The following is a 144,179-nucleotide window of genomic DNA, read 5'->3' on the forward strand; positions in this document are numbered from 1 at the left end:
CTACATGACGTTATTGTGTGCATGCCATACATTGTTTGATTCTACATGACGTTACCGTGTGCATACCATAGATTGATTGATTCTACATGACGTTATCTACATGACGTTACTGTGTGCATGCCATACATTGATTGATTCTACATGACGTTACTGTGTGCATGCCATACATTGATCGATTCTACATGACGTTACCGTGTGCATACAATACATTGATTGATTCTACAGGACGTTATCTACATGATGTTACCGTGTGCATGCCATACATTGATTGATTCTACATGATGTTACTTTGTGCATACCATACATTGATTGATTCTACATGACGTTACTGTGTGCATACCATACATTGATTGATTCTACATGACGTTACCGTGTGCATACCATACATTGATTGATTCTACATGACGATACTGTGTGCATGCCGTACATTGATTGATTCTACTTGACGTTTTCTACATGACGTTACCGTGTGCATGCCATACATTGATTGATTCTACATGACGTTACTGTGTGCATGCCATACATTGATTGATTGTACATGACGTTATCTACATGACGTTACCGTGTGCATACCATACATTGATTGATTCTACATGACGTTATTGTGTGCATGCCATATATTGATTGATTCTACATGACCTTATCTACATGACGTCACCGTGTGCATGCCATACTTTGATTGATTCTACATGGCGTTACCGTGTGCATGCCGTACATTGATTGATTCTACATGACCTTATCTACATGACGTTACTGTGTGCATACCATACATTGTTTGATTCTACATGACGTTACCGTGTGCATGCCATGCATTGATTGATTCTACATGCCGTTATCTACATGACGTTACTGTGTGCATGCCACACATTGATCGATTCTACATGACGTTACTGTGTGCATACCATACATTGATTGATTTCTACATGACGTTATCTACATGACGTTACCGTGTGCATACCATACATTGATTGATTCTACATGACGTTATCTACATGACGTTACCGAGTGCATACCATACATTGATCGATTCTACATGACGTTATCTACATGACGTTACTGTGTGCATACCATACATTTGTTGATTCTACATGATGTTAATGTGTTGCATGCCGTCTTGTGATCTAGAGCTCGCACATGCTGTTCACTGTGTGCATGCCTGTGTGTGTTGCATGAACATTCGCGTTGCCACAAATCGTCACGTGTCATGTTGGTGACGGCATGACGGAAACTAAGCTATTGTGTCAGATGCCCCCTGGGTATTTACCATGATAGTATGGATATGTTGCTCTGATTTATGGAGGATTGCCGTTTACTTGTGAGGCTTGATAATCGAGTATGGATGTTCACTTGTGAGACTGGATAATCGAGGTGACCCCCTCACTCCCCAATGTTACAGCCCCGGTACAACCCACGTGAAGTGTAACCAAGTGAAGCCGTGTGCCCTCAAGTACGACCACCGCTATGCCGACATAGAGGACAAGTGCGAGTCCTACTACCTGTGCATGGCCCAGTCCTTCTTCGGCAGATTCTATTGCCCTAAAGGTAACACCCGACACGCCCACTTCGTAGTTGATACTGATACTACTACTCTTACTCATACCACTACTTCTACTACAACAACTACTACTACTACTTCTTCTTCTTCAGCTACAACTATTACTACAATTACTTCAACTACAACTACTACTACTACTTCTTTTACTACTACTACTCATAATGATACTACTACTTTTACTACAACTACTACCACTTGTACCACAACTACTACTACTTCTGCTACTACAAGTACTACTACTTCTTCTACAACAACTACTCCTTCTATTACAACAACTACTACTGCTCCTACTATTCTACAACAACTACTACTGCTACTACTACTTCTACTACTACAACAACAACTACTAGTACTACTACTACTACTATTTCTACAACTACTACTACTACTACTACTACTACTTCCTCTACTAAAACAATTACTACTACTACTTCTACTAGTACTACTTCTACTACTACAACTACTTCTTCTACTGCAGCATCAAGTACTACTTCTATTACAACAACTACCAGTACTTCTACTACTACGCTACTATTACTTCTTCTTCTTCTACTACTACTAATAGTCGGAAGGTCGGGGTTCGATCCCCGTCATACCAAGATACGTCATTAATGGGCTAATACAATGACATGTCGGCCCGGACTGTCTACCATGTCTGAGTGGGGTAGTCCTGTTCAACTGCGGCATGTTATCTAAGAGGGCTAATACAATGACATGTCGGCCCGGACTGTCTACCATGTCTGAGTGTGGTAGTCCTGTTCAACTGCGGCATGTTATCTCAGAGGGCTAATACAATGACATGTCGGCCCGGACTGTCTACCATGTCTGAGTGTGGTAGTCCTGTTCAACTGCGGCATGTTATCTCAGAGGGCTAATACAATGACATGTCGGCCCGGACTGTCTACCATGTCTGAGTGGGGTAGTCCTGTTCAACTGTGGCATGTTATCTGAGAGGGCTAATACAATGACATGTCGGCCCGGACTGTCTACCATGTCTGAGTGGGGTAGTCCTGTTCAACTGTGGCATGTTATCTGAGAGGGCTAATACAATGACATGTCGGCCCGGACTGTCTACTATGTCTGAGTGGGGTAGTCCTGTTCAACTGCGGCATGTTATCTCAGAGGGCTAATACAATGACATGTCGGCCCGGACTGTCTACCATGTCTGAGTGTGGTAGTCCTGTTCAACTGTGGCATGTTATCTCAGAGGGCTAATACAATGACATGTCGGCCCGGACTGTCTACCATGTCTGAGTGGGGTAGTCCTGTTCAACTGCGGCATGTTATCTGAGAGGGCTAATACAATGACATGTCGGCCCGGACTGTCTACTATGTCTGAGTGGGGTAGTCCTGTTCAACTGCGGCATGTTATCTCAGAGGGCTAATACAATGACATGTCGGCCCGGACTGTCTACCATGTCTGAGTGTGGTAGTCCTGTTCAACTGCGGCATGTTATCTCAGAGGGCTAATACAATGACATGTCGGCCCGGACTGTCTACCATGTCTGAGTGGGGTAGTCCTGTTCAACTGTGGCATGTTATCTCAGAGGGCTAATACAATGACATGTCGGCCCGGACTGTCTACTATGTCTGAGTGGGGTAGTCCTGTTCAACTGTGGCATGTTATCTGAGAGGGCTAATACAATGACATGTCGGCCCGGACTGTCTACTATGTCTGAGTGGGGTAGTCCTGTTCAACTGTGGCATGTTATCTGAGAGGGCTAATACAATGACATGTCGGCCCGGACTGTCTACCATGTCTGAGTGGGGTAGTCCTGTTCAACTGTGGCATGTTATCTGAGAGGGCTAATACAATGACATGTCGGCCCGGACTGTCTACTATGTCTGAGTGGGGTAGTCCTGTTCAACTGCGGCATGTTATCTCAGAGGGCTAATACAATGACATGTCGGCCCGGACTGTCTACTATGTCTGAGTGGGGTAGTCCTGTTCAACTGCGGCATGTTATCTCAGAGGGCTAATACAATGACATGTCGGCCCGGACTGTCTACTATGTCTGAGTGGGGTAGTCCTGTTCAACTGCGGCATGTTATCTCAGAGGGCTAATACAATGACATGTCGGCCCGGACTGTCTACCATGTCTGAGTTGGGTAGTCCTGTTCAACTGCGGCATGTTATCTCAGAGGGCTAATACAATGACATGTCGGCCCGGACTGTCTACCATGTCTGAGTGGGGTAGTCCTGTTCAACTGTGGCATGTTATCTCAGTGGCCTAGTACTATAAATTGGGCACTAGCCCGGACCTGTACAAGCAGCCACACATACACACGTTCCTCTTGAATGCGACGTTAAACCCCATTTCACCTCTACTCCTACGACTACTACTACTACTACTACTACTACTACTACTACTACTGCTACTACTACTACTACTACTTCTACTACCTCTACCACTACTATCACTACCACTACTTCTACTGCTACAACTACTAATACAACTACTACTACAACTACTTCTACTACAACTACTATTACAACTACTATTACAACTACTACTACTACTGCTGCAGCTGCTACTACTACTCCTACTATTTCAACTTCTACTACTTCTCCAACAACTACTTCTACTACTTCTACTAGTGGAATACATCTACTACAACTATTACTACTACTACTGCTTTATAGGCGCCACCAAAACGTCCATATTTTCTGCTTCTATACGATGACTATTAAATTGCAGGCACTGTATTCAACGAGCCCCTGCAGACATGTGACTACCCCGGGGACACGCCACCCCCGTGCGGCACCCTCACTTACACCAGGACCACGCCCCACTTTTAATACTTCGTCCAATCACTGCATCCATTACATGATGTAACAATAAAGAAGATCGTATTTATCAGCCTTGATTTACTCCAGTCTCATGAAGGTCGCGTGGCAACCAGATACGTCTTATTGTAGGCGGCACGTGAAGTAAGTGGGCGGAGTGGCACATCTGCAGGTGTTATCTGCACGTGTACCACGTGTGCATGTCTGAATGTGTCAGTCCCTTCATACACGTAGTCGTTACGACAAAAAGTGGTGAACGAGCGACCTTTCACATTTTCCCGCCCACCTCACGGCACGAGCCACTGAGAATGGTCTTCGCGCATTGCACTCTGTGTGGAATCGAACCCGGTCTTCTGTGTAAAGAGAAAATGCTATGACTATGTGGTTGTCCGGACTGCCCCTGAACACATTCATAACACTTTTCGTTAGTTGTTAATGAAGATTTCGCCAGACGTGTTGGTGCATCTGAGCTTGTCGTCACATCTGTTATGGCCACCCAGCGCTCTGGCCAGATATTGATGCGTAGTCTCAGTCTCAGTGTTCGGACTGTTTAGTGTCCGGGTTACCCAGTGTTCTGACTGTCTGTAGCCAGTGTCCGAGTTACCCAGTGTTCTGACTGTCTAGTGTCCGGGTTACACAGTGTTCGGACTGTTTAGTGTCCGAGTTACCCAGTGTTCTGACTGTCTATTGTCCGGGTTACACAGTGTTCGGACTGTTTAGTGTCCGGGTTACACAGTGTTCTGACTGTCCAGTGTCCGGTTTACCCAGTGTTCTGACTGTCTAGTGTCCGGGTTACACAGTGTTCGGACTGTTTAGTGTCCGGGTTACCCAGTGTTCTGACTGTCTGTAGCTAGTGTCCGAGTTACCCAGTGTTCTGACTGTCTAGTGTCCGGGTTACACAATGTTCTGACTGTCTGTAGCTAGTGTCCGAGTTACCCAGTGTTCTGACTGTCTAGTGTCCGGGTTACACAGTGTTCTGACTGTCTGTAGCTAGTGTCCGAGTTACCCAGTGTTCTGACTGTCTGTAGCTAGTGTCCGGGTTACACAGTGTTCTGACTGTCTGTAGCTAGTGTCCGAGTTACCCAGTGTTCTGACTGTCTGTAGCTAGTGTCCGGGTTACACAGTGTTCTGACTGTTCTGGCATCCTCGATCACTGCACATTTCACAAATTTGTCAATTCTCCAAAAGTCATACAATCTCATTAAAATCATATCTTAGATCTCGCTACCGCTAAACAAAGAGAGGACATCCCTTTACGGGTCCCGTCAGAACAACCTTTCGCGAACTTTGACCGACCAATGAGGTAACTGACAAGACGTCGTCATCAGCCAATCAAAAGGCAGCTTTCTCGTGGTTTAAGGCATTGGTTTCGAAACATATTTGGAGAAAATTTGGATTAAAAATTTGAAACCTGAACAAAAGAACATTGTGAAATGGCTCATAGATGATCTAGATTCTATGGATTGTTTGATAGGCATTACTTAGAAGTTGACGGATGACAAGATAGACACAATTTTATGGATAACAACTTCTTTAATACTGTGAAAAGCGATCTTTTCACAGTATTAAAGAAGTTGTTATCCATAAAATTGTGTCTATCTAGATTGTATGGATTCAGTCAAAGCCAAGAACTGTCGTTCGGGATACTCCGTGTCAAATTGTTCGAGGTTGAATGAATAGAACACACTTTCCGACTGCCACTTTCATGATCTGGTAAGCGAGGCTCTGATTGGTCGAATGAAAGGTCGTTCTGACGTGACCCGTAATGGGATGTCCTCAGATCTTTGTTTAGCTGTAGCGAGATCTAAGATCTGATTTTAATCTCCGAAGACAGTTTGATCGAAAGTAAGTATAAGAAACGAGTTATGTATAATTTAAAATGTGACTGGAAAAATCTCAGCTCTCTTATATGATTAAAACCCACTCCAGCCTCCGCCCACTGAGGTCGGGTTTAAATATTCATTAATGTTGTTTTATGTATATACTTTTTATCGTATAGAAACACATAACACATGCGACCCCTATAGTGGCCAAGAGGGAATATTGCTATACCAAGAGAAAGCGATAGAGCGAGAAAGCGATGTCCCCTCTCGGCCACCATACTTGCCTCGGGGGATCTGTAATATCTACCGGTCTATTTCACGCCATCTCTATAACTTCAACTTGTAATGTCTTCTGAAAATACGAGAATTCGATAATACTACGTGTACAATTACACCAAATTAGGTCACGTTTACCTACTTTCATTATCTATCTCTTCACGGAGTACTGTAGACCTGGTCGCGAGCTTCCCCGTGTCACGTGGTATTGGATGTCACGTGGCTTTCGACAGTATGTTAACCAAACACTTTAATCAATGTGACCTGGAAAGGGGAAGTCGGTTGGTTCTCCTTATGCAGGGCATTTGTGTAAACTCGGAAGATAAAGGCGACATGTGAAGAATGACCCACATTTCATCCAGCGCTTACCTTTGAGTAAATGAGACAACCGAGTCGCTGGGAAATATCAAACATGGCCGATGCCATCATTACGTCAAATATATCGCTTGATCCACACTACCATCAAGTGCTGGGTGTCGTTGTACAAAACAACTTTAGCGCTACGACTGTCGTAAGTCTATAATTAAGGTATGGGAGTTACGATCAACTTAGCGCTAAGATCGCTCTGTACAACGGCACCCAGGAGTATCACAAGAACAGGGTAGCCCCAGTTGTGGAGGTTCAAACCGTTGACGATAGACATGCTATATAAGAGTATGAAGTAACGATCGTCTTAGCGACGACATCCGTTAGCTATATAAGAGTATGAAGTAACGATCGTCTTTGCGACGACATCCGTTAGCTATATCAGAGTATGAAGTAACGATCGTCTTAGCGACGACATCCGTTAGCTATATCAGAGTATGAAGTAACGATCGTCTTAGCGACGACTTCTGCAAGCTGTGTTATAGTTTTAGGTAACGATCGTCTTAGCAACGACTGCCGTAAGCTATTGTAGCAGGGCGTGAAGTCTTCCCACAGATGACATCCTTACCTTGTCAGCTTGCTGACGGGGTTAACCTCTTTGGTCATGTGGACAAGGCGTCCGACCTCTGATCAGAAGGTCCATGGTTCGAATCCCATCACGGGACTCGGAACTTTTATGGCCGTCACACTATACAAGAGTATGAAGTAACGATCGTCTTAGCGACGACTACTGAAGCTATTTTACAGTGTGAAGTAACTATCGTCTTATCTACGACTGCTCCAAGCTACGAGGGGTGTTCATTAAAGATTTCCCCTAATCCACTTAGGGTTATCATATTTGGTTGAAATTTCACATGTGTAATGATACATGTATCTTTGGGTTATGTCTGAATTTGCAGCACCGAACTATTAATCTTACCACTTTTACAGGTGTTATGATCGAGTGGGGTGTGACAATGGAGCCAGTAGAATACCGAGCAGTGGTTAGGTTTTTATAAATGAAAGGTCGCACACCAAAAGAAACTTTCGATGAAATGAAAGCAACTTATGGGGAAGATGCCCCATCATATGACGTTGTTAAACACTGGCATCGCCAGTTCAAGTATGGTCGGACATCTGTGGAAACAGCTGCCATTCTTGGTCGCCCCCATTCAGGCATTGATGAGGACACTTTCCATCAAGTGGAGACCGCCATTTTGGCAGACCGACGCATAACTGTTCGCCAGTTAGCACAAGATGTCAAGATCAGTGTAGGGTCTGTGGAAAAAAATCATCCATGACAATTTGAACATGCATAAGGTGTCTGCACGATGGATTCCCAAGTTGCTCACACCTTTCCAAAAGCAGGAACGAGTCAATTGCTCAAAGGATCTTTTGGACATGTGCCAAAAAAAACAGGCAAACTTTTTTGACAGACTTATCACACAGGATGAAACATGGGTCCATCACTATGATCCTGAGACTAAAGTTCAGTCAATGCAATGGAAGCATGTGGAGTCACCACCCCCAAAGAAGGCACGTGTCCAACCCTCTGCAGGCAAGGTCATGCTCACGGTGTTTTGGGACCAGCACGAAGTAGTGATGATGGATTTCTTGGCAAAGGGTACCACAATTACAGGAGCTTATTATGCTTCACTGCTGTGGAAATTGCGGGACACTATCAAGCTTAAGAGGCGTGGCATACTAACCAAGGGTGTCCGTCTCCTGCAAGAAAATGCTCCAGTACACAACTCTCATGTTGCCCAGACAGAAGCGCGGTCCTGTGGCTATGGAATCCTTCCACATCCTCCTTACTCTCCTGACCTTGCACCATCTGACTTCCACCTCTTTTCAACCATGAAGTCATTTTTGAAGGGAAAACGTTTCACAGATGATGAAACACTGATTTCTGAAGTCAAGTCCTGGTTTGAGACGCAAAATGAGGGCTTTTACAAGCGAGGTCTCCATAGTTGCATAAAACGATGGGAGAAGTGTGTAACTCTTGGTGGTTCTTATGTGGAGAAAGACTAATACCTATGTTTCATTCCACTAGGTCCATCGGAAGTGGGTCAGGGGAAATCTTTAATGAACACCCCTCGTATGTTACAGTATGAAGTAGCCATCGTCTTTGGGACGACTCCCGCAGGGTATTTAAGATTCTGAAGTAACGATCATCTTAGCAACGACTACTGCAAGCTATGTTATAGTATGAGGTAACGGTCGTCTTAGCAACGACTACTGCAAGCTATGTTATAGTATCAGGTAACGATCGACTCAGCTACGTCTGCCGCAAGCTATATAAAAGTAGGAAGTAACGATCGTCGTAGCAACGACTGCTGCAAGCTATGTTATAGTATCAGGTAACGATCGACTTAGCTACGTCCGCCGCAAGCTATATAAAAGTAGGAAGTAACGATCGTCTTAGCAACGACTACTGCAAGCTATGTTATAGTATCAGGTAACGGTCGTCTTAGCAACGACTACTGCAGGCTATGTTATAGTATCAGGTAACGATCGACTCAGCTACGTCTGCCGCAAGCTATGCCATAGTATTAGGTAACGATCGTCTTAGCAACGACTACTTCAAGCTCTGTTATAGTATTAGGTAACGATCGTCTCAGCTACGTCTGCCGCAAGCTATGTAATAGTATCAGGTAACGATCGTCTTAGCAACGACTGCCGTAAGCTATATAAAAGTAGGAAGTAACCATCGTCTTTAGCGACGACTACTGCAAGCTATGTTATAGTATCAGGTAACGATCGTCTAAGCAACGACTGCCGTAAGCTATATAAAAGAAGGAAGTAACGATCGTCTTAGCGACGACTACTGCAAGCTTTGTTATAGTATCAGGTAACGATCGTCTTAGCAACGACTGCTGCAAGCTATATAAAAGTAGGAAGTAACGATCGTCTTAGCGACGACTACTGCAAGCTATGTTATAGTATCAGGTAACGATCGTCTTAGCAACGACTACTGCAAGCTATGTTATAGTATCAGGTAACGGTCGTCTTAGCAACGACTACTGCAAGCTATGTTATAGTATCAGGTAACGATCGTCACAGCTACGTCTGCCGCAAGCTATGTTATAGTATCAGGTAACGATCGTCTTAGCAACGACTGCCGTAAGCTATATAAAAGTAGGAAGTAACGATCGTCTTAGCGACGACTACTGCAAGCTATGTTATAGTATCAGGTAACAATCTTCTTAACAACGACTACTGCAAGCTATGTTATAGTATCAGGTAACGGTCGTCTTAGCAACGACTACTGCAAGCTATGTTATAGTATCAGGTAACGATCGTCTAAGCAACGACTACTGCAAGCTATGTTATAGTATCAGGTAACGGTCGTCTTAGCAACGACTGCTGCAAGCTATATAAAAGTAGGAAGTAACGATCGTCTTAGCAACGACTACTGCAAGCTATGTTATAGTATCAGGTAACGATCGTCTTAGCGACGACTGCCGTAAGCTATATAAAAGTAGGAAGTAACGATCGTCTTAGCGACGACTACTGCAAGCTATGTTATAATATCAGGTAACGATCGTCTTAGCAACGACTGCCGTAAGCTATATAAAAGTAGGAAGTAACGATCGTCTTAGCAACGACTACTGCAAGCTATGTTATAGTATCAGGTAACGATCGTCTAAGCAACGACTGCCGTAAGCTATATAAAAGTAGGAAGTAACGATCGTCTTAGCGACGACTACTGCAAGCTATGTTATAGTATCAGGTAACGATCGTCTAAGCAACGACTACTGCAAGCTATGTTATAGTATCAGGTAACGGTCGTCTTAGCAACGACTGCTGCAAGCTATATAAAAGTAGGAAGTAACGATCGTCTTAGCGACGACTACTGCAAGCTATGTTATAGTATCAGGTAACGATCGTCTTAGCAACGACTACTGCAAGCTATGTTATAGTATCAGGTAACGATCGTCTTAGCAACGAATACTGCAAGCTATGTTATAGTATCAGGTAATGATCGTCTTCGTGACGATTGTCGTCGGCTATTGGAGAGTTGGAAGTAACGATCGTCTTAGCAACGACTACTGCAAGCTATGTTATAGTATCAGGTAACGATCGTCTAAGCAACGACTACTGCAAGCTATGTTATAGTATCAGGTAACGGTCGTCTTAGCAACGACTGCTGCAAGCTATATAAAAGTAGGAAGTAACGATCGTCTTAGCGACGACTACTGCAAGCTATGTTATAGTATCAGGTAACGGTCGTCTTAGCAACGACTACTGCAAGCTATGCTATAGTATCAGGTAACGATCGTCTTAGCGACGACTTCTGCAAGCTATGTCATAGTATCAGGTAACGATCGTCTTAGCAACGACTACTGCAAGCAATGTTATAGTATCAGGTAACGATCGTCTTAGCAACGAATACTGCAAGCTATGTTATAGTATCAGGTAACGATCGTCTTAGCAACGACTACTGCAAGCTATGTTATAGTATCAGGTAACGATCGTCTTAGCAACGAATACTGCAAGCTATGTTATAGTATCAGGTAATGATCGTCTTCGTGACGATTGTCGTCGGCTATTGGAGAGTTGGAAGTAACGATCGTCTTAGCAACGACTACTGCAAGCTATGTTATAGTATCAGGTAACGATCGTCTTAGCAACGATTGCCGTAAGCTATAGGACAGTAGGAAGTAACGATCGTCTTAGCAACGACTACTGCAAGCTATGTTATAGTATCAGGTAACGATCGTCTTAGCAACGAATACTGCAAGCTATGTTATAGTATCATGTAACGATCGTCTTCGTGACGACTGTCGTGGGCTATAGGAGAGTTGGAAGTAACGATCGGCTATCTCAATGCTGCGACTCAAATATGTATAACGTTGAATCATGGGAAATCGCCGGTATTCGGCCTGACGAGCGAGCGCTTAGTATTACCTCAATTGTACCCCTTTGTACATTTTATCAATTCTCTTTTTACAGTTAATATACCTACACAAGATGAGTAGACTCATTAACACTACTTGCACCCCATGCCCCACATGACGAGGGTGGAAACTGAAACCTACACAAGCGTAGGAAGAATTAATTTATTTCCCCTGTTAACACATCTCTAATCAAATAAAAAATGTTTGCAGACACCCCACGCCGAGGGATGAAGATACAGCTCGCCACTGAGTTAACTGTTTGAAGCCTACATCCCCGGATGTACAACTCACGACCCCTAATCAATCATGCCCCGATCCCCTCGGCTGCCCCGTGCTCTAAGCAACAAGGGTGGTGCCCCGGTAAGTAGGCTTTCTCCCCCACAAAGATAACGGTACAAGGAGTATATATATAAAGACGGAGAGTGAGAGGGAATCTATTCATCTGTCTGACACAACATTCGGATCTTCACGAGACATTCTGATTTCAACATGCTTCAGTTAGTGGCGATTTTACTGGTGCTTCCTGCAGGTAAGCCACATCGCTTCTTTGAGACCCGAGGACTGCAGTGATTTGTGGGATGTAATCTACATAAACAACATTAATAAGAACAAATAATTCAAACCCTTGCATTTTAGTTTAAGTCACAGACGTTGGTATATTATGACCTGGTGTAGTCTAACGATGGTGTTTCATATAGCGTAGGGGTATCGTGTTCACTCCGCTCAAGACCTGTCTGTGCTCACAAATGTGGGACAAAACGTCACACCAGTTCCAGAACATCCTGCACGTCCAGTGAAAGTCTTAATAATTTCGTTACACCTCTTTTTAAAAAATGTCGATGCCCCCACGGGCTCCAGAATATCCAAGGTCGGCGAACACGCTTCGACGTGTCCAGTACCATGTTATACATTCGTTAACAACGTGTAAGGGGATTATGTACTACCGACACAAAATAAGGGGACAGATGAAATGATTTTGAAGGTGTAATGACGATAAATGTCAGTAAAATTAATTTCGGGCGTGCAGATCAATATCTGGTGTATCCACCATGGTCGATACATGCACGACACCTTGATGGTATACTGTTAATTTACTTGTGTATGGTTGCCCATGTCATTGCCCGCCAATACGCCCGAAGAGCTGCCTCACGCTGGGCCACGTTGGTGGGTTGTGGGTCTATGGCGTACACTCTCCACACCAGAACATCATCCCAATGTCCGAACGCCTTCTCGTCGGAGGTAACCGGTGACGACCTGGACACAATGTGGCCTGGCATTGTCATCTTGCAGTTCTAAATATCTGCCGATAATTCCAGCGAATGAAACAACGACAAAACGCAAAACTTCATCATATCGCTTGCGAGTCAAATGTCTCTTTCAAAATAACCTCATCAGTTCACCTGCCATGTAGATACCGCCCTACACCATGACACTACCGCCCCCATACCGATTATCGCCAGTAACCGTTGCCCCGGCACACCGCTCGCCTTTACGTCGCCAATACCGTTTTCTGCCATCTGTGAAAAGGAGGCAAAACCTTGGTTCGCCTGTAAATTAGGTGTAACGCCACTGGCACACAGCCCGCCCCTGGTCTTGCATGGACCACCCCAATCTTCACCGCCTATATTAAGCTGTTATGATCACACCCTTCGCAGGACACCATGCTTTCCGACGGGAAGTATAGAGCTGTATTTTAAGGAAGCTGTTGAAATTCGCCTTCCTGTTATTGTACGGTGTTCTCTATTGGGAGAGCAGATTGGAATCTATTGCGCAGTGCAGTGATGTAACGAGACGGTCTTGTCTCAGTGTCGGATGTTTTATGCCTACCATGCCCATTTCTCATTGCGCCCCCTCCCGTGTGACGGTACTTGTCCCACGGGCGATAAATTACTCTTTGTAATTTGCCAGACATTTGTTTCTTTTCGTCGAGATAATGTCTTTAATTTTCAGACGTGTGCTTAGCTCAGTTGCACTAGTGATTGCGCATTCGATGTGATCAGATGTAGAGTCCAGACACAACGCCACGGTATTGTTATTGTACACATAATATATAGTGTGTACAAGTATGTGGACATTTTGAGAAAGACTAGTGTCTCGCGTATTCCATGAAATTCCTAAGTGTCAATGGAGCGAGAGAAGTTGTGCTATACACAAGACGTTGACGATAGAATATAGCTATGTATATGCAGGAACTCATCAACGTGTTGGGAGACATATTGTTGCCTTTGTTGCTCCTTCTATGACGTACACGTATCTCCCTGTATCTCTATGACGTACACGTATCTCCTTGTAGCTCTATGACGTACACGTATCTCCCTGTATCTCTGTGACGTACACGTATCTCCCTGTATATCTTTGACGTACACGTATCTCCTTGTATCTCTGTGACGTACACGTATCTCCCTGTATCTCTATGACGTACACGTATCTCCTTGTATCTCTATGACGTACACGTATCTCCCTGTATATCTATGACGTACACGTATCTCCTTGTATCTCTATGACGTACACGTATCTCCCTGTATCTCTATGACGTACACGTATCTCCTTGTATCTCTATTGCGTACACGTATCTCCCTGTATCTCTATGACGTACATGTATCTCCCTGTATCTCTGTGACGTACACGTATCTCCCTGTATCTCTATGCCGCACACGTATCTCCTTTTATCTCCATGATGTACACGTATCTCCCTGTATCTCTATGACGGACACGTATCCCCCTGAATCTCTATGACGTACATGTATCTCCTTGTATCTCTATGACGTACACGTATCTCCCTGTATCTCTATGACGTACACGTATCTCCCTGTATCTCTATGACGTACATGTATCTTCCTGTATCTCTATGACGGACACGTATCCCCCTGAATCTCTATGACGTACATGTATCTCCTTGTATCTCTATAACGTACACGTATCCCCCTGTAGCCCCTATGTCGTACACATATCTGCCTGTATCTCTCTGACGTACACGTATCTCCCTGTATCTCTATGACGTACACGTATCTTCCTGTATCTCTATTACGTACACGTATCTCCCTGTATCTCTATGACGGACACGTATCTCCCTTTATCTCTATGACGTACATGTATCTCCCTGTATATCTGTGACGTACACGTTTCTCCCTGTATCTCTATGACGCACACGTATCTCTCTGGAACACTATGACGTACATGTATCTCCCTGTATCTCTATGACGTACACGTATCTCCCTGTATCTCTGTGACGTACACGTATCTCCCTGTATCTCTGTGACGTACACGTATCTCCCTGTATCTCTATGCCGCACACGTTTCTCCTTTTATCTCTATGACGTACACGTATCTCCCTGTATCTCTATGACGTACACGTATCTCCTTGTATCTCTATGACGTTCACGTATCTCCCTGTATCTCTATGACGTACATGTATCTCCTTGTATCGCTATGACGTACACGTATCTCCCTGTATCTCTATGACGTACATGTATCTCCTTGTATCTCTATGACGTACACGTATCTCCCTGTAACCCCTATGTCGTACACATATCTGCCTGTATATCTGTGACGTACATGTATCTCCCTGTATCTCTATGCCGTACACTATCTCCCTGTATCTCTACGCCGTACGTGTATCTCTATGTACCTACATGGCGTATATGTATCTCCTTGTAGCTCTGTGTCTGAACTGTACTGGCAAAGTCGATGGCAACTACGACATCGGCTGTCGTTCATACTCCACGTGCACCGCAGAAGTGTTCCAGATAGTCAGTTGCACTGACAACCAGGTGTACAACGGCAAGGTCGGCAAGTGTGACAAGTAAGCCATTTTATACATGCACAACATACGACTTATAGTTTAGAAACACTTATAAATACACCACAACAGAAAGTAAGACATTGCTCTTATTGTTAGCTTGTTTGATCCTTAACGCCGCACACAGCAATAATCCAGCTATATGACGACGGCCTGTAAGTAATCGAGCCTGGACTGGATAATCCAGTCAGCGAGCAGGACCCCCAGATCCCGTTTTTCGCCTCTTACGACAAGCATAGTCGGTTTTTACGGCAATCATGGGTTGAGGAAGACCTATTTACACACGCAATAGCAAACACACACACACATACCTAACACACCCACTTTTCACACCCAAACCGCTCACACACACAAAGACACACTTACATACACACACACAAACACCTAACACCTCTCTCTCTCTTTCTCTCTCTCTCTCTGTGTCTCTCTCTCTCTCTCTCTCTCTCTCTCTCTCTCTCTCTCTCGCTCTCTCTCTCTCTCTCTCACACACAAACACACACACAGACACCTAACACATCTCTCTCTCTTTCTCTCTCTCTCTCTCTCTCTCTCTCTCTCTCTCTCACACACACACACACAAACACCTAACACCTCTCTCTCTCTTTCTCTCTCTCTCTCTCTCTCACACACACACACACTCACAAACACCTAACACACACACCCAACACAAACAAACCCTCACAAATCTAACACACAAACCGTACACACACTCACACACATACCTAACACACAACCCTCACACACACACTTACATACACAAACACATAGATGTGTTAGGCGTGTGTAAGGTTTGTGTATGTGTGTTTGTGAGGTGTGTGTGTTAGGTATGTGTGTCAGTGTGTGCGAGGTATGTGTGTGTTAGGCTACACCCCTCACACACACCTAACACGCACACACACACACGCCTAACACAACTCACACATGTGTGTGATAGGTGTGTGTGTGTGTGTTTGATATGAGTGTAGCCTAACACACACACCTCACCCCCTCACACACTAAACACAAAAATACACACTCACACACACACCTAACACACATACCGCACACAGACACACTTACATACACAAACACACACCTCACACAGACACACTTACATACACAAACACACACCTCACACAGACACACTTACATACACAAACACACACCTAATACACACACACACACACACACACACACACACACATACACACCTAACACACATACCGCACACAGACACACTTACATACACAAACACACACCTCACACAGACACACTTACATACACAAACACACACCTTATACACACACACACACACACTACGAACATACATACCGCACACAGACACACTTACATACACAAACACACACCTAATACACACACACACACACACACACCGCACACAGACACACTTACATACACAAACACACACCTAATACACACACACACACTACGAACATACATACCGCACACAGACACACTTACATACACAAACACACACCTCACACACACACACACTTACATACACAAACACACAACTAATACACACATACATATCTAACACACAATCCTATCACACACACACACACACACACACACACACACACACACACACACACACACACACACACACACACACACACACACACACACACACACACACACACACACACACCTAACATACATATCTAACACACAATCCTATTACACACACACACACACACACACACAGAGCCAAGGGCGATTTTTCTCTGATTACTTTGTTTGCGCGGTAATATAGTCTTGACGTGTTCTTCATTTGACCGCCAGTCCAATATCCCCAGTGTGATGCTTCTCTATGATAAAGATGTGTGTGTATTCCCCAGTGTGATGCTTCTCTATGATAAAGATGTGTGTGTATTCCCCAGTGTGATGCTTCTCTATGATAAAGTTGTGTGTGTATTCCCCAGGGTGATGCTTCTCTATGATAAAGATGTGTGTGTATTCCCCAGTGTAATGCTTCTCTATGATAAAGATGTGTGTGTATTCCCCAGTGTGATGCTTCTCTATGATAAAGATGTGTGTGTATTCCCCAGTGTGATGCTTCTCTATGATAAAGATGTGTGTGTATTCCCCAGTGTGATGCTTCTCTATGATAAAGTTGTGTGTGTATTCCCCAGGGTGATGCTTCTCTATGATAAAGATGTGTGTGTATTCCCCAGTGTAATGCTTCTCTATGATAAAGATGTGTGTGTATTCCCCAGTGTGATGCTTCTCTATGATAAAGATGTGTGTGTATTCCGCAGACCTGAGAATGTGGCGCCACCCTGTGGAGTGCAGATCGACTGCAGCGGAAAGAAGGACGGCCACTACGCCGACACCAGCAACAACTGCGACTCCTACTTCACGTGTGCGGCGGGGGCCTTCTTCGGCCACAACCCCTGCCCCGGAGGTAACTTCTCACCCACAGTACTGTCACAAATCATCTTATTCTTCTCGCAATCCAGACCGCCTCTGTGGTCTAGTGGTAGAGCGTCCTCCAGTAGATCCGGTGTTCGATCCCCGGCAGCGTTACCCTGTCTGGCGATCGACTTTAAGGGGCTTAAACAAGGACTGGTCGCTCGACTTTATACTAATGTCAACCCTATTTTGATAAGCTAAAATATGTTATAGTATAGTATTGTTGTCGTTGGGAGGTGGACGGTCTACCTAATTCATTGACATACATTTTGGTCCCCATGAAGTGACATTGTCACTGTTATATAATCATGTATCCTAACCTGTGTCCCAGGGACCGTGTTTGACGAGGACATGCAGACCTGCAACTGGGCCAACGCCGTGAAGCCACCGTGTGGGACATACACGCCCACAGCTGCAAAACCCACCAAGTAGATTATATACATGTGTTTCAATAATAAACCCATTTTTCTATCGTCTTTGTCCCTGGTTTGTATATTGTCAGCTTGTAAACTGGTTACATGATGGAGTGAGTGAGTGAGTTGGCTTTTACGACGCTTTGAACAGTATTCTAGTTACATCACGGCGTGTTGGCTTAATGTGGGAGGAACGCCCGAAGTTATGTAGATCTCAGACGTTTACCACTTTGGTGAAATCCACGAGCAAGGGTATGGTGCTGACCCCGAAACAATATAGAGGCGAACCTGAATTTCAACCCACAACCACAGGTTTTTAGAGCGTGCTCAAGGGACGCCACTCTGCACAGCGAGTGGTGGCGCCCTAGACGACTGGGGCCCTCGTGTCCCAAGTCCCCATGTTATATGTATCTATCGCGTGCCTTGTCTCAGCATTAACTGCATCTTAGCCATCTGTTACGTGTCGATTCACAAAATGAAACAGTCCAGAAGTCTGCACGTAAAAGAACACAGTGTGAAACAAACAACCAGCAAATGGTATACAATCAACAAATGTAGAACAAAACTCACAAAGTTTACAAATCAATACAAATTACTGCACAGCAATTATAATGGCATTGAACAATAGAGTGGGAGAACAATATTCAACGGCAATAAATAATATGATGGCAGTGGTCAGTTTACAGTGGTGATAGCAAAAGTCAGTGATAATAATATATATTCACCCAGCGGCGACAGTGGTCAAGCTGTACAGGGAATCAGGGATGATGAACGATCCTCACATGAAAGCTGGTACCGAAGCGATGAAAATGCTTGAGAGACGAAAAGTGTGAGGGATTTGTGAACACTCTCTTGTCCAACTCTATGTACAGTCTAACAAGGCGCTGCAAGGTTCCACCAGTCCATCGGCACTAGAACATTAAAAGAGTGTCCACAACATTCTGTCATCGTCCATGGTGAACGGAAGTTTATATAGCACACTGGCATCTAAATATAGTAACTTCATGACGAGTGAGTGAGTGAGTGAGTGAGTTTTATCGTCGCTATTAGCAATATTCCAGCAATATCACAGCGGGGGACACCAGAAATGGGCTTCCCCCTGTGTACCCATGTGGGGAATCAAACTCGGGTCTTTCGTGTGACGAGCGAACGCTTTAACCTTTAGGCTACTTCACCTCCTCCATGGCCGAATATGCGACGGAGGCTTCAGACAAAATACAGCAAACAGTTCCGCAATCCTTCCCACCAACTGCGGGCGAGCTGGATAAACACCGGAAGTACCTAATCCTTGCTTGTCTCGTTGTGTACCTTGAGGTGACGATGGTGAAGCAAGTCCTCCAAACAAACATCCCAACACGAAGCACACACTGTCAGGGATTAGTGCTAGACTTGTTAATTCTTCACCGACTTCCCACGCCGCCTGACAGACCTCAGAAAGACCTGGTGGAAGGTATCAGCCAGACGCGGAGACTTCACCAAGGAACATACAGCAGCATGAACAGGATACCAGTCGTAGTGGCCGCCGCCATGTTGGCAATGTTGGCGCTAGGTAAGTAACCTGCCAGTGATATACACCGTGCTGTGAGATGCTACCCGCAGTAATGAATCAAGTCGAATGTTTACCTATATGCTGTATCAGATACACCAAGGCCATTATTAATATTGAACCATTCACTAGAACTATCCAGTTTTAAAAAACACAGCGACATTAAAGTCACTTTCACTCGTCGTCTGTGACTTACTCTTATGTCTTTCAACTCTGGGCTCTGAATTCTAAAAACATGTTCATTCCCCTCATGTGCTGTATGCCAAAACTGTATAAAAATACCCTCAAAGAGATACGCACTCTCACAGAACGAAGGGCATCATGCAGTAGGAATGTAAATACCAAATATTAGAAGAAAGATAAGTGTTGACGACAAACATCCTATACAAGATCGTTTATGTCTTTAAAACCTTACACCAAAACGCATCCTATAGTTTAAACATGCATCAAACAGAAGCGTCACATACGTGCGTAGGATGCTGTTCCTGATTTTGACACTTTCAAGGAAGGTCGATTAAACTCTGTGGACCATTATTTCTGTCAATCCTATTGATTCTGCTCGACATACAGTTGTGATTTATTTGATTTCATTCATGTTTTGTGTATGAACTGGACGATGCGTCGTCTGCAACGTGCGGCGCGTCTACCGTGTGGAAACTGGCAGAAGTCAGTGTGCAGTGGCCAATACCTTGAATGTGTCACACTCTGTGACTAGCAGAGTATGGAACGGGTACCAACAAACCCACAATGTTGACGATCGACCCCGTTCACGGCGTCCAAGGTCATCGGGAAGAGAACAGGATCGATTGATCCCAAACCAAGCTCTACGAAATCGAGCTCAAACAGGGAATCAGTACGAGTTACGGGAAACACGATGAGAAGGCGTGTCAATGCATGTCATCTCCGTGCTTCTGGAGTACGAGTTACGGGAAACACGATTAGAAGGCGTGTCAATGCATGTCATCTCCGTGCTTCTGGAGTACGAGTTACGGGAAACACGATGAGATGCATGTCATCTCCGTGCTCGACGGCCACGTGTTGTGCCGCCCCTTACACATTTTCACATTGCCAACAGACGTCAATGGTGTGCACGACGTCGACACTTGGGTAATCGTTGCTGGTCATGTGTCATGTTTTCAGATGAGTCCCGATTCACTTTGTATGTCCTTTGTAGGCGTGGTCGCATCTGGCGACGTCCAAATGAACGCCAAACCAATGTCAGTCTGAGACCTCATGACAAATGTGGCGGTGGATCGGCTATGGTGTGGGGTGGCATCAGTATTCCATAGAATGTCATGGCCAGCAATGAGCCCAGACCTTTTCCCCATTGAACACATCTGGGACATGATAGGGAGACGTGTGCGTTAACGTCATAGGCCACCGACCACGTTGGCTGAACTTGGCCAGGCGCTGCCAGAGGAGTGGGTCAGACTCCCTTTAATCGCCATCGGGAGACTCATAGGCATTGTGCCTCGACGAGTGAATGATTGCTTGACAAACCGTGGCCGTATCTACTGTCATACTTCACTTACCGGTTGTCATGTTACCTATGAAGCCACAAAACATTAGTAAACATCGACTTGAAACCACAATACATCGGTAAACATCGACTTGAAACCACAATACATCGGTAAACATCGACTTGAAGTCACAATACATCAGTAAACATCGACTTGAAGCCACAACACATCAGTACACATCGACTTGAAGCCACAATACATCAGTAAACATCGACTTGAAGCCACAATACATCAGTAAACATCGCCTTGAAGCCACAATTCATCGGTAAACATCGACTTGAAGCCACAATACAATACCATTCACCCGATGAAGGAACAAGAAGGACATTTCAGATTTGATGCTTCATGATCAGTGACCAAAATTATGTCCGATGCATTTCCTATTTTGACTTGTAGCCATGATAAGGTAAACACTTGACTTGCCTTTGGATGTGTTTGTGACGGGTGCCACCGATGGGGTAGGGTACCCTCACCTTCCCCGCGGACACTTGGTATCATCAATATTTGATAGTGCCTCATAAACACATGTACTCTGCTTATAGTTAATGTTTTTTGTCGCATTTAATTACCTGAATGAAAATATGTGGAATTAAGTCTGGTCACGTGACAGACCGTGTCCATGTTGCAATACCATCGCGCTCTTTTATTTTTTTGAGTTTCCTTCCTTAGGTTCGACGCAACCCTGTGGCAATGGGTTCCAAATGCACATCTGCCCTTGTTAGGAGTCTATCGTGTTTGTGTCAACACATGCTCTTCACAGTGGGGAGCGTCTAACGCCTGCATCAGCTCTCACACAAAACGGACCACTACAAAACTACCACACCCCTCATTGCAATGCCCGATTTACTGGCGTTGTATTGTTGATACAAGTCGGTGTCTACTGGCGCTGTATTATGAATTCAAAGCGCCTTAAATGGTGTTGTATTGTGACTAAAAGTCGGCGTTATTGACTTGTGGCTACTATAACTTGTAAACCTATCTGGAGGGGTAAATGGTGTGATGTACCCTGTGTGTGAGCCTATGTACCCCGAGCCGTCAAGGCTCACCCACAGGGAACATCACACCTGACGGCTCGGGGTACATAGGCTCACACACAGGGTACATCACACCTGACGGCTCGGGGTACATAGGCGCACACACAGGGTACATCGCACCTGACGGCTCGGGGTACATAGGCACATACACAGGGTACATCACACCAGACGGCTCAGGGTACATAGGCTCACACACAGGGTACATCACACCAGACGGCTCAGGGTACATAGGCTCACACACAGGGTACATCACACCAGACGGCTCAGGGTACATAGGCTCACACACAGGGTACATCACACCAGACGGCTCAGGGTACATAGGCTCACACACAGGGTACATCACACCAGACGGCTCAGGGTACATAGGCTCACACACAGGGTACATCACACCAGACGGCTCAGGGTACATAGGCTCACACACAGGGTACATCACACCAGACGGCTCAGGGTACATAGGCTCACACACAGGGTACATCACACCTGACGGCTCGGGGTACATAGGCTCACACACAGGGTACATCACACCTGACGGCTCAGGGTACATAGGCTCACACACAGGGTACATCACACCAGACGGCTCAGGGTACATAGGCACATACACAGGGTACATCACACCAGACGGCTCAGGGTACATAGGCACATACACAGGGTACATCACACCTGACGGCTCAGGGTACATAGGCTCACACACAGGGTACATCACACCTGACGGCTCAGGGTACATAGGCACATACACAGGGTACATCACACCTGACGGCTCGGGGTACATAGGCTCACACACAGGGTACATCACACCAGACGGCTCGGGGTACATAGGCTCACACACAGGGTACATCACACCTGACGGCTCGGGGTTCATAGGCTCACACACAGGGTACATCACACCTGACGGCTCGGGGTACATAGGCTCACACACAGGGTACATCACACCTGACGACTCACGGTACATAGGCTCATACACAGGGTATATCACACCTGACGGCTCGGGGTACATAGGCTCACACACAGGGTACATCACACCAGACGGCTCGGGGTACATAGGCTCACACACAGGGTACATCACACCTGACGGCTCGGGGTACATAGGCTCACACACAGGGTACATCACACCTGACGGCTCGGGGTACATAGGCTCACACACAGGGTACATCACACCTGACGGCTCGGGGTACATAGGCTCACACACAGGGTACATCACACCTGACGGCTCGGGGTACATAGGCTCACACACAGGGTACATCACACCAGACGGCTCGGGGTACATAGGCTCACACACAGGGTACATCACACCTGACGGCTCGGGGTACATAGGCTCACACACAGGGTACATCACACCAGACGGCTCGGGGTACATAGGCTCACACACAGGGTACATCACACCTGACGGCTCGGGGTACATAGGCTCACACACAGGGTACATCACACCAGACGGCTCGGGGTACATAGGCTCACACACAGGGTACAGAGGCTCATACACAGGGTACATCACACCATATGCTCAGAGGGTCTGGTTGAAGATGAATTTATCTCACCGACATTCCTTCATTCAGACTCGAAATATATGTCCGAAGTTTCACTGAGTATATTTAGTAATTTTGACATCTAACAGACCTGAGTAACTTCCCTTTACCCAATGCATTCGGATAAATATCGGTTCATTTCAGCGAGATAAGTAAGTTACCTGAGGTGTGTTACGATTTATTTCCCAGCGGGGTATAGAGCTGCCTACATGGAAAATAATTGCCTGCTCCTTAACCAGTCAGAAGCTAGTATTTTAAGGTGAAGTGAGATAAACGATTATGTTTACTGGCGTTGTATTGTGCCTACAAGTCGAAGTTGACTGGCGTTGTATTGTGCCTACAAGTCGATGTTTAATAACGGTGTATTGTGCCTACAGGTCGATGTTTAATAACGGTGTATTGTGCCTACAGGTCGATGTTCAATAATGGTGTATTGTGCCTACAAGTCGAGGTTTAATAACGGTGTATTGTGCCTACAGGTCGATGTTTAATAATGGTGTATTGTGCCTACAAGTCGAGGTTTAATAACGGTGTATTGTGCCTACAGGTCGATGTTTAATAATGGTGTATTGTGCCTACAAGTCGAGGTTTAATAACGGTGTATTGTGCCTACAGGTCGATGTTCAATAATGGTGTATTGTGCCTACAAGTCGAGGTTTAATAACGGTGTATTGTGCCTACAGGTCGATGTTTACTGGCGTTGTATTGTGCCTACAGGTCGATGTTTACTGGCGTTGTATTGTGCCTACAGGTCGATGTTTACTGGCGTTGTATTGTGCCTACAGGTCGATGTTTAATAATGGTGTATTGTGCCTACAAGTCGATGTGTACTGGCGTTGTATTGCGCCTACAGGTCGATGTTTAATGATGTTGTATTGTGCCTACAGGTCGATGTTTAATAACGGTGTATTGCGCCTACAGGTCGATGTTTACTGGCGTTGTATTGTGCCTACAGGTCGATGTTTAATAATGGTGTATTGCGCCTACAGGTCGATGTTTACTGGCGTTGTATTGTGCCTACAAGTCGATGTGTACTGGCGTTGTATTGCGCCTACAGGTCGATGTTTAATGATGTTGTATTGTGCCTACAGGTCGATGTTTAATAACGGTGTATTGTGCCTACAAGTCGATGTTTACTGGCGTTGTATTGTGCCTACAGGTCGATGTTTAATAATGGTGTATTGCGCCTACAGGTCGATGTTTACTGGCGTTGTATTGTGCCTACAGGTCGATGTTTAATGATGTTGTATTGTGCCTACAGGTCGATGTTTACTGGCGTTGTATTGTGCCTACAGGTCGATGTTTAATGATGTTGTATTGTGCCTACAAGTCGATGTGTACTGGCGTTGTATTGTGCCTACAGGTCGATGTTTAATAATGGTGTATTGTGCATACTGGTCGATGTTTACTGGCGTTGTATTGTGCCTACAAGTCGATGTTTACTGGCGTTGTATTGCGCCTTTCGATTCTATGTTTTATAATTGTGTATTGTGCCTACAAAACGATGTTTAATGATATTGTATTGTGCATACAGGTCGATGTTTAATAATGGTGTATTGTGTCTACAAGTCGATGTGTACTGGCGTTGTATTGTGCCTACAGGTCGATGTTTAATAACGGTGTATTGTGCCTACAGGTCGATGTTTACTGGCGTTGTATTGTGCCTACAGGTCGATGTTTACTGGCGTTGTATTGTGCCTACAGGTCGATGTTTAATAATGGTGTATTGTGCCTACAAGTCGATGTGTACTGGCGTTGTATTGTGCCTACACATCGATGTTTAATAATGGTGTATTGTGCCTACAAGTCGATGTGTACTGGCGTTGTATTGTGCCTACAGGTCGATGTTTAATAATGGTGTATTGTGCCTACAAGTCGATGTGTACTGGCGTTGTATTGTGCCTACAAGTCGAGGTTTACTGGTGTTGTATTGTGCCTACACATCGATGTTTAATAATGGTGTATTGTGCCTACAGGTCGATGTTTACTGGCGTTGTATTGTGCCTACAGGTCGATGTTGAATGATGGTGTATTGTGCCTACAGGTCGATGTTTACTGGCGTTGTATTGTGCCTACAGGTCGATGTTTAATAATGGTGTATTGTGCCTACAAGTCGATGTTGAATGATGGTGTATTGTGCCTACAGGTCGATGTTTACTGGCGTTGTATTGTGCCTACAGGTCGATGTTTACTGGCGTTGTATTGTGCCTACAGGTCGATGTTTACTGGCGTTGTATTGTGCCTACAGATCGATGTTTAATAATGGTGTATTGTGCCTACAGGTCGATGTTGACTGGCGTTGTATTGTGCCTACAGGTCGATGTTTAATAATGGTGTATTGTGCCTACAGGTCGATGTTTACTGGCGTTGTATTGTGCCTACAGGTCGATGTTTACTGGCGTTGTATTGTGCCTACAGGTCGATGTTTAATAATGGTGTATTGTGCCTACAAGTCGATGTGTACTGGTGTTGTATTGTGCCTACAAGTCGAGGTTTACTGGTGTTGTATTGTGCCTACACATCGATGTTTAATAATGGTGTATTGTGCCTACAAGTCGATGTGTACTGGCGTTGTATTGTGCCTACAAGTCGATGTGTACTGGCGTTGTATTGTGCCTACAGATCGATGTTTAATAATGGTGTATTGTGCCTACAGGTCGATGTTTACTGGCGTTGTATTGTGCCTACAGGTCGATGTTTACTGGCGTTGTATTGTGCCTACAGGTCGATGTTTACTGGCGTTGTATTGTGCCTACAAGTCGATGTTTAATAATGGTGTATAGTGCCTACAGGTCGATGTTTGATAACGGTGTATTGTGCCTACAAGTCGATGTTTACTGGCGTTGTATTGTGCCTACAGGTCGATGTTAATTGGCGTTGTATTGTGCCTACAGGTCGATGTTTAATAATGGTGTATTGTGCCTACAAGTCGATGTTTACTGGCGTTGTATTGTGCCTACAGGTCGATGTTTACTGGCGTTGTATTGTGCCTACAGGTCGATGTTTAAAAATGGTGTATTGTGCCTACAGGTCGATGTTTACTGGCGTTGTATTGTGCCTACAGGTCGATGTTTAAAAATGGTGTATTGTGCCTACAGGTCGATGTTTACTGGCGTTGTATTGTGCCTACAGGTCGATGTTTAATAACGGTGTATTGTGCCTACAGGTCGATGTTTAAAAATGGTGTATTGTGCCTACAGGTCGATGTTTACTGGCGTTGTATTGTGCCGACAGGTCGATGTTAATTGGCGTTGTATTGTGCCTACAGGTCGATGTTTAATAACGGTGTATTGTGCCTACAGGTCGATGTTTAATAATGGTGTATTGTGCCTACAGGTCGATGTTTACTGGCGTTGTATTGTGCCTACAGGTCGATGTTTAATAACGGTGTATTGTGCCTACAAGTCGATGTTTAATAATGGTGTATTGTGCCTACAAGTCGATGTTTAATGATGTTGTATTGTGCCTACAAGTCGAGGTTTACTGGCGTTGTATTGTGCCTACAAGTCGATATTTAATAATGGTGTATCGTGCCTACAAGTCGATGTTTACTGGTGTTGTTTTGAGGCTACAAATGCGATGTTTACTGATGTTGTGTTGTTGCAGCGAATGGACGCCGGACTGTCAGGAAGTCAGTCTACAAGCAGTGGTGCGAGGACCTCGAGGACGGCATGTACATCAGCGACTGCACCACCTTCTACCGCTGTGTCAACGAGACTACGGAGTACCTGCCGTGTCCTAGCAACCTCGTGGCCAACGAGAAACACATGTGGTGTGACTAGTAAGTGACCAAGTGTGGCCGAGTGTGTGGTGACAAGTAAGTGACCAAGTGTGGGCGAGTGTGTGGTGACAAGTAAGTGACCAAGTGTGGCCGAGTGTGTGGTGACAAGTAAGTGACCAAGTGTTGGGGAGTGTGTGATGACAAGTAAGTGACCAAGTGTTCCCGAGTGTGTGGTGACAAGTAAGTGACAAAGTGTGGGCGAGTGCACGTGTGTGGTGACAAGTAAAAGACCAAGTGTTGGGGAGTGTGTGGTGACAAGTAAGTGACCAAGTGTTGGGGAGTGTGTGGTGACAAGTAAGTGACCAAGTGTTTGGGAGTGTGTGATGACAAGTAAGTGACCAAGAGTTTGGGAGTGTGTGGTGACAAGTGAGTGACAAAGTGTGGGCGAGTGTGTGGTGACAAGTAAGTGACAAAGTGTGGGCGAGTGTGTGGTGACAAGTAAATGACCAAGTGTGGGCGAGTGTGTGGTGACAAGTAAGTGACCAAGTGTTGGGGAGTGTGTGATGACAAGTAAGTGACCAAGTGTTTGGGAGTGTGTGGTGACAAGTAAGTGACAAAGTGTGGGCGAGTGTGTGGTGACAAGTAAATGACCAAGTGTGGGCGAGTGTGTGGTGACAAGTAAGTGACCAAGTGTTGGGGAGTGTGTGGTGACAAGTAAGTGACCAAGTATTTGGGAGTGTGTGGTGACAAGTAAGTGACCAAGTATTTGGGAGTGTGTGGTGACAAGTAAGTGACCAAGTATTTGGGAGTGTGTGGTGACAAGTAAGTGACCAAGTGTGGCCGAGTGTGTGGTGACAAGTAATTGACCAAGTGTGGCCGAGTGTGTGGTGACAAGTAAGTGACCAAGTGTTGGGGAGTGTGTGGTGACAAGTAAGTGACCAAGTGTTGGGGAGTGTGTGGTGACAAGTAAATGACCAAGTGTTGGGGAGCGTGTGGTGACAAGTAAGTGACCAAGTGTGGGCGAGTGTGTGGTGACAAGTAAATGACTAAGTGTGGCCGAGTGTGTGGTGACAAGTAAGTGACCAAGTGTTGGGGAGTGTGTGGTGACAAGTAAGTGATAAAGTGTTCCCGAGTGTGTGGTGACAAGTAAGTGACCAAGTGTTGGGGAGTGTGTGGTGACAAGTAAGTGACCAAGTGTTGGGGAGTGTGTGCTGACAAGTAAGTGACCAAGTGTTGGGGAGTGTGTGGTGACAAGTAAGTGACCAAGTGTGGGCGAGTGTGTGGTGACAAGTAAGTGACTAAGTGTTGGGGAGTGTGTGGTGACAAGTAAGTGACCAAGTGTTGGGGAGTGTGTGGTGACAAGTAAGTGACCAAGTGTTCCCGAGTGTGTGGTGACAAGTAAGTGACCAAGTGTTGGGGAGTGTGTGGTGACAAGTAAGTGACCAAGTGTGGGCGAGCGTGTGGTGACAAGTAAGTGACTAAGTGTGGCCGAGTGTGTGGTGGCAAGTAAGTGACCAAGTGTGGCCAAGTGTGTGTCGACAAGTAAGTGACCAAGTGTGGGCGGTGTTCATCTCAAACGTCTTCACACAGGGAAATTGAAACAAATTGTAAACCAACACAGAAAAAATGTCAAGCAGCGAAATATCGTAAGAAACAAAGCTACCTTTCTGTAGATTACACGTGCTAGATGATTAGTTAGCATTACTTCACTATTCTGATTTTCCTAGCAAGGATTTAGTGAAACCCCCGTGCGGCACCGCCCCGAACTGCACCGGCATGGACGGCAACTACCCCGACTACGCCAGGAAGTGCCAGTACTACTTCACGTGTCTCCATGACGACTTCTACGGCTACACAAGATGCGCAGCCAGTAAGTTATACACATGTCAGTCCCAGGTGAAGGCGCGATGAGCGGAATTGTACCCATATGAGGAATCGAACCCGGGTCTTCGGAATGACGAGCGAACGCTTTAACCACCAGGCTATCCCACCGCCCCTCACTTCTTGTGAATATGGTTCAAGCAGATGCACGTATGGTATCTGTTAACTTAAGGTAAACATGAGGCGGCCGGTTCACATGTTGTTGTTTGTTTGTCTGATGTCTAACGCCGCACTCAGCAATATTCCAGCTATACGACGCCGGTCTGTAAATCGTCGAATATGGACAAGACATTCAAGTGATTCATATCATGAGCATCCATCCACGCTATGAGTCGATGACTGTGTTTAACACAGAGATCGTATAGCACATTCTACCCTGACATTGAAGAATGTTTGGTTCTGATTGGTTGAAAAGAGGCATCCTATTTCCTGCTGATACCTCTTTTAAGTTACGCCTTTCAAAATGGTGTGCATGAAAACATCGATGTTTGACGCATATAACAATGGCTGTCGGTAACCCATTAGTATAGTGTAGACGTTCAATATCAGAGCAACAGCTCACCAAACAGGATGCCATCTATTTCAGAACTCACACAATTCAGTAAAACACACACTGACCACCGTCAGGGCCACACCGTCATCGGTCACAACAGTCTCACTCGTGTGGTCTGCAACTTAAATTCTACCAGGTCAAAGTTCAGGGTGGAGAGATATTCATTCGCAGTGTACATGTATTTCTGTTGAGGAATTATTTCAAATGAACTGCAACATAAATACAACTTCAAATAACTAAAATCGGGTTATTTATTAAATTATTTTAGAGAAATATACTCGTTAGCATATTTTCACTCAACTGTCACTCCTTCAATGGGAGATGTCATGTTGATTGCCAAGAACTAACTTGGTTGAGTCGAAGCAGTGCAAATATGCAACCGGTTGCGATGATATTAATGCATTTATCTTCAAAGGGTTCTTTGACAATTTCGTTTTGAAAAAAACCCGAGATTTTTGAACCGTTATTATGAACTAGTGAAGACTATGAATATTTTAATCTTGAACTTAGGTTCTATTGGCTACGTTCATAACGACCTGTGACCCCTTTTCGGAGTGAACTTAGTTAACGCACATAAATACACTTCAAACAGCGCGCTAAAGCACTGAGCCCCAAATTAAAAATAAGAGGAACCTAAGCTACTTTGGGACTACTTCAAATTTGATAACACAGTAGTATACCTTCTAGTCCCCCCCCCCCCCCCTTACATACGTCCCACCCCTCCCCACACAGCCCCCACGTCGTGTGTACACAGATGGGGTCAATCCATGTCGAGTCACCTGCAAACAGAGAGCTCACCTGGGATGCTCCTCATTTATGCAAACATCAGGTCAACTGTTAACATTTGGAGATGGATTCCACCAGTAAGCATGAAATATGTGAGACTGTCTTGGAGAACTTACATAAACATTATAATTAAAAACTAAAATTAAGGACGAATATTACATGAATATGTACAGCATACATGTAGGTGTGAACGTACTGCTGGTGCTGCTTCGTGTATTCTCACATCACACACAGTGAGCAGGTAATATTTTGTGTTGACAGATTTGCTTTTTAACCCCGAGAAGAACAACTGTGATTGGCCGTGGCTGGTCAAGCCTCCATGTGGGACGGCCCAAGGGAACGTGTGGCCAGATGGGAGGCCACAACCCCACGGCAAGTAGGGTCAGGCCGCACCCCACGGGAAGGAGGGGTCAGGTCGCACCCCACGGGAGGAAGGGGTCAGGCTTCATCTATGAGATGACAGAGCAACACCGAATATGTTTGATGTCTATATCCACGACCGTGTCTTCTTCAACTGTAACTGATACAGACAGGGCCTTGCTGATTAAACCTGTATATACAGAAAGATTCATTTGATTTGACAAAGAGTGATAAACAAAATTTCCTATTAATGACATTTTATTGCATGGGTTAAATGGACTGATAGCTCAGGGTCAGGGTAAACTGCGGTTGCCATGGTAACTGTGGGTTCCATGGTAACTGTGGATGCCAGGATATCCGTGGTTGCCAGGGTAGCTGTGGATGCCAGGGTAACTGTGGACGCCAAGGTAACTGTGGACGCCAGGGTAACTGTGGACCCCAGGGTAACTGTGGACGCCAGGGTAGCTGTGGATGCTAGGGTAGCTGTGGATGCCAACATTACAGCTGAGACTATCCACAAGGACAGCATATTTACAACATTAGGTTTATCTTTCGTAACATTTTCCCCTTGACGGACCCAAGATGCCCGTACGTCCTCGCAAATAAAGCTGATTCATATGGCAGTTGTTTTTGTTTTTCCGTGAAAATATGATGTCCTGGACGGAATCATCAAGTGAGTGAGTGAGTGAGTTGGGTTTAACGCCGCTTTTAACAGTATTCCAGTTATATCACGGCGTGTCATCTTAATGTGGGTGGAAAGTTCGAAGTGATGCAGGTCTCAGACGTTTACCACTTCGGTGAAACCCACAAGCACGGATATGGTGCTGACAAACCTAGAAACATAATCAGGGCGAACCGGGATTCAAACCCACAAACATAGGTTTCTGGCGTTCCCAAGGTACACAACTCTGCACAGCGAATCGCGGCACCTTAGACGACTGGGGCCCTCGTGCTCCCTAGGAGTCATCAAGTAACAGGTAGGTCTCTATAAGGCGAGGTGGGTTGGAGTGCAAATGTATAAAGACGTGTAAAGATGTATGTCATCGTATCCTATTTGTGTGGATCGATTCTCATGATGTCAATCACTGGATTGTCTGGTCCAGACTCGATTATTTACCGTCTGTCATCCTATAGCTGGAATATTGCTAAGTGCGGCGTTAAACAACAAGCGCGCAAAACAAGGAACCACTCACATCACCAAGTCACCGAGCCTTTAATCCATTAAGCCTCACGTCAAACATAGGCCACTAGGAACCACTCACATCACCAGGTCACCGAGCCTTTAATCCATTAAGTCTTACGTCAAACATAGGCCACTAGGAACCACTCACATCACCAGGTCACCGAGCCTTTAATCCATTAAGCCTTACGTCAAGCATAGGCCACTAGGAACCACTCACATCACCAAGTCACCGAGCCTTTAATCCATTAAGTCTTACGTCAAGCATAGGCCACTAGGAACCACTCACATCACCAAGTCACCGAGCCTTTAATCCATTAAGCCTTACGTCAAACATAGGCCACTAGGAACCACTCACATCACCAGGTCACCGAGCCTTTAATCCATTAAGCCTTACGTCAAGCATAGGCCATTAGGAACCACTCACATCACCAAGTCACCGAGCCTTTAATCCATTAAGTCTTACGTCAAGCATAGGCCACTAGGAACCACTCACATCACCAAGTCACCGAGCCTTTAATCCATTAAGTCTTACGTCAAACATAGGCCACTAGGAACCACTCACATCACCAAGTCACCGAGCCTTTAATCCATTAAGCCTTACGTCAAACATAGGCCACTAGGAACCACTCACATCACCAAGTCACCGAGCCTTTAATCCATTAAGTCTTACGTCAAGCATAGGCCACTAGGAACCACTCACATCACCAAGTCACCGAGCCTTTAATCCATTAAGTCTTACGTCAAGCATAGGCCACTAGGAACCACTCACACCACCAAGTCACCGAGCCTTTAATCCATTAAGCCTCACGTCAAGCATAGGCCACTAGGAACCACTCACATCACCAAGTCACCGAGCCTTTAATCCATTAAGTCTTACGTCAAGCATAGGCCACTAGGAACCACTCACATCACCAAGTCACCGAGCCTTTAATCCATTAAGTCTTACGACAAGCATAGGCCATTAGGAACCACTCACATCACCAAGTCACCGAGCCTTTAATCCATTAAGTCTTACGTCAAACATAGGCCATTAGGAACCACTCACACCACCAAGTCACCGAGCCTTTAATCCATTAAGTCTTACGTCAAGCATAGGCCACTAGGAACCACTCACATCACCAAGTCACCGAGCCTTTAATCCATTAAGCCTTACGACAAACATAGGCCACTAGGAACCACTCACATCACCAAGTCACCGAGCCTTTAATCCATTAAGCCTTACGTCAAGCATAGGCCACTAGGAACCACTCACACCACCAAGTCACCGAGCCTTTAATCCATTAAGTCTTACGACAAGCATAGGCCATTAGGAACCACTCACATCACCAAGTCACCGAGCCTTTAATCCATTAAGTCTTACGTCAAGCATAGGCCATTAGGAACCACTCACACCACCAAGTCACCGAGCCTTTAATCCATTAAGTCTTACGTCAAGCATAGGCCACTAGGAACCACTCACATCACCAAGTCACCGAGCCTTTAACCCAATAAGCCTTACGTCAAGCATAGGCCACTAGGAACCACTCACATCACCAAGTCACCGAGCCTTTAATCCATTAAGCCTTACGTCAAGCATAGGCCACTAGGAACCACTCACACCACCAAGTCACCGAGCCTTTAATCCATTAAGTCTTACGACAAGCATAGGCCATTAGGAACCACTCACATCACCAAGTCACCGAGCCTTTAATCCATTAAGTCTTACGTCAAGCATAGGCCATTAGGAACCACTCACACCACCAAGTCACCGAGCCTTTAATCCATTAAGTCTTACGTCAAGCATAGGCCACTAGGAACCACTCACATCACCAAGTCACCGAGCCTTTAACCCAATAAGCCTTACGTCAAGCATAGGCCACTAGGAACCACTCACATCACCAAGTCACCGAGCCTTTAATCCATTAAGTCTTACGTCAAGCATAGGCCACTAGGAACCACTCACATCACCGAGCCTTTAATCCATTAAGTCTTACGTCAAGCATAGGCCACTAGGAACCACTCACATCACCATGTCCGTGTAACGTTGCAGACATATTGTTCTGATGTTGTAACCAGCTGGTTCAACTGACGTAGCTGCACATACATGCAGAAAGCACGTGAAATACTTACTTAATTGATTTATTCTTAAATCATAAAGGAGACATATAGGTCCATCACTACTGTAATATGGCAGAGGAATTTATTGTTAAACAATGTTGTAATGATATTATATTCTTTCTGTAAACGTTCAGTAGAAGTTCACAACATGGTGTTTTAAGAGTATTTAGTGAAGGAAGGGAGGGAGGTATTATTATTTATTGTAAGCAGTGGTGTGAAAGTTACTATATTTTGGAGTCAAGTATAATCTGGCATCTTCTAGAAAACCTATCGACGAATCAAACATGATATGGAACTTTCTAGAAGGTATTTAGACTCTGAGACTGTACGGTAATATATATAAGGGAACAAGAGCATGCCTCTAACATCTCACATTACATCAAGACCAGCGACTGTGTAAAGAGCACCTTTTCACCCTGGGGATCAAGCCTAGACCTATTGTGGAACTGTTGCTGACAGGTGAATGTTATTATAGCTGACTTTATTGCTGCTACCACTGCTATTATATTTTGTACTGTCACAGTATTAACTGACACAGAAGTTTGCTCTGCCACTCCATTGTGTACTGCCATTGTAATTACTTTGCAATAATTTGTATCAATTTGTAAATCTAGCTTATAATACAGTTGCTAATTGTATAACATTTCAATGTTGTTTGTTGGTTTTACACTGAATTATTTTGAGTGTAGATTTCTGGGTTAACTTACGGTTTAATCTGGAAGTGGACACGTGACATCAAACATAACAACAACATATCATTTGTGATAATATTTTTTCAACATACGCCAGGTTCTGTGCAAATCGTGTTTTCATCCCAGAGCCAACCAAACGCTCCTTTAACATCAAAGAAACAACGAGAAGCGTTCAGTTTTCGTACCACCCTGAACACGGTTTTGAAACCAACCTTCATACTTGACACCAGCCCTAGCCAGGAGCCAGTGACACCCACCTCTCCGAGGATTACCCGCCACAGTTCTTGTATTTAAGGTCACGATACGTGATGGAGTGTTTCGTGTTTCAAATATTTAAAATCTGACATTAAAATCACCGGTGGCTTCTCACTTCCTGGAGTTTGACATATCACGTTTTGGATATGGAGAGGCTCGCGCTTTGTGAGCATGTTTCGACTCACATCTACGTCCTCGCAGGGATACGTGCCCCCCTCACACATATAAATACTAGGTGGACGTAGGTATCGCCAGTCCAGCAACAGTCGACACAAGGAGTGCAATATTTCAAAATGTATCTGCTACTGATCGCCGCTACCTGCCTCGGTGAGTATAGCCTTCCACATCAAGCGAAGTCATCGTCGTGTTTCTCTATGACGGGTGTCATGCTTCGATATTTCCTTTTTTTTAATTATCATATTTGCACATCTGGTCATCTTAGGATTGAGTGAGTATGGTTTTACGCCGCTTTTAGCAATATTCCAGGAATATCACGGCAGGGTACACCAGAAATTGGTTTTACGCATTGTAGGGAATCGAACCCGGGTCTTATGCATAAAGAGCAAACGCTTTAACCACTGAGCTACCGTACTGCCCCTCATCTTAGAAACTGTTCATTGCAAATACTGTTAGTCTCGCGCCATCCAATGAGCTCATTATAAAATGTCTATATAAACTGAACACAAAAGGTTAGGGATCAGTAATATTTTGGGGATATTTTGTTAACAGTGTAGGCTGAGCGTACATTTTGATAAAATATCCCCCAAAACATTCATAACCTGTTTTGTTCAACATATCTTTGAAGCAAATCAATGGTGTTTGTTACAGACTTTTTTTTCAACTGTACGCTTAGAGTGGAATGTTGCCAAAATCGGACAAGTATTATTCAGGACCTGTTATTGTTCTCTTGGCTATTTCTGGTGTGGGAGAACGGTTTCCCGCGTAGTCGCGATGTAGTTCGTTGAGTTGAGGTTCCTAGCCGTGCAGGATCCGCTGATCGTTTCAATCTAGTTTGTCCACATTGTGGCTCTGCCTTGTCGGCGCCACGCCCATGCCGTATCAGTCACCACAGGATATGTGACCTGCCTGTTTAATAAACAGTCCGTTGTCGTGTGTCACGCATTACCAACAACAACATGTGACCCAAAATCAGTCAGATCACATGTCAAAGAAAGTATCTGACCAAAACTGAAACATAAAAAAAAAAATCACGAAAACAAATTCCTTATCCAGAACAACTCTCAGTAGCAAGTATTGGATCCACGTGTTGCACACGCCTGTCACTGTGCCCCGCTGTAGGACATGGGGATCGATCCTTCCAGCTTCATTGATCCCTTCCAAAATCATGACTGAGCCCTCTTGATAGTGGTTATTTTCGGCTTCGTTGGAATCCTGAAATCTTTCTTATTGTCTACGCCACACTTGGAAGTTAAATCTAGACAGTATCTCGAATCATCAGTTAAAAGTACTGAAGCCCACTTTTGGTCTGGCCAACTGACGTGATCTTCAGCCCAGTCCAAACGTGCCTGCCTGTCATGTCGGGTCAGTGAGATACGAATGCATGCTCTCCGTCACCGATAACCCGCCTCACGGAGACGATGACGCACTGGGTAGAAACGTTTAGGCCACTGGCGTTCCGCTTTCATTTCTGAGTGTGGTGGCAGTCACGAAGTGATGACGTCTTGCTGCAAACAGGAGAAACCTGTCTTCCCACTGTGTGGTGGAACGCTGTCGACCACCGACCGCTGGGTTGCTGATAATGATGTGTAACGAGTCTGTCACAATACATCCAAAAACAGGTTTTCAAGCACCTCGTGCACATCGTGCACATGACTGCATGCCTCTGACGACTGTTAACTGATTGTTAATTGTTGTCTCTTGAATATTGTCTGATGACTGTTAACTGTTGTCTGTTGTCTGTTAACTGGTGTCTGTTGTCCGTTGTCTGTTAACTGGTGTCTGTTGTCCGTTGTCTGTTAACTGTTGTCTGTTGTCTGTTGTCTGTTAACTGGTGTCTGTTGTCTTTCCAGCCGTGGCGAGTGCTAGAAACCTCCCTACAGACTTCAACTGTACGGGGCTGCAGAACGGTCTGGCGTGGTGGGGTTGCAGGTCGTACGGCCGCTGTGACAACGGGGAACACGACCAGACCGACTGTGTCAACGGCACAGCATACGACCAGCTCGACGGCGTGTGTGTGCCGTAAGTACGGGCAATTGTGGCTCGACCGACGGGTGACCTTTAGTGCAGGTCAAACACGAACCTTAACCGTTGTTTGCTTTGTCTCCGTAATTAATAATGACAATTTCAATTAAGATGAAACCTTATGATTGTACACCCTAATCTCTACCCTGTGTATCGTCTCGTGTCTCTCCTGTATCTCTACACCATACACACCGCTGTTTCTACCCGTATCTGTACCTCTTACATATATCGACATCTCTACCTCGCATCTCTATCCGTGTCTCCACCTCTATTATACCCCTGTATCCACCCCTATTCTACCCCTGTATCCACCCCGATACTACCCCTGTCTCCACCCCTATTCTACCACTGTCACCACCCCTATTCTCCCCCTGTATCCACCCCTATTCTACCCCTGTATCCACCCCTGTTCTACCCCTGTATCCACCCCTGTTCTACCCCTGTATCCACCCCTATTCTACCCCTGTATCCACCCCGATACTACCCCTGTCTCCACCCCTATTCTACCCCTGTATCCACCCCTATTCTACCCCTGTCGCCACCCCTATTCTACCCCTGTCTCCACCCCTATTCTACCCCTGTATCCACCCCTATTCTACCCCTGTCTCCACCCCTATTCTACCCCTGTCTCCACCCCTATTCTCCCCTGTCTCCACCCCTATTCTACCCCTGTCTCCATCCCCAGGGAGGACCGTGCGGCATGGCCATGCAACAGGGTCGCGGACTGCACCGCCCTCAACTCCACCGTCCACCGCATCCCAGAGCTGGACAGTCAAGGCGAATTCGAACCCTGCCGCTTCTACTATACCTGTAACTATGGCAACTATGCCGGACATCAGATGTGTGGACAAGGTAGGGACCTCGTGGACTTGTTTATCTGGAACATATATGGCAAACGTCATGTTTACATTTAGATAGTGAGCGATGTTATCCCCTGGTGAAAACTTGAAAAATAGATTGTTACTTAAATACTTGTTGGGGATGAGAATTCAAGTGGAATTCATTCATGGAGTAATTAGCACCGCTTACTACACAATTTCGTAGTAAATACTCATTTTGAAATTTAAAAAAAAAAATTGACGAACACATTCGCATGTGTTTGTTTCACGGTAATATTATCCATCTTGTCAAATAACTTCTTCTAATTGTCACGTGATATGACCAAGTTAGTGCATCCCCTTGAACATCCGGGTTAGAATAGGTCTTCAGCAACCCGTGCCTGTCTCAAGGGGCGCCTAGCGGGCTCAGGTGGTCAGGCTCGCTGACTTCATGGACGCAATCGGAGCTGAATATTTTGTGAAAATGCTAAAAAATAACACAATGTTGTATGGGTGACTTTGGTATTGATGACTTGTTGGAATCACTATGCATCTACTCCAGGTATGAGTTAAGCATCGAAATCGTTACTTCTACTTACTTATCAAATTTAGTATCAATTTGTAGCATGACTATTTGTGTGGACTGGTTATCGAGACGTTTCCTTTGTTTCCAGGTTTAGTCTACAGCGAAGAAGCTCAAAACTGCCTGACCCCTGAATTCGTGCCTCCTCCATGTGGCACACTGAACGCCCCTCTAGACACCCTCTAGACGCCCGGCACATTGTACACATATCAACATTCCTCATTTCAAGATCTTTATTACATTTTATGTACATTTCGACACATTTTCCAACCTGCGCAACTGTAATTTCTTTGTCCGTTTCTACCTGATTTCGACTTTCTAACTACGTCACATCCTCTGCGATGCGCATGCGCGCCAGTATTTGTGGGAGTACGTGGACCTTGCAGGCATGTATATACATACGACCACAGCGAGATGATTATAAAGCTTGACTATTTCAAAGTCTGAAGTTTGTATATAAAATATGCCTGTATTTTTGTATTTGTTGTATATTTTATCTTTGAATAAATATTTATTGGCAAAGCAAAGTGAAAGTTTGTAGTTTTCTTGGGTGGAGTATCACTGGGAAGCTGATTCACTGACCCAGGAGACGCGAGAACTGTGCACCCTTCCCTCCATGCATGGACTTGGCGCCCTACAGGCGACACACAGCGACACCAGCACCTGCTACGGACCGTCACTGGGGTCGACAGCACGTGCCAGTGTATAGATCCCATGACGGTGGCGGCAACGTCACGTTGACGCGCACAACACAAACATGCAGCTGAATACTGAGTATTGTGGAGTTTTCGTGTTACTGCTTGCACGAGTCCGGACTAAGGGACCGACCATTTCGGGAATAGGTTGTATCGAGATTAGATATTTTGTTTGTTTAAAACCATGAGCCTGAATACCTTTTAAGAGCAACACTTAGTGACAATGGCATTTTTAAGGCAAGCAATTTCTTTTTTTTCTCAACAGTCTGAAGCATGATTATTTTTGTCGAGAATTTTCGGGGACAATTTAGGCTAGTGAGTAACAGAATATCACAACACCTGTTAAACCAATGTGGAAGGTAGAGATACAATACTGTTCATAACTATTATCCCCTCAGCGGGTCTGCATGGTTCATCACGATCCGACTGGGACGGCGTTCTTACCCTGGCGACCTATGAAAGCTGTGATCGGGACATGACTGCTCCATACGGGACATGACTGCTCCATACGGGACATGACTGCTTCATACGGGACATGACTGCCCCATACAGGACATGACTGCCCCATACGGGAAATGACTGCTCCATACGGGACATGACTGCTTCATACAGGACATGGCTGCTTCATACGGGATATGACTGCTTCATACCGGACATGACTGCTCCAAACGGGACATGACTACTTCATACAGGACATGACTACTTCATACAGGACAGGACTACTTCTTACAGGACATGACTACTTCATACAGGACAGGACTACTTCATACAGGACAGGACTACTTCATACAGGACATGATTACTTCATACAGGACATGACTACTTCTTACAGGACATGACTGCTTTATACGGGACATGACTACTTCATACAGGACATGACTACTTCATACATGACATGACTACTTCATACATGACATGACTACTTCATACATGACATGACTACTTCATACAGGACAGGACTGCTTCATACAGGACATGACTACTTCATACATGACATGACTACTTCTTACAGGACAGGACTGCTTCATACAGGACATGACTACTTCATACAGGACATGACTACTTCATACAGGACAGGACTGCTTCATACAGGACATGACTACTTCTTACAGGACAGGACTACTTCATACATGACATGACTACTTCATACAGGACATGACTACTTCATACGGGACATGACTGCTTCATACAGGACATGACTACTTCATACAGGACATGACTACTTCATACAGGACATGACTACTTTATACGGGACATGACTGTTCCATATGGGACATGACTGCTTTATACGGGACATGACTACTTCATACGGGACAGGACTACTTCATACAGGATATGCCTGCTTCATACAGGACAGGACTACTTCATACGGGACAGGACTACTTCATACGGGACAGGACTACTTCATACAGGATATGCCTGCTTCATACAAGACAGGACTACTTCATACAGGACAGGACTACTTCATACGGGACATGACTGCTTCAGCCGGAATCTGCCTGCTTCATACAGGACATGACTGCTTTATACGGGACATGACGGCTTGATATGGCACATGACTACTTCATACGGGACATGACTGTTCCATATGGGACATGACTGCTCCATACAGGACATGACTTCTCCATACGGGGCACCGACGTGACGGTTGTTACACGTCCTGTTGTCTTCTCAGAAACGCGAGGGAACGTTAGTTTTGATGAGTAGTGTAGGATTGTGGGGCACAAGTGTCCTGCTCAACACCGTGACATAATACTCGCGAACATAATCAATGATGTTTACTCTCCGTGAAACAGAATTGATTACATTACCACATCACCCTACAATCGATATGATACGTTATTAGCTCACCAGGCGACAAGGGCCTGGTTGCTGTGCCCCTCCCCCTCCCTCCTCATCTCCCGCTCACCTCCATCTCCACCCACACCGTGTCGAGTTGCCAGGTGTCTCATTACCAGACAGGTGAGACGCAGCCCTGTTTGCTACGCAAGCTGTCACCATCATACCTGAGCAAGGTTGTTGATTACTGTAAATTATTTAAAGTTTCATGGACCCCCGCAGTAATTAACCATTGATTATTCCTGAGGCGGAAACAGTAATACGAGGAGCCAAGTTATCAGACCCGCATAATCTGCTGGCAGTACACAGATGTACACAGTGAACCCATGACGGAACCCTGCCTGTGTTACTCTGCACTGGTCCCTTCTACAGTAGGAGCAGATAACTCTCAGTAGGAGCAGATAACTCTCAGTTGGGGCAGATTTGGGGCAGAAAACTCGCAAGCTCCTCACAGCGATAGTACGTTCCCGGAGCTCTCTATACTATCGCTGTCACCAGACAAAACTCCCCACTGTGAATAGGTGGCCACAACCATGCTTGGAGTTAAACTCGCAACCGAAGACCGTTATGTTAAAACAAGTGACGACTGTCGAGACGCCGAATTCACTTATCGCTGCTAAATTACTTTCTTCGTTTGTCAATTTGAATTTCTGTTTCATTAAATCTATCGTGTTATTGATACAGTAAGAATGTAAGGGAGAAGTTGGTTGATTTTCCGTTAGTCTGCAATCTCGAACCAATCTGATTATCAAAACAACAAAGAAAATTCATCTAGAAAACATGGTCAGTCGTAAACCTTTTCAAATGGAAATATGATGGCATTCCCAAAGACATAAACAAAAGTATAAACATTACTACATATGGGGTTAGAGGGCAAATTTCAAGATTCTTGTAATGGCAGCGCCCACACTGGTGGCAGCGATGTTACCGAGAGTTTAACGAAGGTGTCACGCGCTGGGAAGAAGCTTGGAAAACTCGCAGATTAGGGCAGATAGCTCTCAGTTGGGGCAGATAACTCTCAGTTGGGGCAGATAACTCTCAGTTGGGGCAGATATTGGGGGATTACTCTCAGTTGGGGGGCAGTGAGGATGGGGGGTGGGGGGTGGGGTGGGGGGGGTGGATGACTCTCCCATCGACTTCAAAATGGAATCTGTGTGAAAGATGATATTTGAGTTGCATTTCTTTTTTTTAGTCGGAAATTAAGGTTTACGTCAACAACAAAATATAACGCTTTACACGGCTACAAACATGCATTTTTATCATTATCACTAAGTTTCAGACCCGTGAAGATCCTCATTTGCATTGGTCTGCGGAAACCCATGCTTGTCGTAAGAGGCGACTGACGGGTCGGGTGGTCAGGCTCACTGACTTGGTTGATGCATATCATCGTATCCCGATTGCTTAGATCGATGTTCATATCACTGGATTTTCTGGTCCAGAATCGATTATTCGTACAACCCGTCATATAATGGAATATTGCTGAATGCGGCGTTAAATAAGAAAGAAAGAAACAAACCAAAACTAAATGATTGACTGTTTTGCCTCCCTTAAGCATACACTACAAGCATACACTACAAGCATACACTACAAGCATACACTACAAGCATACACTACAAGCATACACTACAAGGAGCATAAAGTGCCACGCCTCCCCAAAAAGGCGGGGTGGTTGTTTTTGTGTTGCGTCATATTTAGATGCCAAGAATTGTTTTTCACGATCTAGCATCCTACTGGTTGGTAAAGAGGCTGAGGATACAGCACTGCCTTACAAGTCAACACAACCGCCTCTGTCGTGTTGTAGAACGTGTTTTTACGGGAACCGGAATATGTTTTTTAAAGCACTTGGTGTTACCCTGTCTGCCGCTCGTCATTAAGCGGATAAAATAAGCAGTGGACAGATCGTAGTTAGCAGTACAAGCAGCCTCACACAATCACCTTCAGTCCCAAACAAGGTATGTTTATCTCCGCGCTGCCGTCACCTGTCAAGCTTTCGTTGTTACACGGACACCCGATATTTTTTACTCATTTTGGTAAGGGGTGTGCATGAACTTCTTCATCAGTAAAGGTTTCTAAGTTGTTCAGCCGCCCACTACATAAAGTAACTGACTTATATTCGGAAAAGACCCCACGTCACAGAGGTCTACAAGCACAGTTATGGGAACTGATCTTCAGACCGTCCTCGCTGAATGCCTTCGCAATGTATATTTTCAATGTTTCGTGTACACTTGGAAAAGGCCTCGATTATCCTTATGTATCATGTATAGATTTATTGTGTTTATTTATTTATTCATTTTTTGTTTATTTATCTATTTATTGATTTAATAACTTATTTATTCATTACTTAGTGTGTGTGTGTGTGTGCGTTTTTGCGTATGTGCGTACATTTACATCTACAGAAGAACGTTTATTTACAATAGGGGTAACACGTTATGTCCTTGGTTTAATATATTAGCTTCAAATATCGTAAAAAGAACAAAAATGTCGAACTATGCATGAATGCTGTCTATAAAGTAACTAAATACACAAAGTACAACAAAAACAGTTGTCTGTTCTTTGTGCTGACTGAAAACTGCTGTCATGAATATCTGCGTTATAAGATGAAAGAACGGGGTGTTTATTTTGACCAATGAATATTGATAAGTTCTTAATAAATCACCTCATTTGTAAATAGTGACATGTATTAATTTAGTTCCTGTACACAACTATGTTGTTCATCTAAGGCCCTTTTGACAAGTCAAGAGGAAATATTACTCATTAGTGGAAGAAACATCTTCCCAGACAAGTCCATCTTGGTCCTGTATGGGCTGTACGTGTTTACCCACTCAGGCCACTGTTGGAGCCCTTGGACAAGTCCATCTTGGTCCTGTATGGGCTGTACGTGTTTACCCACTCAGGCCACTGTTGGAGCCCTTGGACACATCCATCTTGGTCCTGTATGGGCTGTACGTGTTTACCCACTCAGGCCACTGTTAGAGCCCTTGGACAAATCCATCTTGGTCCTGTATGGGCTGTACGTGTTTACCCACTCAGGCCACTGTTGGAGCCCTTTGACAAATCCATCTTGGTCCTGTATGGGCTGTACGTGTTTACCCACTCAGGCCACTGTTGGAGCCCTTGGACAAATCCGAACGGGGTTTTAGTTTAAACATATTTTATTCATACGGGGCCCGATAGAGCAACTCATTTAGCTCACTTAATTCCCAGCCAACATTAATCCAAAGTAGGCGCAAACTAACTTTGTTGGCTGGGCTGTGACTGATCTGAGCTTGGGGGATAACTTCTTTGAGAGGCATTTGAAGTTGGAGTACTATTAAAGTAAGGATAAGATATATGGATGAACAACTTTTTTATTACAACTTGGAGCGACGTTTCAGTGTAGGTTCTTACACTGTAATAACGAAGTTGTTCATCCATATATCATATGTTCACATAGTACCCGACTTCTAAATGCCTCTTAAAGAGATTCCTTGTCTTAATGGCGACGTGGCAATCTCAATCATCGGTTGATTGATAAGGTGCTGGAACCTACACCGAAACGTCGCCCCCAATTGTAATAAAGAAGTAGCTGATCCATATATCTTATCCTTACTTAGCTGCGAGAACGAGACAGCATTCAGTAATACAATGGTTTGTTATTACAGAGGGGGAAGGTCTGGGGAGGAGGGAAGATTTGAGATGATCATACCATCCGTCCATGTTTCAGTAAATATCTCTCTGAGAGATTTCATGAAGTTGATAGGTTCTTTTGAGCGTGATCTGCATGAAATCTGTCTCAACAATATGGCAATTTGCTGGACCAGAACCAAACGCAACCAGATACACAAGGTTACACTCAATATCTGACTTGACACAAGAAGGACAAAACAGACACACCTCCAATTGAAGAGGTTAACAATATCCTGTTCTTCAAACCGCCTCTCATCTCCGCCAGGTATTCAGCTGCACGACCGATATACATTATACGCTCACCAAACTCAAGCCTTACATACAGATCTCTGACCGCGAAGTGTTCAATACAACCATTATCTGTCATCAGTACATTATCTGGCGTGCAAACAAACAGCTCTACCTCGTTCGCCGCAATTATAATGTATGATGTATACACTAGCGCTCTTGTCAAAAGTCTGTTCGTGATCGCTGAATCCTATCTCATGCTCTATCTAGACACAGGTTCATGGCAGCAGCTTCACTGACAACGCAGGGTATTGGTATTGTACTTGGTCTTAATCGATAGTCTATTACCCCATACCTGTCCAAGTATATACTAGAAGGACGTACTGTACATGGGTCTTGGGATGTGATTTGGTTTGTTTGTTGTTGTTTAACGCCTCACTCAGCAATATTCAAGCTATATGACGGCGGTCATTAAATAATCGAGTCTGGACCAGACAATCCAGTGATTGGTGCCTCAGTCATGCCTCAATCAAGTAAGGAGCCTAACCACCCGATTCCGTTAGTTGCCTCTTACGACAAGCATGGGTCAATCACTGGATTGCCGGTCCAGACTCGATTAGTTACAGACGGCCGTCATTTTGCTGGGATATTCCTGAGAGCGGCGTTGAAGAACAAACAAAACAAAAGTGAACGTTTATGATTCGTTGTCAGATTGATGACCACTTGGCAACGACCTTGAGTCCTGCAGCTGTGAAGCGACTGCCCATCCCCTACATTCAGCCGCGCGATGATCACCTGCATCTCACAACACGAATATTTGTGCGTGCGGCGTTAAACACCAAACAAACAAACGCTATTCGTCTATGTGCGAATTCGAGTTTGTGCGTGTATCTACATGCAAATTCGTGTGTACGTATGTGCGGGTTCCAGTGCGTGCATGTGCGTGCAAGTACGTGCGTGTATGTGGGGGTGCATGCGTGCGTGCATGTACGTGCAAGTACGTGCGTGTATGTGGGAGTGCATGCGTGCGCGTATGTACGTGGGGGTAGGAGTGGGTGCGTATGTGCGAGTGTGTGCGATCATGGTTGAGTGCATGTGTGTATTATTTTTAGTCTTGTTATCATCATATTGCGTACGGAACGGGCTGATGTCACTAACAATGAACTTGCATGATTATAAACTATTGTATACCTGAGACCAAGTTCTTTATGGTCACGTGATCATATAATATTCTCTCACCTCTTCACCCTACGACAGGGAGTGGTGATTGTGTACCTGAACAGGAAAGATCACATGTGACCCAGTGTGAATATAAAGTCACGCAACTGAATCATCGATATGGACTCCTCATGCAACATGTGCAGACAACAAGCCCTGTGTGTACAGTGGTCCTTTGTGTACAGTGGCTCTGTGTGTACAGTGGTACAGTGGTCCTATGTGTACAGTGCTCCTGTGTGTACAGTGGTACTGTGTGTACAGTGGCCCTTTGTGTACAGTGGCCCTGTGTGTACTGTGGTCCTGTGTGTACTGTGGTCCTGTGTGTACAGTGGCCCTGTGTGTACAGTGACCCTGTGCGTACAGTGGCCCTGGATGTAGACTGGCTCTGTGTGTACAGATGTCATATGTGTAGAGTGGCTCTGTGAGTACAGTGGCCCTGTGTGTGGCCTTGTCCTGTATGTAGAGTGGTTCTGTGTATACATAGGCCCTGTGTGTAGCGTGGTCCTCTGTGTACAGTGGCCCTGTGTGTACAGTGGTCCTTTGTAAACAGTGGCCCTGTGTGTACAGTGGTCCTGTGTGTACATTGGTCCTGTGTGTACAGTGACCCTGTGTGTACAGTGGCCCTGTGTGTACAGTGGTCCTGTGTGCACAGTGGTCTTGTGCGTACACTGGTGCTGTGTGTAGAGTGGTCCTATGTGTGGAGTGGCCCTGTTTGTACAGTGACCCTGTATGTACAGTGGTCCTGTGTGTACAGTGGTTCTGTGTGTACAGTGATCCTCTGTCTCGGTGGTCCTGTGTGTACAGTGGTCCTGTGTTCACAGTGATCCTGTATGTACAGTGGCCCCGTGTGTTCAGTGGTCCTGTGTGTACAGTGACCCTGTGTTTACACTGTGTTCCTGTGTGTAGAGTGGCTCTGTGTGTACAGTGGCCCTGTGTGTACACTGTGTTCCTCTGTGTACAGTGGCTCTGTGTGTACAGTGGCCCTGTGTGTACAGTGACCCTGTGTGTACAGTGGCCCTGTGTGTACAGTGGTCCTGTGTGCACAGTGGTCTTGTGCGTACACTGGTGCTGTATGTAGAGTGGTCCTATGTGTGGAGTGGCCCTGTTTGTACAGTGACCCTGTATGTACAGTGGTCCTGTGTGTACAGTGACCCTGTGTGAACAGTGGTCCTGTGTGTACAGTGGTCTTGTGTGTACACTGGTACTGTGTGTACAGTGGTCCTGTGGTTACAGTGTTGTTGTGTGTACAGTGGCCCTGTGTGTACAGTGGTGCTGTGTGTACAATGGCCCATTGTGTACAGTGGTTCTGTGTGTACAGTGATCCTGTGTCTCGGTGGTCCTGTGTGTTCAGTGGTCCTGTGTTTACAGTGATCCTGTATGTACAGTGGCCCCGTGTGTTCAGTGGTCCTGTGTGTACAGTGACCCTGTGTTTACACTGTGTTCCTGTGTGTAGAGTGGCTCTGTGTGTACAGTGGCCCTGTGTGTACACTGTGTTCCTGTGTGTACAGTGGCCCTGTGTGTACAGTGGCCCTGTGTGTACAGTGGCCCTGTGTGTACACTGTGTTCCTGTGTGTAGAGTGGCTCTGTGTGTACAGTGGCCCTGTGTGTACAGTGGCCCTGTGTGTACAGTGGCCCTGTGTGTACACTGTGTTCCTGTGTGTAGAGTGGCTCTGTGTGTACAGTTGCCCTGTGTGTACAGTGACCCTGTGTTTACACTGTGTTCCTGTGTGTAGAGTGGCTCTGTGTGTAGAGTGGCCCTGTGTGTACACTGTGTTCCTGTGTGTACAGTGGCCCTGTGTGTACAGTGACCCTGTGTGTACACTGTGTTCCTGTGTGTAGAGTGGCTCTGTGTGTAGAGTGGCCCTGTGTGTAGCGTGGCCCTGTGTGTACACTGTGTTCCTGTGTGTAGAGTGGCTCTGTGTGTACAGTGTTCCTGTGTGTACAGTGGCCCTGTGTGTACACTGTGTTCCTGTGTGTAGAGTGGCTCTGTGTGTAGAGTGGCCCTGTGTGTACAGTGGCCCAGTGTGTACTGTGGTCCTGTGTGTACTGTGGTCCTGTGTGTACAGTGGCCCTGTGTGGAACAGTGGTCCTGTGTTCACAGATGCCCTGTGTGTACAGTGACCCTGTGTGTACAGTGACCCTGTGTGTACAGTGGCCCTGTGTGTACTGTGGCCCCGTGTGTACAGTGACCCTGTGTGTGCAGTGGCGCTGTGTGTACACTGGCCCTGTGTGTACAGTGGCCCTGGTTGTACAGTGGTCCTGTATGTTCAGTGGCTCTGTGTGTAAAGTGATCCTGTGTATAGGATGGCCCTGTGTGTACAGTGGCCCTGTGCGTACTATGGCCCTGTGTGTACAGTGGCTCTGTGTGTACAGTGATCCTGTGTGTAGAGTGATCATGTGTGTACAGTGGTCATGTGTGTACAGTGGTCCTGTGTGTATAGTGATTCTGTGTATACAGGGGCTCTGTAAGGACTGGCTATGTGATCAAACTGAGGTCACACAAACTGACAACACGACCACATGGAGGTCATACAGTTTGGTTTCGCGATCACATGGAGGTCACACAGACTGGCTACGCGATCACATGGAGGTCACACAGACTGGCTACGCGATCACATGGAGGTAACACAGACTGGCTCCACGATCACATGGAGGTCACACAGACTGGCTGCACGATCACATGGATGTAACACAGACTGGCTACGCGATCACATGGAGGTCACACAGACTGGCTACGCGATCACATGGAGGTAACACAGACTGGCTCCGCGATCACATGGATGTAACACAGACTGGCTACGCGATCACATGGATGTAACACAGACTGGCTACGCGATCACATGGAGGTCACACAGACTGGCTACACGATCACATGGAGGTAACACAGACTGGCTACGCGATCACATGGAGGTCACACAGACTGGCTACGCGATCACATGGAGGTCACACAGACTGGCTACGCGATCACATGGAGGTAACACAGACTGGCTGCACGATCACATGGATGTAACACAGACTAGCTACGCGATCACATGGAGGTCACACAGACTGGCTACGCGATCACATGGAGGTAACACAGACTGGCTCCACGATCACATGGAGGTCACACAGACTGGCTACGCGATCACATGGATGTCACACAGACTGGCTACACGATCACATGGCGGTCACACAGACTGGCTACGCGATCACATGGAGGTCACACAGACTGGCTCCACGATCACATGGAGGTCACACAGACTGGCTACGCGATCACATGGAGGTCACACAGACTGGCTACGCGATCACATGGAGGTAACACAGACTGGCTACGCGATCACATGGAGGTAACACAGACTGGCTACGCGATCACATGGAGGTCACACAGACTGGCTACACGATCACATGGAGGTCACACAGACTGGCTGCACGATCACATGGAGGTCACACAGACTGGCTGTACGATCACATGGAGGTCACACAGACTGGCTGTACGATCACATGGAGGTCACAGAGACTGGCTACGCGATCACATGGAGGTCACACAGACTGGCTGCACGATCACATGGAGGTCACACAGACTGGCCCTACGATCACATGGAGGTCACACAGACTGGCTCCACGATCACATGGAGGTCATACAGACTGGCTACGCGATCACATGGAGGTAACACAGACTGGCTATACGATCACATGGAGGTAACACAGACTGGCTCCACGATCACATGGAGGTAACACAGACTGGCTACACGATCACATGGAGGGCATACAGACTGGCTCCGCGATCACATGGAGGTAACACAGACTGGCTACGCGATCACATGGAGGTAACACAGACTGGCTATACGATCACATGGAGGTAACACAGACTGGCTCCACGATCACATGGAGGTAACACAGACTGGCTACACGATCACATGGAGGGCATACAGACTGGCTCCGCGATCACATGGAGGTAACACAGACTGGCTACGCGATCACATGGAGGTCACACAGACTGGCTACACGATCACATGGAGGGCATACAGACTGGCTCCGCGATCACATGGAGGTCACACAGACTGGCTACGCGATCACATGGAGGTAACACAGACTGGCTACACGATCACATGGATGTAACACAGACTGGCTCTACGATCTCATGGATGTAACACAGACTGGCTCCGCGATCACATGGATGTAACACAGACTGGCTACGCGATCACATGGAGGTCACACAGACTGGCTACGCGATCACATGGAGGTCACACAGACTGGCTACGCGATCACATGGATGTAACACAGACTGGCTACGCGATCACATGGAGGTCACACAGACTGGCCCTACGATCACATGGAGGTAACACAGACTGGCTACGCGAACACATGGAGGTCACACAGACTGGCTCTACGATCACATGGAGGTCACACAGACTGGCTCCACGATCACATGGAGGTCACACAGACTGGCCCTACGATCACATGGATGTAACACAGACTGGCTACGCGAACACATGGAGGTCACACAGACTGGCTCCGCGATCACATGGAGGTCACACAGACTGGCTACGCGATCACATGGAGGTCACACAGACTGGCTCCACGATCACATGGAGGTCACACAGACTGGCTCCGCGATCACATGGAGGTCACACAGACTGGCTACGCGATCACATGGAGGTCACACAGACTGGCTCCACGATCACATGGAGGTCACACAGACTGGCTCTACGATCACATGGAGGTCACACAGACTGGCTACGCGATCACATGGAGGTCACACAGACTGGCTCTACGATCACATGGATGTAACACAGACTGGCTACGCGATCACATGGAGGTCACACAGACTGGCTCTACGATCACATGGATGTAACACAGACTGGCTACACGATCACATGGAGGTCACACAGACTGGCTCTACGATCACATGGAGGTCACACAGACTGGCTACGCGATCACATGGAGGTCACACAGACTGGCTCCGCGATCACATGGATGTCACACAGACTGGCTACGCGATCACATGGATGTCACACAGACTGGCTACTCTATCACATGGAGGTCACACAGACTGGCTACGCGATCACATGGAGGTAACACAGACTGGCTATGCGATCACATGGATGTCACACAGACTGGCTACGCGATCACATGGATGTCACACAGACTGGCTACGCGATCACATGGATGTCACACAGACTGGCTACGCGATCACATGGAGGTCACACAGACTGGCTACGCGATCACATGGAGGTAACACAGACTGGCTACGCGATCACATGGATGTAACACAGACTGGCTATGCGATCACATGGAGGGCATACAGACTGGCTGCACGATCACATGGAGGTCACACAGACTGGCTACGCGATCACATGGAGGTCACACAGACTGGCTACGCGATCACATGGAGGTCACACAGACTGGCTCCACGATCACATGGATGTAACACAAACTGGCTACGCGATCACATGGAGGTCACACAGACTGGCTGTACGATCACATGGATGTAACACAAACTGGCTACGCGATCACATGGAGGTCACACAGACTGGCTCCACGATCACATGGATGTAACACAAACTGGCTACGCGATCACATGGAGGTCACACAGACTGGCTACGCGATCACATGGATGTAACACAGACTGGCTACGCGATCACATGGAGGGCATACAGACTGGCTCCACGATCACATGGAGGTCACACAGACTGGCTCCACGATCACATGGAGGTCACACAGACTGGCTACGCGATCACATGGAGGTCACACAGACTGGCTACGCGATCACATGGAGGTCACACAGACTGGCTACGCGATCACATGGATGTAACACAGACTGGCTTCGCGATCACATGGAGGTCACACAGACTGGCTCCACGATCACATGGAGGGCATACAGACTGGCTCCACGATTACATGGAGGTCATACAAACTGGTTATTCGCCCATATTGAGGTCACTATATTACATGTCGTGCTAATGAATGTCTAACAAGTACTGTTCCTCGTCGGGGCCAGCACACACACCTTGGCCTCCGTCTTGGATTACAATCATCAATAGTAGATAGGATTTATCTTTGTCGAAGATGCTGCACAAGGGAGTTCCTTGTTACACTTGCATCAATATAAGATGAAACAGAAGTTGTACGGGGTCGATTGATGATGGATCGACTGCTTAAGTTCTGATAAACGAAAGTCGAAGTTGATAGCCCAGTGGTATATGTCAATGCTTTTAGTGCCAGGATCTGCTAGTCCTGAGTTCGAACGAAACATTTGTTTCGATAAAAGTCCTTGTTTGGTCAGTAACATGTCCGCAAGGTTGGTTTCTCGCAAATGTGAATCTTGGGATAGATTCAGACAGAAGGCTTGATACAAACATGTCACCGGGGTATTCTGTATTAACATAGACGTATGACCCCATGTAACAACAGAAAACGTATGTGGTTCAGACAGAAGGCTTGATACAAATATGTGACCTGCTATTCTGTATTAACATAGACGTATGACCCCATGTAACAACAGAAAACGTGTGTGGTTCAGACAGAAGGCTTGATACAAACATGTGACTTGCTATTCTGTATTAACAAACACATATGTTCCAAGGAACAGCAGGGACTCTGTGTACTTGATTAATCACGGAATCTTGTCAATAATTCTGACATTATTTCCTCTGTGTTTTCTCATGTATTCATTTATTTACTCATGTATTTCTGAGAAAACCATTGTTTGTGTCTATTTGCGGGAGCTATTGTGTATTTGATGCGCTGACATTTCATTTAGAATCTGTTGTAACCGAGAAGTGTCCAGTGGTCAACGTTCCGTTCATCGAATGCTTAATCTATTTACAGACCCGTGAGCATGAAGGAGATGTGGACATTGTAAGTACAGGCAGGCATAGGTCATGTCCCGTAGCACTCTTACCTATATGAGATGATCTTTGAAGTGCTGGATCGAAGTTTGAGAAATATATACCAAACGCAATATACAACGGATGAGGCATTTATTTTTGTTCAAATGTTGGACATTCGCTTAACGAGAACAGTATTCATACCCAGTGAAAGGTCGACACAATACTTTTTGCTCAAACGTTAATTTCAGATTGCGACACATACTCTTGCAGCAATTATACACTCCTGTGTTGTTTTGGTACCCTGTTGGTTAAACAAGCGTTCGCTCGTCATGCCCATTTCTGGGGTCCTCCGCCGTGATATTGCTGGAATATTACCAAAAGCGGCGTAAACCCATACTCAAGATCCTGTTTTTTTCCGTACACCTTTTTGAGTAAAGTCACTGCCCTACACTCGTTATTTAATACACTTAGATGTCGCTGCGGAAGGCGATGCTGGGAGCTTACACGGCCTACCGCTCCTGCTGCAACTAAAGCCGACACTGTGGCGACCAGGCGCCCACAGAGAGACCGCGGCTACCGCTCCTGCTGCAACTAAAGCCGACACTGTGGCGACCAGGCACCCACAGAGAGACCGATCGTTATTTCAATTGCTGCATCGGTTGCCAGGGTAGATACATGCTTCAGGGTTGGGTAGAAATGCACCCCGCCACACACAAACAACACTTCCCGTCTCTCGATAATAATTCTGATTTATACCAGCGGCAGTCCTGATCAGCAGGACTTAAATCCCACGCGATGTGTCACGTGGTCTCCAGCCGCTGAATGAGTTCAATAACGGCAGACATTCTGATATCGCTAATTTGATGTATTTCACTGTAACGGCTGCAAGAAAGCATAAGAACTCCCTGCCGACGTAAACGATGTCCCTTTCCGCCGGTCGATGTCACACATTCAATTGTTCCCGTAACGTGTGTTTGCCTTCTCAATGACGGTATTATTACAGGTATTGATTGGCGGTGTTTATAGAAGCACGACGCCGGGGGAAATCAGCGTTTTTCAAGTGCGTTTGTTGTCGTCGTGTTTTTAGTATCAATTTTAAACAGAAATAAAAATATTGCCCTTTTCTACACGATAACTTTAACACAGTGCATGTTTGACAAACGTTTTACACATGCCAAACTGAACTAAGCGATTACATAGCTTCATTCTGTTAAGTTGAACTCTTACATATAAAGCAGATCTCTAGCCATCTGGAGTCACGGACCCCACAGATTGTTCATGCATTATGTATTGACCCACGGCTTGAGAAGGGATATATTCACATCTATTAAGAACCTAGTTACGTCGTGTCCGAGGCGGACGCTAAGTCCGGTATACACGGGATCAGTTCCAACTGATTGGGTCGAGGGTGGCTGCTGTTTGGTATCCAGGTCTTCTGTCGGTCGGGGAGCTACGGGGAGGCAGTAGGTGTCTCGGGGGGAGGCGAGTTTGTGAGCAACCATCTATTTGAATGAATCAAGAATGGAATGTACGTCCCTGTTTACAAGGTAAGGGGTACCACCAGGGGTAGGATGGCGTGGGGTATGACAGGGTTCTCTGTGCCAGGTACCACTGTGTCATAGAATCAACCGTCATGGTTACGCTACAGTATTACTGTGGGAGTTTACACTCAAACTGGCAGTTGCCATGGAAATCAGTAGCCATGGACGCCACATTACCAGCAGCAGTAAGTTTGATGATATTACCAAGAATTTCTACTTATATATAGATAATATTGACTAAATATGTGCATTCTTATGGTGGTAGTTCACCATGTGTGGTACTATATAGTTAATGTACGTACTTGGATATAAACATTTGATAGTTCACCATGTATGGTACTATATAGTTAATGTACGTACTTGGATATAAACATGTGATAGTTCACCATGTATGGTACTATATAGTTAATATACGTACTTGGATATAAACAAGTGATAGTTCATCATGTATGGTACTATATAGTTAATATAAGTACTTGGATATTAACATGTGATAGTTCACCATGTATGGTACTATATAGTTAATATACGTACTTGGATATTAACATGTGATAGTTCACCATGTATGGTACTATATAGTTAATATAAGTACTTAGATATTAACATGTGATAGTTCACCATGTATGGTACTATATAGTTAATATACGTACTTGGATATAAACATGTGATAGTTCACCATGTATGGTACTATATAGTTAATATACGTACTTGGATATTAACATGTGATAGTTCACCATGTATGGTACTATATAGTTAATATAAGTACTTAGATATTAACATGTGATAGTTCACCATGTATGGTACTATATAGTTAATATACGTACTTGGATATAAACATGTGATAGTTCACCATGTATGGTACTATATAGTTAATGTACGTACTTGGATATAAACAAGTGATAGTTCACCATGTATGGTACTATATAGTTAATGTACGTACTTGGATATAAACATGTGATAGTTCACCATGTATGGTACTATATAGTTAATATACGTACTTGGATATTAACATGTGATAGTTCACCATGTATGGTACTATATAGTTAATATACGTACTTGGATATAAACATGTGATAGTTCACCATGTATGGTACTATATAGTTAATATAAGTACTTGGATATTAACATGTGATAGTTCACCATGTATGGTACTATATAGTTAATATACGTACTTGGATATAAACATGTGATAATTAACAATGTATGGTACTATATAGTTAATATACGTATTTGGCTATAAACATGTGATGGTTCACCGTGTATTTTACACTATGTCACAGTTTAACTTTAGGCAAATACATATTTCAGGAAAGTTTATTTTACACAATGCATTTTTCTCTCATGGCTTCTCTAGTGCTGGCAAGGCATGCTTGTATATGATCTAGATTGTTTTTTTTATTTAATACAGCACACACATCGTACAGCCCTGCTGAAGAAATAGCATAACATACATGGTTCTTTATAATTAATGACTACACATACTTGGCCCAGAATCAGTCACATATATACCGTCCTATTGACTTCATCTCGACCGACTGAGTGGAGAGACGCGCCTGTGTGTAGCTATGCTACGGGCGACCGCCTCTCAACGGGCCGCTTATTGTGCAGCGTGGAGATATGAACAGCCCGGGCATTGATGGAGTGTATATAAACAGGGGGATAGAGGGTGGCGTCATTCAGCAGGTCACACCGGGTCTATATGAATAGTGGAGATTGAATAATTTATAGTTGTGATATGAATGTTGACAGGGGGTATTGGAGAATTAATATGCTGGTAAAGGTTTGATTGCAATTTTATATGTCTATACACACACCCCTCCTCCTTACCGCCCCTCTCCCGATGAGACATAGTGCTATGTTTCTATCAGGGCCTCCGTGAGGTGAGGTGAGGTGAAATTGGGTTTAACGTCGCGTCCAAGATTATTGCACTTATATAGCGACGTGCATGCACGTGTATGTGTGTGTGTGGCTGCTTGTACTAGTCCGGACTGATGCCGATTTATAGTGCTAGCTCACTGAGATACCATGCCGCAGTTTAACATGAATACCCCACTCAGACACAGTATACTGACTCCGAGCCGACCAGTCCTTGTTTTAGCCCCTTAATGCCGAGCGCCAGACAGGGTAACAACAAGTACAATCTTTTAACGTCTTTTTGTATGACGCGGCCCGGGATCGAACCCCGGACCTTCCGCTCTCCGGGCGGACGCTCTACCACAAGACCACGGAGGCGGTCTCAGGGCCTCCGTGAACGTAGTTAGAATTCTGTGATGACATGTGGGCGACAGACACTACGCTGACATTGCTCACGTGAACTCTGGTCAAGCATACCTGTCAGATAGTGCTCATATGGGAATGAGATTTGGTATCAATATTATGTAGTGGCGTCCAGCCTAAATAGAGAAGGGGGGTCCAAAATGGTGACATGGCTGTTTACAACGTCATCAAAGGCCAAGGACACGGGCATGGTAGTGACAGACCAATGGTCGTACGCGGAGCGGACTCGAACCCAAGAGCAATGGCTCAATGTAGCATTAGCAACGTTACTGCAGTAGGCCACCTCATGTGTTGTGAAAGATGGGGTGAAAGATGGGGTGAAAGGTGGGGTGAAAGACGGGGTGAAAGATGGGGTGATAGATGGGGTGAAAGACGGGGTGAAAGACGGGGTGAAAGATGGGGTGAAAGATGGGGTGAAAGATGGGGTGAAAGATGGGGTGCAAGACGGGGTGAAAGATGGGGTGAAAGATGGGGTGAAAGATGGGGTGAAAGGTGGGATGAAAGATGGGGTGAAAGATGGGGTGAAAGATGGGGTGAAAGATGGGGTGAAAGATGGGGTGCAAGACGGGGTGAAAGACGGGGTGAAAGATGGGGTGAAAGATGGGGTGAAAGGTGGGATGAAAGATGGGGTGAAAGATGGGATGAAAGATGGGGTGAAAGATGGGGTGAAAGATGGGGTGAAAGATGGGGTGAAAGACGGGGTGAAAGACGGGGTGAAAGGTGGGATGAAAGATGGGGTGCAAGACGGGGTGAAAGACGGGGTGAAAGGTGGGGTGAAAGATGGGGTGAAAGATGGGGTGAAAGATGGGGTGAAAGACGGGGTGCAAGACGGGGTGAAAGACGGGGTGAAAGGTGGGATGAAAGATGGGGTGCAAGACGGGGTGAAAGACGGGGTGAAAGATGGGGTGAAAGATGGGGTGAAAGGTGGGATGAAAGATGGGGTGAAAGATGGGATGAAAGATGGGGTGAAAGATGGGGTGAAAGATGGGGTGAAAGATGGGGTGAAAGACGGGGTGAAAGACGGGGTGAAAGGTGGGATGAAAGATGGGGTGCAAGACGGGGTGAAAGACGGGGTGAAAGGTGGGGTGAAAGATGGGGTGAAAGATGGGGTGAAAGATGGGGTGAAAGACGGGGTGCAAGACGGGGTGAAAGACGGGGTGAAAGGTGGGATGAAAGATGGGGTGCAAGACGGGGTGAAAGACGGGGTGAAAGGTGGGGTGAAAGATGGGGTGAAAGATGGGGTGAAAGACGGGGTGCAAGACGGGGTGAAAGACGGGGTGAAAGGTGGGATGAAAGATGGGGTGCAAGACGGGGTGAAAGACGGGGTGCAAGACGGGGTGAAAGACGGGGTGAAAGGTGGGATGAAAGATGGGGTGAAAGATGGGGTGAAAGGTGGGATGAAAGATGGGGTGAAAGATGGGATGAAAGATGGGGTGAAAGATGGGGTGCAAGACGGGGTGAAAGACGGGGTGAAAGGTGGGATGAAAGATGGGGTGAAAGATGGGGTGAAAGATGGGGTGAAAGATGGGGTGAAGGATGGGGTGCAAGACGGGGTGAAAGATGCAAGGTGAAAGGTGGGATGAAAGATGGGGTGAAAGATGGGGTGCAAGACGGGGTGAAAGATGCAAGGTGAAAGATGGGGTGAAAGGTGGGATGAAAGATGGGGTGAAAGATGGGGTGAAAGATGGGGTGAAAGATGGGGTGATAGATGGGGTAAAAGATGGGTCGCAAGACGGGGTGAGAGATGGGGTGCAAGACGGGGTGAAAGATGCGGTGAAAGATGGGGTGAAGCAAGGATGAAACGTTGAGAATCATAGGAAGAAACATTGTTTAAAATATTATTATTAAAAGGAACGGAACAATAGACAATAATGTGTTTCAGAGAAAACATTGTATATCTTGGACAGTGACCCAGCCTTACTACAACCAATCACCCGATCAACCAAGCCCCCTCAGCACTCCACCCCTCCATCCCGTCCCCCGCCCCCGCCCCACGCCCCAGAATACAGTCGATCCTAGCGTGGAGTTGTACACATGTATGAGGTATTTTTCAAACCTAGCCATGCAGAACAACAAATACAATGCTCACCGTACATTGATATAGAGATTTAACCTCAGTCGTAAACTGTCAGTCACTGATATTGCCACGAGACACGTGCTCATTACAAACATAATACAATCAATTTCCAGAGCCAGAGGCAAAGACCGACATGTGTACCTGAGATATTTAGATCCGAAATGAGATATTTGAACTGGTTCTGACAACATAGTTGACCTCTAAAGCTTAAATTAGGATTTGTCAAACTCTTTGACATTTGAAGAGGGAGGGCAGAACAGTAGGGAGTGGGGTGGCCATGAATGTCAGAACGAGGCTTTGACGAAGCCAGGAAGTGACATGTAACGAAAACGACAAAACATGTCCAGAGTAGAAGATAACTAAGTGTCCGTTCACCGTCACGGCATTTAAAAACAAAACAATCCAGTTAGCGTTGTTTGTTGGTGTTATCGAAAACAGTCCGAAGATATACGAGGGACGTCCAATGAGGTTTGCAACTTCAATATAAGACCAAGTCGCAGAATATCTTTTGCACTTTTATCTTTCAATATAATCTCAATTCACCTCAATACACTTATTCCATTTGTCCTTCAAGCTTTTAATACCACTTTTATAGAAATCCACAGATTGGCCCTCTAACCACGCCTCTGAGGCAGCCTTTATGTCCTCATCATCCCGGAAGCGTCTTCCACGTAGGGCAGATTTCATTTCCCAGAACAGGAAATAGTCACTGGGGGCTAAGTCTGGGCGGTACAGTTAAATCACCCACCCTACAGCCCAGACTTAGCCCCCAGTGACTATTTCCTGTTCTGTGTCAATGAGCAATGGTTATACACACGATGGTAGTATCAAATTCCATGTCCCTTGCACTCCGTCACAGGTGGAATAACATGCAGCTTGTTAATTGCGAGTCTTTGAAAGGCATTCAGAAGTGATACACAGAGGGAAGAGAAATTCACGGATGTCAACTTCTTTACTATGAGGAACACAACGTTTCGGAGGATATACTTACTCCTTCATCAGGTATGTAGGGATGTCCACTTCTTTATTATGAGGAACACAGCGTTTCGGAGGATATACTTACTCCTTCATCATATATGTATGGATGTCAACTTCTTAATCATGAGGAACACAGCGTTTCGGAGGATATACTTACTTCTTCATCAGGTATGTATGGATGTCAACTTCTTTACTAAGAGGAACACAACGTTTCGGAAGATAAACTTACTTCCTCATCAGGTATGTATGCATGACAACTTCTTTATTTTGAGGAACACAACGTTCGTTTCGGAGGATTTACTGTCTTCTTCATCAGGTATGTATGGATGTCAACTTCTTTATTATGAGGAAAACAGGGTTTCCGAGGAAACACTTACTCCTTCATCAGGTATGTATGCATGTCAACTTCTTTATTTTGAGGAACACAACGTTCGTTTCGGAGGATTTACTTACTTCTTCATCAGGTATGTATGGATGTCAACTTCTTTATTATGAGGAAAACAGGGTTTCCGAGGAAACACTTACTCCTTCATCAGGTATGTATGCATGTCAACTTCTTTATTTTGAGGAACACAACGTTCGTTTCGGAGGATTTACTTACTTCTTCATAAGGTATGTATGGATGTCAACTTCTTTATTATGAGGAAAACAGGGTTTCGGAGGAAACACTTACTCCTTCATCAGGTATGTATGCATGTCAACTTCTTTATTTTGAGGAACACAACGTTCGTTTCGGAGGATTTACTTACTTCTTCATAAGGTATGTATGGATGTCAACTTCTTTATTATGAGGAAAACAGGGTTTCGGAGGAAACACTTACTCCTTCATCAGGTATGTATGGATGTCAACGTCTTTATTATGAGGAACACATGGTTTCGTAGGATATACTTACTTCCTCACCAGGTCCTGAATATGTACACCCAGACGATAATAACGGGTGTAGATTGAATACCAACATTGTTGATAGCATGTTAATTTGGAAATTTAAAATTTAAATTTGAATCTAAAGTTTTAAGCCTGCGAAAATGAACTGCAGCTAAACCTTTACGATACGTGAAGACGTATCAGATAAACTACTTACACAGTATAACGTACAGATATACGTACTCACGGCAGTATACACGAGACCACGGCATTGACTGAAATAGAATGATGATCAATTTTACAGAATATCAGATGTATTTTTGACCAAATTGGAGTTATTTCCCTTGACCTCATGCTCACCGGCGACGCTTACCTGCCCAGGTTATTATAAATGCGCAATCAGGTATCAACAGGCTCTAGTCAGGCTCTGGTATTGATTATGCATGAAATACAAATGCATGGTTGGGGCCAGAGATCGCGAATTGGGTTACCCCATGTGCGGATATTCATCCGATCGTAGTCTGTCAACACATATACTCGGTTCGTCTGGGTGTACGTGGGACTCATCAGACGGAGCCACGGGCAGGTAAATTAGTCCGTTCGTTTTGTGTCTACCGGGTTCTCATATTGATGTGACCCGTGAAGATCGGGGGTAGAATAGGTCTTCAGCCCAATGTTTGCCGTAAGAGGCGACTAACGGGATCGGGGTGGTCAAGCTCGCTGACTTGGTTGATGCATGTCATCGTATCCCAATTGCGTGGATGCTCATGATGTCAATCACTGATGTTTAATGTGCCTGCTCATTTCTGATAACATGCGGGCGATGTGATGATAATTCTATCCATTTTATCTATAATATCTCGTAATAACAATTTGGGAGGTTTACTTTTTTTCTTGTAAGACCTCATCCTTTGTACGAGGTTTGGAGGGGGTTGTGGGGAGGGGGGTTGTAGGGAGGGGGTTGTGGGGAAGGAGTTGTGGGGCGGGGGTTTTTGTGGAGGGGGTTGTGGCAAAGTGTTTATGTCTTCCCTCAATCATGACAAACATATAGTTGACTTCTTTCAAGTGATGCGTGTTTAGTTCAACTTAAGCATGTCTTCAACCCTGACCCAGGTTTTCCAGATTCCTTTGATTGTCCGTGAGTAGATCGCGTTGTAAAGTGTTGTCGTGAAGTAGAACACAGTGTTCCTTTCACTGCCGACCTCTGACCTCAGCTACGTGGATCACCTCATCACTTCAACACTTCAACATTTCAACACGCACGATTTACACAACTTTTCTTTAAAAACTTATCTTCTCCTAAATCCTGCTTTGACCTGTGACTGGCGTGAATACTTTCTGTCGAATACTGTCCTGCTGGAGACTTGAACTATACACGTACAGGTCGAGTACCAGGGTGAGTGGGTGATCTGGGTGAGTACTTGGGATGAGTGAGTCAGTAATCAGGAGTAGTTGGGGTGAGTGAGTAATCAAGAGGAGTAGTTGGGGTGAGTGAGTCAGTCAGTAATCATAAGGAGTAGTTGAGATGAGTTAGTGAGTGAGTAATCAGGAGGAGTAGTTGGGGTGAGTAAGTGAGTCAGTAATCAGGAGGAGTAGTTCGGGTGAATGATTGAGTCAGTAATCAGGAGGAGTAGTTGGGGTGAGTGAGTGAGTCAGTAATCAGTAGGAGTAGTTGGGGTGAGTGAGTGGGTCAGTAATCAGGAGAAGTTGGGGTGAGTGAGTCAGTAACCAGGAGGAGTAGTTGGGGTGAGTGGGTAATCAAGAGTTTTATGTGTGGTGTGAGTGAGTCAGTAATCAGGAGTAGTTGGGGTGGGTCAGTAATCAGGAGCAGTAGTTGGGATGAGTGAGTCAGTAATCAGGAAGAGCAGTTGGGGTGAGTGAGTGAGTCAGTAATCCTGAGTAGTAGTTAGGTTGAGAGTAATCAGGAGTAGTTGGGGTGGGTCAGTAATCAGGAGCAATAGTTGGGATGAGTGAGTCAGTAATCAGGAGGAGTAGTTGGGATGAGTGAGTCAGTAATCAGGAGTAGTAGGGGTTAGTGAGTGAGTCGGTAATCAGGAGGAGTAGTTGGGGTGAGTGAGTGGGTCAGTAATCAGGAGGAGTAGTTGGGGTGAGTGAGTGAGTCGGTAATCAGGAGGAGTAGTTGGGGTGAGTGAGTCAGTAATCAGGAGTAGTAGTAGGGGTTAGTGAGTGAGTCGGTAATCAGGAGGAGTAGTTGGGGTGAGTGAGTGGGTCAGTAATCAGGAGGAGTAGTTGTGGTGAGTCAGTAATCAAGAAGTGTAGTTGGGGTGAGTGAGTGAGTCAGTAATCAGGAGGAGTAGTTGGGGTGAGTGAGTGAGTCAGTAATCAGTAGGAGTAGTTGGGGTGAGTGAGTGGGTCAGTAATCAGGAGAAGTTGGGGTGAGTGAGTCAGTAACCAGGAGGAGTAGTTGGGGTGAGTGGGTAATCAAGAGTTTTATGTGTGGTGTGAGTGAGTCAGTAATCAGGAGTAGTTGGGGTGGGTCAGTAATCAGGAGCAGTAGTTGGGATGAGTGAGTCAGTAATCAGGAAGAGCAGTTGGGGTGAGTGAGTGAGTCAGTAATCCTGAGTAGTAGTTAGGTTGAGAGTAATCAGGAGTAGTTGGGGTGGGTCAGTAATCAGGAGCAATAGTTGGGATGAGTGAGTCAGTAATCAGGAGGAGTAGTTGGGATGAGTGAGTCAGTAATCAGGAGTAGTAGGGGTTAGTGAGTGAGTCGGTAATCAGGAGGAGTAGTTGGGGTGAGTGAGTGGGTCAGTAATCAGGAGGAGTAGTTGGGGTGAGTGAGTGAGTCGGTAATCAGGAGGAGTAGTTGGGGTGAGTGAGTCAGTAATCAGGAGTAGTAGTAGGGGTTAGTGAGTGAGTCGGTAATCAGGAGGAGTAGTTGGGGTGAGTGAGTGGGTCAGTAATCAGGAGGAGTAGTTGTGGTGAGTCAGTAATCAAGAAGTGTAGTTGGGGTGAGTGAGTGAGTCAGTAATCAGGAGTAGTAGTTGGGGTGAGTGAGTCAGTAATCAGGAGGGGTATTTGGGTTCAGTGAGTAATCAAGAGGTTTAGTTGGGGTAAATGAGTCATTAATCAGGAGGAGCATTTGGGTTGAGTGAGTATTCAAGAGGTTTAAGTGGGGTGAGTGAGTGAGTCAGTAATCAGGAGTAGTTGGGGTGAGGGAGTAATCAGGAGTAGTCGGGGTGAGTCAGTAATCAGGAGGAGTAGTTGGGTTGAGTGAATCAGTAATCAGGAGGACCATTTGGGTTGAGTGAGTATTCAAGAGGTTTAAGTGGGGTGAGTGAGTGAGTCAGTAATCAGGAGTAGTTGGGGTGAGTGAGTCAGTAATCAGGAGTAGTTTGGGTGAGTAATCAGGAGGAGAAGTTAGGGTGAGTGAGTGAGTCAGTAATCAGGAGTAGTAGTTGGGGTGAGTCAGTAATCAGGAGTAGTAGTTAGGGTGAGTGAGTCAGTAATCAGGAGGAGTAGTTGGGGTGAGTGAGTGAGTCAGTAATCAGGAGGAGTAGTGGGGGTGAGTCAGTAATCAGAAGTAGTAGTTGGGTTGAGAGTGTGAATCAGTACTCAGGGGAAGTAGTTGGGGTGAGTGAGTGAGTCGGTAATCAGGAGGAGTAGTTGGGGTGAGTGAGTCAGTAATCAGGAGGAGCAGTTGGGGTGAGTGAGTCAGTATTCAGGAGGAGTAGTTGGGGTGAGTGAGTGAGTCGGTAATCAGGAGGAGTAGTTGGGGTGAGTGAGTCAGTATTCAGGAGGAGTAGTTGGGATGAATGAGTCAGTAATCAGGAAGAGTAGTTGTGGTGAGTCAGTTATCAAGAGGTGAAGTTGGGGTGAGTGAGTGAGTCAGTAATCAGGAGTAGTAGCTGGGGTGAGTGAGTCAGTAATCAGGAGGAGCATTTGGGTTGAGTGAGTATTCAAGAGGTTTAAGTGGGGTGAGTGAGTGAGTCAGTAATCAGGAGTAGTTGGGGTGAGGGAGTAATCAGGAGTAGTCGGGGTGAGTCAGTAATCAGGAGGAGTAGTTGGGGTGAGTGAGTCAGTAATCAGGGGGAGCATTTGGGTTGAGAAAGTATTCAAGAGGTTTAAGTGGGGTGAGTGAGTGAGTCAGTAATCAGGAGTAGTTGGGGGGTGAGGGAGTAATCAGGAGTAGTCGGGGTGAGTCAGTAATCAGGAGGAGTAGTTGGGGTGAGTGAGTCAGTAATCAGGGGGAGCATTTGGGTTGAGAAAGTATTCAAGAGGTTTAAGTGGGGTGAGTGAGTAAGTCAGAAATCAGGAGTAGTAGTTGGGGTTAGTGAGTGAGTCAGTAATCAGGAGGAGTAGTGGGGGTGAGTGAGTGAGTCAGTAATCAGGAGGAGTAGTTGGGGTGAGTGAGTGAGTCAGTAATCAGGAGGAGTTGGGGTGAGGGATTAATCAGGAGTAGTCGGGGTGAGTCAGTAATCAGGAGGAGTAGTTGGGGTGAGTGAGTCAGTAATCAGGGGGAGGATTTGGGTTGAGTGAGTATTCAAGAGGTTTAAGTGGGGTGAGTGAGTGAGTCAGAAATCAGGAGTAGTAGTTGGGGTTAGTGAGTGAGTCAGTAATCATAAGGAGTAGTTGGAGTGAGTGAATGAGTGAGTAATCAGGAGGAGTAGTTGGGGTTTGTGAGTGAGTAATCAGGAGGAGTATTTGGGGTGAGTGAGTCAGTAATCAGGAGGAGTAGTTGGGGTGAGTGAGTGAGTAATCATAAGGAGTAGTTGGGCCGAGTGAGTGAGTCAGTAATCAGGAGTAGTTGGGGTGAGTGAGTCAGTAACAATAAGGAGCAGTTGGGGTGAGTGAGTGAGTGAGTAATCAGGAGGAGTAGTTGGGGTGAGTGAATCAGTAATTACGAGGAGTAGTGGGGGTGAGTGAGTCAGTAATCAGGAAGAGTATTTGGGGTGAGTGAGTCAGTAATCATAAGGAGTAGTTGGGCCGAGTGAGTGAGTGAGTAATCAGGAGGAGTAGTTGGGGTGAGTGAGTCAGTAATCATAAGGAGTAGTTGGAGTGAGTGAATGAGTGAGTAATCAGGAGGAGTAGTTGGGGTTTGTGAGTGAGTAATCAGGAGGAGTATTTGGGGTGAGTGAGTATTCAAGAGGTTTAAGTGGAGTGAGTGAGTGAGTCAGTAATCAGGAGTAGTTGGGGTGAGTGAGTCAGTAACAATAAGGAGTAGTTGGGCCGAGTGAGTGAGTCAGTAATCAGGAGTAGTTGGGGTGAGTGAGTCAGTAACAATAAGGAGCAGTTGGGGTGAGTGAGTGAGTGAGTAATCAGGAGGAGTAGTTGGGGTGAGTGAATCAGTAATTACGAGGAGTAGTGGGGGTGAGTGAGTCAGTAATTCAGGAAGAGTATTTGGGGTGAGTGAGTGAGTAATCAGGAGGAGTATTTGGGTTGAGTGAGTATTCAAGAGGTTTAAGTGGAGTGAGTGAGTAAGTCAGTAATCAGGAGTAGTTGGGGTGAGTGAGTAATCAGGAAAAATAGTTGGTGTGAGTGAGTCAGTAATGATAAGGAGTAGTTGGGGTGAGTGAGTGAGTCAGTAATCAGGAGGAGAAGTTGGGTTGAGTGAGTAATCAGGAGAAGTATTTTGGGTGAATGATTTAGTCAGTAATCAGGAGGAGTAGTTTGGGTGAGTGAGTGGGTCAGTAATCAGGAGGAGTAATTGGGATGAATGATTGAGTCAGTAATCAGGAGGAGTTGTGAGTAAGTGAGTGAGTCAGTAATCAGGAGGAGTAGTTGGGTTGAGTGAGTAATCAGGAGGAGTAGTTTGGGTGAATGATTGAGTCAGTAATCAGGAGTAGAAGTTGGGGTGAGTGAGTGGGTCAGTAATCAGGAGGAGGAGTTGGGGTGAATGATTGAGTCAGTAATCAGGAGGAGTAGTTGGGGTGAGTTGATCAGTAATCAGGAGGAGTAGTTGGGGTTAGTGGGTCAGTAATCAGGAGGAGTAGTTGGGGTGAGTGAGTGGGTCAGTATTCAGGAGGAGAACCAACCATCAGCTGACATGGAACTAGCCTCTATGGTTGAGTGTGTGGCGCCGTACATCGATTGTTCTGCTGGCGTGTCCAGTTGTATAGATGCAACACTGTATCAAGCAGCACATACAGGCCAGTCGCATCAGAAGGGGTCATTAGGTCAGCCACTGACCTCCTCAGGGCTTCATTGGTCAGTGGAGAGACCGAGAGATCGTGGCCACGCACTGACCGACCACTGGCTTGCGGGGGCGGTAGGGTAGCCTAGTGGATAAAGCGTTCGTTTGTCACACCGAAGACCCGGGTTCAATTCCCGATATGGGTACAATGTGTGAACCCCATTTCTGGTGTCTCCCGCCGTGATATTGTTGGTATTTTGCCAAAAAGCGACGTTCAACCACACTCACTCACTCACTCCCTCACTCACTCACTCCCACTGTTGTGGTGTGTCTTGCCGTTGTAATTCCTTCACAAACCAGTAGCAGACTTCTGACACAGCCGGGCGCTACAGAAGAGCGTTACCCGGAGAGCCGAGGCCTCCTCTGTTAAGGCAAATCAGTGTACTTAACCGTAACCAAGTCGAGGTATTAAAGGAGCTCCGGGTCATTAAGGATTTAGGGCCCTAAGCCAGGATTAACCCTTCGACAAGGGAGGTGTTGAGAAGCGATGACGTCATGCACGGAGCTTCTGAGTAGCGACAGAATTCATGGCGGAAAGAGATCGCACTGGCTGAGAGCGGATGGGTTGCGTGATGTGTGAGAGAGCGTGAGAGAGCGTAAGTGAGAGATTTGGAGAGTGGGGGAGAGAGAGGCAGAGAATGGGAAAGAGAGGCAGAGAGTGGGAGAAAGTGGGAGTGAGTTGCAGAGAGTGGTAGAGAGAGAGAGGCAGAGAGTGGGAGAGAATGGGAGTGAGTGAGTGAGTGAGTGAGTATGGTTTTACGCCGCTTTTAGCAATATTCCAGCAATATCACGGCGGGGGACAATAGAAATGGGCTTCACACATTGTACCCATGTCGGGAATCGAACCCGGGTTTTTGGCGTGACGAGCGAACGCTTTGACCACTAGGCTACCCGACCTACCCTGGAAGAGAATGGGAGGGAGAGGCCGAGAGTGGGAGAGAGTTGCAGAGTAGGGGAGTGAGAGGGAGAGAGCGTGAGAGAGCGGATGTGAGAGGGAGAGATTTCGAGAGCGTGGGAGAGAGTGGCAGAGAATGGCAGAGTGAGGCAGAGAGAGGGAGAGAGTGGAAGAGAGTAAGAGAGAGAGGGATTGAGAAGGAGAGAGCGGAAGAGAGCGTCAGAGAATGGGAGAGCGTGGGAGAGAGCGGAAGAGAACGGGAGGGAGAGGCAGAGAGTGATAGAGAGTGGAAGTGAGCGGCCGAGAGTAGGAAAGCGGGGGAGAGTGGGAGAGAGCGGAAGAGAACGGGGGAGAGTAGGAAAGCGGGCGAGAGTGGGAGAGAGTCGAAGAGAGCGGCAGAGTGCAGGAAAAGTGGCAGAGAGTGGGAGAGAGAGGAAGAAAGCAGCAGAGAGAGGCAGAGAGCGGGAGAGCGTGTGGGAGAGTGGGGGAGAGAGTAGGAGAGAGCGGCAGAGAGCGACAGAGAGAGGCAGAGAGCGAGAGAAAGAGAGAGAGGGGAGAGAGCGGAGGAGAGTGGCAGAGAGCGACAGAGAGCGGCAGAGTGCAGGAAAAAGTGGCAGAGAGTGGGAGAGAGGGGAAGAAAGCAGCAGAGAGAGGCAGAGAGTGTGGGATAGTGTTGGGGAGAGCGGCAGAAAGTACCAGAGAGCGGGAGAGAGCAGGATAGAGCAGGATAGAGTGGGAGAGAGCGGGAGAGAGCGGGAGAGGGTGGGAGAGAGCGGGAGAGAGCGGGAGAGAGCGGGAGAGAGCGGGAGAGAGCAGGATAGAGTGGGAGAGGGTGGGAGAGAGCGACAGAGAGCGGGAGAGAGCGGGAGAGGGTGGGAGAGGGCGGGAGAGAGCGGGAGAGGGTGGGAGAGAGCGGGAGAGGGTGGGAGAGAGCGGGAGAGAGCGGGAGAGAGCGGGAGAGGTTGGGAGAGAGCGGGAGAGGGTGGGAGAGAGCGGGAGAGGGTGGGAGAGGTTGGGACAGAGCGGGAGAGAGCGGGAGAGGGTGGGAGAGGTTGGGAGAGGTTGGGAGAGAGCGGGAGAGAGCGGGAGAGAGCGGGAGAGAGCGGGAGAGGTTGGGAGAGGTTGGGAGAGAGCGGGAGAGGTTGGGAGAGAGCGGGAGAGGTTGGGAGAGAGCGGGAGAGGGTGGGAGAGAGCGGGAGAGAGCGGGAGAGAGCGGGAGAGAGCGGGAGAGAGCGGGAGAGAGCGGGAGAGAGAGCGGGAGAGAGCGGGAGAGAGCGGGAGAGAGCGGGAGAGGGTGGGAGAGAGCGGGAGAGGTTGGGAGAGAGCGGGAGAGGGTGGGAGAGAGCGGGAGAGGGTGGGAGAGAGCGGGAGAGAGCGGGAGAGAGCGGGAGAGGTTGGGAGAGAGCGGGAGAGGGTGGGAGAGAGCGGGAGAGGGTGGGAGAGAGCGGGAGAGAGCGGGAGAGAGCGGGAGAGGTTGGGAGAGAGCGGGAGAGGGTGGGAGAGAGCGGGAGAGGGTGGGAGAGAGCGGGAGAGGGTGGGAGAGGTTGGGACAGAGCGGGAGAGAGCGGGAGAGGGTGGGAGAGGTTGGGAGAGGTTGGGAGAGAGCGGGAGAGAGCGGGAGAGAGCGGGAGAGAGCGGGAGAGGTTGGGAGAGAGCGGGAGAGGTTGGGAGAGAGCGGGAGAGGGTGGGAGAGGGTGGGAGAGAGCGGGAGAGGGTGGGAGAGAGTTGATATGCAACATATTATCTGGCACGCCGTGTGCAGTGTACTTCAACGCTCCACTATCGGACGCCCTGTGATTTCTAGTGTGCTGTATGTTATCTAGTGTGTTGTATGCTATCTAGTTTGCTGTATGCTATCTAGTGTGTTGTATGCTATCTAGTGTGCTGTATGCTATCTAGTGTGATGTATACTATCTAGTGTGTTGTATGCTATCTAGTGTGTTGTATGCTATCTAGTGTGTTGTATGTTATATAGTGTGTTGTATGCTATATAGTGTGCTGTTTGCTATCTTGTGGGTTGTGTCACATGTAATATTACCTGATATATTGATTGATATATCAAGATTAATATTTTGTACATATTGTAATTCATATTATTGACTTTCCAGAAGAAGAACACCCCTGACGTGGACCTGGTTTCATCAAACGTAGATTATCAGATTACCTGTATTGACACGCACACACAACTCAATCAGCTGTTCGAATGTTTGCCACCAGCTAATGGATTGTTCCCCGGTAGGGGTTATGTGTATTTTTGCTACGAAATTAGAATCTTTGAATAGACATACATGTACATTGTTTGAATCAAGTGTTTACTTTGCAGAAGCGTCTCAATGCCTGACTGCTCCCACAGCCCAGCAGCGTGTCGGACAGACGTATGACTGTCAAGGTGAAGGACGATGGATGGGGTCAAGACCTACCGCCTCCCAAACATCCCCCCCAGTTGTCCAGCTGTTCCGAGAGTCCCCTCTGTCCGCCCAACCGTGACCAGCGTCAGCTCGTGCATCATCGATACCCCCCGCGATGACGGCCAGAGCCACCGAGAGAGCCTCTGGTCATTCCAGAAACAACACCGGGGAGTGAAAGGTCAAGGTGACGTCCTTCCCAACATTCCTTTCCGGTTAAGGTCAACTGAGATTGAAGGTCAAGGTGACGCGACTCTTCTTGATAGTTTCATGAGTGGAACGTTCATGGACGGTTCGCTGATGCGGCAGCTGACTCGGACACGGACTAATTTACACAGCACTGATGCGATCCCGTCCCTCAAGGGCGAGATGGGCTTGTTCGGGAAGGGAATCAACATACCGTTAACCAAATCACTGAGATTATGTTCGAGGGAGAAGCGCAAAAGTCGCAACCATAGTTCTGGATTCGTCACAGACAGGCTTCCACGCATGCCAGGTTACAACGAGGTTTGTGATGGCGTCAAGAAGACGTCATCCTTGTTAGACGTACGTCAGGACACCGGTGATAGGCCGCCATCGAATATAAGTGACGGTAGTAGTTTATTTGTTGACGTTAACTCCGACAATGTCGGCCACACTACACACACCTCCATAGACACCCGCAGGACCCTCGCCGACATTCTCAACCGGCATGACAATTCCCTCTACCAGGACCTCAGCCGGAAGGCATCAGAGAGCTCCGGTGCCACATTGTGTCAAACAGTTAAGACAAGTGTTTCTGATTCCGGGACTAATAAACAATGGATCAACAAATTTGAAATGAAAATTGTTGACGGCAATGCTTATGACAACTTCGCCCGGACTCGCAAGCCCGACGGTGACAAAGACACGACAAAGGGGGATTCCAAATCTGTTAAACGACCTTACAATCAGCGATCGTCTGACCTTGAACTCTTTAAGCCTTCCGAGGTCAAAGGTAACACTCAGAAAGACGGAAGCCCAGTCCGTAAAATAGCTGTCACGGCAAACAAAACAACGAAACACACAAAGCTGAGATTATCGTTGTCAAATAGTAGATCGAGTGAATAAAATATTTTCGTGACTTTATTTGTGGGTGGAATGTGTCGACATGACACACTCACATGGACTGTGTGCTCAGCGCAGCGGATGGTGTTGCCGAGTTTGGAGGTCTTTAAGTCAGGTAATATACTGACATAATACTGGTCATAAGACCGCAATATCACATACGAATCTTCAGGACGATTATCAAAACCCGGGCATCCCTCGCACCTCGGTCGTTTGGTAGGTGCACTTACAACTCATCATTCAACAAAGCTGTGGAAAAAAGAGAGTTTTATACTGCCGGTTACAATTGTTTCTTATTCCCAACTTTGTCTGTCTATATGGTACATCTTTGTTCAAACAGATAACGGTACATAAAGTCACGTTCTCTGCATACCTCCACAGAGCCTCAGTTTATAAATATATGTCACCAAAGTTGATATGGCAGTTAAAAAGTTGTTTTTTTCACTTTTGAATAAAAAAATGCATGGTTTCCGTGGCATTTTATTGGTTAGCCAAACATTTATTCAGCGTTTATGATTCCTTAAACAAAAAAACACTTGCAAACCCTCCCTAACGGACTACTAGTTACTGATTGGCTGAAAATAGAATTGACAGGGCTTGTGTTTCCATCATTGGACCGGGCGATGTCACTGATCTCGTTTTGTTGTCTACGGGTTTTGTGTTAATAATTAAAAAGGCTATCAAGTTCTTTGCGATCACCCTGACATAGATCTCAGTCTAGCGGTAAAATCCACTTCTCACTCAAAACAAACCAGAGTCCCAGACAACAAGCAACTCAGTCCTTCGTGAAGATTTTACTGACGCATCTTTCAACTTAGTTTTCTGTTTCGTCCTGTCTTTGACGAATGCTCCCCTACATGCTATAACGAGATATAGGTTCACCAGTAGACCACCAACTACAGTCTTTGATGAGAGCTCCCTACATGCTATAACGAGATATAGGTTCACCAGGAGACCACCAACTACAGTCTTTGATGAATGCTCCCCTACATGCTATAACGAGATATAGGTTCACCAGTAGACCACCAACTACAAACTTTCTTTATATTTACTTAACGTATTTGAGACAAGAGGTATTCATATCACGTGGATTCTAAAAAAGTCAAAGAAACTGCGTTAAATGTTCAGTGAAAGAAAAGAACCAAGTTCCATTCTGTTTTTCACACTATCCACATCCCAGATTTGGAGTATTTGTCAACTAGCGTGGTGGCCATTGATATAGTTACATATCTATCGTCAGAAGCACGTATCTGAATTGTACTGGGAAGACAATACGTGAAATGCTGAACTTCCTCATCGATCACATCTCCGTACAATGTGGGGGTCAGACATTGAGGCAAGAAGTCGGCAACCACGATTGTGCTCCTCGACATGCTGCTATGTTTCTATGCATATGAGACAGAACTTCTGCTCGGATTGACCAACACAAAACGTTTCAGGTATAGCCGTAATGTGATAAACGCCGATTCCTTTCCATTGATTTACCCACTTGAACCAGACATGACTAGTCCCAGGAACACATGCCTATGACGTAGTAGACTTGTATAATAGATTACCGACATGGTTTCGTCGCTTATATTTATTTAAATATTGTGAAATGTGGATGAAATGTGAAGAGCAAATAAGGAGTACACTGTAATATTAAAAACTCCTGCCAGCTAACTGTCAGTAACAGTGTACCTCATCATGATAAGCAGTTTAAGTGAGATCATCTTAACCGAGTCTGTGAAGATCCGGGACTAGAATTCGTCTTCAGCAGCCTATGAGTGTCTTAAGAGCCGACTGACGGTATGCTCATGCATGTCGTCGTGTCCAAATTTCTACGGCTGGACTATTGCTGAGTGGGGCGTTACACAGCAAACAAACAAGCTGGTCTGTGACATTGTGGTCAGCGAGTTCTTAGCGAGATGTCCGTGCCAACGCGTCCAAGGTGATCCAAGCATCGTTTTGAAAATATCCCGTGAAGATTTGAGGGAAATTACAAATGGCCTGCCTTTGAATAAAGGGAGACAGTTTCCTTCAAATCGACACATATAACATGGAGTAAAGGGTGGCAGTTCATTTCGAAAAAATGAATGGTTTGATAGGCATTACCTGACGGGTGGAAAGGTAGACACACGTTATGGATAACAACTCCTTTATTAACTGTAAAGGCGACGTTCCGGTATGGATAATTATACCGTTGTCAAGCAAGGCTGAATAATAAACATGGGACATAATATATATAGTAGATGGAGGATTAACAGTTACAACATGTGTAGGTTAAATAATGACGACAGAAGGATAACACTGTAACAATATGACTGCATACCAACACAGTAACAACAAGTGCATCTTGAACATTATTACATCAGGATAACAAAATATTATTTGATATATCATATAACTTAATTTACATAACTGATCCCAGTCATCACAATGGTTTAATGTTTTCTAAGTACATTATTCAAAATAAAACAGAATTTACGCATATTAAGCATGTTTAGTGAAAACACAAATTAAACAAAAGCACAAACTGTATTTTGTTATAGAAATTGAGTTTTACCACATGATATACGAGATACATGTATGTTAACATTTAGAACACACTGAACACGGAGTGTCTGTATTGCATCCATTATGTATGAAACATAACACTACTTAAAACATCAAACTAGTTGTTTTCATGATGATGGGGTAGATCTGCAAGTGACTATTTCTAGTTAGTTAGGGCAGACTTTTAGGAGGTTTGTGTTACACATTTTTCGCCTAAACATTCAGGTCAGGTCGGAATTATAAAAAGCGTTTTAATCATAGTATTTTAAATACTTTTTATATATTGACAGTGACAGTTAAAAAGCTTTCAGTAAACATTTAACATATTTCTGGTCCACTCAATTAAACAACCCATTGTTTTAAATATACGGAACAACAAAAGTTCCTGTGACATGGAATAAGATTTAATGCAAAGTTATGTTTTTTTACCAAATCTGAAACAATTTCGGTTTGCAACAGATAAAAGACTCCTGTAAGTGTTCAAATGGTTTAATTTGCCATACTGACTTCGGAAAATGCGTGATTTCTTTAAAAAAACATGAACATGACAAAGTGTCAATTTACAAATCAATAGCGTGTGTGTCCACCTCTGGTTGCGATGCAAGCAACACATCTTCGTCTCATGGAATGGACCAGGCGTCGCAGAAAGTCCTGTTGGATATCTGTCCATATCTGCTGGAGCATGTTTCAAAGTTACTGGAGTGTTTGTGGAACACGTGGTTGACGTCGAAGGGGCCGATCCATCTCATTCCACATGTGCTCGATTGGTGAGAGATCAGGGGAGCGAGCCGGCCAGGGGATGACGTTCACGTTGTTTTGTTGAAGAGAAACCTGAACAAGTCGAGCAATATGAGAGCGGGCGTTGTCATATTGAAAGGTGATGCCTGGGCCATGACGACGCAAAAACGGTAGAACAACAGGGCCGATGATCTCGTCGCGGTAGCTCTGTCCATTGAGATCTCCCTCTACGACTATCAAACGGGTCCTCTGTCTTGCTGTAATCCCACCCCATACCATCACGCTGCCGCCCCCGAACCGATCTTCTTCAATGACACAATGATTGACGTAACGTTCACCTCGACGTCGGTACACTCGAATCCGTCCATAGCTGTGGCTGAGGTTAAAATGAGACTCGTCAGTGAATAGAACTTGCCCCCACTGCATGGCCGTCCAGCGTAGACGCTGTCTGCACCACTGTAGACGGTGGTTTCCTGTCAAAATGGGACGTCTGGCGGGGCTTCTGGCGACAAACCCTGCACATCTGAGGCGACGACGTACGGTTTGTGAAGATATTCGTCGAAGGCCAGGGATGCTTCTTGCAGTCACTGTTGCTGGCTGGAATCGATTTCGTAGACGTGTTGTTCGAATCCAGCTGTCTTGTCGATTATTGGTTACGCGTGGCCTGCCACTCCGAGGATGGTCTCTGACTGCATTCGTCTGTTGCCAACGTTGCCGTAAACACCAAATAGTGTTTCTGTGGACGTTAAATTGTCTTGCAACATCACGTTGACTCGATCCTGCTTCAACTATTAAGTTGGTTCAGCACTGGGAGGTATCGGGTGATCAAGGATATTTGTATTAAATTGGTTCAGCACTGGGAGGTATCGGGTGGTCAAGAATGTTTGTATTAAGTTGGTTCAGCACTGGGAGGTATCGGGTGGTCAAGAATGTTTGTATTAAGTTGATTCAGCACTGGGAGTTACCAGGTGATCAAGGGCATTTGAATTTGAAATTACGACAGAATGGTCAGGCTCACTTGCTGAATAATTGCAATGATGAGACATGGCGACAGCAGAATATTTAGTTGCAAACTTACGATGTTAGTCACCATGATACCCCGGGACGGCCAAATTGTTGACATCGCGCTATGTGCAACGCTGTCCACTCTTCACCTCACGCACTCCAAGCCTCGCATTCAACCCGGAAGTGGCGACGTGTGAAAAAAGTCAGTTGTTATCACCTCATGTTTGGTTAATAATAATTATTTCTTCATTTTATGACCTTTTATTTGTAACACGGGTTTTTGGATTGAATTCTGGGTAGGAGAGTTTCGGTCTGCTTATTCTTGTGAACACTTTTCCTTATTTCTACAACTGAGTTATTATCTAGTTAGTTTGTCTAGTATCTAGTTACACCCAACAACAAAATATATTACAGTACACTACGTTTATAACGAACACGCTTATAACGAACTAACCGATACAACGAATTTATTTTTTAGTCCCGGCCATTTGTTGCATATATGCTGTAAATATGCTTATAACGAACTACGGTTATTACGAACTAAAATAAGTGGTCCCTTGGAGTTCGTTTTAAGCGTAGTTTACTGTAGGTTGTAATACGTGCTTCGACATGAGAACATCAAGTTTAGGAAATAGAATTGTTAGAGAATAAACAGTTGTTGCTATGGTAGCCACGTTGCTGCAATACCATACACTGTGGTTACTATCAATCTTATGTCAGACTTTCACAAATCATGGATGAGAAACAAACAAAGAAGCAGTCGTTACCGTTTATCATGGGTAAGAATAAGTGCACCATAGAATCAGTGTAATCTGGACCGAATGTAACTACGACTGAAAATCACAAACACAGTGTCGACCCTGGTTGATGACGTCCCCATCAATAACTCGGATATATATGGATGTGGTAAACAATGAGGATGTGGTAAACAATGACTAAAGACGTCCCCGGGACCGTCACACGTCGTACATCGATCACACAGGTGAGCTACCAACATGCTCTTAACCTACAGGTCAATCTTACTAATAATCGATACATCGACACACATTGTCTGCCACTTATTCTTGAAAGTGGAGGGTCTGATCCATACATCGATACATCGACACACATTGTCTGCCTTCTTATCTTGAACGTGGAGTGTCTGATCCAGATTACACAACAATGTAGCCAAATAGGGCAGTGACATCACACTGTGCAATGGATATATACTCACCGACAAAAGAAACGCAAATACCATATATGAAGACTTACTCATGTTCCAGAGACGTAAGACTGGTTAGATACACAGACGAGCATATTGGTATGTTGTGTGAACCGATGCTCATGAACGCATCAAATGTGACGTCATAGATCCATGACTCGAGATGCACCATTTGTCTCGTGCAGGTTTAGCGTGTAAAGTTTAGAAATCACGTGCAGCATATTGTGATACGAATAAAGACACTCTGTGGTGACACGTGAATGATTGTTAGTTTTGTCATTAAGTGGTACACACTGGAAACATCTCTTCTTAACGTGACAATTCTCTGTGGTTCGCGTTCCTTTAGGCAGTGAGTGTATATCCTGTGAGTGTGGAAATGTTTTTTTGTCGATATAAAAGTAGGGACATCACCTCGCTACTGCACCTTGGTCTTTTGTAACAAAAGAAAGAAACTGACACATTAGGTTCCAATAAGCTAGCGTTCTGTGTATCACATTTTCTGACATTCAGCGTTCTCATATCCGGTTCAGGTACAGGCAATACTGAAAATACTTTATTGTGTGTCCGGAATTGATGAGAGGTCCGCCCATGCATTCTGATAGGTCCAGATAAGTGAAGGTAGATCCAAGTATGTGAAGGTAGACCCAGGTATGTACAGGTTGATCCAGGTACGTCAAGGTATGTAAAGGTAGATCCAGGTATATGAAGGTAGATCCAGGTACGTGACGGTAGATCCAGGTACGTGACGATAGATCCAGGTACGTGACGGTAGATCCAGGTATGTACAGGTTGATCCAGGTACGTCAAGGTATGTAAAGGTAGACCCAGGTATTTGAAGGTAGATCCAGGTACGTGACGGTAGATCCAGGTACGTGACGGTAGATCCAGGTATGTGAAGGTAAATCCAGGTACGTGAAGGTAGATCCAGGTATGTGAAGGTAAATCCAGGTACGTGAAGGTAGATCCAGGTATGTACAGGTCGATCAAGGTATGTGAAGGTAGATCCAGGTATGTAAAGGTAGATCCAGGTATGTGAAGGTAGATCCAGGTATGTAAAGGTAGATCCAGGTATGTGAAGGTAGATCTAGGAATGTTAAGGTAGATCCAGGTATGTACAGGTCGATCCAGGGAGGTATGGGAGTTACGATCGCCTTAGCGCTACGACTGACGTAAGTCTATGTTAAGGTATGGGAGTTACGATCGCCTTAGCGCTACGACTGACGTAAGTCTATGTTAAGGTATGGGCGTTACGATCGCCTTAGCGCTACGACTGACGTAAGTCTATGTTAAGGTATGGGAGTTACGATCGCCTTAGCGCTACGACTGACGTAAGTCTATGTTAAGGTATGGGAGTTACGATCGCCTTAGCGCTACGACTGACGTAAGTCTATGTTAAGGTATGGGAGTTACGATCGCCTTAGCGCTACGACTGACGTAAGTCTATGTTAAGGTATGGGAGTTACGATCGCCTTAGCGCTACGACTGACGTAAGTCTATGTTAAGGTATGGGAGTTACGATCGCCTTAGCGCTACGACTGACGTAAGTCTATGTTAAGGTATGGGAGTTACGATCGCCTTAGCGCTACGACTGACGTAAGTCTATGTTAAGGTATGGGAGTTACGATCGCCTTAGCGCTACGACTGACGTAAGTCTATGTTAAGGTATGGGAGTTACGATCGCCTTAGCGCTACGACTGACGTAAGTCTATGTTAAGGTATGGGCGTTACGATCGCCTTAGCGCTACGACTGACGTAAATCAATGTTAAGGTATGGGAGTTACGATCGCCTTAGCGCTACGACTGACGTAAGTCTATGTTAAGGTATGGGAGTTACGATCACCTTAGCGCTACGACTGACGTAAGTCTATGTTAAGGTATGGGAGTTACGATCGCCTTAGCGCTACGACTGACGTAAATCTATGTTAAGGTATGGGAGTTACGATCGCCTTAGCGCTACGACTGACGTAAGTCTATGTTAAGGTATGGGAGTTACGATCGCCTTAGCGCTAAGATCGCTTTGTATAACGGTACCCACGTGATCAGTTTCTTCCTTGGCGCCCACACAAAAATCGAAACAGGCCTACTACATCAGGCAGTACAACTAAAGCAGAGACAAATGAAATTAAAAACATGCCAAAGAGGCCAATATATTGTTCGCTAGGTTTTACATTTTTTGCGCTTCGTTTACTTCGAATGTAACTTGAAGTATTTGTGGCTGAAAGGAGAAGCCTCTTCTTAATCTCGACATCCAGTTCTTCTAATAATGCACTAGTGTGTGGGAACAATATCTTGCATCGGCATAGACAAAATCTTTCTGCAACGACCGACGAACCAGGCGTAGATGCAGTCACAGAAGCCGTTGGGTGACCGGTTTGAAAATGGCTGTTCTCAAAGGTAGACAACTCTATGTTTGTAGTGTCGTCACGTGCCTGTGACATCATGTCCAGTAACTGCGGAGTTATTGGACTAGTGGTATAATGGGTTGAAGCGAAACTCGGTTGTATACTGGTTTCTGTGTCATCCAGCGTGTCTGTGATAGAGGGACTGTCGTGGTGTAGGAAGGATGTTTTTATACCTGTCGTGGGGACCTCAGTGTCAGCCAGGGGGTCCGTCTGCAATATCTCCGAAGTCGCTGAAGACACGTGTGAACTGACCGCTTGATCGTGTGTCGTCGTTGATGTCGAGTAAGATGACGTTAGGGGGGCGCTTGAAAACGTTGATGTTGGAGAATCGATGTACAAATCTGAAACACAGATTAACGCAATATGAAGACGCCTACTACCAAAACAGCATTGGAAAGTGACTTGAAACAGGATCATCAGGACTTAATGCATGTAACTGCGGTGCACCTGACTTGGCTGATGTGCCACACGAATCCTCTGTGTACACACAGCAGTGTGTCTCATTAACAACAAGGATCACATGTGGTCACCTCCACTGCTTCAGTCCACCATAAAAGCTGTGGCCCACAGAGGGATTCTCATCTCCATCACACCAGCAGTCATCCACAGTGGGATTCATATTTCCACCATTCAAGCAGTGGCCCACAGAGGGATTCTTATTTCCACCATTCAAGCAGTGGCCACAGAGGGATTCTTATTTCCACCATTCAAGCAGTGGCCACAGAGGGATTCTCATCTCCATCACACCAGCAGTCATCCACAGTGGGATTCATATTTCCACCATTCAAGCAGGGGCCACAGAGGGATTCTCATCTCCATCACACCAGCAGACATCCAAAGTGGGATTCTTATTTCCACCATTCAAGCAGTGGCCACAGAGGGATTCTCATCTCCCCCATACAAACAGTCACAGTGGGATTCTCATCTCCCCCATACAAACAGTCACAGTGGGATTCTCATCTCCACCATACAAACAGTCACTGTGGGATTCTCACCTCCACCATACAAGCAGGCACAGTGGGTTTCTCATCTCAACCATACAAGCTGTCCTAGAGGAATTCTCGTCAAAACGATTCAAGCAATCATCCAGTGGGATTCTTATCTCCAGCACAAAAGCAGGCACCCACAGTCGGATTTTCGTCTCCACCATACCAGCTGTCAAAGAGGAATTCTCGTCTACACGATTCTAGCAATCATCCAAAGGGGGATTCTCATCTCCACCACACAAGCAGTGGAACACAGTTAGATTCTCGCCTCCTCCATTCAAACAGCCACAGTGGGATTCTCGTCTCCACCATACAAGCAGTCACAGTCGGATTCTCGTCTCCACCATACAAGCTGTCACAGAGAAAATCTCGTCTCCACGATTCAAGAAATCATCCACAGTTGGATTCTCGTCTCCACCTTAAAAGCAGTCACAGTGGGATTCTCGTCTCCATCTTATAAGCAGTCACAGTTGGATTCTCGTCTCCACCTTACAAGCAGTCACAATGGGATTCTCGTCTCCGCCATACAAGCAGTCACAGTGGGATTCTCGTCTCCACCATATAAGCTGTCACAGAGAAAATCTCGTCTCCACGATTCAAGAAATCATCCACAGTGGGATTCTCGTCTCCACCTTACAAGCAGTCACAGTGGGATTCTCGTCTCCACCTTACAAGCAGTCACAGTGGGATTCTCGTCTCCACCTTACAAGCAGCCACAATGGGATTCTCGTCTCCACCATACAAGCAGTCACAGTGGGATTCTCGTCTCCACCATACAAGCTGTCACCGAGAAAATCTCACTTCACGATTCAAGAAATCATCCACAGTGGGATTCTCGTCTCCACCTTACAAGCAGTCACAGTGGGATTCTCGTCTCCATCATTCAAACAGTCACAATGGGATTCTCGTCTCCGCCATTCAAGCAGTCACAGTGGGATTCTCGTCTCCACCTTACAAGCAGTCACAGTGGGATTCTCGTCTCTACCATACAAGCAGTCACAGTGGGATTCTCGTCTCTACAATCCAAGCAGTCACAGTGGGATTCTCGTCTCCATCATTCAAGCAGTCACAGTGGGATTCTCATCTCTACCATACAAGCAGTCACAGTGTGATTCTCGTCTCCAATATTCAAGCAGTCACAGTGGGATTCTCATCTCCACCTTACAAGCAGTCACAATGGGATTCTCGTCTCCGCCATTCAAGCAGTCACAGTGGGATTCTCGTCTCCACCTTACAAGAAGTCACAGTGGGATTCTTGTCTCCACCATACAAGCAGTCACAGTGGGATTCTCGTCTCCACTATACAAGCAGTCACAGTGGGATTCTCGTCTCCATCATTCAAGCAGTCACAGTGGGATTCTCATCTCTACCATACAAGCAGTCACAGTGGGATTCTCTTCTCCAATATTCAATCAGTCACAGTGGGATTCTCGTCTCCACCTTATAAGCAGTAACAGTGAGATTCTCGTCTCCACCTTACAAGCAGTCACAGTTGGATTCTCGTCTCCGCCATACAAGCAGTCACAGTGGTATTCTCGTCTCCACCATATAAGCTGTCACAGAGAAATTCTCGTCTCCACGATTCAAGAAATCATCCACAGTGGGATTCTCATCTCTACCATACAAGCAGTCACAATAGGATTCTCATCTCTACCATACAAGCTGTCACAGTGGGATTCTCGTCTCCACCAGTCAAGCTGTCACAGTGGGATTCTCATCTCTACCATACAAGCAGTCACAATAGGATTCTCATCTCTACCATACAAGCTGTCACAGTGGGATTCTCGTCTCCACCAGTCAATCAGTCACAGTGGGATTCTCGTCTCCACCTTACAAGCAGTCACAGTGGGATTCTCATCTCTACCTTACAAGCAGTCACAATGGGATTCTCGTCTCCGCCATACAAGCAGTCACAGTGGTATTCTCGTCTCCACCATATAAGCTGTCACAGAGAAATTCTCGTCTCCACGATTCAAGAAATCACCCACAGTGGGATTCTCGTCTCCACCATACAAGCAGTCACAATGGGATTCTCCTCTTCACCATACAAGCAGTCACAATGGGATTCTCGTCTCCACCATACAAACAGTCACAGTGGGATTCTCGTCTCCACCATACAAGCAGTCACAGTGGGTTTCTCGTCTCCACCATACAAGCAGTCACAGTGGGATTCTCGTCTCCACCTTACCAGCAGTCACAGTGGGATTATCGTCTCCACTGTTCAAGCTATCACAATGGGATTCTCGTCTCCACCATACAAGCTGTCACAGTGGGATTCTCGTCTCCATCATTCAAGCAGTCACAGTGGGATTCTCATCTCTACCATACAAGCAGTCACAGTGGGATTCTCGTCTTCATCATTCAAGCAGTCACAATGGGATTCTGATCTCTACCATACAAGCAGTCACAATAGGATTCTCGTCTTCATCATTCAAGCAGTCCCAGTGGGATTCTCATCTCTACCACACAAGCAGACACAGTGGGATTCTCGTCTTCATCATTCAAGCAGTCATAATGGGATTCTGATCTCTACCATACAAGCAGTCACAATAGGATTCTCATCTCTACCATACAAGCAGTCACAGTGGGATTCTCGTCTCCATCATTCAAGCAGTCACAGTGGGATTCTCATCTCTACCATACAAGCAGTCACAGCGGGATTCTCGTCTTCCTCATTCAAGCAGTCCCAGTGGGATTCTCATCTCTACCATACAAGCTGTCACAGTGGGATTCTCGTCTCCACCAGTCAATCAGTCACAGTGGGATTCTCGTCTCCACCATTCAAGCAGTCCCAGTGGGATTCTCATCTCTACCATACAAGCTGTCACAGTGGGATTCTCGTCTCCACCAGTCAATCAGTCACAGTGGGATTCTCGTCTCCACCATTCAAGCAGTCACAGTGGGATTCTCGTCTCCACCATACAAGCTGTCACAGTGGGATTCTCGTCTCCACCATCCAAGCAGTCACAGTGGGATTCTCGTCTCCATCAATTAAGCAGTCACATTGGGATTCTCATCTCTACCATACAAGCAGTCACAGTGTGATTCTCGTCTCCAATATTCAAGCAGTCACAGTGGGATTCTCATCTCCACCTTACAGGCAGTCACAGTGGGATTCTCGTCTCCATCTTACAAGCAGTCACAATGGGATTCTGATCTCTACCATACAAGCAGTCACAATAGGATTCTCATCTCTACCATACAAGCTGTCACAGTGGGATTCTCGTCTCCATCATAGAAGCAGTTACCGTGGGATTCTCGTATCCACCATAGAAACTGTTATAGAGGAAATCTCGTCTACACGATTCAAGCAATCATCCATAGTGGGATTCTCATCTCCATCACAAAAGCAGTCACCCACAATGGGATTCTCATCTCACACCATTCAAACAGTCATCCACAGTGGGATTCGCATCTCCAGCATACATACAAGCAGTCACAGTGGGATTCTCATCTCCAGCACACAAGCAGAACCAATGTTTCAGTAGTCAATACCAGTCCCAAAGTTTCAGTAGTCAATACCAGTTCCAATGTTTCAGTAGTCAATACCAGTCCCAAAGTTTCAGTAGTCAATACCAGTTCCAATGTTTCAGTAGTCAATACCAGTCCCAAAGTTTCAGTAGTCAATACCAGTCCCAAAGTTTCAGTAGGATATACCAGTCCCAAAGTTTCAGTAGGCAATACCAGTTCCAAAGTTTCAGTAGGCAATACCAGTCCTATCGTCACTGTGTCGTCAACCAAGTCCTAACGGCCAAGTGTAGGAAACTAGAGACGTTGTATACAAGTGTGTGCGAATGATAGAAACGTCATACAATAGGGAAGTCCAACAATAGGGGAGGCGAATACTAGAGAGGTTGTACAATAGTGGGGACAGATACGAGATCGGCCGTACAATAGCCAAGATATATCGTACAAAAGAGAGGGCAGATATGATGTCGCACAATAAAATAGAAAGGTTGGATCCGGAAGAGGTCGGACAAAAGAGAATACGAAGACGAGAGGTTTGAAAATGGCTGCTCTCAAAGGTAGACAACTCTACGTATGTAGTGTCGTCACGTGCCTGTGACGTCATGTCCAGTAACTGCGGAGTTATTGGACTTGTGGTTTAATGGGTTGAAGCGAAACTCGGTTGTATACTGGTTTCTGTGCCATGCAGCGTGTGTGTGATAGAGGGACTGTCGTGATGTAGGAAGGATGTTTTTATACCTGTCGTGGGGACGTCAGTGTCAGCCAGGGGATCCGTCTGTAATATCTCCGAAGTTGCTGAAGACACGTGTGACCTGACCGCTTGATCATATGTCGTCGGTGATGTTGTGTACGATGACATTAGTAGGGAGCTTGAAAGTGTCGATGATAACGGTTCTGATGACGGAGAATTGGCGTACGAAGCTGAAACATAGATTCAACATAATTTGAAGGTAGATGAACATTTTGTCTGTGAGAGCACTGATACTGGAGAGGTCGCAGAATAGAGAGCACTGATATTAGACAGGTCGCAAAATAGAGAGCACTGATATTATAGAGGTAACAAAATAGATAGCACTGACACGAGAGAGGTCGCAATATAGAGAGCACTGATACTAGAGAGGTCGCAAAATGGAGAGGAAGGATACTAGAGGGTTCATACAATGGAATAAACTGATACTAGAGAGGTCGTACAGTTGTGATAAACGGGTACTATAGGCGTTACAAAGTAGAGAGGACGGATACTAAACAGGTCATACAATTGTGAGGACGGATGCTATAGAAGTCGTACAATGGTGAAGACGGATGCTATAGAGGTCATCAATAGTGAGGACGGATACTATAGAGGTCGTCAATAGTGAGGACGGATACGATTGAGGTCGTACAATAGAGGGACGGATGCTTTAGAGGTCATACAATAGTGAGGACTGATACTATAGAGGTCGTACAATAATGAGGACTGATCCTACAGAGGTCATCAATAGTGAGGACGGATGTTAAAATGGTCGCACAATAGTGAGGACGGATGCTACAGAGGTCGTACAATAGTGAGGACGGATGCTATAAAGGTCGTACAATAGTGAGGACGGATGCTATAAAGGTCGTACAATAGTGAGGACAGATACTACAGAGGTCGTACAATAGTGAGGACAGATACTATAGACGTCGTACAATAGTGAGGACGGATGCTACAGAGGTCGTACAATAGTGAGGACGGATGCTACAGAGGTCGTACAATAGTGTGGACGGATGCTATAGAGGTCGTACTATAGTGAGGACAGATACTATAGAGGTCGTACAATAGTGAGGACAGATACTATAGAGGTCGTACAATAGTGAGGACAGATACTATAGAGGTCGTACAATAGTGAGGACTGATACTATAGAGGTCATCAATAGTGAGGACGGATGTTAAAGAGGTCGCACAATAGTGAGGACTTGTGCTACAGAGGTCGTACAATAGTGAGGACAGATACAAGAAAGGTCGCAACAACGGAAAGGGGATACTAGGGAGGTTGCATATACCAAGAGCTCCATACACGGCCACCTCGCACAGTGTGAGGCGTTCAAACTCAGTCAGCTGAATCTTCAGATAGCGTCCTACAGGCCTGGAGTCACAGACGATGGACTTTGTCGTTGTGCCGTAGTGCCCGTTGTGGAAATAACACAGTTGGTAGTGCACGAGGCTGCCGGCATTTTGCCCAACGCTCACATTGAAATTGGCCAATCTTTGAGCTGGAACAGGATCGCAACAAAGAGATGAAATTCAAGAGATACCTTAGGTGTATGACAGACGGATCCGCGTTTTTGTAACATTGCTGCTTGAGGATGTGATGAATTCGGGTATTTGAGATCAATATTCTTAGAAGGTCAATACACAGACGTGACGGACAATGTTTCAAACCAGCTAACATGTCCTGTCTGTATAATTGTAAGAACAATACTCCTTGGTGGTCAACACAGTACAGGAAGACGCATTTATACTTGCATTGGATTTTACATTGTGAAGATATTGACTTTTCTCTAATCAATTCGTTCGCTACACAATCTGCCCAGGTACAAACTGGAGGAGACGGGTATAAGAGAGGTCTCCCAATAAAGGAGACAAAACAAGAGGGTTCCCACAATAGAAGAGACGAATCTTAGAAATTCGCACAATAGTGAGGACAGACACTGGAGAGGTCGCAAAATAGAGAGGACGGATACTAGAGTGGTCGCATAAATAAAAAAATGGATATTAGAAAGGTCTCACTGTGGAGGGGTACTATAGAGGTCGCACAATAGAGAAGGTTGATACAAGAAAGGACGGGTCGGGTACTACTCAGATCATGCAATAGAGAGGTTGGGCACTATAGAGGTCGCACGGCAGAGAAGACCGATACCAGAGATATCGTACTATAGAGAGGCGGATACAAGAAGGGTCTCCCAATAGAAAGGTGAGGTGAGGTAAGGTGAATTTGGTGAAATTGAGTTTAACGTCTCGTCCAAGATTATTGCACTTATATAGCGACGTGCATGCACTTGTGTGTGTGTGTGTGGCTGCTTGTACTAGTCCGGACTGATGCCGATTTATAGTGCTAGCCCACTGAGATACCATGCCGCAGTTTAACATGCCCCACTCAGACACAGTATACTGACTCCGAGCCGACCAGTCCTTGTTTTAGCCCTTAATGCCAACAACAAGTACCATCTTTTAACGTCTTTTGGGATGACGCGGCCGGGGATCGAACCCCGGACCTTCCGCTCTCCGGGCGGCCGCTCTACCACAAGCCCACGGAGGCGGTCTCACAATAGAAAGGACGGGTCGGGCACTACTCAGATCGTACAATAGGAGGTCGGACAGTATAGAGGTCGCAAAACAGAAAAGACCGATACTAGAGATGTCGTACAATAGAGAAGGCGGATACAAGAAAGGCCTCGCAGTAGAAAGGTTGGGTCGGGCACTATAGAAATCGCACAATAATGTACATCAGCCTCACCGCAACAGTCCACCCTGTTGGTGATCCTCACACTGTCCACCGCATAGTCCGCCCCGAGGTCCACCCGCCACCACGGCTGGAACTCGCCCGTGTCCAGCGTATGAGTGCAATTGTCACGGAACAGATGCTGCCCAGTGTTGCCGTCAACGCCAAGCCCAGGGACAAAGTTCCGCCATGTTGAACTCTGGGTTGTTGCTTTACCCAAGGCGATGTTGTCAGAGGCGTGTCCTGAAGAAGAAAGAGCACAAACATTACCTAAGTGTATGTATAGGTGGCTTTATTACTAAACACTGGCTTCCCGGGGAGGGGCCGGTGGGGGTGGCCTAGCGGGTAAAGAGTTCGCTAGACACACCGAAGACCCGGACTCGGATCCCTACATGAGTACAATGTGTGATGTGTGAACCCCATTTCTGGTTAAGTGGTGCATGTTGTATAAAAGGATTTTATGGATGAATGGTGTCTGTTTGTTGCAAAATACTGCCATGATTATATACTCTTCAAAAAAAGAAACTTGACACTGACTTTCAAAATGGAATATAATGCGATTGTTTCAAAATAGGACACAGAAACCAAAATTGAAACACTGTTTGAAGATCAATGTACACAATGTTCAAAACATTAATCGTGTCACCTAGACAGACACACGTACACGATACAGTTAATGTCACAGGGGCACAGACAATGTCAGTATCGTTTGTGCCACCACGTGCATCAATCACCACTTGACACCGACGACCCATAGATGCAATCAAGTTGTCAATAACACGCTGGGTCTGCTGCCATTCATGCTGAAGTGCATCAAGAAGCGCCGGAAGTGTTTGGGGCGGTGGATTCCTTCTGCGAACACGTCGATCCAACTCGTCCCACAGATGCTCAATCGGGGACAAATCTGGTGACCGGTAATGTCTGGATGTTGTTGTGCTGTAAGAAGTCCTGACAAACACGTGCAATATGCGGTCGGGCGTTGTCCTGCTGGAACTGTCCGCCATGAACGTTGACGTGAGGAAGAACGTAAGGCTGTAGGATCAAGTCTCTATAACGCACACCTGTCAATGCACCTGCCACATGCACGAGAGGCGTCCTACCACCGTGATGAATTCCGGCCCATACCATGACACTCCCGCCGCCAAATGGGACAACCTGCTGCACATTGTTGGGGGCGTAACGTTCACCCCGACGTCTGTAGACACGTGCGCGCCCATCAGCACGTGTGAGTAGGAAACGGGACTCGTCAGTAAACAGTACATTTCTCCACCTTGTACGTGCCCATCTAACCCTATGTTGGCACCAAAGCAGACGGTCCGCCAGATGACGTGGGGTCAATACATGACGTCCGCAAAAAGTCCAGCCTCCCTCAGTCTGTTGCGTACCGTTTGATCTGATATTCTGCGTACCCCAGGGATCTGTGTGGTTGTAGACGTGGCTGTGGTAGTGCGGTCTCGGAGGTGTCGCAGTCGGATGTATCGATCTTGCGCTTTGGTTGTCACCCTTGGTCTTCCTGACCTTGGTCTGTCGTCAACTCTGTTGGTGTTGTTGTATCGGGTCCACAGTGCGGAGATTGTCTGTCTGGTTACGCCAAAGTGCCTGGCCACTTCTTGCTGAGTTGCTCCAGCTTGTAATCTCCCAATGGCGTTGTTCCGTTGAGCTGCATTCAGTCTTGGCATTCTGTCACCACCTCTACTGCCGTTATAAGGACCGTATGAACAGCCGTTGATGTGGATTTTTATACCAATTCAGCAGGGGGGCCTGCATGCATAAATGCAGGATATATTTCAATATGATAAATAAAAGATTTATATTGTCATGACCTTTTGTAATATAAAAACATTTAAGAAAATTATATTGCTATAATTATTTTATATGATATCTTGTTATACTTGTACACATGCATGACATTTTAGCAGTCATTATCTGTTGCTGAACTGCATGTTATGTAAATAAAGATAAGTAACATAAAAAGGACAATAGTATTCTTTCATGTTTCGAGAATCAATTGGAGATTATATTATGCAGTCTAATTTATGTCTACAATCCAGTCCTATTTGTCAGGCAATATGTAAACTAGCGGGCAAAAGAAACGTCACCAAATAAATAATGGTCGTCAGTTTTCAACAAATTTGCCAAACAGCACGAAAACAGTTGGAAACACATAGCTGAAATGCAATTATTAATTAAATTTAACTTACCTATTCCCTGTGAACATGTGCACGTGCTTCTCGTGATTTGCGAGAAAAGTGAATTTAATCACTGAAAATTGCAAAATGTGCACAAAGTTACCCGTATGAAATTCTGGTATAAACCATGAGCAGGATTGTACTCTCTCATCACATAAACCGATTAAAACAACGAACATGCCTCGACTAACCGCAGAGCAGGGGGTGGGGGGGTGGGGAGGGGGGGGGGGGGGGGGGGGAGCCATCGGTATGTTGCAAATGGGAGCGACGCAGGAGCACGTTGCCAGGGCTGCTTCAAGTGCACCATCGCCAGACTTGTCACACGTCACAGGAAAACTGGCAGTTCTGCAGACTTGCGGAGGACTGGAAGACCCAAGGTCGCGACCCCACAGGAAGACCGGTATTAAGTCCAGAGAGTTGGTGCCAGCTCTTCAAGTCTGGTGGGCGGGTTCGAATCTACCGACGACGTGGTGAACGGACGGCATGTTTTTGCGTCCAAGAAGTGGAGCCTTATGGAGGTGGTAGTGTCATGGTCTGGGGTGGCATCTGCGGGGACCAGAAGACAGATCTGGTCATCACCGACGGAAATCTCACTGCATGTCATTACATTGATGAGGTTTTGCCGCCTGTGGTACTGCCTTTCCTGCAACGACACCCACGGACGCTGTTTCAGCAGGACAACGCCACCCCTCATACAGCTCGAGTCACTTGCCGCTTTCTGAACGCCAACAACGTGACCGTATTACAGTGGCCAGCCAGATCACCGGACCACCTCTGGGACCAACTTGGACGCAGGACTCGGAAACGTCAACAGCCGCCATTGACGAGGGGAGCCTTGGCAATTGCCCTGCAGGAAGAATGGCGTAGGATCCCTAATCAGGATGTGGGGAGACTCGTGTACTCAGTTCGACGTCGTGTTAGGGCCTGCATCGTTGCTGGAGGGGGTCACATCCGATACAAGGCCATGTGTGTAGCACGGGTCTTTAAAAGAAATCGACGTCGTTTCTGCGGGTGTGATCGAATACAGGACAATGCATCTGGCATGATAAACGTGTCGGCAGAACTTTAAGTACATGGTTTTTGATCTTGTCATTTTCAAATACCGTTTTGGAATAATTGTTTTTTTTTAATAATAAAACATCAACTTTTACTAAAATGTGCGTCTGTTTTGTTTCAGACCCGAAAATTGTTTGTTGGCGTTTCTTTTGCCCGTTAGTTTATATTGAATGAACAATTTAAGGACAAATATACCTTGCCTGAGTGAGTGAGTAATGTTTTACGCCGCTTTTACCAATATTCCAGCAATATCACGGCGGGGGACACCGGAAATGGGCTTCACACATTGTGCCCATGTCGGAATCGAACCCGGGTCGTCGGCATGACAAGCGAACGCTTTAACCACTAGGCTACCCAACCGCCTGAGTGAATAAGTCAATATGTGTAACTTATATCATTTCAAAAGGAGAGTTATTGCCCTTTGGAACAAAAAGATCGCCTATTTCATTGACGCGATAACTGATTGAAGTCGGGAACGTATCTTGTACACACAATACACTGGTGATTACTGTTACAAACACGTGTTTATATATTTAATATAAAAACAACCGTTTGACGTTGACGTCAGTGGTGACGCTACTCACATGTTCTCGAAAATTCAGTTTGTTCAAGTATCATATTTAGGTAATAAAATCCACCGTCTTGTAGTGTTTAATCCGTCCAGGTGAACATGGGACGAAGGAGGAGATCGGAGGCAGGGAGGAGGAGATCGGAGGCAGGGAGGAGGAGATCGGAGGCAGGGAGGAGATCGGAGGCACAGAGGAGGAGATCGGAGGCGCAAAGATAGCGAGAAAGCGGAATGTATTCCATTCTTTCAAAGCTATGGGCGTCAAGAGAATATGGTTTGGGGGAGACAGCCTTCCCAAGTAGCTGTGCTTCAATATCGTCATTTAAAGCTATTCTTTAGCAGAGGGATGGTGGTTTCAGATGGTGGTTTAATTCCAGGACTTGTTTCATTTGTTATTGAAACAATTGTGTTGTACCGTTAGTGCTGTTTCCAGGGGTAGATATTCCTGTTGATACATTAGTTCTCGGTGCTCGAGCCTACCGCCAGCTTGACCAATAGCCAAGGAGGTGAAGACAGAAGGTGGTAAGGAGAAAGGCACTTTACTCAGAACGTGTTATCCCAAATATAACATTTGTAAATGGCTATTGTATTCATTTGATATAGTTCTTCATGGGGGCTACAATACCGATTACCTCTCCCTTTTCTCCCAATAGCGATTGTCATGTCTCTCCCGGTTTGGGATGCGATCGTTCGGCCATCGCGTTTATCTGCGCTGCCCTGCTACCTCTATGGGGAACATCTCCAAAAACTCCCCTCTCAAAAATAACGTCGTCGAACATACGATGTCATCAAGTTGCGCGCGCACGTTCGAATCACAACAAATGACGTCAATGTGACAGGACAATGTGATATCGTGAAATAAACCACGCTGCGTTCTTCAATGTTTATTTGCAATTTATCGCGTAGCCATCTGATGTTTGGGAATACCCGATGGTTATAGTTGAATGAAAAGAGGTCTCTTTGCAGTGTACGTGTGTTCGGATTTCTGGTGGCGTGGATGACATGACGAGTGCTATTGATTCGGACCATGTCGGTGTTTTATAGCTTGATATTTAATCATGCCATGTAACAATGTCATGACAATAGACCTATAATATTAAAAAAACCATTTGATATATTTGAGGCTGTAAATGAAGCCTTATTTTGCCATAGCTTATCGGTATTGTATATTATCAACTATCGGCTGTAATCTGAACAAGGGGATAAATCAATAATAGGGGGTATTGTTGATTGATCCCCTTGTTCAGATTACAGCCGTTTAGATGTATGCATAAATCAAACAATGTATACGTGATATACGTCATTGTAACAAAGGATTTTTTGAATACAACTGACATTATGACACATGACTAAACCGCAAAATGCAACCCTCACTTGAACTTCAGTTCAACTTGTTAACGTACAATTTAAATATAACACCTTAATAGCAAAATCCACCAGTTGAAAATGAAAAACCGTGTATGAATAATCTGGAAACGATCCTTACCCTCGTTTGAAGTCAGCTTGTTGCCATGGAAACGCAGAAAAATCCTCCCTGAATAGCACAAGGCTCCAGTTCAGTGTGTGCCTGATGTGACAAGGAGGTCATGTGGAATGGAGTTTAACGTCGCGTCCAAGAGTATTGCACTTATATAGCGTGTGTGTGTGACTGCTTGTACTAGTCCGGACTGATGCCAGTGTGTGTGTGTGTGTGTGTGGCTGCTTGTACTAGTCAGGACTGATGCCAGTGTGTGTGTGTGTGTGTGTGGCTGCTTGTACTAGTCCGGACTGATGCCAGTGTGTGTGTGTGTGTGTGTGGCTGCTTGTACTAGTCCGGACTGATGCCAGTGTGTGTGTGTGTGTGTGTGTGTGTGTGTGTGTGTGGCTGCTTGTACTTGTCCGGACTCATGCCAAATTTATAGTGCTAGCTCACTGAGCCGACTAGTCCTTGATTTAGACCCTCAATGCCGAGCGCCAGACAGGGTGACAACAAGTATCATCTAATCACGTGTTTTTTTATGACGCGGCGGGGGATCGATCCCCGGACCTTCCGCTCCCCGAGCGGACGTTCTACCACTAGACCACAGAGGCAGTTGATGTGACTCGGAAGTTGCATGAAGAGATATTGCATGGTTTATGAGTGATGCTCCGGAAACGAGATGTGAAGGACGAACCACGTTTCTTCATCCCCTGCAAAACCTCATTTGGGCGTGGCATAATAAACACAAACCATTTCAGTAATTGTGTATGTACAGTAATGTCCTTTGGTATACAGCAAATACGTGTACGTATTAGTTTGCAATAATGGCGGTATAATTGGTCATTATACTCAAAACAAACAAGGATCCTTATTTTTCAGGCAACTATACTCAACAACAAAAGTTCCTGTGACAGCAATATTTTAGTGTATTTTAAACAAGTAAAGTTTGGTTTTCAATATTGTAGTACATGTATGGAATCAAGTCACAAAAACTCAGCTGCTACAGAAAAACATGCATTCCATGCAAAAGTTGACTTTTATGCAAGCCCCATGCATTTCACAACCCAAGAATGGGTATAAAAACATGAGCGTTAACGGGATTCCATATGCATTGTTTAGCAACGTGCTGACAACAACCACTCAGAAAAACAACACAATTACGCAATTATTCAACATTACGAAATGCCAGGTCTGTCCGAAAATGAGCGTCTGCGAGCCATTGGTATGCTTGAAGCAGGATCGAGTCAACGTAATGTTGCAAGACAATTTAACGTCCCGGAACACCATTTGGTGTTTATGGCAACGTTGGCAACAGACGAATGCAGTCAGAGACTATCCTCGGAGTGGCAGGCCACGCGTAACCAATAATCGACAAGACAACTGGATTCGAACAATACACCTACGAAATCGATTCCAGCCAGCAACAGTGACTGCAAGAAGCATCCCTGGCTTTCGACGAATATCTTCACAGACCGTACGTCGCCGCCTCAGATGTACAGGGATTGTCGCAAGAAGACTCATGTTGACAGGAAACCACCGTCAAGCACGTCTACGGTGGTGCAGACAGCGTCTACGCTGGACGGACATGCAGTGGGGACAAGTTCTATTCTCTGACGAGTCTCCTTTTCACCTCAGCGACAGCGATGAACGGATTCGAGTGTACCGACGTCGAGGTGAACGTTACGTGAATCATTGTGTCATGGAAGAAGATCGGTTCGGGGGCGGCAGCGTTATAGTATGGGGTGGGATTACAGAGGACCCGTTTGATAGTAGTAGAGGGAAATCTCAATGGACAGCGCTGCCGCGACGAGATCATCGGCCCTGTTGTTCTACCGTTTTTGCGTCGTCAGGGCCCAGGCATTACCTTTCAACATGACAACGCCCGGCCTCAAATTGCTCGACTTGTTCAGGATTCTCTTCAACAAAACAAGGTGAATGTCATCCCCTGGCCGGCTCGCTCCCCTGATCTCTCACCAATCGAGCACATGTGGGATGAGATGGATCGGCGCCTTCGACGTCAACCACGTGTTCCACAGACACTCCAGGAACTTCGAAACATGCTCCAGCAGATATGGACAGATATCCCACAGGACTTTGTGCGACGCCTGGTCCATTCCATGAGACGAAGATGTGTTGCTTGCATCGCAACCAGAGGTGGACACACACGCTATTGATTTGTAAATTGACATTTTGGCATGTTCATGTTTTTTATGAAATTTAGCTTTTTTTTAAGTCAGTATGGAAAATTAAACCATTTGAACACTTACAGGAGTCTTTTATCTGTTGCAAACCGAAATTGTTTCATATTTGGTAAAAAACATAACTTTGCATTAAATCTTATACAATGTCACAGGAACTTTTGTTGTTCAGTATATCTTATATGATACAACAATGACTACTCCCTTATTGTCATCTGTGTTTCATGGTCCTGTGTATTTGTTTACGTGTTGCTCAGAGGGGCAGTGGGGTAGCCTAGTTGTTAAAGCGTTCGCTTATCATGCTGAAAACCCAGGTTCGATTCCCGACATGGGTACGATGTGTGAAGCCTATTTCTGAACTATTTCTGGACTTTTGTATAAGTGGAGGTAGCACCAACCAGATTACCTGACAAAGGTTCCAATGTGGCTTTTATCGTTTCTTGGGTCATATTTAATCTAAGATTGGCTTATACACCCAGGTCTTATGTGGTAAGTGTATTACATGTTCATAATATGTACGTGACAGCGCAACAAGGGAGGAATGATCAGCGGAATTTCCCAAAATACAATATAATACATTGATTGATTGATCACTGTTAGCTTGCACTGCGGATTTGTTAAAAGTAAGTTGAAAACACGCAGACACGCAAAAGTTGCAAAATCGTAAATATTTGCCGATACAAAATTACAAATCCATACAGAATTGAAAACAACAATGAATCGATCATTTCTGCATGGGATTTATTTATGTGGAAAAAATGAGGTACTGCAGAAATTTGGTGAAAAGATGGAAAAATTGCAAAAACACAATCGCGTGAGAACCTGGCGCCGAAACACATCACAATAACATGCACGTGCAACATAACTTGCTGGGGTATATAAACAGTGGGGCTTCATGTGCATGCCATCACAATCGTACATCAAGAGAACGGCGGGCACATGCCACGATGGAAGCCCAACGCAACAACGCCGTCGGCCGCCTGCAAACAAGATAATCATCTTCAGCTGTAGCCAGGTTTTTTCACGTAGCACCCAGCACCATTACACGACTGTGGAACCGTTATGAGACACACGGGACAACACATGACCTTCCCAGATCCGGTGGACCACATATCACTACTAGAGCACAGGACAGAGTCATACCCTACGTCACTTACGTGGAACAACCACCTCCACAACCTCCTATTAGCCCCGAGAGTCAGGAACCTTTTACGCGCTGAAGGCATTGGCGTTAGACGACCAGGTATCATTTTGACGGACCTGTGACGTCAATGGTGTTAAGGTCACAGAGTTTGGCCACAACTGCGATGGGGACAAGTTTGGTTTCGCGACGAGTCACGTTTTATGCTTCGCCGTGCGGATGGTAGACGTCATGTTTGCAGGCGGAGCGGGGAACGTTATGCACGCATATGCATACAGGGAATTGACAGATATGGTGGTGGTAGTGTGATGATGTGGGCTGCCATCTCCTACACTGGTAGAACAGACGCATTACTCGGATGAGATTCCTCGCCCACACGATCTTTCTATTATGCAACAAGCGAACGTCATTTTATAATAGGACAACGCCCGACTGCACACCACAAAACTGACAACAGGAAACTTTTTTCAGGAATCACAACATGCAGGTCCTGCCATGGCCCTCCAGATCTCCAGATTTAAACCCAATCGAACATTAAGGGATGCACTGGATCAACGACTGCGAGCACGTCAGCAACAACCACAGACAGTGGCGCAATCACTGCAGGCAGATTGGGTTAACATTCTCCAGGCCACAATTCGGGATCTGATAGCTTCCATTGGACGACGATGCCAGTCGGTTTGGGGCTCTAATGGTGACATACAATATATTGAGCACAGAGGACCTTCATCTTAAAGTTGTACTGTTCCATGTCTTCAACTTGGAACACACGTCAATGACAATGATGATTGCCATCTATGGACTATTTACATGGTATTTAAAATAATACATCTAATATCAATTGTGGGGTACTTTTCGTGCAGTGCATATATTGTCTTTCTACTAATTGCGTTTGCTTTTTTGCTTTTGGCCAGGATCTTTAGTGATTGTCAGGCCTGGGAACAGTGGCCGGTATCATTGAAAATGTTTTATGGAGTTGTAAACATGCAGGTGTAACTGAGTTAAGAACCAGGACAGGAATACAGGGCGACAACGGCAGGAATACAGCACCACAAGGGCAGAAATACAGGTCCATCTGGGCAGGAATACAGGTCTTCCAGGGCAGGAATACAGGTCCACCAGGGCAGCAATACAGGTCCACCAGGGCAGGAATACAGGTCTTCCAGGGCAGGAATACATGTCGACAACGGCAGGAATACAGGCCGACAACGGCAGATATACATGTCGACCAGGGCAGATATACAGGTCCACCAGGGCTGGAATAGGGGTCTATCAGAACAGGAATACAATTCCACCAGGACAGGAATACAGGTCGACAACGACAGGAATACAGGTCGACCAGGACAGGAATGCAGGTCAACCAGGACAGGAATACAGGTAAAGCAGGACAGGAAAACAGGTCGACAACGGTTGGAATACAGGTCGACAACGGAAGAATACAGGTCGACAACGGCAGAAATACAGGTCCACCAGGGCAGGAATAGGGGTCAACCAGGGAAGGAATACAGGTATACCAGGGCAGGAATACACGCCGACTGGGGCAGAAATACAGGTCGACCAGGGCAGGAATACAAGTCGGCCGGGGCAAGAAATATAGGTGAACCAGGACAGGAATACAGGTCGGCCGGGGCAGATATACAGGTCTACAATGACAGGAATACAGGTCATTCAGGACAGGAATACAGGTCAACAAGGACAAGAATACAGGTCAGCCAGGACAGGAATACAGGTCAACCAGGACAAGAATACAGGTCTACAAGGGCAGGCATATAGGTCTACCAGGGCAGAAATACACGTTGACAACGGCGGGAATACACGTCGACAAGGACAGGAATACAGGTCAACCAGGACAGGAATACAGGTCAACCAGGATAGGAATACAGGTCAACCAGGACAGGAATACAGGTCAACCAGGACAGGAATACAGGTCAATCAGGATAGGAATACAGATCAACCAGGATAGGAATACACGTCGACAACGGCAGAAATACAGGCCGACTAGGGCAGAAATACAGGTCGGCCGGGGCAGGAAAACAGGTCTACCAGTACAGGAATACAGGTCTGCCAGGGCAGGAATACAGGTCGGCCGGGGCAAGAAATGCAGGTCTACCAGTACAGGAATACAGGTCGGCAAGGACAGGAGTACAGGTCAAGCAGGACAGATATAAAGGTCTACCAAGGCAGGAATATAGGTCTACCAAGGCAGGAATACACGTCGACAAGGACAGGAATACAGGTCAACCAGGACAGGAATACAGGTCAACCAGGAAAGGAATACAGGTCTACCAGGGCAGAAATACACGTCGACAACGGCAGAAATACAGGTCGGCCGGGGCAGGAAAACAGGTCTACCAGTACAGGAATACAGGTCTGCCAGGGCAGGAATACAGGTCTGCCAAGGCAGAAATACAGGTCGGCAAGGCCAAAAAAACAGGTCTACCAGTACAGGAATACAGGTCGGCAAGGGCAGGAATACAGGTCAACCAGGACAGAAATACAGGTCTACCAGGACAGGAATACAGGTCAACCAGGAAAGGAATACAGGTCAACCAGGACAGGGATACAGGTCAACAACGGCAGAAATACAGGTCTACCAGGACAGGAATACAGGTCAACCAGGAAAGGAATACAGGTCTACCAGGACAGGGATACAGGTCTACCAGGACAGGAATACAGGTCAACCAGGAAAGGAATACAGGTCTACCAGGACAGAAATACAGGTCTACCAGGACAGGAATACAGGTCAACCAGGAAAGGAATACAGGTCTACCAGGACAGGGATACAGGTCTACCAGGACAGGAATACAGGTCTACCAGGAAAGGAATACAGGTCTACCAGGACAGGGATACAGGTCTACCAGGACAGGAATACAGGTCAACCAGGAAAGGAATACAGGTCTACCAGGACAGAAATACAGGTCTACCAGGACAGGAATACAGGTCAACCAGGAAAGGAATACAGGTCTACCAGGACAGGGATACAGGTCAACCAGGGCAGGAATAAAGGTCAGACAGGGCAGTACTAAAGGTCTAGCAGGGCATGAATCCTGGTCGATCAGGACAGAAATACATGTCTAGCAGGGCAGAAATACATGTCAACCAGGTCAGGAATACAGGTCCACCAGGGTAGGAATATAGGTCGACCAGGGCAGGAATACAGGTCGGCCGGGGCAAGAAATACAGGTCTACCAGTACAGGAATACAGGTCGGCAAGGGCAGGAATACAGGTCAACCAGGACAGAAATACAGGTCTACCAGGACAGGAATATAGGTCTACCAGGGCAGGAATACACGTCGACAAGGACAGGAGTACAGGTCAACCAGGACAGGAATACAGGTCAACCAGGAAAGGAATACAGGTCTACCAGGGCAGAAATTCACGTCGACAACGGCAGAAATACAGGCCGACTAGGGCAGAAATACAGGTCGACCAGGGCAGATATACAGGTCTACCAGGGCTGGAATACGGGTCTATCACGACAGGAATACAGTTCCACCAGGACAGGAATATACGTCGACAACGGCAGGAATAAAGGACGACAACGGCAGAAATACAGGCCGAAAAGGGCAGAAATACAGGTCGACCAGAACAGAAATACAGGTCAACAAGGACAGGAATACAGGTCAACCAGGATAGGAATATACGTCGACAAAGACAGGAATACAGGCCGACAACGGCAGGAATACAGGTCGACAACGGCAGGAATACAGGTCGACAACGGCAGGAATACAGGTCGGCAACGGCAGGAATACAGGTCGACAACGGCAGGAATACAGGTCGACAACGGCAGGAATACAGGTCGACAACGGCAGGAATACAGGTCGACAACGGCAGAAATACAGACCGACTAGGGCAGAAATACAGGTCGACCAGGGCAGAAATACAGGTCGGCCGGGATAGGAAAACAGGTCTACCAGTACAGGACTACAGGTCTGCCAGGGCAGGAATACAGGTCGGCCGGGGCAAGAAATACAGGTCTACCAGTACAGGAATACAGGTCGGCAAGGCAGGAATATAGGTCTACCAGGGCAGGAATACACGTCGACAAGGACAGGAATATAGGTCTACCAGGGCAGGAATACAGGTCAACCAGGAAAGGAATACATGTCTACCAGGGCTGAGATACAGGTCGACCAGGACAGGAATACAGATCAACCAGGAAAGGAATACAGGTCTACCAGGGCAGAATACGGCAGAAATACAGGCCGACTAGGGCAGAAATACAGGACGACCAGGGCAGATATACAGGTCAACAAGAACAGGAATACAGGTCAACCAGGATAGGAATACAGGTCTACCAGGATAGGAATACAGGTCTACCAGGGCAGAAATACACGTCGACAACGGCAGAAATACAGGCCGACTAGGGCAGAAATACAGGTCGACCAGGGCAGATATACAGGTCTACCAGGGCTGGAATACACGTCGACAACGGCAGAAATACAGGTCAACAAGGACAGGGATACAGGTCAACCAGGATAGGAATATACGTCGACAAAGACAGGAATACAGGCCGACAAGGACAGGAATACAGGTCTACCAGGGCAGAAATACACGTCGACAACGGCAGAAATACAGGCCGACTAGGGCAGAAATACAGGTCGGCCGGGGCAGGAAAACAGGTCTACCAGTACAGGAATACAGGTCTGCCAGGGCAGGAATACAGGTCTGCCAAGGCAGGAATACAGGTCGGCAACGGCAGGAATACAGGTCGACAACGGCAGGAATACAGGTCAACCAGGACAGAAATACAGGTCTACCAAGGCAGGAATACAGGTCAACCAGGACAGAAATACAGGTCTACCAAGGCAGGAATATAGGTCTACCACGGCAGGAATACACGTCGACAAGGACAGGAATACAGGTCAACCAGGACAGAAATACAGGTCAACAAGGACAGGAATACAGGTCAACCAGGATAGGAATATACGTCGACAAAGACAGGAATACAGGCCGACAACGGCAGGAATACAGGTCGACAACGGCAGGAATACAGGTCGACAACGGCAGGAATACAGGTCGGCAACGGCAGGAATACAGGTCGACAACGGCAGGAATACAGGACGACAACGGCAGGAATACAGGTCGACAACTGCAGGAATACAGGTCGACAACGGCAGGAATACAGGTCGGCAACGGCAGGAATACAGGTCGGCAACGGCAGGAATACAGGTCAACCAGGACAGAATTACAGGTCTACCAAGGCAGGAATACAGGTCAACCAGGACAGAAATACAGGTCTACCAAGGCAGGAATATAGGTCTACCACGGCAGGAATACAGGTCAACCAGGAAAGGAATACATGTCTACCAGGGCTGAGATACAGGTCGACCAGGACAGGAATACAGATCAACCAGGAAAGGAATACAGGTCTACCAGGGCAGAATACGGCAGAAATACAGGCCGACTAGGGCAGAAATACAGGTCGACCAGGGCAGATATACAGGTCAACAAGAACAGGAATACAGGTCAACCAGGATAGGAATACAGGTCTACCAGGATAGGAATACAGGTCTACCAGGGCAGAAATACACGTCGACAACGGCAGAAATACAGGCCGACTAGGGCAGAAATACAGGTCGACCAGGGCAGATATACAGGTCTACCAGGGCTGGAATACACGTCGACAACGGCAGAAATACAGGTCAACAAGGACAGGGATACAGGTCTACCAAGGCAGGAATACAGGTAAACCAGGACAGAAATACAGGTCTACCAAGGCAGGAATATAGGTCTACCACGGCAGGAATACACGTCGACAAGGACAGGAATACAGGTTAACCAGGACAGAAATACAGGTCAGCCAGGACAGGAATACAGGTCTACCAGGGCAGAAATACAGGTCTACAACGGCAGAAGTACAGACCGACTAGGGCAGAAATACAGGTCGACCAGGGCAGAAATACAGGTCGGGCGGGATAGGAAAACAGGTCTACCAGTACAGGACTACAGGTCTGCCAGGGCAGGAATACAGGTCGGCCGGGGGAAGAAATACAGGTCTACCAGTACAGGAATACAGGTCGGCAAGGCAGGAATATAGGTCTACCAGGGCAGGAATACACGTCGACAAGGACAGGAATATAGGTCTACCAGGGCAGGAATACAGGTCAACCAGGAAAGGAATACATGTCTACCAGGGCTGAGATACAGGTCGACCAGGACAGGAATACAGATCAACCAGGAAAGGAATACAGGTCTACCAGGGCAGAATACGGCAGAAATACAGGCCGACTAGGGCAGAAATACAGGTCGACCAGGGCAGATATACAGGTCAACAAGAACAGGAATACAGGTCAACCAGGATAGGAATACAGGTCTACCAGGATAGGAATACAGGTCTACCAGGGCAGAAATACACGTCGACAACGGCAGAAATACAGGCCGACTAGGGCAGAAATACAGGTCGACCAGGGCAGATATACAGGTCTACCAGGGCTGGAATACACGTCGACAACGGCAGAAATACAGGTCAACAAGGACAGGGATACAGGTCTACCAAGGCAGGAATACAGGTAAACCAGGACAGAAATACAGGTCTACCAAGGCAGGAATATAGGTCTACCACGGCAGGAATACACGTCGACAAGGACAGGAATACAGGTCAACCAGGACAGAAATACAGGTCAGCCAGGACAGGAATACAGGTCTACCAGGGCAGAAATACAGGTCTACAACGGCAGAAGTACAGACCGACTAGGGCAGAAATACAGGTCGACCAGGGCAGAAATACAGGTCGGGCGGGATAGGAAAACAGGTCTACCAGTACAGGACTACAGGTCTGCCAGGGCAGGAATACAGGTCGGCCGGGGCAAGAAATACAGGTCTACCAGTACAGGAATACAGGTCGGCAAGGCAGGAATATAGGTCTACCAGGGCAGGAATACACGTCGACAAGGACAGGAATATAGGTCTACCAGGGCAGGAATACAGGTCAACCAGGAAAGGAATACATGTCTACCAGGGCTGAGATACAGGTCGACCAGGACAGGAATACAGATCAACCAGGAAAGGAATACAGGTCTACCAGGGCAGAATACGGCAGAAATACAGGCCGACTAGGGCAGAAATACAGGTCGACCAGGGCAGATATACAGGTCAACAAGAACAGGAATACAGGTCAACCAGGATAGGAATACAGGTCTACCAGGATAGGAATACAGGTCTACCAGGGCAGAAATACACGTCGACAACGGCAGAAATACAGGCCGACTAGGGCAGAAATACAGGTCGACCAGGGCAGATATACAGGTCTACCAGGGCTGGAATACACGTCGACAACGGCAGAAATACAGGTCAACAAGGACAGGGATACAGGTCAACCAGGATAGGAATATACGTCGACAAAGACAGGAATACAGGCCGACAAGGACAGGAATACAGGTCTACCAGGGCAGAAATACACGTCGACAACGGCAGAAATACAGGCCGACTAGGGCAGAAATACAGGTCGGCCGGGGCAGGAAAACAGGTCTACCAGTACAGGAATACAGGTCTGCCAGGGCAGGAATACAGGTCTGCCAAGGCAGGAATACAGGTCGGCCGGGGCAAGAAATACAGGTCTACCAGTACAGGAATACAGGTCTGCCAGGGCAGGAATACAGGTCGGTCGGGGCAAGAAATACAGGTCTACCAGTACAGGAATACAGGTCAACCAGGACAGGAATACAGGTCAACCAGGAAAGGAATACAGGTCTCCAAGTACAGGAATACAGGTCGACAAGGGCAGGAATACAGGTCAACCAGCACAGAAATACAGGTCAACCAGGACAGAAATACAGGTCAACCAGGACAGGAATACAGATCAACCAGGAAAGGAATACAGGTCTACCAGTACAGGAATACAGGTCGGCAAGGGCAGGAGTACAGGTCAACCAGGACAGAAATACAGGTCTACCAAGGCAGGAATACAGGTCAACCAGGACAGAAATACAGGTCTACCAGGACAGGAATACAGGTCAACCAGGAAAGGAATACAGGTCTACCAGGACAGGAATACAGGTCTACCAGGACAGGAATACAGGTCAACCAGGACAGAAATACAGGTCTACCAGGACAGGAATACAGGTCAACCAGGAAAGGAATACAGGTCTACCAGGACAGGGATACAGGTCAACCAGGAAAGGAATACAGGTCTACCAGGACAGGAATACAGGTCAACCAGGAAAGGAATACAGGTCTACCAGGACAGGGATACAGGTCAACCAGGAAAGGAATACAGGTCTACCAGGACAGGGATACAGGTCAACCAGGGCAGGAATAAAGGTCAGACAGGGCAGTACTAAAGGTCTAGCAGGGCATGAATCCTGGTCGATCAGGACAGAAATACGTGTCTAGCAGGGCAGAAATACATGTCAACCAGGTCAGGAATACAGGTCTACCAAGGTAGGAATATAGGTCGACCAGGGCAGGAATACGGGTCAACCAATAACGTTCAATGAACAGATACCTCAATAGTTATATGGCTGTGCCTTGTCACCACCTTTGTGCAACTGATGAACAACCCAATCACCCATTGCTCTGGACACTGCCTTTCTTCCAAAACTTTATTGAATACAACTAATAGATAACGCAGGAAGCTCATTACTAAAAATATCACTAAGTGACACTTACCCGAGTGACGGGGCAAAGTATATATATATATATATCGCGAGACACGTGGAATATCCTATTTATTATATACATTGTGTGTAGTTGTCGACCGTAAAAGTCAATTATGTCATTACAAATGTAAAACCTACGAAACATGCAGAGACGTTTCACCACCAATATAAATGCGACTTAAAAAGTAGTTTCATGTTTGCAAAATCTTTACAACATAAAATTATTGATCATATACAAGGAAGGTTTCTCGGCAGGATAAAGCAAACGGATAAAAACGATATATATATCATACCCATGTAGGGACTACTTTCAGTGTATACAACAAACATGGCGTCGTCTTTGTGATCCGGCGATCGAGTCCGAATTAACAATCGGGAATCTGGAGAAACTACTGGCATAATTCCTATCATTGTCGAAAGTTTAGTATAATATACTGAAAAAAGTGTCTACCTGTGACGTAGCTAAGGCATTTTACGAGTTTTGGCACATTTTGAGATATGAATTGCGAAACAATTTTGCGACGACACTAGCCAAGCGGAATCACTTTCCATATCTGTGCTCGTAGATCTCTGTGGCTTGTAACCTTTCCACAAATTGAAACAGTTGGATTTGGCCGAAAATATGTCAGAATAGTTCCCTTGATTCGTTTTGTCGCCGTGTGTCCTACTGACAGCACTTCGTAAAGTTATGACTGGACTGACAAACAGATTAGGGTTAGAGTAGCCTCCCTTTGATAAAGGGCAGTAACTCTATCGGGCAGACCAATGGATTGTCGCGAAAGGCAAGTAGAAAGCAATTGCTGTTTTGCCTATATGTAGTTTGTTGGAACTATATTGAATGTTGTCACTGTCCGACTGATACGGCACTTACCTTCGGACGTCATATATATTAGTGCGCACATTCAAGGAAACTCGCAATATTTTAGGTAATTTTTCTTAGAGATGGGAAGAGATCTTTCGAGCTTAGAATTGAAGAATGACATTATATGACAAAAAGGTTATCACGCTTGCCAAGGATCTCTAAATTCAATGCTTATTCCTAATACAAGATATATCATTCATTTGGATATGATTATATACAAAATCAAAATCAACAACAACTATTTTTGAAATCTACGAGACCTCTGTTGGGATACGAATAGTGTGAGTGAGTTGGGTTTAACGCCGCTTTTAACAGTGTTCCAGTTATTTCGCGGCGTGTCGGCTTAATGTTGGAGGAAAGCCCGAAGTGATGCAGATCTCCGACGTTTACCACTTCGGTGAAACCGACGAGCACGGGTATGGTGCTGACAAACCTAGTAACATAATCGGCGCGAACCGGGATTCGAACCAATAATCAAAGGTTTCTGGCGTGCCCAAGGGACGCAACTCTGTACAGAGAATCGCGGCACCTTAGACGACTGGTCCCCGTGCCCCCCAAAACGAACAGAGTAGTAGTATGAAACATTTTCAAGAGAATAACAAACCGCTAGAAGCGATATTAACGCCATAAATAACCATCTGTCATTATTTTGCCACGTCAATGTGGAACGTGAAAAGAGAAGTGAACAGCCTGTGTTTGGACGGAGACAATAGGATACTCGCATCAACAGCCAAGAGCATGCTACCCTCGCATCAACAGCCGAGAGCATGCTACCCTAGCATCAACGACAGAGAGCATAGGACACTGACATCAACAGCAGAGAGCATGCTTCCCTCGCATCAACAGCCGAGAGCATGCTACCCTCGCATCAACAGCCGAGAGCATGTTACCCTCGCACCAACAGCCGAGAGCATGCTACCCTAGCATCAACAGCCGAGAGCATACGACACTGACATCAACAGCAGAGAGCATATTGCACTCGCTTCAACAACCGTATACGCTGCCTTGCAGTGGGGGTAAAAACAGCATTAAAAAAAAAGATAACTTATTACATATTAAGGCAAAATGAAAAGTAGCAAATTCGTAAGAATTGTCATGGATGTCAAAAATGTTTCAATTTACAACTATTTGTACCTTGAGTTAGCACTGTTCCAATGACGGCCGCTACGAGGGCAACGTTATCCAGCAACATGATGTCAGGACGAGCGTCAAGCACAAGCGGCAGCATACACACCTTGGTCTTCGACCTAACCAGACACCGGAACTCTCCGCCGGGAAACACACCAAGCAAAGTCAGCGGCGTATGTGAGGAACGAACGAATCAGCGCATCTCATGCTTAAGCGTTGCCACAGTCTGCCAGAGTTTGATCAATACGCTGCCATGTAGCTGCCTCGAACCATCTCTAAACTATTAATTCCAGTTGAAACTTGTTCAAAGTAAAAGTTGAATATTGATTTGTTAAACTGACAGACAGGCATTGATTGTATTCAGTTGTAAATGCCATTGCCCACAGTACAATTGAAGAGGCTGCATAATTTGTAGCCTAGAAATGGCTGTAAGACAAATGAAACTAGGCTTTGCATGATAGGGACATATGCTTTAGGAAGGCAGAATATGGTTAACATTCCAGTAACGTAGAACGCTGGTTATTGTCTGTTCACATTTGTAATCTGAACTAGATGGAGTCAATGTTTTAAATGTGCAGAGATTTGAACAATAATATCATCAGATGGGAGACGTGAGACACACACAAGTATCGGTCCATACACAAATACTTGGTCATTCACAGGTACTGGGCCATACATCGGTACTTGGCTGTACACAGGTACTGGGCCATACATCGGTACGTGGCTATACACAGGTACTTGGCTGTACACAGGTACCGGGCCATACATCGGTACTTGGCTGTACACAGGTATCGGGCCATACATCGGTACGTGGCTATACACAGGTACTTGTCCATACTTCGGGCTGAGTCATACACAGGCACTTGGCCATACACAGGTACTTGGCCATACATCGGTTCTGGGACGTACACAGGTACTAAGCCATACATCGGTACTTTGCTATACACAGGTACTGGTTCATACATCGGCACTTGGCCATACACAGGTACTTGTCATACATTAGTACTTGACCATACAATGGTACTTGGACACGCATTGGTACTGGGCTGTACACAGGTACTGGGCCATACATCGGTACTTGGCTATACACAGGTACTGGGAGATACATCAGTACTGAGCCAAACACAGGTACTTGGCCATACATAGGTATTGAATCATACACAGGTACTTGGCCATAGATCGGTACTTTGCCATACACAGGTACTGGGCCATATATCGGTTTTGGGCCTTACACAGGTACTGGGCCATACACAGGTACTGGGCCATACACACGTGCTGGGCTATACATCGGTACTGGGCCATACATCGGCACTGAGCCATACATCCGTACTGGGCCATACATCCGTACTGGGCCATACATGGGTACTGAGCCATACATCGGTACTAGGCCATACATCGGTACTGAGCCATACATCGGTACTAAGACATACATGGGTACTGGGCCATACACGGGTACTGAGCCATACATCAGTACTGGGCCATGCATCGGAAGTGGGCCATACATTGGTACTGAGCCATACATCGGTAGTGGGCCATACATCGATACTGTGCCATACATCGGTACTGTGCCATACATCGATACTGAGCCATACATCGGTACTGGGCCATACACAGGTACTTGGCCATACATCGGTACTGGGCCGTACACAGGTACTAAGCCATACATCGGTACTTGGCTATACACAGGTACTGGTTCACACACCGGCACTTGGCCATACACAGGTACTTGGCCATACATCGGTACTGGGCCGTACACAAGTACTAAGCCATATATCGGTACTTGGCTATATACAGGTACTGGTTCATTAATCGGCACTTGGCCATACACAGGTACTTGGTCATACATTGGTACTTGGCCATACACAGGTACTTGGCCATACATTGGTACTGGGCTGTATACAGGTACTGAGAGATACATCGGTACTGAGCCATACACAGGTACTTGGCCATACATAGGTATTGAGCCATACACAGGTACTTGGCCATACATCGGTACTGGACCGTACAGAGGTACTAGGCCATACATCGGTACTAGGCCATACATCGGTAGTGAGCCATACATCGGTACTAGGCCATAGATCAATACTTGGCGATACACAGGTACTTGGCCATATATCGGTACTTGGCCATACACAGGTACTTGGCCATACATCGGTACTTGGCCATACACAGGTACTTGGCTATACATCAATACTTGGCGATACACAGGTACTGGGTCATACATCGGTACTTGGCCGTACACATGTACTGGGCCATACATCGGTACTTGGTCATACATCGGTACTAGGCCATACACAGGTACTAGGCCATACACAAGTACTGGCCATACATCGGTACTAGGCCATACACAGGTACTTGGCCATACATCGGCACTTGGCCATACACAGGTACTTGGCCATACACAGGTACTGGGTCATACATTGGTACTTGGCTGTACACAGGTACTGGTTCATACATCGGCACTTGGCCATACACAGGTACTTGGTCATACATTGGTACTTGGCCACGCATTGGTACTTGGCTGTACACAGGTACTGGGCCATACATCGGTACTTGGCTGTACACAGGTACCGGGAGATACATCAGTACTGAGCCATACACAGGTACTTGGCCATACATCGGTACTGGGCCGTACACAGGTACTAGGCCATACATAGGTAGTGGGCCCTACATCGGTACTGAGCCATACATAGGTACTTGGTCATAGATCGGTACTTGGCCATACACAGATACTGGGCCATACATCGGTTGTGGGCCTTACACAGGTACTGGGCAATATATCGGTACTGACCCATACATTGGTACTAGGCCATACATCCGTACTGGGCAATACATCGGTACTGTGCCATACATCGGTACTGAGCCATACATCGGTAGTGGGCCATACATCGATACTGAGCCATACATCGGTACTGGGCCATACACAGGTACTTGGCCATACATCGGTACTGGGCCGTACACAGGTACTAAGCCATACATCGGTACTTGGCTATACACAGGTACTGGTTCACACACCGGCACTTGGCCATACACAGGTACTTGGCCATACATCGGTACTGGGCCGTACACAAGTACTAAGCCATATATCGGTACTTGGCTATATACAGGTACTGGTTCATTAATCGGCACTTGGCCATACACAGGTACTTGGTCATACATTGGTACTTGGCCATACACAGGTACTTGGCCATACATTGGTACTGGGCTGTATACAGGTACTGAGAGATACATCGGTACTGAGCCATACACAGGTACTTGGCCATACATAGGTATTGAGCCATACACAGGTACTTGGCCATACATCGGTACTGGACCGTACAGAGGTACTAGGCCATACATCGGTACTAGGCCATACATCGGTAGTGAGCCATACATAGGTACTAGGCCATAGATCGGTACTTGGCGATACACAGGTACTTGGCTATACATCAATACTTGGCGATACACAGGTACTTGGCCATATATCGGTACTTGGCCATACACAGGTACTTGGCCATACATCGGTACTTGGCCATACATCGGTACTTGGCCATACATCGGTAGTGAGCCATACAGAGGTACTAGGCCATACATCGGTACTTGGCCATACATCGGTACTAGGCCATACATCGGTAGTGAGCCATACATAGGTACTAGGCCATAGATCGGTACTTGGCGATACACAGGTACTTGGCTATACATCAATACTTGGCGATACACAGGTACTTGGCCATATATCGGTACTTGGCCATACACAGGTACTTGGCCATACATCGGTACTTGGCCATACATCGGTACTTGGCCATACATCGGTAGTGAGCCATACAGAGGTACTAGGCCATACATCGGTACTAGGCCATACATCGGTAGTGAGCCATACAGAGGTACTAGGCCATACATCGGTACTTGGCCATACATCGGTACTAGGCCATACATCGGTAGTGAGCCATACATAGGTACTAGGCCATAGATCGGTACTTGGCGATACACAGGTACTTGGCTATACATCAATACTTGGCGATACACAGGTACTTGGCCATATATCGGTACTTGGCGATACACAGGTACTTGGCCATACATCGGTACTTGGCCATACATCGGTACTTGGCCATACATCGGTACTAGGCCATACATCGGTAGTGAGCCATACACAGGTACTTGGCCATACATCGGTACTTGGCCATACACAGGTACTTGGCTATACATCAATACTTGGCGATACACAGGTACTGGGTCATACATCGGTACTGGGCCATACATCGGTACTTGGTCATACATCGGTACTAGGCCATACACAGGTACTAGGCCATACACAAGTACTGGCCATACATCGGTACTAGGCCATACACAGGTACTTGGCCATACATCGGCACTTGGCCATACACAGGTACTGGGCCATACACAGGTACTGGGTCATACATCGGTACTGAGCCATACATTGGTACTTGGCTGTACACAGGTACTGGTTCATACATCGGCACTTGGCCATACACAGGTACTTGGCCATACATCGGTACTGGGCCGTACACAGGTACTAGGCCATACATAGGTAGTGGGCCCTACATCGGTACTGAGCCATACATAGGTACTTGGCCATACACAGATACTGGGCCATACATCGGTTGTGAGCCTTACACAGGTACTGGGCAATATATCGGTACTGACCCATACATTGGTACTAGGCCATACATCCGTACTGGGCAATACATCGGTACTGTGCCATACATCGGTACTGAGCCATACAATGGTACTGGGCCATACATCGGTAGTGGGCCATACATCGGTACTGAGTGATACATCGGTACTGGCGCATAAATCGGTACTGGGAACATACGTCTGTACTGGGCCATACATCGGTACTGAGCTATACATCGGTAATGGGCCATACATCGGTACTGAGCCATACATCGGTACTGGGCCATACATCGGTAGTGGACCATACATCGGTAGTGGGCCATACATCGGTCCTGAGCCATTTATCGGTACTGAGCCATACATCGGTAGTGGGCCATACATCGGTACTAGGCCATACACAGGCACTTGGCCATACACAGGTACTGGGCTTTACAAAGGTACTGAGCCATACTCAGGTACAATGTACTAGGCCATACACAGGTACTAGGCCATACATCGGTAGTGGGCCCTACACAGGTACTTAATCATACATCGGTACTTGGCCATACATCGGTACTGGGCCATACATCGGTACTGGTACAAGTAATTGGCTGCGCAGTTCTCCCCAAGGTCGATTAGCAGTGTTTGTACTTACGTGTACACTCTCCTCACCCGGTTATACTTGACGGGGTAAGCATTAGACTCTTTATCTCAGTATTGTTAAACCACAAGAGAACAGTTGATCGTTAATTATGCACACCTGTAACTTTGAATAACTACCAATCGCTGACTGGAGTGAAGTAAGTTGAGAATAGAGTTACGCTTCACCGAGGAAAAAGAATTGTCAGAAATTATGGTCCGTGAAGATGGTTGACGTGGCTCGATGTGGTTCTTGAAGTCTGCATGCAGCAGTTGGCGTGTGCCCTCAGTCACAGTTACCTTCCCTCGGTAAGCAGCAGTTGGCGTGTGCCGTCAGTCAAAGTTACCTTCCCTCGGTAAGCAGCAGTTGGCGTGTGCCGTCAGTCACAGTTACCTTCCCTCGGTAAGCAGCAGTTGGCGTATGCCCTCAGTCACAGTTACCTTCCCTCGGTAAGCAGCAGTTAGCGTATGCCCTCAGTCACAGATACCTTCCCTCGGTAAGCAGCAGTTGGCGTGTGCCGTCAGCCACAGTTACCTTCCCTCGGTAAGCAGCAGTTGGCGTATGCCCTCAGTCACAGTTACCTTCCCTCGGTAAGCAGCAGTTAGCGTGTGCCGTCAGCCACAGTTACCTTCCCTCGGTAAGCAGCAGTTGGCGTATGCCCTCAGTCACAGTTACCTTCCCTCGGTAAGCAGCAGTTAGCGTATGCCCTCAGTCACAGTTACCTTCCCTCGGTAAGCAGCAGTTGGCGTATGCCCTCAGTCACAGTTACCTTCCCTCGGTAAGCAGCAGTTAGCGTATGCCGTCAGCCACAGTTACCTTCCCTCGGTAAGCAGCAGTTGGCGTATGCCCTCAGTCACAGATACCTTTCCTCGGTAAGCAGCAGTTGGCGTATGCCCTCAGTCACAGTTACCTTCCCTCGGTAAGTAGCAGTTGGCGTATGCCCTCAGTCACAGATACCTTCCCTTGGTAAGCAGCAGTTGGCGTATGCCCTCAGTCTCAGATACCTTCCCTCGGTAAGCAGCAGTTAGCGTATGCCCTCAGTCACAGTTACCATCCCTCGGTAAGCAGCAGTTAGCGTATGCCGTCAGTCACAGTTACCATCCCTCGGTAAGCAGCAGTTAGTGTATGCCCTCAGTCACAGTTACCATCCCTCGGTAAGCAGCAGTTGGCGTATGCCCTCAGTCACAGTTACCTTCCCTCGGTAAGCAGCAGTTAGCGTATGCCCTCAGTCACAGTTACCATCCCTCGGTAAGCAGCAGTTGGCGTATGCCCTCAGTCACAGATACCTTCCCTCGGTAAGCAGCAGTTGGCGTATGCCCTCAGTCACAGTTACCTTCCCTCGGTAAGCAGCAGTTGATGTATGCCGTCAGTCACAGTTACCTTCCCTCGGTAAGCAGCAGTTGATGTATGCCGTCAGTCACAGTTACCTTCCCTCGGTAAGCAGCAGTTGATGTATGCCGTCAGTCACAGATACCTTCCCTCGGTAAGCAGCAGTTGATGTATGCCGTCAGTCACAGTTACCTTCCCTCGGTAAGCAGCAGTTAGCGTATGCCCTCAGTCTCAGATACCTTCCCTCGGTAAGCAGCAGATAGATTGTATACTGCTCAAAAGAAGTTAAAGAACACCCTAAAGTTTCATATATAACAAGTTGATCTGTCCTTCAGCTTGTTCACAGTAGTGGTAGTGTATGTTCATCGCCTACCAGAGGGTTTAATGGAGTTTGGGTGGGTGAGTGAGTTAAAATGTAACGTCGCATCGGCATTATTTCAGCCATATAGCGACGAGAACAAGTTAATATATTTACAATTTAGTTATTAATTCAATTCTGAGTGTGTGAGTGTGTGAGTATGGTTTTACACTGCTTTTGAGCAATATTCCAGCAACATTTCGGCGGGGGCAACAGATAAAGGCTTGACATATGTCTTGAATCGAACCCGGGTCCTCGGCGTGACGAGCGAACGCTTTAACCACTAGGCTACCCGGCGGCCCCGCCTCCAACTGGAACAATGTTGTAATAAATGTCTGAATGATATGGTCCCCGACGTCCCCCCATGCACGCGGTGCCACACACCACTAGGGAGGGCGCGGGGCAAGCAGAGTAATAACAAGCAACGACTATGGCCAACATCTTTCTACAATTTAACGATGCTTCGGTACTGAGCTTGGGTCACTGTGGCACTGGTGTTCCCGAAGTGGGAAAAGTACAAGTTAAATGAGTGAGTGAGTATGGTGTTACGCCGCCTTTAGCAATATTCCAGCAATATCACGGCGGGGGACACCAGAAATGGGCTTCACACATTGTGCCCATGTCGGGAATCGAACCCGGGTCTTCGGTGTGACGAGCTAACGCTTTAACCACTAGGCTACCCGACCGCCTTGCAAGTTCAAGTTTGAAGCGATTACAATTTTGCGGTGTTACATGTCGATTCGCAAATTGAAACAATATGTTAACCCAGAAATCTGTATTAAACCAACAAACAGCCAACAACCAACAATAATCAAAAGTATTCAATCAACAAGGTTTGCAAATCATTACAAATGACTGCAAAGCAATTACAATGGCAGTAAACAATAGAGTGGTAAAACAATATTCAATGACAGTATAAAATGTGAGAGCAGTGGAAATGAAAATGACAAGAATAATAATCACCTCGTCGCAACAGTGGTCAGGCTTCTAAGATAGGCCTAGGCTGGGAATCCAGGCTGATAGGTGATCTTTACACGAAAGCTGGTCTTGATGTAATGTCAGATGAACTATGATATGAAATGTGAGATGAGACAGGGACGCATCCGCTCTACTTATATAGTCTAAGCAGCTTCCAGCACTTTCCACACAGTGACAGATCAGGCCATTGTCGCTAGAGCATCACAGAATATTCCACATGTTTCTATAACGCTTGACATCACCCATGCTATTCCGTGTACTTGTGAACATATACTTACTTCGGGAATACCAGTCATCTAGTCCTAACCTCGAACATGCACTTACTTCGGGAATACCAGTCATCTAGTCCTAACCTCGAACATGTACTTATTTCGGGAAAACAAGTCAACTTGTCCTAACCTCGAACTTGCACTTACTTCGGGAACACCAGTCAACTAGTCCTAACCTCGAACATGCACTTACTTCGGGAACACCAGTGATCTAGTCCTGACCATGATCTTGCACTTTCTTCTGGAACACCAGTCATCTAGTCCTAACATCGAACTTGCACTTACATCGGGAATACCAGTCATCTTGTCCTAACCTCGAACTTGCACTTATTTCGGGAACACCAGTCATCTAGTCCCAATCTCGAACTTGCACTTACATCGGGAATACCAGTCATCTAGTCCTTACCTCGAACATACACTTACTTCGGGAACACCAGTGATCTAGTCCTGACCTTGATCTTGCACTTTCTTGGGGAACACCAGTCATCTAGTCCTAACATCGAACTTGCACTTACATCGGGAATACCAGTCATCTTGTCCTAACCTCGAACATGCACTTACTTCGGGAATACAAGTCATCTAGTCCTAACCTCGAACATGCACTTGCTTCGGGAACACCAGTCATCTAGTCCTAACCTTGATCTTGCACTTTCTTGGGGAACACCAGTGATCTAGTCCTAACCTCGAAAATGCACTTTCTTTGGGAAACCAGTCATCTAGTCCTAACCTTGAACTTGCACTTTCTTCTGGAACACCAGTCATCTGGTCCTAATCTCGAACTTGCACTTACTTCGGGGACAGCAGTGATCTAGTCCTATCCTCGAACTTGCACTTTCTTGTGGAATGAAAGTCATCAAGTCCTAACCTCGAACATGTACTAACTTCGGGAACACCAGCGATTTAGTCGTAACCTTGAACTTGCACTTGTTTTACGTCAGGAACAATACCATTCAATTGATCACCCTAAGCTTGGACATGCACGTGTCTCACGCGGAGAACACCAGCACCAATTTGTTCACCCTAACCTTGGACAGGCACGTGTCTCACATCGAGAACACCAGCTCCCACCTGTTCACCCTAACCTTGGACAGGCACGTGTCTCACATCGAGAACACCAGCTCCCAAGTGTTCACCCTAACCTTGGACAGGCACGTGTCTCACATCGAGAACACCAGCTCCCAAGTGTTCACCCTAACCTTGGACATGCACGTGTCTCACATCGAGAACACAAGCGCCCCTGTGTTCACCCTAACCTTGGACAGGCACGTGTCTCACATCGAGAACACCAGCTCCCAAGTGTTCACCCTAACCTTGGACATGCACGTGTCTCACATCGAGAACACCAGCTCCCAAGTGTTCACCCTAACCTTGGACAGGCACGTGTCTCACATCGAGAACACAAGCGCCCCTGTGTTCACCCTAACCTTGGACAGGCACGTGTCTCACATCGAGAACACCAGCTCCCACGTGTTCACCCTAACCTTGGACAGGCACATGTCTCACATCGAGAACACAAGCTCCCAAGTGTTCACCCTAACCTTGGACAGGCACATGTCTCACATCGAGAACACAAGCTCCCAAGTGTTCACCCTAACCTTGGACAGGCACATGACTCACATCGAGAACACCAGCTCCCAAGTGTTCACCCTAACCTTGGACAGGCACATGTCTCACATCGAGAACACAAGCTCCCAAGTGTTCACCCTAACCTTGGACAGGCACGTGTCTCACATCGAGAACACAAGCGCCCAAGTGTTCACCCTAACCTTGGACATGCACGTGTCTCACATCGAGAACACCAGCTCCCACCTGTTCACCCTAACCTTTGACAGGCACTTGTCTCACAACGAGAACACCAGCTCCCAAGTGTTCACCCTAACCTTGGACAGGCACGTGTCTCACATCGAGAACACCAGCTCCCACCTGTTCACCCTAACCTTGGACAGGCACGTGTCTTACATCGAGAACACAAGCTCCCAAGTGTTCACCCTAACCTTGGACAGGCACGTGTCTCACATCGAGAACACCAGCTCCCAAGTGTTCACCCTAACCTTGGACAGGCACGTGTCTCACATCGAGAACACAAGCTCCCAAGTGTTCACCCTAACCTTGGACAGGCACGTGTCTCACATCGAGAACACCAGCTCCCAAGTGTTCACCCTAACCTTGGACAGGCACATGTCTCACATCGAGAACACCAGCTCCCAAGTGTTCACCCTAACCTTGGACAGGCACGTGTCTCACATCGAGAACACAAGCTCCCAAGTGTTCACCCTAACCTTGGACAGGCATGTGTCTCATATCGAGAACACCAGCTCCCAAGTGTTCACCCTAACCTTGGACAGGCACGTGTCTCACATCGAGAACACCAGCTCCCAAGTGTTCACCCTAACCTTGGACAGGCACGTGTCTCACATCGAGAACACAAGCGCCCCAGTGTTCACCCTAACCTTGGACAGGCACGTGTCTCACATCGAGAACACCAGCTCCCAAGTGTTCACCCTAACCTTGGACAGGCACATGTCTCACATCGAGAACACAAGCGCCCCAGTGTTCACCCTAACCTTGGACATGCACGTGTCTTACATCGAGAACACAAGCGCCAATGTGTTCACCCAACCTTGGACATGCACGTGTCTTACATCGAGAACACCAGCTCCGAAGTGTGCACCCTAACCTTGGACATGCACGTGTCTCACATCGAGAACACAAGCGCCAATGTGTTCACCCTAACCTTGCAAGTGACTGATGATATACGACAGTGGTGTATATCTATGGTCATTATTTTCATTTATGTTCTAACTTGTGCAATAATCGTAACAGCTGTTAGTGTATGACCTATTTCATTACCCTTGACATCGTGTGTGGCACGGTTTAGCTCCATTCCATGTGCCAAACGCTCTTCAGGCTTGATCCCGGGTAAATGAAAGATTCCTTTATTGCCAACAATTTATTGACAACCTTTATGTCGATTGTTCGGCTATATATCTAGTATAATGCAGCATCAGCTCGTAATCGTGCAGCAACCACGTTAATGACGCAATGAGGTAATTAGCCACACATGGCGAGGAGATCCGCTTTACTTTTCTCTTACCGTTACCACAGACGGGTTGGTTAACTCAGGCTTCATCAACGTACTGCATTGAACTGCTAGGATTTAACACAACAATGGCTTATGGGGAGTAAGTAAACTGTGAAAGTGAAAACGTGTGGGTACCACCCCTTCACGTTCATGTGCATAAGGTTATGTTTTGAACCTTTTTATATAATCAAATGCCTACACAGGCGTGTTATGTTCATATGTTAAGTAAATGATTCCTATAGGTATGATGGGAGTACCTTTAGAATACAGTACCACAAATTCTCGTGAGGACGATCTCTGCCGTAGGTCACATGTCTCAAAGACAAGCAACCAGTTTTTGTGAGAATCCGCGACCTTCGGATTGTTAGCCCGACAGCTAACCCACTGCGCTCGGTCAATTTTGTGAAACTTGCTGCAAATTTAGTCATGCCTACGACGTTACGGAACTGAACGAAAAGGGTCGAATAGGTGACGGACACTTACGAAGGTTACGGGTTCGTATGGTGTCTCGTGACTTAAGTGTACGGAAAATCACGAATGATCCCGATGCCAAATGGCACACTCGTCCCATTTCGTAATCTACAAGATACCGAGTAGTGAGGAATGAGCCGATATTGCGCGAAATTAGAACGGCTCCAGGCGTCAAACGTTAGACGTCGGACTCGCGAGTACGCATGAATAAAATGGTATTTAATAATTCGTCGGGAGATTGTTGAGACAGGAAAGTGTGTTTGGGAACACTGTAAGGATGATGTGGATAATAGTAAGGAACGAGGGAGGTATGAGCATGGCTAGTGACGACACAACGGTGAGTTCGCTTTTGAATCGGTACTGAAAAAATGTAGCGGGTGAAAGTTGCTTGTGTGAATGTCCCAGGCCAGTTTCTAGTAGCCAAAATATTTGACACAAAACCATTTCATCCTTTTTACTCGACGTTTTTGTGGGAAGAATATAAGAAGCCGCTATAGAATCTATAATAGCCACGAAACGGGTACCTAGCCCAATTAATTTTTTTATGTATTTTAGATTTATTTTGAACAGACAGGATCCAATCCAAGCAGTTAACATTAAAAACTAACTCAGTATTGTATTACCAAGTTTAAAATATCTTAGACGCCGGAAGAAATACAATCGCTTTTGGCCCTTTTTATAAATGTGCTCCGTGTTAGCATTCGTAATGAGTTTCGAATCAATAATGGTGCCAAGATACTTATATTCTTCAACCTAATCAATATTATCGTTTTCAATAACCGCAGGCAGTATTCTGTCTTCTTTCTCCTGAAATCTATAATCATATCCTTTGTCTTTTTAACATTAAGAGTCAGAAAATTAATCTTGCACCATTGAAAATCTTTTGAAATTTGGAAGCAATAATCAATTTCAGATTGCTTTATCGCTGCGTCATCTGCAAACTTTACGGTTAAACAATTGTTAAAATTACTGATACAGTCATTTGTGTATACAATTAATAAAACAGGAGCGAGCACACAACCTTTGGGGACACCCGTAGGTGTGAAGGTCACAGATTATTTGATACCATTATCAGTTACCAACTGTGGTCTGGAAGGAAAGATTCTATCCATTTAATAATTGTTGAATTAACAAACCAGATTCGTACATATGAACTGGAAGTTTATAGATGTTTGTAGATATTGTTCAACAGTGTAAGAGTGGCATCCTCAACTGCTTTTCCGGATCTGTAGGTAAACTGAAGTGGGTCAAGTATATCTTCTGTCTGTCTAGAAGTAAGTTTTTAACAATACGTTCCAGGCATATGGATGTTAAACCAACGGGTCGGTAATCATTATTTACAGAAGGATTTGGAATGTTTGAGACAGGAATAGCATTAGATGTCCTACAAAGTAAAGGAATAACATTAGTAACGATAGAAGTTTGGGATAAGTTTTTCAAAATATGACATGAGTTGATCACGACATTCATTCCGGTGGAAACTAATTCGTGCCGCAGTGTAATATTATATGTGCTTTAAAGCTGTAGAATAATGTGCAATAATTAATTCATAATAGTGCCTTTTGTGTCACCAATAGCGTGATTTACATACAGTTGAAGAATAACCGACACCACGTGACCTTTAGCGTATCGTTGTCACAACGTGATCCTGTTACGGTTACGATGTACAGTTCCATTGTTCCTCACCAGACATCCACGTTGAAGTTGACGAGATACTGGTACTTTATTCATCTGGAAGATATTTGTAAAGACAAACCACAATGGTACATTTTCAAAGAGAAATGTTGTATGAATTACGCTACACCTCAGGGCAGTGTAGTGGAAACATCTTAGCAACTAAATGAAATGAAACCTTTACCTAAACATGATCATTGCTGATGTCCTCGGTGCTTGTTTGTGTTGTCCGTTGTCCGTTGTCCGTTGTCCGTTGTCTCAAACAACAAACCCTTGGACTCAGTGGCGTTGTTTGTTAGAGGTATAATCTGGGGCCGAGAGTTGCCTTGCAGTGTGCTTTGTTTGTCGTTTAACTCCACACTCGGCAATATTCCAGCGGTCCGTAAATTATCAAGTCTGGATCAGACAATCCAGTGACTGACATCATGAGCATCGATCTTCGCGATATGGATACGATGACATGCATCAACCAAGTCAGCGAGCTTGACCGCCTAATCGTTAGTCGCCTCTTACGGCAAAACTGGGTTGCTGACGATTATTTACAGACCGCCGTCATATCACTGGAATATTGCTGAGTGCGGCGTCAAACAACAAACAAACAAACAAACTTGTGCATTTGGTGATCGTAACCCTACATCATCTGTGAACAGTAACCCAGTTCAGGGACGTTATGAACAAGATAAAATCTGTGGTGACTTTTTGTTAAACGAGGAGGCCAAGATGCAACGAGTTACAGCGATTGATTACAATTGTAAATAAATATTTAGAAAGAGAGATTTAAAGTCTAGATTTATCTATGAACGGAAATCGTTCGACAAGTTACACTTCTATCACAAACGTTCATTTCAGTAACAGGAACAAGAGTGTCTAGTGGCTAAATATACAATAAAGATAGCAGGGAAATACTGGAAGGTTAACGGTAAAATTGGTTTAGCCAATGACAGAGCGGGTTTGGCTCTCTGGGAGGTGGTGGATAATGTTAGTTTTACGATAATGCTTCAAGGCAGATAAAAAAGGAAGTGAGTAATGGCATAAATAACACTACCCCAGTAGGTACACCCGTCTCGACACACCCACTCCTCGCGAGGAGGTAGCTGTTAATGGGCATAGTGTGGTGAGCTACTGGTATTGATAGTGAGTGAGTTGGGTTTAACGCCACCCTTAACAGTATTCCAGTTATATCAAGGCGTGTCAGCTTAATGTCGGAAGAAAGCCCGAAGTGATGCAGGTCTCAGACGTTTACCACTTCAGTGAAACCCACGAGCATGGGTATGGTGCTGACAAACCTAGAAACATAACCGGGGCGAACCGGGATTCGAACCCACAGTTATAGGTTTCTGGCGTGCCCAAGGGACGCAACTCTGCACAGCGAATCGCAGCGTCTTTGACGACTGGGCCACCAGTGCCCCTCCACATGATCGAAGTCTGACACTGAACAGATGTTTTGGTTGGGGAAGGAGAGTAAGCTGCAGCTTACCAACAGTTCGCGTGTTGTCATTCTATTGGACATGTTTTCTTTCTGTTTTGAACATGAGGCTTGTCCAGACCTATAGCGCACACGTACCATAACGCCTGTCAGTACGCCTGACACAGACCCCGGAGACCGCCTTATCATAAGTTACAGGCGGCTTTCGTTGATCCCCATACTCTGGTAATGATATGCTGATATCCTCAACTGTCGTGTTACAAATTGGCTTGAATTACATGACATTTTAGCAGGTAAGTAAAGTGGCTTCCGCAGTAAAAGGAATACAGTTGAACATGTATATTCCTTGTATTCAGTTATTAATAAGAGGAAAATCTCCGACATTCGACCTGATGCCAGATGAGGCCATCGACAAGGTCAAACTAAGCGCAAGCTAACCTCAGCTCAATCGAACTGCTGTTTTCTATCAATTTGGAATTTATTTGAATTATTTATGTCGGATTAATTCGGTAAGATAAATTCGTAGTAGCCGGATAACTCGGGGTACATGGGGTTTTATCCGTTCCTCGGCAGGTGAAAATTTATTTAAAAGTCGAACCCTACGTAAGATCAAAGAAGTATTCTGGCTAAATAAAGTTCAGGTACACTACTGCCTAAAAGTTCATTCCCCTAACACGCGTTGAGAACGCGTGTAACACGCATGTGACACGGGTGCTCAACGGGTTGCACACGCGATTCACACCCGTTGCACACCCGTGTCCAACGGGTGTGAATCGCGTGTGCAACCCGTTGCACACGCGTGTGCCACGCGTGTAACACGGGACCGGGTTCCAGTTGCAGTTGACAAATTTATCAAATGAATAGTGAAATAAAACAAAACAGTGAGATGTGAAATTTGAGTTAATGAGCGGCCATTGAGCTGTGTTCACCAGACCGTAAATACAAGGTCGGCCCATCTTAATTAGTGTTCGGTTGCTAGACTTTTATGGCATGAACCATTCCACTAGGGTCCAGTCTAGCCATTGTGGCTAGCCGACAGTAGAACAGTAGTGAATTTAGATGCGAGTTTATTGCTAAGAAACCCCCGTGTTGACACGATTGTCGCGGGTTGGTAAATGTTCGCCATTAATAAAATAATTGTTTGTGGATTGCGAACATATTCATTTGCCCACACGAGTCATTCCATTTGATTGCAAATATAACGTTTTTCGTTCGCCAAATTTATGCTTTAGACAGTTCAATTATGACATAGCCGTCACCACTACTAATGTCTTATTATTTCACGTAGGAATATGTCCCATTTCCCCACACCCAACTTTCTGTGTTGTATTTTGAAAAATAAATAAAAGAAGGTTTTGTGTGGGACACTTTTATACTAATTATAAGAGGATGTTGTAAATGAATATGAACAGCCATGCTGTCTGACAGTTGATAAAATTTGAGATCTTCACAATCACCGGGTGTGACCATGTAGACAGAATCTCGTTAGGGTTTGTGATTTTTACATTTGCCCAATTACCATAGTGAGTATTGCTGGGGATACCAAACGTAACAGTTTATTATTAGAGGTTGTGAGTACCTATACCACGTAGATAGGATATCTTTAGGATTTTAATCCTTCTTTGAGAGGCATTTAGAAGTTGGAGTACTACGTTAGGATAAGATTTATGGGTGACTTTAATCCTTTCTTTCTCTGTGGGTAATCCTTTCACGTTCATTTGAGGAAGTCACTCAACCAGGTCATGACAGGTCGTGAGTTTACTTACTAACTACTGTGAGCGTTTTTGGCATGACATCTTTTCTTGTATAAACATAGAAACGATGCTCACTCACTCACTGTTAATCTTCTGCAGTTTGCTGGCAAAGTGGGGATAAACCTCAGTGTCAAAGACGATCAAACTTAGTTCGAATCCTTGTTTATATGTGACATCTCCCAAATGGGGACATTTTCATAAACTTGGCAAGTGATGATGAATTTTAATATTAATATTATTATAGTTTATGAAATTGTTAATAAAACTTTAATAAAATTGTGCTTCACTCTCACGAAAAATATATTGCCTGTGAGTAAATTTATTTGTCACGTTACATCGGCATTTTTCAGTGATATTGGGACTACATGAAACATGGCTGGTTTTACATTTCTGATACAGGTGCTTGACTGACTGAGTAGTTCATGATCAATAAGATATGTTTAAATCAGTCAAGTTTGCAACAATAGATGAATAAGTTGATACAGAAGAAGAAGAGAAGAAAAATAGTTTATTTAAGTGTCCAGCGGTGTATACATAAAATTACTTCAATTTATACAAGAGGTAAAATATATTAAAAGATATACATCGCCCGGCCAGCGTGGGCCTATTAGACACTAATGTTCTTAAAAGCACCGCAAGTGCTAAAATAGTTATGTTGGACAGTGGTTTATTTGTTAATGGTGCACAAAATACGAGATAAAAGTATAATGCTCGTACATATATGACAAGCATTGCCATACAATGACATGTTTTATCAAATATAAAATATACAGAGGCATACAATACTGGAATGGGTTTATGACACGTTGTTATATAACCTACGTTTGTACATGGATTTAATTAGTGCAGCTACAGAATAGGATAAATTATCGCACTTCATAAGGAATGTGGTTTGATCTATAGGGGTCATGAGACAAAAATTTGGGCAAAGAGACGAGGCATAACCCCAGACATATTCTCGTTGATCTGCATAAAGAAAACACGTTGTTAAGAAATGAACCTCGTCTTCGATACTGTTTGTATTACAGTGTTTACAAATACGATTATGTAAGGGAATTTTTGGTTTCAAGAAACGACCGAGTTCAATTTCCAGAGGGAGGGTACCACATCTAAATTTAGCAAATATACTACGGTGTTCTCTGTTGGCTAAATCAATGACATATTTGGAGGTACTTAAAGACGTTTTAAACAAACGATATGTTCTTAACTTAATACCATTTGTTAATCCTCTGTCATCCCAGAGCTGTTCCAACCATAATTCCTTATCCTTATTGATGAGTATATTTCTAGCAAGGTCGAAGTCACAAGATAATAGGTTAGTTATAACAGAAGTAATTGATTTCACATCGAATAATTTCTTAACTGAATTATCCCATGACTTACGAAATTTAGATGACCATCTTTGCACTATATGCATTAGCCTGTTTTCATCTGCCAAACTCAGCCTTTTCCAGAAACGTACTATCTCAATTTTTTGCTTTGTATAGTTAGATGACCAGCCCATTTCCCCCCTTACTGCCAAATTAGGTGTTTTGTTGCCTACTCCCAAGAAAAAGCGGCAAGCTCTATTTTGGATAGCGTTAATACAACTAAATTCTTTGGTGCCCCAAATAGCTGAACCATATGATAAAATTGGTTGAACTAAGTTATTGTATAATGTAGTGAATACATCATAATCCATGCCGCCCACCCCTTTAAACTTACTGATAATTACCCCAAGTGCCCTACTGGCTGATTTAGATATTTCTTTTGCTGTATAATTCATATCTAAGTTTTCATGTAACCAAAGCCCAAGATACTTATATGAATGAACAATTTCTATATTTTCCGCACCACAAGTAAAGTGATAGGATGACTTAACAGAGGATATGTTACGATAATGAACAATTTTTGTTTTTTTGCTATTTATTTGAAGGCGCCATTTCTTGCACCAATTGCCGACACAGGTTAACATTGATTGTAATGACTTTTCATCGGGTGCTAAAAGAGCGATATCGTCAGCATACAATAAAATACTGATTATAGAATTATCAACCTTTATTCCGCATTTAAGATCATTAATTTCTTTAACTAAATCATTAATAAAAACAGAAAATAGCGTAGGCGACAGAACACAACCTTGTTTTACACCGCTTAATACAGCGAAGCTGTCAGTCATTTTACCATTTATAAAAACCCGAGAGCTATTATTTTCATATAGCGATTTAACTGATCGGAAGAACTTTCCGTTTATTCCCAATCTATGTAATTTATACCAAAGACAGTCGCGATTCACACGATCAAAGGCTTTCATGGCGTCGATATAACAGACGTAAGTTGGGAGTTTAACAGATTTACGGTTTTTGATAATGGAGAATAAAGTATAAATGTGTTCCGTTGTACTTCTTTTAGTGCGGAAGCCGTTTTGCTCTTCTGCCAAAATATCATTTAATTCCAACCATCTAGAAAAACGAGTATTTAAAATATCCGCGTATAACTTACATGGTATTGATATTAAAGAAATTCCGCGGTACCCTAATGGGTCACGTGGGTCTGTATCAGCTTTTTTGATAGGATAAATTAAGCTATGGCGCCAAATATTAGGGCAAACATTGTTGTTAAAACAATATGAAAATATGCGCAATAATGCATCAATACAGTAGTTATACAGTAGTTATACATTTGGACCGCAGTTACCGATTAACAACTTAAGACATAGAGACAGGGAGGAGATATATAACCAAACCTATGATCCTGTTGAGACAGTTGACAGTTAGAACGTTGGATTAAACGACAGTAACTAATTTGAACATTCCCCAGTTATATCATAAAATACATCATAACCCATAACAGTCCGAGAGACAGCTTCCAGACATATACTAGTATTGAAGGGACAATCGCTTTTGACAGTTTAAAAATAAACTCACCTTAAGGTGCTTGGCAAATCAAAACTGACCTCCCTGAATATGTTTTTTAGGTTTGACAGCAACTATGCTTGTGGATTTCAGAGATAGACATGATTGGTTAGCTAGATGTTATTACAATAAGCGAAAATGTCTTAAAAGTCCACAGTTGGTTTAATAGTACAAAAAGTGTGTTATAGATCTATCAACGTTTTCTTTTATTGAACATAATATTTGCACTATATTGCTGTAAGCTGTAAATAATCTAGCCTCCCCATGTACGTAACTTACATATATTTATGTATGGCCAGAACAGCAAATAGAGTTCTGGTAGATAGGTACCTCGGAGATATAACGTGCGCTTTCCGACTTAAGCCTATCTCGCACACGGGGAAGCACTTGTACTATTAGGGTAAAAAAGGGTAATGATTAAATAAAGAAGTGCAATCTATTTTCTATATATATTTGTAGATATGAAGCATTCTAGTTAATTGTGGATGCACCGGGCAGACAGAATTGTGTTTATTTCCAGGCCATCCTGATCGTCGTTTACTACTATAAGGTGTATGGTTGGAGGCAAGATCAAAGGCGCCGCACAGCATTTATTAGATAACAGACGGGGTCGTCCGTTTCGCTTTGAACAACCACCCCACCTGTCTGTAGGAGTTATATAATCGGTGCGCAAATAATTGTGTCAAGTCCACTGCCGGGCTGATGCGGTGTCAGTGTCAGCGATGAACATGAATGCTCAAATTATAGACTTGTAGCACTCACAAGTTGCTTAGCCAAATTATTTGAAAAGTGTATATTCAATTCTCTGATAACAGGAAATATAACCTTAGGAAAAGATTCAACATACAAACAATCAAATGTAGAACACAGTCCTATGCTTATTATCATTTTTTCTGGATATGATCAACCTGCGGAACCCTCTATCCGATGAAGTAACTAATGCTTGCTCATTAAAAGAAATCAAATCCTTAATTAATCGTTCTGATGCAATTATTAATAATTTTGACTTCAAATATTTTCATAGATCATGCCAAATTGTCCACTGTCGCCTTAGGCTCGGCTGCAGTGACTTAAACGCTGATAAGTTTAGACGACATGTATCAGACATACCAGACTGCACTTGTGGATATCACCTTGAAGATGCAATTCACTTTTTCTATAACTGTTAAAAAATACGATAATATCAGAAACACTGTGTATTTCTACACACATGGGTATGGTCTAAAAATTATATTACATGGCAGTAGTTAAGCAGTTCTACAAACATGACTCTTCTTAAATCAGTTCATGACATCATTGTCAAAAGCAAAAGGTTTGAGTAGCTTAAGTTTATGCATGTAGTAAAGGAAAACTGCATTACCTTATTTCAAAGACACCACTTGCTTGCTTTCATTTGTGCATTTTGTATGTTTATGTTCATCACTCTCTTATATATATCCAGCGGTTGTTAAGTTGTTACCTGGAGAGGTATTACATAAGCATGTTTTGCTTTTTTACCGATACAGATTTCTTTTGAAATAAAAATACGTTTAAGCCAACACAGCTAACGGTAAAACACATGATTGTAAACTATTCAAAAAGGGGCACTAATCTCTGGCTTCTTCTCGGGGGTCGGACTCAAACTCATTTATTCTTAGAATAACATGACATACAATTATCTACAATTTTTATTATGTACAATTTAATAAAAATAGGATACGTGGATACTAATACAATTTACCAATTGTATTGTACACATTGTTAAGGAATTTAGATAGGCCTTTAAGATTTCTTACACTGTTAGTGGTCATAATTTTCTTAAATGTTTGGAAACTTAAGATATTGCTTATTTAAGAGTTCATATCGCCGTTGGTGAAAAACTTCACATCGGATGTAATGCAATTCATCTCCCACGGCGATAGAATCACAGAGTGGACACTGGTTGTCTTCCCTGGGAATGTTCAGCCATCGACCAGTTTCAACTGGTACTCCTTGGTTAGAAAGTTCTGACTTTTAGTATTGGGAGAAATATTGATTTTGAGAGCAGTAGATATTTCGCAAATGAAGGTTGATTCTTCAGGTAGCACGACCTTTGGATTTCCGCTTGGGCTTACTAGCTGCCGTGAGTCAATTTGCTCGTTAACGCAACCGAGCGTGACAAGAGACTGGGCTACCAGTCTGCAAGGACAGCTAAATAAACTTACGCATTTTTGAAAACTGATTGGTTACCCGTGATCTATGAAGATTTCAACAAAGGGCGCATGGTAATTAATTTCTTCAGCCTAAACAAACAGACAAATAACGGCGAAAGCTCATCGGATGTCGTCATTTGGAAATACCCCTGATTGTTACAGTTTGATAATAAAAAAGTATCCCTGAGTGAAAGCATTTGCGGATTTCGGATTGCGTGGATGATACAATTACTACTCCCTTGTTGTCATCCACATTTTCTGGTATAACCCTACACTTGTGTATTTGTCGTAATTCACTTGCTGCTCAGTTAATGAATTTATAACATGTATACTTAGTTGTAGCACAACTCAGATTACCCGATAAAGGTTCAAATTTGGTCTTTCTTGTACATGGGGTAATTATTTAATCTAAATCCAGGTTTGAAGTGAGGTGGAATGTGAGTTATGCACGTCGCAGCCCAGCAAGTGATGTATGATCAGTTGCTTTACTTTTTTTGTAAATCAACTGATCATTCCCAGACATCAAAGGATCAACAGGAAATACGTTGATTGATTAATTACTGTTATCTTGCACAGTGGATACGTCAAAAGTAAGTGTTTACATGTGAAGGTAGGGTTACTAAACCTAGGGAATACTCATATCATGGCGTGAAGTACAGATGTAAAAACAACATACAGTCAAGTCTCGTTAATCCGACACTCGTTAATCCGACGCTCGGCTTTATCCGACACAAATGATGGGAACCGATTGATTCAGCGCTATTTAGTCCCGTTAATCCGACATTCTCGCACTCCGACTCCGACACACCTAATTTGCAACGAATTACTGAAATCACTCATTAATCAGTCTCGTTAATCCGACACAGTGGTCAGCGTACTCCGTGGTCATCTGCCCGCGAGTACACAACCCCGTGTTTTGACACGCACCGGCTGCAGAGATTAACTTTAACAACTAACACTAGATGCCAGGATCATAAAGAATTTCAAGCTTTATTATAAGAAACAAATGAAATTACACCTCGACAATGTTGATGCTGAAGGACCATCGAATGTACTTTGTTCAAAGGGTAACCGATAATACACTGACTAGTTGTTCATTGTTATCTAACTCAATGTATGTTTTTAAGAACCGTGGACATTATAAAAATAGTTGTCACGTGGGCTTTCTCAGCTAACTTGGCACCTATGTGAAACAATTGAAACAAAATAAGTGATCAGTTAAGAAACAAACACGGGTTATACTATTCGATACCTTTAAATAACGTTTAAAAACGATATATTTAAATATTTTAATATATTTCATATATATTCCAAATATTGTTTCCAAATATTGTTTACAAATAATTATTATTAAAGTATTTGATTCTCACATAGACATTTTACATCGAATAAGTATTTTTGTACAGCTGCAGACGCAATGGATATTGTTCCTGTATGTTGATATTCCCGGATACATTATAACTTTGGTAGGTTGTTATAATGATATTTGCATTTTGTTTTCATTCATTCGCTGCAGCTTTGAACAGAATCATTCTTGTTCCTTTCCGTTTGGTTGGGAAGTTTTTCGATGCGCGATAGACGGTGTTTTCACAAGTATTTTCTTTTGTAAGCGTGTATATGTTACAGTCAATGTGTAAAATATGATTCACTCAGGCAATTTATTAAATATCTAAATATTTCAGTCATTTTACAAATTGACTGAATAATCCATTCATTTATTTAACCGACTGACTAAAAATGATAAAGACGACCAAGAGAGCTTAAACACATCACAATATATTAATTATGCTAAGAAAAGAAGCCAAACAATACAGAACTGTACTTGGTGATGGTATTAAACATATTTGGAATTCGTTATCATATTAATAAAGATGGACATATTTTTCAGTTAATTTGTGAAATAAACTGAATATTTAGGCGTTTTAATACATTTCCTTAGTGAAATCTGTTTACATTTTGAATGTAAACATATACACACGGTAAAATAAGCAATGTTCAGTGAAATATTTACTCTGTGTTGCAAGTCAAAATAGTGTACACGAAGATTGCACAATTACTAAGCAAGTGACTTATCAAAACTGCATCACCATTACCGATGCTCCCCACAAATATACCTACATTTCAAAAACTGTATTTCATTTTTGTTGATCAGTGTGACCATACGTCCTTCTACTTTCAATTAAAATGCGCTTACTAATGGCGAGCACAGGTCGCGAACAAGTCTAGATTTCTGCTATATCATCCGGGTACTCACTGGGAAAATACAGTAATGCACAGGTAACAACTACTCCCGCGGAATTGCTTTAGATCAGTGTCCTTTGTACGTTGAAATACTATATATTGTGAAAGACAAAATGATGTATCAAGGATCAAGTAGAAGATACATTGACCGTTGCGCTGGGAGTTTATTCAACAGACCGTGAAAATAACACTGCTGTATCTTATTATTTATTTTAGATGATGCAGGCAAAGCTCACTTCTCCTGGCGGCCATTATCAAACGGCCAGCTAAAACACAACCCCGCGCTTACGTCTACAGGTCTCTTCCTGTAGTACGGTAATTAGTATTCTCTCCCTCAAGTGTATCCTCAATGATATAACCCACCCTCATTAATTACATGCTGCTCTTTTCCAGCCTCACGGCTATGGAGCTGTGATAAAGAGTCCAAGTCATCATAAAGTAATCAGGGTCCAATAAAAACAATGCGCCGCCAAACCTCATACATATTATCACTGAAAGTCGTACTACAGACGGTTAATGTCAAATCACAATAAAAGCATTTCAATTGCAATAACATGTTCCAGGACCATGTATTCTCTTAATTAACACCATCGGATTTAGAAGCAATGGTCGTATAAAACAAAACAGATCTATTTAATCGCAACAGTATTCATGTTATTCCCACAAAATCACATAAAGAAAGGAGACATTAGGAAATACATGTGTATTATCATTTTTCGTCAGGATAACAAAATTTTCTCTCCTTGTTACCACCTCCAGGTTCAGCTTAAGACGGGTCCTCCTTTGGTCAAAAGTTTGTTCCCCCTCTAATGAGTGTGTCACGCGTTGCACACGAGTGGCGGACGGGGTGCACACCCGTGTGCAACGCGTTGCACACGGGTCTCACACGCGTGACCAACCCGATGCACACTGGTTGCGTAACGCGTTGCCCATGCGTGTAAGGGGAATGAACTTCTAGGCAGTAGTGTACTCTCTCTCTCTCTCCCGTAACGCCCTTACATCCGGGTATTTTTAAATGTTATAACCAAAATATAATAGACGATGAGTTACATTTTCGGATACATTGTGACTTCTATTTAAATTTAAGTGAATGAGTGAGTGAGTCGTGTTTAACCTGGCTTTTAACAGTATTCCAGTTATATCGCGGCGTGTCAGCTCAATGGGGGAGGAAAGCCCGAAATGATGCAGGTCTTAGACGCTTACCACTTCGGTGAAACCCACGAGCACGGGTTTGGTGGAGACAACCCTAGAAGACTAAAACCTAACCGGGGCGAACTGGGTTTCGAGCCCACAATCATAGGTTTCTGGCGTGCCCAAGGGCCGCAACTATGCCCAGAAAATCGCGGCGTCTTAGACGACTGGGCATAAAACTTCTGGTGGGTGCTAAGTGTGGAGCGAACGCCTGGCGTCATGATTGGTATTCAGTGATCCATTCATAAACCATCAGTGTTTTGCCTTTTGCACCCATGTTAATCTGGCGGATAATAGAAGTTGACTATTCTCTGGCGGGACTCTCTGAATACATACAGCAAGGTATACAGCAAGCAGAATACATGTCCTATATACACCTTTGTGAAAACAAACAAGTCGATACAGTTCGAGTTGTAGTTCCTGTAGGAAACCAGACTCCTATAGCCGACTACACACTGACTGAGAGGTACGCCCTGGTGGAGAGTGGAGAGACCACGTCAAGGTATAATGGCTGCTGTACAGATGAAATGCTGAGTGTTTGATTAACTCATTGACTTGACCAATCAGGCGTGAGATAACTTCAACTATCCAAGCGATATAGCTGCATGATCCAGCTAAACTGATTAAAGAAAACTCCCAGGTTAGGTGACTATTCCGCTGACAGCAGCACAGTAAAGTACGTCAGGTGTACAGGTTTGTTGCAGTTGAAGCAACACCACATAGTGTCTGCAAGTATGCTCAGGGAGAACAGGCTACTTCCCTGTGGTCTTGTGGTAGAGTGTCCGCCCGGAGAGCGGAATGTCTGGGGTTCGATTCCCGGCCGCGTCGTACCAAAACACGTTAAAAGATGGTACTTGTTGTTGGTGCTGTATGGCGCTCGGCATTAAGTGGCTAAAACAAGGACTGGTCGGCTCGGAGTCAGTATACAGTGTCTGAGTGGGTAGTTCATGTTTAAACTGCGGCATGGTATCTCAGTGGGCTAGCACTATAAATCGGGAACAGTACACACACACACACACACCAGACACACACACACACACACACACACACACACACACACACACACACACACACACACACACACACACACACACACACACACACACACACACACACACACACACACACACACACACACGTCGCCATATAAGTGCAATAATCTTGGACCCGACGTTAAACCCTATGTCACTTCACCCGACTTCTTCGCGGAATGACCCAAAGAGCAATGTAACACCTGGTATCATGTCACATTGATAGGGATGAACACTGCCGAATATAACCATAGCACTTCCGTATCGTGGATTTGCACTGTGCGTAATGCACCGAAGCACTCCGATATCTTATTTAATCTGACAGATTCACACCATCTCCGCCTTATCTGCAGGGGTAGGATCAGAAGCGCATTTCAGTAAAAACATCTGAATCGGGCCTTTCAACATACTTGGCACTGGAATAAATGGTGGACTATGCAACAAGAGGACATACTGGTTGTAGTGTTTGCCAGCCACCCAGGCTACAAGGAAATATATACACCACTGTCCATATAGGTAACAGTGATCCCACCATTGTCCTGTGTGACATGGCCCTTCAGGTTTATTGGACCCCACCTCAGACAAGGACCATTAATCTGTGAAAGCAGGCCAAAGACTGGGACCCACCCATGGACAGCATCAATGTACACGAGAGAGAAGTCTGTAAGTTTCTGGATGGACAGATCACAAGACTGGGACCTACCCATGGACAGCATCAATGTACACGAGAGAGAAGTCTGTAAGTTTCTGGACGAACACATCACAAGGCTGGGACCCACCCATGGACGGCATCAATGTACAGGAGAGAGAAGTCTGTAAGTTTCTAGATGAACACATCACAAGACTGGGACCTACCCATGGATAGCATCAATGTACATGAGAGAGATCAAGCAGTCACATGTACTGATAACAACCCTGATAACAACCCCGGATGCATGGCAGCCCTGCTAGATGAACTAAGGTAGGAAACGCTTGAGCAAAGGACCACCCAGAGGACACCAAAGTGGTACAATATCCAATCCGGCCCAGTGCACATCCAGCCAGATATTATACAGCAGGGACCCCTGGACCAGGGGTAGACATAAATGGAGGTAGGCTGGGAAGGACGTGATAAGACACTCGTTCTTACCCCAGTCAACCCAGGATTGGGCAGATTCCCAGAAGCAGCCGTTATATCAGATTCGTTGGCAGAGTTTTGGGCAAACCTTAACATGTTACAGGCCCAGCTCCGACCAAACGACATCATTATACTCTTCAAAAAAGAAACGCAAAGCCAGATTTGTGTAAGGTAGGGAAATATATTTATACGAGGAACCGTACAAGGTATTGAGCCAAAATGTTGTGGTGATCTCAGTTAAAGGTACATAGTAAAAGTCGAAGGTGGATGTCAGCTACAAGCAATAACACATCCTGGGGAATGGGGGCCCACTCGGCCTGCAACACAAAAGCCAACTGCTGCAACGTCTGTGGTTGACGTTGACGTAACCGTATATCCAATTCATCCCACAGGTGCTCTATTGGGCTCAATTACAGGATCTGGAGGGCCAGGGGAGAACATCAACTTTGTTGTTGTGTAGACAGACTCTTGTAATCTGTGCTGTGTGCGTTCGAGCGATGTCCGGCTGGAATACACCATATCCCCTCGACGATTTGACGCTGAACCAGACATCTCTCCATCGCAGTTGAGGCCATACCCGTGTTGACGCACCCGTGGAGACCCGGGGTAGATAAGAATGTGCCCTCAGCACCCCATTGCTGGTCGTAAAAGGCGCCCCTGTGTCGGTGGAGGACGAGATTCTGTTGGCTGACGGCACTGGTGCCAGGAACAGGTGTTCCTTTGCCCAACACACCACTTTGACCCTTACTTCACCTAGACTAGCGGTAGAATTGGCCTGATGCTACCAATCGGCTGTTCACGCCATGTTTTAAAGTCAAAATGTTATATCAAACAGTTTTAAAGCATGAAATATGATAACCCTATTTATGCATATCTGTATTTTGCCCGGAGTCCCATGCCAGAAGGCGGTGGCTCATGGGCCAACGTGGTGATAGGGACCTCTGAATTATGTGCTTCTTGAGAGAGGTGTCATTGGCCGAACCAGCCTGCCACTTATTCTTTTAGTTCTCATAGCTATTAAAGTCTATATTTGCTGGAGTGTTACACCTCTGTGGCCCTGGTGTAGCAGGCTGGCTTCCACTGCAACACCGTCCTTGTTGACACACGATGGTGGGTGGGGAACAGGGGTGCTGAATTCTATTCCTTTCACCATGTCTCACATCAAACAATCTGGTTCATCCAAGAACAATAAATGTAGACATGATGAAGAAGTACACATATCTCATATCTGAAGATTCTCGGCCAAGGTTCATCGTCATTGCTTCTGCAGATGGTAATCCATTGCGAATGAATCCTTTTGCTATCTCCTTTGGCATCAAAGGTGCATGTGGAGAACTGAAGAATGTCACACGCCTTCGTACAGGTTCGCTGTTAGTCGAATGTGCACGGAGATAACAATCTGTTCATCTCATGTCCATACAACAGTTTGTTAACACAAAGGTTGCTGTCTCTGTGTACAAGACACTGATCTCAAAAAAAGGCATCATCAGAAACCGCACTCGTTGTCTGGGTGACATGAGCGAAGAGGAAATTGCTGCTGACTTGCAAAGCCAAGGAGTTAATGATGTTAAACGATTTACAAGGAACAAGCGACATGGAACAATTACACAAACTAATACTTATCTTTTCACTTTTCTCCTAAGGTCCTTCCCACTTACATTAAAGCCAACTACTTCAACATTGAAGTGGAGGTCTATGTACCTAACCCGCTCCGTTGTTTCAAATGCCATCAATTTGGACATGGTGCCAAGTATTGTCATAACATTGCAGCATGCTTCCGTTGTGATGGAGCAGGTGTCAGCTCAGAGTGCACAAACACCATCCATTGTGCTAACTGCAGCAAAGAGCATATGGCATCTTACCTAATTATGCTCAAAGTTTGAATTTAAAAAACAAATTCTAAAAATTAAATACAACAACAGTATTTCTTATCATGAAGCAAAAAAGTTAGTACCTCTTCAATTGCAAACTCGCAAACTTATTCAGCTGAGCTGAAGCTTACTCTCCTTCCCCAACCAAAACAAACATCTGTTCAGTGTCAGACTTCGATCTTGTGGAGGGGCACTGGTGGCCCAGTCGTCTAAAGCGCCGCGAATCGCTTTGCAGAGTTGCGTCCCTTGGGCACGCCAGAAACCTATGATTGTGGGTTCGAATCCCGGTTCGCCCCGATTATGTTTCTAGGTTTGTCAGCACCATACCCATGCTCGTGGGTTTTACCGAAGTGGTAAACGTCTAAGACCTGCATAACTTCGGGCTTTCCTCCCACATTAAGCTGACACGCCACGATATAACTTGAATACTCACTCACTCGATCTTGTGGGTGTAATGATCAACAGATCATCCCTGATTCCATAACCTCTGAACCAGGAGCATCAGCATCAGAGACTCAAACATATGTTCTGCCATTTAAACCAGGACTAGACTTTTCATCAGATGCTCATGATACCATGATACAAATGGAGACTGTTGAGGGCACGAAATAAAAGAGCCCGAGCCCTCCAACACTTGGGGGTGCCTTTTCATTTGTCTAACCCTGTTGAGGTTCGCAATTCATTTGAACCTCTGGACATGGAGGTCACCTCTTCCAATTCCATACCAAAGAGTGGTGCTCCCTCACGTTTCCGATCACCAGTTGAGCCACCTTGAGTAGCTCTTCTAATACTATACAATGGAATTGCAGAGGACTAAGGAATAATATAAATGATTTGCAATTATTTATACAAGATCATACACCATCAGCATTTTGCCTCCAAGAGACTTACTTGAAAAATACTGATCTAATGGATAGCAGACAATACAATTCTTTTCATTTCGTTTCACCTCAGGGTGCTAAGGCAACTGTGGGTTCTTCTGTTTTGGTGAGACCCTTTTATTCACAGCCCTGTAACTCTTGATACCCCACTTCAAGCTGTCGCTATCCATATAACTATGCACATTGTTTTTACCTTATGCACTATTTACATCTCTCCATCGTCTATGACGCAGACTAAGCTTCGGGCCCTATATGACCAACTCCTGAAGCCATGTATTATTATGTGCGATTTCGTTATACATAATCTGCTTGGGAGCAGTGCACATACCAGCAACAAAGGACAGTCTATCGAAGATTTCATTTCTGATAACGATTTTCTGATACGATGCGTATATAATGATGGTTCGGACGCTTATCCTACATCCATGTTTTATGATCTAGTTACTACTACTCTCATACTGACTTTTATCATATAATGGGTAGGTTTCTCGGCCGGATAAAGCCAACGGATAAAAACGATATCCGTTGGGGTCATATGCGGATGGAGATGCAAATATCAAAGGTCAAGTAGGGACTACTTTCAGTGTTTATAAACAAACATGGCGTCGCCCTTGTTATTCGGCGGTCGAGTCAGAATTAACCACCGGGAATCTGAATAAACTACAGGGATAATAGCTATAATTATCAAAACAACAGTCTAATATACTCCGAGGTAGCTAAGGCATTTTATATGTTTGGGCAACTTTGGAGATATAAATTTCGAAACAATTTTGCGAGGGCACGAGGCCTCACCAAGCGGGATCAGCAGTCATATCTGTGCTTGTAGACCTCTGTGGCTTTAAACCTTTTCCACAAATTAAAATAGTTGGATTTAGCCGAAATATGTTTGAATTGTAAGCTTGTTTCGTTTTGTCGGTGTGTATACATCTGACTGCACTTCTTAACGTTATGACAGGACAGGCCGACTGTCAACAACGTCTAGATCTGAATGTGGCCGTGACGTCTCATAGACAAGGGTTAGAGCAGCTTCCCTTTGTCAAAGGGCAGTTACTCTAGCGGACAGACCGATGGATTGCCGCGAAAGACAAGTAAAAACAATTGTTGTTTTGCGTATATGTTGCTTCGCCACTGTATAAGAAACGGATTTCAGTTGGAACTATATTGGCTACTGTCACTGTCCGACTGACACAACACTTACCCTCTGACGTAATAAATATTAATGCGCGCATTGCAGGAAAACTCGCAATGTTTCAGTAATGTTTGTGAAAGAGGGGAAGCGATTTTCAAGCACAGAATTATAGAATGACATCATATGATAAATAGGTTATCACGCTTGTGTGTATTAGGAATAAACACTATGCATTTAGCTCACCAAGGCTCGCTAAATACAACGTTTATTCCTAATGCAGGATATTTACCATCCCCAAAAACACTCGCGTGATAACCTCTATATATTATCCATATAAATATTATGGGGTTTATCAAATGAAAATACATTCGAGTAACTTAGTAAATGGAACTAAAATATTGATATCTTTTGAGGTACCCAAACTTTTAAGTGAGTAGTACTGGTTATTGTTTAATCTTGGTAGTAAATCCTTACGCTTATCTTCATAGAACATGCATACATATACAACATGTGCTCCATCTTCAACTGATCCACAATCTTAGGATCACCTAAATGAAATATTACTTTTCGGTCATATTGTTTACCTAAATTATTACATCCAGATCTGAATTTAGTTAACAATCCTTTCTGTAAATATGCTGCTAAATAGATAAATATAGTTCACAATCTAACAAAGATTTTAGCGTTTTGTACAATGACAATGCAGGGTAATCTAAAGACGAGTGCCATTCTTGGGAGGAACAAGTATACAATCTTTCTTTAAATTGGTTTAAAAATATTTCGGTATCTCCAACATTTTGAGAAATCCATACTTTACCATAGCCATATCTAAATAAAAAAGCTGTACATGTGTTGACCAATTTGGACGTTTGTTGCGAAAATAGATAATAGTGATAAATAACATTGATATGGATACCTATCTACATTCATTTGCAATAATCTTGTCCAGTAGTTGATACATTTAACACTATAAACAGTATAAAGAGGAACTCGCCCACACTCTCCATAGCCAACAGGATCAGGTGATCTATAACCAATATGTAGCATAAATTTACCAAATTTTCTATGAACAATCCCTATACTTTCAACTCCACCATATCCCCAAATGTCTGCAGCATAAGACAAAATCGGTACAATTTTGTTATCAAAAAAATAAAAAGATTCATTCTGAGACAATTCAAAACGCCGGATAGAAGATTTGAAAGGCCACAAAGCTTTATTAGCTTGTTCAGACAAAGTTGTACATGCTCTCGTCCATACAAGTTTAATTTAGGAGTTATCATAAGACATAGATAACTATACACAATGACAGTTTCCATTCGCATACCATTATTCTACCATTTTCTAGATTTAGATAATCTTCCACCCATCTTAAATACAAATATTTTACATTTTTCAACATTTATTTCCATACCCCATTTTTAGGTGTAGGACTGTAGAGCATCCAGACGCCTCTGCTATTTTATAACACTATCGGCAATTATTACAAGATCATCTGCAAACAGCAAAACTATTATATTTAACAAATTTTCTGACACAATAATACCATCCGTAAAAATATTTTATAAACTAACAACTATTACATTGATAAATATACAAAAAAAAAACACTGGGCTAAGTGTGTAACATTGTCTAACACCACATGTACTTTCAAAATATGGACTTAGTGGGGTACACTAGTTAAAAGCTACAGTTGCCTTAATATTTTTATACATTCTTTTCAAAACATTAACAAAAGTATACCATTTTTTAGAAGAATATACAACAATTTCTGTCTATTTACCATAGTGAACGCTTTTCGAAAATCAATGAAAGCACAATACACTTTACTATTTTTTCTAGAAATAACGTTTTGAATTATAGATTGGAGAATGAAAATACTATCGATTGTAGATTGGTCTTCCTTGAATCCTCCCTGATATTCACCAATGACTTCACGCACGTCAAGATAGTACTCAAGTTTTTTGTTTAGGATATATGCAAACATTCAACAGAGAAAAACCCCATTAGTTATTCGGATCATTTGTAGGGCATTTCTTATAGAAAGGTAATATAATAGCAGTGCTCCGTGATTCTGGATAGTATCCAGAGTTCAGAATTTTGTTAAACAATTTTACCAGGTAAGGCGTTGTAAGTTCTTCTGCAAATTTAATGAATTCTGAGGGTAAGCCATCATCACCGGATGATTTATCACTTTTTTTAGATGTTGAGATGAATAACAACTTGCTTGACAACGGTATAAGGATCTAAACCTAAACATCGCTTTTTACAGTATTAAAGAAGTTGCTATCCATAAAATTGTGTCTACCTTGAATCTATATTCGGTTCTTGTGAACGCGTCACCAGATATTTCTTAACTAATCTCCAGAATCGAGTACAGTTACTATCACTAGCTGCTTCACGAATATCCACGATGAGACCATGTTTATACTGCTTCTGCTTAAACTTACAAATTCTCCTAAAGTCCTTTCTAATTTTCTTCTCTAAAGGTTTTCACATTCGTCGTCGAGCCACTCAGGTTGTATGTATCTAGTTTGTTTTAACATCTCTGCCGCATACAGTCACCACAAGATTGTAATATAAATTGTAATGTTTCCACGGATTTGTCAATGTCATATCAAACTCGCACAAAAAAACGATGGAAAAGTTCTTGCATGGCCGAAGATTTAGATTATTTATAAAACAGTCGCTCTTGCTACTATTTAATTTAAATCTATTGTTCTATTAACACCTGCGTCAGCCTCCTTAGAATCTGTTTGTTGGTTTCAAAAATTCTAATGAAGGATGCACAAAACGGCAAGTGATTATACTCTATGCGAGAAATTACAATATAGTCTTGCACGTTTCCAAAAAGGGAAGCCGATACTGCAATATAATCTAGGGTACTAAAACCTGATATGATATTCCTACATATGTAATGTCTCCTTTATCAGAAAATCTTCCGTTTAACAGATAAAAACCAAATGATTTACACAAATTTAAAAGTTCTTTTCCATAATTGTTGATAACTGAATCTTTATTTTTACGTTCTGGATATAGTGGGCTTGCTTCATCTCTGTCATATACCACATCCTCAAGAGGAAGATAGTGAAGAGTTGTCAAAATATAGAAAATCGGCCTCAAAGCCTGGCCGACCATTAAAGTCTCAAAAAGGATAAATTCATTGTTTGGATATTCATCTTTTAAAATAGCTATATCATTTTCAATAATTTCTATGCCATCATTCTTCTACTTATCTTCTGGTTTGACATAAACACATATTATGATTATTCTTTTACAAACATTAAATGGAACTGGAAATGACCAAAACGACATCAGTCCATTCATCATGGATTTGCTAAAATAGTGAGAAATATTATTTTTCAGATAAATGGCAACACCTCCGCTGAATCTACCAACAGCCTTTTCACGTGGACGGATAGACTGAAAAGAAGAAATTTACCAATAATATGTTTAAATTCATCAAGTGACTTAGCCCATGTTTCTGTTAAACAGATAATAGACCCGTGAAGATCCGAGGTAAAAGGCGACTATGTTTGTCGTAAGAGGCGACTAACGGTATAGGGAGGTAAGGCTCACTGACGTCGTTCATGCATGTCATCGTATCCCAATTGCGTGGATCGATGCTCATTATGTCAGTCACTGTATTGTCTGGTCCAGCCTCGATTATTTACAGACCGCCATCATATAGCTGGAATATTGCTAGGTGCGGCGCTTAACAACAAACAAACAAACAAGCAATAAACAGATACTTTCAAAATCACTAAGAAAATCAATAATGTCTGTATTAGAAAGTTTATTATGTAAACAGCTCACATTCCAGCACAACAGTCTTGAAATAAGTCTCTCCGACGTGATGCACGTGTTGGGAAGGGTGACGTCAACATTAGAAGCTGGTCACGGCCGTGTTGCTACAAATCAATACTGTCATTGGAAGTTTGCGGTTATTGTCCGTCACTTTTCTCCAAACGGTTTCAATTTGTCACTTGTTCTTGAAACGCGAGTTTATGTTCCTGTTGACTCTTCAATAAAGTACTTTGCATTATCAATGAACAGATAATCTTCTTTAGGAAACAATGTTTGATCCATCTCCATGGAATAAGTAGCTTTCTTCTTGATCGTGTTCCAGGTGAAAGGTCCTCTGCAACACGAAGGTTTTCGTTTCCTCTGAGCTCTTTTCTGGCTGTCGTCAGAACGTGATCACTGTCATATTTAGAGATAAACGTCTCCAGGATTGGAGGACTTGTTGAGTGGTTTTGCTTCTTCACCAATCTATGTACAGGATCGAACTTGTTTCTATGGTCCACATCTAGTTCTTTGTCGAAAAACTGTTTCACTTTATGTATTGTGTCACTATTATCTTCTTTGTCTTTCATGTCTATTTCAAATATAAGTAGGTTGTTTTTCCTAGAGAAAGTTTCACTTCGATCCAGTTTTTCTTCAAGTAATGAAATCGTCCAAGATTGTTGCGCCATTATCGTCCTTAGATCCTTGTTTTCTTTTCGGATAGCTTCTGAATTGACATTAGTGATAGGGTTTCGTTCATCATGTTTATCGTTCGATTCAAAATGTCTAATTGGCATGAAATTAATTTCATGGATTCACTTACACTTTGTTCTTCTGTTTGAGTTACATTTCCTTCTTGTGCAGTATCAGCTCGCGTTGCCGGTCCAGCATTAACTTCGACGTCGCCCGGCATTACAAGCCGCCATGTTGGATCAAATGTAAACAGTGAAGAAATATCCGTGCATCCCGTGTCGCATGTGCGTGTGAAAACTTTTCCAGATGAGCAAAACAAACCATCTGTTGGTTGTGGTTTGAAGATTGCATCTTTTAGAATACTTGTGCTGTTACACTTACAGGGTTTGATTAGAAATAAAGAGTAACACCAGAAAACTCAGGAATACCATGTGAAGCCTGTAGCCAAATCCCATGCCTGTCCCCCATTTTGTTCCACCTTGTCGATCTGTCTGCAACCTCGTGGCATAATATAACACCCGATTCTCTTCTGAAAGGTCATCAAATTTGACCCCATTGTTAAACGTAAATCGTTCAACAATTTTGGCTGAGCAGCGACACTGAATTTATAAATTAACATACAATTTCTCCAGTGACCGTTGCTGTCTGCCTCCATAAGGGGCGGGTAACTCGTCATCAATAAATAAATGAATAGCTGTTTAGAATTAGTATATATTAGAGATAGTTAGTGGTAGTATCCTTGAAGTGGGTTAGAGTACTGTAAGTATTGTACCCCTGAGAGGATATCGTAAGTTCCGGTCATTCAATGACTATTTACATCTACTAAGCTTTTAAACATTGAATGTTCGTTATTTTAATTGTGGCTGAACTTCCATACAATCACCATCGACTAAAGGGGTGATGTAAATCCTGCTATAGTCCTTGCAGATGGCAAATGTACTGTAAGTCCCCATGGTCCCTACTATGGAGATCTACCTTCAGTTGCTGGCGATCTATAGCTCATTTTTATCTTGTATTGTTACGTATGGTGTTAAATTTTTATGGTTCTCTACGAGTTTTAATTAAATCTGTGATAAGCCTAGTTATTTTATTGTCCTTCTACGACAGGTTTTTATACAGTCTAAATATATCTATTTTGAATATAGTACTTTTTCTCGTCACGATTGCCGCTGTGACGTTTCATTTTAATTCTCTCACTCATCTGTGTTCAAAACACAAATGCAGTCGTTGTTGAAGTTATTGACGACTCAAAATGACGTCTTGCTTGTAGACCTGCTGCTTTATAACGTTTTTGTACGGTCTGGTCCCTATTCCTGGTATTTGGGATGCGGCTTAGATGGCTGTGGTCGTTCTGTCACGTAGATGGGGCAGTCGGATGTAGCGATCTTGGGCGGGGGTGGTTACTCATGGGCGTCCTGATGCACTAGGTGTGTTTTACCGAATCATAAGTGTTTCCCGACTATTGGTTTGCATGTCATTGTTATGATCATTTCGATCCGGAAAATGTGCCACTGAATTAAAAACACTTAAAACCTCTTAATTTTTGCACCTCTTTGCTTTTATAGCCCACAATTAACAATGCAAGAGAACAACCAGTCGAGATATTCTGCTGATAGAGACTCCACTTGGCGTAGAGAGCAAAAAGCTGTGGACAATATATGAGTGGACCACTCAAAATCAGTGATGACACCTGGTGTTCGCGAACATCTCTTTTGAAGTTCGATTCTACACAGTAACTACTACTGAGCTTATGAGTGAGTGAGTGAGTATGGTTTTACGCCGCTTTTAGCAATATCCCAGCAA

At 45.0% G+C, this 144,179-nt stretch overlaps 6 protein-coding genes across 8 annotated transcripts in view; 5 read left to right on the forward strand and 1 right to left on the reverse strand.

The window, feature by feature from the left end:
• The window catches only part of LOC124115951 (peritrophin-48-like), a 9,673-nt gene extending 5,257 nt beyond the window's left edge, over nt 1–4,416 (forward strand). Inside the window, exons 3-4 of the mRNA XM_046477131.1 lie at nt 1,397–1,542; nt 4,255–4,416. Of these exons, the coding sequence (XP_046333087.1) occupies nt 1,397–1,542; nt 4,255–4,355 (247 nt within the window). The 3' untranslated portion in view covers nt 4,356–4,416. The remainder of the gene's footprint in view (nt 1–1,396; nt 1,543–4,254) is intronic.
• Nucleotides 4,417–12,061: 7,645 nt separating this feature from the next.
• Nucleotides 12,062–18,374, forward strand: LOC124115967 (chitin-binding domain protein cbd-1-like). Its single transcript, XM_046477152.1, has 4 exons — nt 12,062–12,217; nt 15,346–15,490; nt 17,749–17,894; nt 18,234–18,374. The coding sequence occupies exons 1-4, from the start codon at nt 12,178–12,180 to the stop codon at nt 18,332–18,334; spliced, it is 432 nt and encodes a 143-aa protein (XP_046333108.1). The 5' UTR covers nt 12,062–12,177; the 3' UTR covers nt 18,335–18,374.
• A 1,123-nt stretch (nt 18,375–19,497) lies between these two features.
• On the forward strand, nt 19,498–31,859 carry LOC124115963. The gene is made up of 4 exons (XM_046477147.2): nt 19,498–19,864; nt 27,542–27,716; nt 29,384–29,526; nt 31,138–31,859. Exons 1-4 carry the CDS (start codon nt 19,498–19,500, stop codon nt 31,254–31,256), a joined length of 804 nt encoding a protein of 267 aa, XP_046333103.2. The 3' UTR covers nt 31,257–31,859.
• Nucleotides 31,860–35,667: 3,808 nt separating this feature from the next.
• Nucleotides 35,668–39,593, forward strand: LOC124115966. The gene is made up of 4 exons (XM_046477151.2): nt 35,668–35,790; nt 37,494–37,662; nt 38,351–38,517; nt 39,158–39,593. Exons 1-4 carry the CDS (start codon nt 35,757–35,759, stop codon nt 39,250–39,252), a joined length of 465 nt encoding a protein of 154 aa, XP_046333107.2. The 5' UTR covers nt 35,668–35,756; the 3' UTR covers nt 39,253–39,593.
• A 15,298-nt stretch (nt 39,594–54,891) lies between these two features.
• LOC124115950 lies at nt 54,892–72,275 on the forward strand. 3 transcript variants are annotated; one of them, XM_046477130.2, is made up of 2 exons: nt 54,892–55,071; nt 70,632–72,275. In XM_046477130.2, the coding sequence occupies exon 2, from the start codon at nt 70,708–70,710 to the stop codon at nt 71,800–71,802; it is 1,095 nt and encodes a 364-aa protein (XP_046333086.2). In that variant the 5' UTR covers nt 54,892–55,071; nt 70,632–70,707; the 3' UTR covers nt 71,803–72,275. The 3 variants fall into 3 exon arrangements, with proteins under 3 accessions (XP_046333086.2, XP_048241227.1, XP_048241226.1); XM_048385270.1 differs by lacking the exon at nt 54,892–55,071 and adding an exon at nt 60,199–60,421; XM_048385269.1 differs by lacking the exon at nt 54,892–55,071 and adding an exon at nt 61,785–61,848.
• Nucleotides 72,276–79,194: 6,919 nt separating this feature from the next.
• Nucleotides 79,195–107,006, reverse strand: LOC124115948 (uncharacterized protein PB18E9.04c-like). Its single transcript, XM_046477127.2, has 5 exons — nt 106,804–107,006; nt 87,611–87,838; nt 86,157–86,366; nt 84,873–85,055; nt 79,195–80,021 (listed from the first exon to the last, which is right to left on the reverse strand). The coding sequence occupies exons 1-5, from the start codon at nt 106,895–106,897 to the stop codon at nt 79,318–79,320; spliced, it is 1,419 nt and encodes a 472-aa protein (XP_046333083.2). The 5' UTR covers nt 106,898–107,006; the 3' UTR covers nt 79,195–79,317.
• Between the last annotated feature and the right edge of the window lie 37,173 nt (nt 107,007–144,179).

The sequence above is a fragment of the Haliotis rufescens genome, unplaced genomic scaffold (assembly GCF_023055435.1).
Source record: "Haliotis rufescens isolate VD_foot unplaced genomic scaffold, xgHalRufe1.0.p SCAF_56, whole genome shotgun sequence".
In the NCBI taxonomy this organism is placed as follows: Eukaryota; Metazoa; Mollusca; class Gastropoda; order Lepetellida; family Haliotidae; genus Haliotis; species Haliotis rufescens.

Bases quoted from the DNA above. Each gene is read 5' to 3' on its own strand.
- LOC124115950 (XM_046477130.2), top strand. From the start codon at position 70,708: ATGGATGGGGTCAAGACCTACCGCCTCCCAAACATCCCCCCCAGTTGT.
- LOC124115948 (XM_046477127.2), bottom strand. From the start codon at position 106,897: ATGCTGCCGCTTGTGCTTGACGCTCGTCCTGACATCATGTTGCTGGAT. The intron at 87,839-106,803 runs GTACAAATAGTT...TTTCTTCTTCAG, and splicing joins TGGAACAGTGCTAACTCAAG to GACACGCCTCTGACAACATC. The intron at 85,056-86,156 runs GTATATGCAACC...TCTATGTTTCAG, and splicing joins GGCCGTGTATGGAGCTCTTG to CTTCGTACGCCAATTCTCCG.
- LOC124115966 (XM_046477151.2), top strand. From the start codon at position 35,757: ATGTATCTGCTACTGATCGCCGCTACCTGCCTCG. The intron at 35,791-37,493 runs GTGAGTATAGCC...TTGTCTTTCCAG, and splicing joins GATCGCCGCTACCTGCCTCG to CCGTGGCGAGTGCTAGAAAC. The intron at 37,663-38,350 runs GTAAGTACGGGC...CTCCATCCCCAG, and splicing joins CTCGACGGCGTGTGTGTGCC to GGAGGACCGTGCGGCATGGC.
- LOC124115963 (XM_046477147.2), top strand. From the start codon at position 19,498: ATGGCCGAATATGCGACGGAGGCTTCAGACAAAATACAGCAAACAGTT. The intron at 19,865-27,541 runs GTAAGTAACCTG...GTGTTGTTGCAG, and splicing joins GTTGGCAATGTTGGCGCTAG to CGAATGGACGCCGGACTGTC. The intron at 29,527-31,137 runs GTAAGTTATACA...TTGTGTTGACAG, and splicing joins CTACACAAGATGCGCAGCCA to ATTTGCTTTTTAACCCCGAG.
- LOC124115967 (XM_046477152.1), top strand. From the start codon at position 12,178: ATGCTTCAGTTAGTGGCGATTTTACTGGTGCTTCCTGCAG. The intron at 12,218-15,345 runs GTAAGCCACATC...ATCTCCTTGTAG, and splicing joins TTTACTGGTGCTTCCTGCAG to CTCTGTGTCTGAACTGTACT. The intron at 15,491-17,748 runs GTAAGCCATTTT...TGTATTCCGCAG, and splicing joins AAGGTCGGCAAGTGTGACAA to ACCTGAGAATGTGGCGCCAC.